General features: G+C 41.8%; 1 protein-coding gene, 1 non-coding gene and 1 pseudogene across 2 annotated transcripts; 1 reads left to right on the top strand and 2 right to left on the bottom strand.

Moving 5' to 3' along the window:
* Positions 1 to 31,082: 31,082 nt before the first annotated feature.
* On the bottom strand, positions 31,083 to 141,411 carry arhgef2a (Rho guanine nucleotide exchange factor (GEF) 2a). The gene is made up of 23 exons (XM_070985295.1): positions 141,146 to 141,411; positions 106,094 to 106,256; positions 103,616 to 103,683; positions 101,270 to 101,333; positions 100,961 to 101,093; positions 99,674 to 99,783; positions 98,575 to 98,718; positions 97,288 to 97,538; positions 96,664 to 96,789; positions 94,884 to 95,001; positions 94,204 to 94,280; positions 79,179 to 79,350; positions 65,454 to 65,530; positions 65,127 to 65,299; positions 59,926 to 59,993; positions 59,139 to 59,327; positions 58,459 to 58,551; positions 57,867 to 57,916; positions 54,687 to 54,722; positions 54,545 to 54,595; positions 48,189 to 48,515; positions 47,426 to 47,573; positions 31,083 to 33,355 (listed from the first exon to the last, which is right to left on the bottom strand). The coding sequence occupies exons 1-23, from the start codon at positions 141,206 to 141,208 to the stop codon at positions 33,327 to 33,329; spliced, it is 2,730 nt and encodes a 909-aa protein (XP_070841396.1). The 5' UTR covers positions 141,209 to 141,411; the 3' UTR covers positions 31,083 to 33,326.
* LOC139346053 (uncharacterized) lies at positions 44,329 to 45,842 on the top strand (annotated as a pseudogene).
* LOC139346439 (U1 spliceosomal RNA) lies at positions 104,730 to 104,893 on the bottom strand. Its single transcript, XR_011603265.1, has one exon. It is a non-coding gene; the product is annotated as a U1 spliceosomal RNA (small nuclear RNA).
* Positions 141,412 to 144,179: the final 2,768 nt, after the last annotated feature.

Genomic DNA, 144,179 nt, shown 5'->3' with positions numbered 1-144,179 from the left:
AGATTTTGGTGTTGTGATTATAATGTTGTTGTTTTTTTCTGTGTTCCAGAGGAGGCAATTGATGAAGAGAGCTTTGGCTACCTTGATCTTCCAAACATCAGCACCTTGATTCCCAGAATAGGCGACAGGCTCAAGTTCATTAAGAAACATAATGAATTTGTAAGTTCGGCAGTTGCATGCAAAGTCACCACATCCTAAATTATAATCAGGACAAAGCAATCAACATACAACTTTACTCTTTTGACTGCTTGTCTTTTTAGTTTAGAGTATATACAAGTCATGGGATATGTTTGCTTTAGATGTAAAGCTCGAATTCCTGGGGATGTGAAAAGTCTTTTTATTCATTTGCGTGCAGTACATCATGTTAATCATGCGGCAAACTACTTTCAGTGTTGTGAACTTGGCTGTGGTAGAACTTTTAGCTACATACGATCATTTAGAAGACACTTACAGCAGCATGAAAATGTTGAGGAGGTGCTTCCTGTACTTGCTCAAGATCCAGTCCAGCCAGAATTCATTAATGCTGAAGACCAGCCGGCAGAGGAAGTTGAGGAGTGGGATGAGATTGAGCCAGAGGGTATTACAGATCGAGTAGCTACGTTCCTGGCTCATTTGAGGTCTGTTTCTTCACAAACCTGGTCTGGCATTCATTTCTTTGTTGAACAGACCTCTAGTTTAGTTTCTGACATTGTGGGTGGACTACAATCAAAGACTATGGCAATTTTCAGTCGTTTAGGACATGATCAAAGGCCAGAGGTACAACAACTCATGGTGGAGTTCCAAGACTGTGCTGAGCCCTTCCGAGATCTGGAAACTGAATATAAACAAATGCAATATTTTGTGAAATCTGGAGGGTTCATTGAACCTGTCGAGGAAACTTTTCCTGGGGATTCTTACATCCAGAAAAGGGACTCTGCTACTGGCACTGTCAAACAAGTCGCGGTTTTTGACTCTTTTCAATGTATTCCTCTTAAACTTCTTTTGGAAAAGGTCCTTGAAATGCCTGGCGTCTTACAAAAAATCCTTGATTGGCAGCAAAGAAAAGATGGTGGAGTTCTTAAGGATGTCTTTGATGGGGAGTACTGCAAAACGCATCCACTCTTCCTGAAAGAGACTTCTATCCCACTTCTTCTTTACAATGATGAATGTGAAACAGTCAACCCCCTTGGATATTTACTTTCAAATCAGGAGCCTACCACCAGATCTGCTCTCCAGTTTAAGGTCACACTTCCTGCTTGCAGTATACAAGTCAGATGATGCCAAAACATATGGCCTTGATGTTGTTCTGTGCCCCATTGTTGAAGAGCTGCAGTTGCTAGAGAAAGAAGGCCTCCCTCTTCAGACCCCTACATTTCAAGGTGTTGTGAAGTTCTCTGTTCTGCAAGTAGTCGGGGACAATTTGGGCTTAAATGCCATCCTTGGTTACTCTGAAAGTTTCGCAGCTAACCATATGTGCCGGTGGTGCAAAGTGCATAAACGAGTCTCGGCGCAGCAGACATTGGAAGATCCAGCACAACTGCGTAATGTTCACACCCATCAGGCAGATCTGCAACTTATATTTAACTCTGGGCCAGCCTCCAGGGCAGACTTCTATTGACGCCCTGCAGGACCACACCTTTTGCTTATTACTGCAGAATCCTTTTACTAGATTTGATCAGGAATGTGGAAGGCTGCATAGAAGCTGAAGTGTTAAAGCTTCAACTCATAAACTCATCTTAAAGCTACGAAGAATTGCCCTGCACAGGTTGGGCAAATGGTGTGCACACAAGCCACACCCTCAGGACCCCAATTGCCAGCTTCATCAAATGACCTCCAAGAAATGACTGCACCTGCACCCACAGAGATGACTGCAACTGCAACCCCTGAGATGACTGCACCTCCAAGCACAATCATGCTGCAGACAGTTCCTGCACTTGTAAGTAATCTCTAAATAAATGACCTTTGTGTTGGTGTCCTCTCTTGCACTGAAGCTGGACAATAGCAGTGCATGTAGTTTATTTGCCTTTTTTGGCCGTATTCTTTCAGGATATCTGCACTGTCCTTTCCGGCGTTCTTGAGGGCAGGGCCATTGTTCAGAGCCTGGACACGGACCAGTTGATAACAGAGGCGTGCCATGGTCAGAATTTTGGTGTCCCACCTGATTGAAAAGTACGGTGAAACGTGAATAAAATCTAATGAAGGTTGTGTTTTTTAAGTTTCTGTCCTGACCTTGAGATGTCATGTGTTTGATTCCTGACCAAATAATACCATAGACTTTTAAAAAGGGCACCTGATATGTCCCTGCTCTGGTTCAGAATAAATAGCAGGATTTTTAGATTAAGTCCAACTTTCAACTTGTTCTCCAAGCTGTCTGACGCAACATACAAAGGAAAGAGTGTGAGGGAGAGAATCTGTGAATGCAATGCTTTAGGTATAGTTTCAGAAATGGTAAACCCTATACCAATGAAATATTCTTTTTCAGAAAGTTGATTACAAAAAAGCTCAATATAATAGACCATTAACCATTTTAAATAATGCTACTTGTCTAACATCACTGTTAATGGAATTTCACTACATGTATAAGTGACAAATAAAGCAAATCATTCATTTAGTTAGTTTTTCACAGTGTGACAACTAATGATATTATTTGTATGTTTTTGCCATTTTCAGACCATCAGCTGTGACAAAAACTGCCATGGCTTCAGCTTTAATAAATTCTTTCCCCTGCTTAAAAGATGCAAGTGCCAGTGGTTTTGTGAGTATTTTGTGTGGCGTTAAGATTTTTGTAATTTAAATGAAATGTTCAGGGTCAAGTAGACGTTTAGGCTCATGGACTTAAATGGGTATTTTTTTATCTTGTAAGGATACGTGGTACACCCAGGGGCGCTCTAAGTACCCAGCCACTGGGTTTCTGGAGGAGAGGCTCAGGAACATAAGAAAGCGACTGCGGAGCTCGGACCGGCCCAGGCCACAGATGTCTCCATCTCCCTCTGTGCCAAGGACAGTAGTAATACCAGGTAATACAATGTCCGTGCCTGATTTTCATGTGAGATGTTTGTCGAAGCATGAAGGTATTCTCTGTGGCATCACATTGATTATGCGGCCTGTAATCCTGCATCATCCTGTCTGTGCAGTATTCAGCTAATGCTTTAGAGATAATACTCTATTAGTTGTGTTTTCCTGTGAAACCATCTTATTGGACAGTTTTTAATCTTCTTGGGCAGACCACCCAAGTAAAGTCTATTTAGGGGAAACACATAACATCACTGGGGACACATTGTATAATGTAATATAAATGTTAACAACAGTGTGGCCGTTTCTCAATATGCGTTCTTCTCTGTACTTGTGTTCTTGTGTACTTGAGAAACGTCATCACTCTGAGTCCAAGTACTGTTCCAATTCAAAAGTCAGCATCTCGACAAGTACACTCAAATACCCGGATGTGTTCTTGCCCCTCCCACTTTATCGAGGATGCATCAGATGGTGACTTGTGTGGACTTGGGGCAGCCACGTATCCCAGAATGCATTTCGTAGCAACGATGGCGGAGGAGAGGACTCACAACTATAAGTTACAAGTTTCGAAATACTACTGTTTTAGTAGTACGGAATGTGGTTTTAAGATTATTTTATGTGAGAAAGTCAATGTTAAACCTTAAAATCTGTGGTCGATTCATCACGATAGCGCGTAGTTTAAAATTTGCTCTAAAGTGTCGTCCTGCTAACGTCATCAAGTGCGTACTTGATGACGTTAGCATGTCTCAATTGTAGAATGATGGTCCTGTGTCCTCCCGTCCTGGAGAGACTGTACTCCCAAGTTGAACTTGCTAAGTCCGAACTGCCAAGTTCATAAGTCCGAACTTGGCGTACTTGGTCTTTATGCAGACAAGATAATAAGTCTGGCCAAATGCGAAGGGAAACTCACCGATGCGGATGAACAGAGAGCTCGGGGTAATTTTATATGTTGTGCAAATATCTGATTTTATACCATGATTTTCTTGTAACCTAATGACACTTAAAAGAAGAGAAACAATCTCAGCACACCTCGTGTCACGGGTGCGTTGGAGTGAGGTGCCACCCAGACTGAATCAAAATTAGAAAAAGGCTCCCGCACACTGTTAACTGCACAGCTTTTATTTTCAATGTTTCGCTCGTTAACCTTCATCAGGATAGTTTAAGAAAAGTGTCTACAGAGGTGAAATGCCGACCATTCAAGCTGGTTAGAGAACTCTCATCCATTGTTATTGTGGCTGCCTACATCCCACCGCGGGCTAATGCTAAGCTAGCATTAGAGGAGCTGTACTGTCTAATCAGCGGGCAGATGAATGACAACCTGACAACGCTGTGATTGTGGCGGGACGTTAGCATCTTTAATCATGTTGAACTGAAGGCGGTGTTTCCCAAATTCCATAAGTACATAGACTTTCCTACCAGAGACAATAACATTTTGGATCAGGTCTACTGTAACATCCCTGCTGCTTACAAGGCTGCAGCAGCTTCACACCTGGGCATGTCAGACCACATTTCAGTGGATCTGATTCCTCCACCCTGCCTGACACCTTAAACAGCTTCTTTGCCCGCTTTGACACGTCAGGCAGCAGAGAAGCTACACATCCACCCCGGCTGGAGGAGCAGCACCAGCCCCTCATCCTGCAGCAGCACCAGGTGACATCCACCCTGAGGAGGATCAACACCCGCAAAGCTACAGGACCGGATAAGGTGTCAGGCGCTGACCAGCATGTGCTGACCAGCTAGCAGGAGTGTTCCTGGACATTTTCAATCTGTCCCTGCAGCTGTCAGTGGTTCCTGAGTGCCTCAAGTCCTCCACCATCATACCGGTGCCTAAGAAGACGTCTGCCACCTGCCTGAATGATTACCGGCCTGTTGCACTAACCCTGGTAATCATGAAGTGCTTTGAGCGGATTCTTCTCAGGTACATCAGAGACTTCATCCCCTCGGACCTAGACAGCCTTCAGTTTGCCTACAGAGGCAATCGGTCTATAGAGGATGCTGTCTCCATCACCCTGCACACAGCCCTGACCCATCTGCAGCAGCCTAACACCTATGTCAGGATGCTATTTGTTCAGCTCAGCTTTTAACACCGTTATCCCAGACAAGCTGGCGCTGAAGCTACACGCGGTGGGTCTGCCTGCGTCACTGTGCCACTGGATTAGAGACTTTCTCACCAACAGGCCTCAGGTGGTGAGAATAGGGAACACAACATCATCCCCTCTGGTCCTCAGCACGGGCATGCCACAGGGCTGTGTGTTCAGTCCAGCTCTCTTCACCCTGTTCACACATGACTGTGCTGCCATCCACCCCACGAACACAGTCGTGAAGTTCGTGGATGACACTAGAGTAGTGGGTCTCATCTCAGACAACAACGAGACCCACTACAGAGAGGAGATTTACCAGCTCACCCAGTGGTGTTCAGCCAACAACCTGGTTCTGAACACAGGGAAGACCAAGGAGGTCATTGTGGGCTTTAGGAGGTCCAGGAAGACGGATCACGCCCCCCTCCTCATGGACGGAGAAGTGGTGGAGCGTGTGGACAACATCAAGTTCCTGGGCCTCCACATCACATCTGACCTCTCCTGGTCCATGAACACCTCCCGCCTGGTTAAGAAGGCACAACAAAGGCTTCTCTTCCTCAGGAAACTGAAACGGGCTGGACTTTTCCTCTCGGCTGCTCATGAACTTTTACAGGGCCATGATCAAGAGTATCCTCTGCCTCAGTGTGACAGTATGGTATGGCAGCTGCACGGCACAGAGAGGAAACAACTGGCACGGGAGGTAAAAACTGCACAAGGCATCGCGGGCTTCCCCCTTCCTGACCTGGACTCTATATATACAGGCCGGGTCGAGAAGAGAGCAAGATCCATCGCCACGGACCCCAGCCACCCGGGCCACAGACAGTTTGTACCGCTTCCATCAGGAAAGCGGTACAGGAACATCCGAACAACCACTAACAGACTGAGGGACAGCTTCTTCCCCAGAGCTGTCAGAGCCATTGCACCCTGACACAGTCACTCCCACGTATTGGAGGGAGAGACTGTGAGGACACTTCTTTTGCACACTGCACTTTGACCACCTTCACCTGCACCTTCTGTGTACTTAACATTTAAGTACACACACTGTACTTACTTTATCGCCGCTTCATTTCAGTCTATTTCACTGCATTTTATGTAGATTTTTATTACATTTTTGGTATATTTTCATTGCATTTTATGTATATTGTATGTACGTTTTGAATGCTGACTTTTTATGCTTGTGAGTTTACTTTATCTTACTGTGAGTTTACTTTATCTTATTTTATTATCTTTCTTCTACACGGGGGTTGCAATGCTAATTTCGTTGACATGTCCACGCTCAATGACAATAAAAGCAATCTTGAATCTTGAAATAGGGGGATGCTCAAAGAGGATTGTTACATGCAAGTTAGCTTGATGGGATTTGGTTTTAATTATAGATGGATTTGGACGGCAATTGCTGCCGATTTGGAAGGCAATTTGACTTTTTTTTATTGTATTACAGCTATTCAAGTCTATATTGACACCCATAATTGTTCTCCTACAGATGCCAAGGGGGAAGTAGCCCTGGCGCTGCTGCCAACCATGCTCCCTCCACCAGTGTATAAAAAAGGCAGACGGCTGGTCCGGGCCAGCATTGATGAATCAAGAAGAGCATTCATGGATGTGCAACCTGTAAGTAATTCACCTTTGAGCATGAATCAAAACATAAATTCATTTAGAAACAACCTCAGTTGTTGTTTTAAAAAGTTGGAAGGAAACATTCATCTTTATATAACAAAGGGCATGGTGAAAACGTTATATCCTTGGAATGAATGACAGTGCGACGTTAGATAATGTTACTAATTTCACAAAGCACAATTCTTAAAAGTTATAACTCTCATAGGAAGACTGCACATGCCGCATGATTTCACTGTCAAAGGCACTACGACAAACATTTTTTTTGCTTATTAAATAAGTCTTATGTGGACGAATCTTAAAGTGTGAATAACACTTTAATAAGTGTTATTCACACTTATTAAAGTGTTATTCACACTTATGCGCCCCTTGTCACGTTGCAACCACAAACTTAAATATTTTTTATTGGGGTTTTCAGTGATCGACAAACACAAGGTAACACATTTGAGAAGTGAAACAAAAATGATATGATATTCAGTCCTCTGATACAGAGGGGTCTAAATACTTTGTTGAATCACCTTTCACTGCAGTTACAGCTAAAAGTATTCTGGGGTGTGTCTCTACCAGCTTTGCACATATACACACTGCGTTTTTTGTCCATTCCTCTTTGCAAAACAAAACATCTGTGAACAGCAGATGCTGCCACCACCATGTTTCACACTGTGGATGGTGTGTCCAGGTTCATGGTGGTGGCAGCATCGTGTTGTGGGGGGCTTTTCTTCAGCAGGGACAGGGAAGCTGCTCAGAGTTGATGTGAGGCTGGATGGAGCTAAATATGAATCCTGAATCCTACTGAGGATCTTTGGCAAGATTTGAAAATTGCTGTTCACAGATGCTCTCCAATCTGACCTAACTGGAGCTGTTTTGCAAAGAAGAAAGCACAAAAAATGCAGTGTGTAGATGTGCAAAGGTGGAGACACCCCAGAAGACTTTAGATGTAACTGCAGTGGAAGGGGGTTCAACAAAGTTGGGGTAGGAAGGGGTTGAAAGAGCTTGAGTTGTGAGCTAATGATACTTGCTTTGGCCTGGTAGAGATACTTACCTTATTTCTTTTATTTCTCATCATAGGTTGGGACCAACATGGTGGAATATCTTGACCAGGCAAAAAAGTTGAGATCCTGCCCCTATGTCCTCGTGCTGGAGAACGGGACACAGTATTCTCAGGGGAGCACGATTGAGGCCGAAACAGCACTTGCTGCGGTGGATACCTGTTTCAAAAGTTTTTATGTGTTCGACTTGCACTACCCGAGAGAGTGCATGCCAACATGGCAATTCCTCCAAAGCGTTGTTTTTGAAATTGAGGGAATCGTTTCGTCAGCAGTTGGCTTTCTCAGGAGCCAGCTCCAGGCCCCCGGTTAGGCCAGGACACCCAGTTTCTTCTGTAAATATAGTTCGTGCAATTGTTTTCAGATATTGTTTTTAGATAGTTTTAATGTTTTTTGTTCTGAAAAGATTGTCACTTTTTTTATACAATTGCAGACAGTTTGTAAATGAAAATATTTTTGTATTCTGTAAATTTTAAACGTTGATAATTATTCTTAAAAAAATGTTGCAAAACAGTTTTGAAAGTTTGTTAGTTAAAATATTTTGTATTCAATGAATTTTGAATTTTAATAAATATTTTTTTCTTAATTTTGTGTGTCAGAATATATTTAATCAATAAATAATGACCATAACAATATTATATAATTAGAATAAAATATTAATAATTAGAAATTAGCAACCCAACTGATTGAGTAGAAAGAACCCAGCAGTATAGTCAAATTGAGCCTATGGTTGGGTTATATGAACAACCCAACTGGGTTGTATAAACAACCCAACTGTTAGTTTAAGGAAACCAACCCAACTTGTTGGGTCAAAATAACCCAGCATGTGTTCTGTCCAATATTTAACCAGTGTTGGGTTAAAAAATAACCCATATTGGGTTGTTTTTAACCCAACATTTTTAAGAGTGTAGTGGTGAGCAACCAAGTGCATACGAGGAGGAGGGACTTCACTGGGCGCACACGGAAACAAAGGGGCGAGAGGGGAGCAGGTGGAGCGGGGGGGTGTGTGGGAGTTTGGAGTTGGAGAACGATCACGAGAGTTGGATGAGCGGAAGCAGGAAGTGTGGAGAGCAGCAGTCGGAGGAGATGGCGGCAGCACCAGCCGGGCATGGACGGGGTAAAAATAATCAGCAGAGTGTGGGAATCCCCAGTCGAGATGAAAATAATTCCCTGGCGGTTGAGCACAACTGTTCCGTGAATGGATCAGAAGTAGGCAGTTGGGCAGATATGGATGAGGAGGAAGGGGGAGATTGGGATTTTGAAACGGGAACGAGTGGATGGAGTAATGGGAGGAATAAAAGGAAGAAGAATGGCAATGATGACAGTTATAGCAGTGAGGGGGAAGGAGCTGAGCATATTGAGAAGGAGAAACCTGAGAATTGTTTTGTCATCATACGATTCAATGAAAAGACACAAGAAAACATGAAGAAGCTTAACCCCCTTGTGCTAACAACAATTCTAGCAAATAAAATAGGAGACATACAGTTTGCAAAGGTCCTGAGTGATTGCAATTTATTGGTGAAATGTGCTAATAAAGAGCAAGTTGAGAAGGCACTCAAACTGAAAGAGTTGGGGAAAAACAAGGTGGCAAGCACAGGGAGGGTGGAGCACGAAATGGTGGTGGATGCAAAGGAGTGATTACAGGGGTGTCACTGAGTGTGACTTTGGAGGAACTTAAGAGAAATATCAAAGGAAAAATAATGAATGTGCAAAGAATAAAGACAACAAAAGAAGGAGTGAAAAAGGATAGTAAAACTGTATTGATTGAGTTTGAGGGAGAGTGTGTGCCTAAGAAAGTTTTCCTGGGTTTTATGAGCTACCCAGTGAGAGTTTATGTTCCAAAACCATTAAGGTGCTTTAACTGTCAAAGGTTTGGACACATAGCCAAGAACTGCAAGGAGAAGAGGAGATGTGCTAGGTGTGGGGGAGACCATGAGTATGGAGGGTGTGGAACAGGGGTGCAACCAAAATGTTGTAACTGTGGAGGAGCCCATAACGCAGCATATGGAGGATGTGAGGTTATGAAAAGGGAGAACAATATCCAAAAAGTAAGAGTGGAAAGAAAGAGATCATATGCTGAAGCTGTAAGAGTGTCAAGGGGGCAGAATAATCAAACTATTGGTCAAGGAGTAATGGGAAGTCGAGAGGGGCAACAAAGAACATATGACAGGATGTATGTGGATAAAAAGGATTTGGTAACATTCATTGCAGGGGTGGTCAACAGCACGGCTGAGGTGAAATCAAAAAGTGAAAAAATCCAGCTGATTGTTAAAGCAGCAGTTCATCATTTGGGATTAGGAGAACTGACATGGGAAGAAGTGAGGTACAACCTCACTAATCAGTCAAGTCATCAAACACCATGGGTTGGTTAATACTAATTATGGTAATAATCCTACAGTGGAATGCCAGGAGCTTACTGGCTAATGGCCAGGAATTCAAGCATTTCATTAAAGAGATGGGTGAAAAACCAGATGTAATGTGTGTGCAGGAAACGTGGTTAAAACCAAATCTAGACTTTGTGATACATGGGTATACAGTGATAAGGAAAGACAGAAACCAAGGGGGAGGAGGAGGTTGCGCTACATTTATCAAACACGATATTCCATATAGGATACTGGAAAAGGGAGTGGACCAGGAATATGTCGTGGTGGAAGTATGGGAAAGAGGGGAGAAAGTGGTTATAATTAACTACTATAATCCATGTAAGAGGTTGATTTTGGATAGCCTATTAAGGATAAAAGGACTAGACAGAAATAAGGTCATTTGGTGTGCAGATTTCAATGCTCACAACACAATGTTGGGGAGGGTTACAGACAGATACGAATGGACACGTCATTGAAGATTTGATCGATGAAAGGGATTTGGTGTGTGTGAACGATGGCAGAGGAACAAGGGTAAACGTAACAGCGGGTACTGAATCAGCACTGGATATTATTTTACTGTCTAACACATTGGCTGGAATCAGTAACTGGGAAGTTTGGACAACATCAACAATAGGAAGTGATCATTACCCAGTCTTATGCATGGTGGGGGAGAGAAGTGAGAAAAAGTGGGGGAATCGGAAAATGGGTGTTTCAAAAAGCAGAGTGGGATGAGTTTCAGAGATTGAATGAGGAATCAATGAAGAGGATAGAAATGCTTGGAGACATTGATGAGATAAATAAACAGGTTACCTCAGCAATTATAAGGGCAGCAGATGGCGCTATACCCAAGAGTAAAGGCAAGAGGAACAGGAAGATGGTACCATATGGTGGACAGAAGAATGTCATCAGGCAATAAGAAATAGGAACAGAGCGTTCAGACAAGTTAAAAGTACCCATAACATGCAGAATTTGATTCAGTACAAAAAGGCACAGGCAGTGGTAAGAAGAACAATATGTCAAGCCAAGAGGGCAAGATGGAGGGATTTCTGTGATGAAATAGGAATAACTACACCAGTGGGAGAAGTATGGGGAATGATAAAGAAGATGGGAGGGGACAGAAGGGAATGGGACTATCCGGTCATAACATCTGAGGAGGAGACAGCACACAGTAAAAAATGGGGTGTCAATAATTCAGAGTCAACCTATTTTAACCTAGATAGAGTATTTACAGCTATATGGAGAGTAAACCCACTCTCGGAGTGGAGTTAAAAGCGAGTGTAAAAGTCAACAGACATACACTGAAGATTTAACTCTACATGATTGCGCGCCAGTCATCACGTCTTGAAGCTTCAGGGGGAGGTTAGTCTTGAGTGGCACCACGGTAAGTAACGTTAACATTCCTACATCGTTTAATTGCTTTCCAACTAAACACGGTTTTATAAGACATCATGGATGTCGATTGAGGACATGTTGCCTTTCCTCTTTTGAATGACATGTCCCGTAGCTAACGTTACATGTCACGTGCAACTACGTTAGCTTGCTAACAGTAAAGAAGTTCGACATTCTGATTGAGTTTGAGCTTCTACATGCCTACAGTGCAGTCTGGAACATGTTAACTACATGTTTTTTCTGAACGCTGGTTACGCACAGATGCATGCTGTCTTGTGGTAAAGTCGCGTTATGTTACGGTTTATTAGTATGCTAATCGTTTGTAAAGCTAACCGTTAATTAGTTTGAAACTGTGAAGTATACGACAGGTTGCCGTTGTTGCCCCCGTGTGACTTCAACTGACGATTCAATCGGTCAGTTCACCATTTTATGAAGTGGCAAACACGCAAACAGCGGCGACTTGCGCCGCGCACACCAGTTAGCAATTGCTGTGACTGAGGAATTACGTTAAGTGGTGCTCGTCGGAGTCGCGGTTCCATTCATCTTATCAGAGTTTATTTTCCCACAACGACCGGTTCACTCTACATTGCCCCTTTTATTACACGGATGACGCGTTAAACAACTTGTTTGAAACAATGCTGATAAAAGAAGACTTTTATCGATTTATAAATTGCGCCATTTAGCATATTAATCTGTCAATCGTGTAAGTCCAGTCACTTTCTTTCTGTTTTGCTAACCCTCCTCCCGACCGTGAACATAACGAAGCCGTCGAGAAATCAATCCGTGGAGCAATGGATTACCATACACACATTATGATATGTGTATTGTGTAGTTTTATCTGTCATAAACAAGAGATTATGGGTTTATGTCGTGATCAGAGGGCGCCCACAACGGTCTGTTATACAGAAATAGATGACATGATGCAGCGATTGACCAATCAGACTTCAACATTCTATAGAGCTCTGTAATAAATATTTTCGATTTGTTTATCATATGTTAACTATGTAAACTTTGCCTTGTTGTTCACAGTAATCAAGTAGTTAAAATTGAGCGCAAAAGTATATTCAGGTTATAGAACAATGTAAGCATGTTTGTTTTTTCTTGGTTGACATTTTTTAACCCTTGTTTATTTTGATAGAATATGCTGCTGTATGTTGGCGGGGAGTAGAAGTATGTTAGGCTGTCTGACCTAACATTGGATGCATTCATGAAAGAAGGTTAGTGAGTACATCAGGATGAAACAATATCACAACTTTTTACTTGGTTTACACCTAATTGATCATAAACTCAAGAGCATTTTGTGAAGACATTCTACTTAGTAATGGTTTTCATTCTCGTCAGAAGGAAATGGTCTTAAAAGTTTTGTTACAATTTCTGTATCATCCTTTTCCTTTCTTTACTTCAGTGTGTCTAAAATTCAACATACCAGAAGGTAGGCAGCCAGATATGAAGGTATTTGACCAAACTGACACAGAAGTTGACGCAGAGGTCTTTGAAGAAAGGGATGCACATTTTTATTTTTTTTTTATGACCGTTAACCGACGCCCTTTAACGATTAACTGATAAGATTTAAATGTCCTTACATGCTGCCATTCCGACATACTGCCATTCCGACATACCACCATCCCAAAATACCGCTATTCCAACACACAAACGTCCCACCATTCCGACACCATTCCATGTAAGGAAAGGTTGGAATCAGAGAGTCACTGACTCAGCGCTGTCCGGTGCTGAACTGCAGATTTACAATGACGGCAAATAGTTAGATTACTCATCCATCCATCCATTATCTATACCGCCTATCCCTTTCGGGGTTGCGGGGGGCTGGAGCCTATCCCAGCTACAATGGGCGAGAGGCGGGGTACACCCTGAACTGGTCGCCAGCTGATTGCAGGGCCACATGCAAACAAACATTCATGCTCACACTCACACCTACGGACAATTTTAGAGTCATCAATTAACCTAATGAGCATGTTTTTGGTCTGTGGGAGGAAGCCGGAGTACCCGGAGAGAACCCACGCATGCACGGGAAGAACATACAAACTTCACACAGAAAGGCCCCGCCTGACCCGGGGATCGAACCGGCAACCTTCTTGCTGTGAGGCACGCGCACTACCTGCTGCACCACCGTGCAGCCCTAGATTACTCATCTAAAATGTAAAAAAAAGCTACAAGATTTAGATAATTAACAGTACTGTAGGCTTCAATCGTCTCCTATTGCTTGGGAGAGTTGGCTGCCACGATGTTGCGCGCGTTGTCGTGGACGCATGCGGACACTTTCCCACCAAGTCCCCACGTCTCCACTGCATCAACCAGTTTAGCTGTGAGTTATCAGCTGTGTGTCTACCTGGCATGCTCTGCGTTAACAGGACGGCTCTCTGTTGTGAGCGCGATCCAGCAGTCCGTTGTAATAGCCACGAACTTATGAACTCGACACGCCCCCATGAGTTGATTGACTTACGTAGCTAAAAAACAAAATTGACCGTTAGTATTAATCGGTTAATGTTCCTGTTATCGGTTAACGGTTAAACAGTTAACCATGTGCATCCCTAGAAGAAATAGTGAAGGAGTCACCTGGAACCTTCCGAGTCACTTTGAGCAATGAAGAACTTGGTAATCACTGACCATTCACAAATGTGATCATATTAAACTCAAAGGTTGGGATGGGAGTAATATAATATATAATATGATATAATCAAATAACAGTTCCATTTAATATGCTTCTGTTTTGTCCATATTTCTTAATGCACAGATGCTTCTCTGTCATCATCATCATGCTCAGGAACATCTGAGGATACTATCAACCTAAAAGTCAACCTAAAAGGCCATGCCACAGAAACTATGAGGCAAAAGAGGTGGGTAGTGGACATTGTTGTTAAGTTTAATCTCAATTTCATTCTCTTTGATGGGGAGTGTTTTTCTGTTATCATTTTCCCATCGTACATATGGTTGAAACATTTCTCACTGTATGTTTTGCTTCCATTTAAGTTGATTGAAAAAATCCTCACAACAAAACCTGGCAGTGATCAAATCATGCAAGAGTATGCAAAAACTGAATCTCTGAAAGATGCCACCAGAAGACAGATGATAAACATACTTGCTGCTGAGTTGACACAAACATATGGGTAAGAATCATACATGTAGGCCAGGGGTGGGCAAATTCATTCCACAAAGGGCTGTGTGGCTGCAGGTTTTTTTTTCCAACCAAGCAGCAGCACACCAGACTTGACTCATTTAATCAACTGATCTCAGTCTTCAGACAGCTCATTGGTCAAAATGTGTGCTCTTGGTTGGTTGGAACAAAAACCTGCAGCCACAGTGGCCCTTTGTGAAATGATTTGCTCATCACTAATATAGGCTTCAAATAAATATTGTTAGATTGGTTTTAATTGTGTCCAATTGAGTAATTGTTATCATTGAATTCATGCATTAGGACATCCCCCCCAAAAGTGTCAGGGTGCTGTACGCACAGGGGATAGTTGCTCTGTTTCCATATCTGGAACACCCATATTCAGAACATTATGTAACATTATGTTTTATGTAAGTAAAATGGTCCTCACAAAAAGCATAATTGCCCTTAGAAATGTTGATAGCTCAGCCAGTCTTCATATTATTTATTACACAGGAACATTACTACGATCCAGTGAGCGGTTCTGGATACCTTGCATGGCGGTTGAAGACCGCCATTGCTGTTTTGAAACACTCTGCTGATAAAGACACTATCTGTGAGAAGATGAAAGCTACCTTCAAGTATCGTCAGTCAATGGTTAATGATGAAAAGAATGCAGCGTCTTCTCATTCTTCCTGCGCTTTCTTGACACACCAGGACTGGTAAGACATCTTCATTAGTTCACTGAAATATCCCATACAGCATGTGTTATGAGTACCAGTTGCAGATTCCTATTAACAGTTGTATCTCTGCCTGTGAACTGAGAAAATGTCTCACCATTGGCAGGACAAGGCTACCTCAGTCAAGTTCTCACTCATATTTTATTATCTGTGCCATGGCGCAACATAAAACAGAGTCATAGGGTTAGGGTTAGGGTTAGCCACCACCAAAATCATAATATTGCTAAATGTAACGAAATGTGTTGCCACTATCACATTTTACATAACAGCATCACATCTATTTACTAGTGGCATATGCACAGATTTAGGAAGAGGTTTGAGACCAGACTGACCAGAGAAAATTGGAAAGAAATCACTGTTTCAGTCAAGTTTTCACACATATGAAATTCTACGCAGAAGCGCCTGAAAATCTCCGCCTCTGGGGCAATTCCTGGCCTACTACCGCCCTCTGTTGTTCAAAATGGGGAAGCCTGAATAACTGTTCTCACAAAAACAGGTAATTAAGTCCACAAATGCGGGGACACATCAGTGGGCACCATACATGCAGCGTCTCTCATCACTCCTGTCTGAACTTTGTTTTTGCATTACAGATAGAGCAAGATTTGAGAATGCTGTTTGGTGAGCTCACAGCAAACAAATTTTTGGAAAGGTGGCCGACCATTTTCAAAGCTAAAGTTAGCACAGAAAGCCGTGGATTGGTACCGACCACGGAGGTCCTAGATTTGATGAGGAATGCTGAATCAGCTGCTGTGGATGAAAATGGTATGACTGGGACTGTTTTGTTTTAATTGTGTCTGTTTAATGTACATGTAGCAGTAGTATTTTAGATTTTATCCATCTTAAAATTTATATTTTAAAGTGCCTTTTTATTTTATTATTTCTGGAAACAGGCACAATAACACATTTCACTGCGCATTGTAATATTAGTAATTGTGGATGTGACAAATATATTTAATCTTGTCTTAATGCTAACTTGATGTTTTTGTTGGTCTGCAGGCTGGGATAGTGACATGTCCACCATCTTGTTACTCCTCCATCTCCTGCCACCATCTGCACAGGGAAGGAGGAGGCCTGGGAAGATGTCGGCATGTCAGGCTGTGGAACGCCTCATCAAATTCATAAAAGTATGCTGAACAGTTTAAAATATGCTTTTCATCACTTCAGTTTCATGTATAGTGATCTATTGTCAGAGGTTGGTCACTAAATATTGCTGTTGAATGTTTGGTTATAGGTTGGAACCAGTGTACAGCAGCATCTCAATAACATCAGCCAAAGCACCCAGCCTTATCTCCTCGCTCAGGGGCTTGCAAGAAGCAACATCCACACCTTCTACATAGTCATCAACAAGTATGCACTACCATGTAAGGCAACAGGTTCAGTGGGAGCCCTTGACGAACTGTTTAAGGCCCATTATGTTTTTGATACTTCATACAGTTCTTCCCCGGCCAACTTTTTCACTTTTCTGCAAACAACTGTTTACAACATTGACGTTGGGGAAACAAAGGAAACTCCCAGAGTTACAGAATTGCGAGCAAGAATGTTTCGTTCGTGTCAAATAAGATCAAACCATTAAGTGTTTTCTCTGCCAAGGTGACCAAGGGAAACCAAGCAGTCTGATAAAGCACCTTAAGGTTATTCATGGTCTCTGTACTGGCCGGACTCTTCATCTTAAATGTGGCCAAGTGGGATGCTCACGTTCTTTTGGTAGCTTTTCTGGCTTAAGAAAGCACCTTAACAAGTGCCATGTAAGCAGTTCATCTGATTCTGTAGGAGAAGGTGATTTTTCACCTCACCAAAGTGTTCTTGATGCAAATAATGCCACTGATGTCGACGTGTCATCTGACCATGTAGAGGCAGAGTCTACATTATCATCAGCAGACCTCGTAAATAGCTGTGCAGCTGTAATTTCTGATTTAAAGACAGCAGATGTTGGCCAAAGTGTAGTGAATTCTGTTGTGATTTCCATGGAAGAGATTGTTCAAGATATCCAGCAGCATGCTAAAGAAACTCTCATTAAGCATGTATTTAGTGATCAAAGAGAAACTGAAACGTGTAAGAAAGTTGAAGCATGTTTTGATGAGTTGGAGAATCCTTTTACTATTCTTAATTCAGAATACAAGCGATCAAAATTTTTATCAGGCAAGTGGGAAACTGTAGAACCAGTTGAATGTGTAATTGGCTCAAGATTTGACACAAGGAGAAATAAAAAGACTGGAACATATGATCAGATAGTTGTTCAAGATAAATTCATGTATGTTCCAATTTTATCTACATTGGAGACAATATATAGAAGTAAGTATATTGCAGAAATGTTGGGAAGTTCAGACACTGATGACTCGAGACTTAGCGATATTTGTGATGGATCTTTATTTAAGAGTCACCCTCTGTTTTCAACTGAAAAGCATACAGTGCAGACACAAATGTTCTATGATGACTTTGAAGTTGCAAATCCTCTCGGTTCCAAGCGAGGTATTCATAAATTGGGGGCAATATATTTTACCCTAAGAAACTTTTCTCCAAAATGGAATTCATGTTTGGTCAACATACACCTGTGTGCCTTATTCCATGCACAAGATCTTAAATGGTACGGTTTTAATGAAGTTCTTGCTCCTGTTGTTCGAGACATTTAAGTTTTAGAGGAAGATGGTATTGAGATTCCACTGTTTGGTGGTCGTGTTCGTGGCAGTGTGATACAGGTTACTGGTGATAATTTAGGCTTACATAGCTTCTTTGGTCTGGTGGAGTCGCTCAGTGCAAGGTACTGTTGCAGATTTTGTTTAGCTGAAAAAGATGACTTTCAACCAGAATTCTCTGAGGATTCTTCCAAAATAGTGTTACGCACAATAGACACCCACACTGCTCACTGTCAAGAAATGGCTCATAATCCATCTCTTCTTTATGTTTTTGGAGTGAAGAATTCAAGCTTATTGAATTCATTGACATATTTTCACACAACTGAAAACTTCTCAGTTGATGTGATGCACGACATTTTGGAAGGGGTGGGCCAGTACGAATTGAAGCTGTTGTTTTTGTATTTTAAAGAACAACATGTTACACTGGAGGAGCTGAATTCAAGAATACAAAGTTTTGATTATGGATTCATGGAGAGAAACAACAGACCAGTGACTGTGAATTTAGGTGGAGACTCTAATGATCTGGGACTGAATGCAGCTCAGTCGTGGTGCTTATTGAGGAATGCTCCTCTCCTCTTTGGAGATTTGGTAACTCCTACTGACCAACAATGGAGCCTACTTCTTTTATTACTACAAATAATTAACATTGTGTTTTCTTCCATGTTATCTCAAGGTCTCCGTGTGTATTTAAAACATTTGATTGTGGAACACCACAAACTGTTCAAAATGTTGTATCCTCAGAAAAAACTTTTACCAAAGCACCATTTTTTCATCCATTATCCCCGCTGCATCCAAAAAATAGGACCTGTACTTCATAGTTGGTGCATGCGCTATGAAGGTAAACACAATTTTTTCAAGAAACAGCTCAAGTCATTTAAAAATATCACAAAAACACTTGCCAAAAGACATCAGCATCATATGGCATACATTTGGCGATCTTCAACAACTTTTAGTCGCTTAGACATAGGTCCTGGGAAAATGGTATCTTTAGAAATGTTAAAAGGAGGTTCTGAAATTATGAAGGTAATGCAAGTGCCCTCAAGTGTTCAGGTAATGAAAGTAAATTGGGCAAAACACAATGGTTTTATTTACCGCCCACATTTGTGGTACTGTTGAATGTGAAATGCCTCTCTTTTACCAGATTGAGACAGTTGTGATAATACATGAAAAAGTGTTGCCGCTCACTTTGCCTTTATGTACAGTAACTTTTCAAGAACATTTCCATGCATTTCAAGTAACAAAGCAAAAGCAAGGTTTTGTTGTCTTTCATGTTGACAGCCTTCATTATCCCAGACCTTTTGACATACAGATGTCATATGGAGCGAATGAGACCGCTCTCTTTGTTGTTCCCTATTGCTTCATCTGGTGAGCATTAAAGCATCTTGTTACTGTAAACTTATTTATGTTATATTTCCATTTCATAGGTTTGATCACAGCATTTCAGCAATATAGCACTGTAACACCTAAAAACAACACTGTAGGGAAATATAAATTAAATATTATTACACATTACAGTGTCATTTTAAAAACTAAACTTGGAGTAAAATTAACTCTATAAAGTGTAATAATATTACTCTGAACAGTGTGAACAAACATCAGTGTTAAATATTTTTACACATTTCATTGTTAATTTTGACACTGAAATGAGTAGAATTAACTCTAAAAAATTGACCATAGAGTAGATGGAGTAGCCATAGAGTAAATTTTACTCTAATTTTGAGTGGGACCAAATGTTATCTGAAACGGAGTTAAATTAAACTCTCTAAGACTTAAATTGACACTCGGTTTTTTACTGTGCAGTTTCCAACAGGGAAAAGGCAGAGATCATGGTTAAGGCTTTTGTAAAGGTGCATAGCTCAGAAAACTTGTCAGAGGAAGGAAAACAGAGTGGAAAAAGAACGATGACTCAGTATCCAGGGGTCTTAAACAGGAGGGAAAATACAGCTGGCATGACCGATGAGCCATTTACCTTGGCAGAGATGATGAGGGCTATAAAGAGATCACGACCCACTTCTCCAGGGAAAGATCAGGTGTGCTACAGCATGTTAAAGTATTTGGGGAAAGGAGCATTAGTGAAGTTGCTGCAGCTTTATAACAGAGTGTGGGAGGAGGGAAGGTTACCAGGAGCCTGGAAAGAAGCAGTCATGATTCCAATAAGAAAACCTGGCAAGGATCCATCCAACCCCAGTAGTTACAGGCCAATAGCACTGACTTCAAACATGTGTAAGGTAATGGAAAGGATGATAACAGAAAGGTTGTCTTATGAACTTGAAAAGAGGGGACTTTTGGCAGGCTATCAGAGTGGTTTCAGGAAAGGCAGGAATACCATGGATTCAGTAGTAAGGTTAGAGTCTGAAGGGAATGTGGTGCAAGCTGTTCAGCATTGAAGAGGCTATATGTAGCACTGATAAGGTCTGTGATTGATTATGGCAGTGTGGCTTATGGGTCAGCAGCTAAGTCTCTCTTTGGATGTGATTCAAGCACAGGCTCTGAGAGTGTGTAGTGGGGCAATAAAGACTTCACCAGTTCCTGCCCTACAGGTAGATCTGGGTGAAATGCCTCTAGAAATCAGAAGAAGGCAATTGATGACAAACTACTGGGCTAATTTGAAGGGGCATAATGATTCTCATCCCACGAAGGGAGTCTTGAAGGAGTGCTGGGAGGATGGGAGGAGCCAGAGACAAAACTTTGCTAGAGAAGCAAATAATATCGCAAAAGAATTTGGAGTATTCAATCTTCCTTTTAGTTTGTTAGAAGCTAAAAGGAAGGAAAAGGGTACGGGTGATTTGGTGAGTGCGTTTAGATGTCATGTAATGACAGAGTATAGTGATTTTACACATATATACACAGATGGTGCTAAACAACCTGAGACAGGAGTGACAGGATTTGGGGTGGCAGTGCCAGCAAAAGGAATTGGGATTAATAGAAGAACATCTAATAAATTAGGAGTGTACACAGTGGAAATGGTAGCAGTGCTGGTTGCGCTACGGTGGGTGGAGAAAGCTGGTCTGGATAAGGCATTGATATGTTCAGATTCATCTTCAGTGCTAGCAAGCTTAAGGTCATTCCATTCAAACAGCCGTCAAGACATACTGTATTCAGTCCCTCAGTCAGTTACAAGAATAGTTCATCAGGGAGGTCAGGTAAAGTTCCTGTGGGTTCCAGCGCATGTACAGGAATACAGGAATTCACATTGAAAGGATTGCTAAGTATGGGAGAGAGGGCACAGATTAGGGTGCTGTTAGAATTCTTAAGGGGGACTGGGGTTTATGATAGAATTTGATGGATAAGCAGGGATGAAAGAATAAGGGTTGTAGATGGCATGGGTATGGAGGGTTTAAAGTATTATGTGTATAATATGGCTTTTGATTTAGTTCGGTAAAGGAATAAGACTGTAAATCTACTGTTTGGTCCACACTCTGGAACAGAAGGTGGCGGTAATGCACCAATAAGCTGGATGCCAACCGCCGTTAAACCAGAAGAAGAAGAAGAAGAAGCAGCAGCAGCAGAAGAAGAAGAAGAAGAAGAAGAGGAGGAGGAGGAGGAGGAGGAGGAGGAGGAGGAGGAGGCCAGCAGAGATGGTGGCAATAGCCGAGCCGAAGGAGTCTGGACTGTTACTACGCGACCTTACGGCAGCATCAGAGTGAGGAGCTCTGCCTAGCCGCGTAAGTAGCCTTTGGGACTTAGTTTTCTGTGTTGTCCTACAGGAATTTCGCCAGCTAGCAATAGATGGAGGGTGTGACCCGCGTCAGCTGACCCTACTATCGAAACTCAGAGAGTGGGAGCGATTGCTCTGTGACAATAACAATAACAGCCTGCTAACAGCCTGGATCCCAATGTGAGCCAGAAATAACAACAGAAATCAAAAGAGTGGCAAGCGTTTCTGGGAATGTTTTAAAGTATTTGGATGGATAGCCATCAAGCCCTGGAGATTTGCCACCCTATGTACTCCTAATTGCCTCAGTGATGTTTTTAGTGGAGATATCCTCCTCTAACTCAGCAGCCAGCTCTAGATCGATTTCCCAACAACATTTTAAAAAAAAAAATTTAAAAAGCAGATTCATCTTTTGGTGGCTCTGAAGTATAATGGCAGGAATATTTGCAATGAAAACAGGAATTTATTTATAAATGGTCAGTGTGCTTTAGTCCCTGTTTATCACTAAGTTCAGGTATGTACTGAATGGTGGTCTTCTGACATATTTGCTGCGATGTTATAGGAGCCGTACCTATGCTTTAAGATGTAATTTTCTGCTTGGTACGTTGAAAGGAGGTCAATTTCCATTTTAAGTGCCAGACCTTGTTTAAATATGTCATCTGAGGGTGAGTGGCTTTACATTTATTCTGACTTCAAAATAACATCTATAAGGTGTACATTGTTGGCTTTCTTTTGCATCACACAATATGAGATGACCTGGCCCCTCAGGGCTCTCAGACTGTCGAGGATGATATTTGGGAATCTGATTATGGGGAAAAAAACAATTTCAGATTTAGTAAAATTTACACAAGATTCTTCTCAAAGAAGTAAAGCATTAAGTCTCCATGGTTGATAACTACGGTCTGCAATGGGAACGCAGATACTCATTGTCAAGGGTCACACCATATGACCAAAGGAAAAGATGGATTTATTGTGACAAGTTTGATTTGGAAGTTGTGTCAGAGGAGCTATGGTCTAAATTTAGTACACAGTTTGTGTCCCCACCTAGAATGAGATGGTGTGTATCCATGCCAGGAAGATGGGAAAAAGATGTAAAAAAAAAAATGTATTATCATCCCAGTTTGGGGCATAAATGTTAACTAGAATAACTGGGAATCCATACAACCAACCAATTGCAATAACATAACATCACATGTGGTCAGATTCTGTGGTAGGCATCACAAATGGTACATTCTTGCTGATTAGGACTGAATTGGTCAGCAGTACGGAGATGTCTCCTTGAGATAAGATGTACATTTCCATGATGATTCAAAGACTAGATGTTCCAACTTACAAAGTTAACCAGGCAAGCTGTAGTCTTCCCTAAGTTATTAAGAAAAAGAATAAGAATAATCAAGGCCTGGAGGGAGCAAATGTCTTGTAGGCCTAGATTCCTGGCATCATTTAATGCAGCTCAGGCTCTGGCAATGTGCAATGTTCACAGTGAAATCTGTAAAAATGGCTATTGGCTCTCCCTCATACCAGAGGTACGCTGCTGGAGACGGCCACTGCTAGTCTAGCGAAACCGAAGAAGACCCGAGGGAGTAAACAACTGGTCCGGTGAATAGGTTTTGCAGCGGTATTCGCTTGTGCACGTTGTATTCTTGCAAGATGACTGATGAGGTGAAGTGAGCAATGAACATCCTCTGTGTCATCCAACTCAGCACACACACCTCTCACAAGTTATAGCCGCTAGTTAACCACATACAGTGTGCTGTGGGGGACAGTATGTCAGGCTTTTTTGTTTGTTTGTTTGTGTCTGTATGTTTCTCTTGTCATGGGCAAATGCATTAGAGAGATATGTGTTATTTTACTGTCAAACTGTTTTTTCCTATGTTTCTGGAGGCAATGAGGCATAGACTGTTATTTTAATAAAACTATGCAATATGCAAATTCACATAATTTTGGACTATTACAACATAAATACAACAATAATAGAAGAATTTGAATTTTGATTTTCTCAGCCTCTCATTTAAACATATCAGTACTTGTTTGTTTATAACATTTACACACAAATTAAATATAATATGCATACAAATTATATAACTTTTAGAACCTTGCTGTCAAATTCAATAGTCAAACTGAATAAAAGCACAAAAATATTTAAATACATGATTTCTATATCATTTAATTATTTTTTACTTTATTAATTTAGCACTAGGAATAATAAAGGGCAGATTATGAATGGATTAAATTCGTGGCTATACAGTACAATTTTTGAAAAGGTATGAAATGTCATATCAGCAGTAGCAGCCTCCTCACCAACCCCCTCAACAGAAGCTGTTCAATGTACCCCATCAGGTAAAACAGAGATAGGGCTGGGCGATATGGCTGAAAACTCTATTGCGATATAAGTGTTTTATATTGGTCGATATCGATAATTATTGATATTTTTTATGACCTATATAAAATAAGGATCAGGAGAAAAATACATTCAATTTAAACATTTTTATTTTAAATTTAACCTTCCTCTGATTATAATCCCTCAGCTATCAAGGCAGAAAGGAAATGTCAACACAACCATGGAAAACACTCAAATAATAAATGTAAAAAAAGTGTAAAAATGTAAACAGAGAGAAACCTGAGAACTTTTTTCTGCAGGTTTAGTGCAGAAAGTTCACAAGCTGATTCACCCTCTGGTGAATAAAATGTTTTCAAATATGTGCAGTATTTTAGAAACATAGCAGAAACTGAGGTAGACTGGACATCTGTAACATACAAACAAACAAACATGATATACAGTACAGCCTTTTAGATGATTTGTCATCAGGCACAGAAGCAGAGCAACTCTGCATGGTGGTCAGCTGCTTGTGCGGTGGTGCTGTGGTCCGAGTGAGCACGGCTAAGGTGGTTAAACAAGTTTGTGGTATTACTGTTCTTGGTGGGGACGAAAGTCTTGCATAAATTACAGACCACATTGGTCTGACTACAGTCCGACTCATAAAATCCCAAATACTGGCGAGCTGACTTTCCCTGTTCTATCGACGATTTCTTCGCTCGCTGCAGGACTCACTTTCTATTTCTCATCTCACTCCTCGCGGAGCAGCAAACACGTGACAACGACACGGCGCAACCGAACTTGATAATGTTACATGATTGGCGTGTTAGCCTGTCTCTCTCACTGATCAGCGATTACTCCCTATGTTGCTCAGTTACCTGAGAGCGAGTGCCTTTGTTCATGCAACCAACCTCGCTTTGCAACTTCAGGTTTCTTCCGACGAAGAAAAAAAAATTATCGAATGCTTTATCGAACGCATTTTATATTGATATTGATGGCGTGTCTATTGCGAGACATATCGCTATCGTTCTATTGGCCCAGCCCTAACCAGAGACTAATTTTGCTTTGCACTGGCCTCTAACAAATATATGAGGTGTGGACAATGATATGGTATGTTGTGATTCCATGTCACATTCTTTATGAATATGGGTTGCTACCATTCAACCAACCGGTTGATTGCAAGGTACATATTACAAGGTATGTTTCTGTATGGTGTTTCAAATTCGTGCTCCATGTGCCCCCTTTTAACTTTGAGCACCTGCCCCTCCAAAGGTCTCTGCACAGCCCTGAAGTGGAGCTCTAGCCGGGTCCCTGTGCAACAACCATGATGCAAAAATTGCATTTCTGCATCCTTTCTTCCATGTCCTCAGTCTTCTCCTTAAACTAGCCACCTCTGTTTTCAGTTCAGCAACTGTCACCTGTAGCACAGTGACCTCATCTGACCCGGTTGACAGACTTTCTTTCATGTTGCTGATCATAGCTTTCATGCTATCCATTTACTATACTATAGCAGCAGAGATGTTGTGTCAAAACTCCAAGGACTATCATGGCTACTGAGTCTTGATAGAGACCTGACATCTCTCCTCCTACCTTGTGTTGGGTCACATACATTTAGAACCCATTGGCATAATATTTTCATTTTCATAATGTAATTTTCCTTCTCCCATTATATATATCTGCTAATCTAACATGAGAGGGCTGGGGCAAATCTCAATTCACACTTAAGAAGAGGCAGGGTACATCTGGAGAGGTCACTAGTCAGTAATAAGGCTAACACATACAGACACCAGGCTCAGACCCCGACCCCCCTGACCTGTGCTCTGTCAGGAAATCCATGCAGAAATGGGGAAACAACCCACAACCCTGTTGTAAAGCAATAGTGCTAACTACTGCACTGCATTACTGCGGTTATTACAATTTTACCATACTGATTTGAATGAATAATACTATGATTCTACTGTTGTTAATTCTGTATTACAGGATTACTGCCCCAACTATTAAGACAAAGTCATTGTGAGGTGTAATAGCAGGGAATATCTACAGTATATGGGTCATTTCTAATTGAATTAACATACTAACTATATCACTGTTATTGTCATCAGTCTTTCATTTGTCTCACCAACCAGGTCTTAATAAGTTCTGTGAATTTTTACTTCAACACAATACAACAGACAATACATTTCATATTACATTTTTTTATTTTCTGTATGTAGTAATGCAGTTCATATGAATGATAAAACGGTATGGAAAAGTACAGTTTGAGTTTAGGTTAGGCCTTTAAAATACACTATCACTGACAAATGAAGTATCTATTGAGTATGATACCTTATACTACTTACAGTATCTTATACATCAAAATTTTATGTCATTATTATGACTTCTCATGATACACTGAGCTCCTATCTCCGCCTCTTCTCCATCTCTACGCATTCATGTCCCATTAATGTATGTTACAAACCTGACTCCTTCCCAGGAGTTCTTTTTTTTCTGGTAGGTTCCTATGACTCCTGACTGCCCATGGATTGAGGATCATGGTTGTGCCTACTGCCATGGCTCTGTTTGATAAGTCAGTCATATTTCTATTATTATATACATATTATTGTTATCATATACATATAAGATCATATATTAATATATACATAATGTATACTATCATACACATACAATACACTTGTACTATCACACTATTTTGTTATTTGTCATTCTATTATTTTAGCTATTATTAATATTGTCATTGGTCTCTCTCTGTCTCTCTGTCAACCCAACCAGTCAAGGCAGATTGCCGCCCACCCAGAACTCAAGGTTTCTACCGGATAAAAGAAAGCTTTCCCTCACTGCCACTGTCAAGTGCGTGTCCACTGGGGAATTGTTGGGTTTGTATACATTAAAGAGTTGTCATGAGACAACTTTTATTGTGATTTGAAAATTTCATCATATTGAAATGAATTTGCATCAACAATTGTACTAAACATGTTTTTTTTTTTAGCCAACAAAAGTTATCAGATATCAGAGAGATGTCACTGAGATTGGATCCTAAATACACTCCATCCAGAGAAGCAGAAGTATTTGAATAACTGGAATATTCACAATCATTTTGCAGCCACAGAAACATTTGCATGACTCAAAAGGGTGATCAAACCACTTTTCAACATGTTTATATTTAAAATTCACTCAAGCTATATCCTGAGAATGCAATTGCCTTGATTTGGCATAATCTAAATTTGCGATCACCTTCTTGGTAACTGGAAATTAGTATTACAGAATGGGCTGTATTTACGTTCCCGCCACTGGTGGGGCGCAGGGTGCGCACCGTAGTGGTATTTCGTGTAGCGCAGGCAGGCGTGCAGCGCATTTGGTATTTTGGTAAACCGAGGCGCACAGAGGTGTGCCAGGATGGGCGTTGCAGCGCAGTAAGGGGAGGGGTCGTCATAATCAGCCAGCAGATTTGTATTTTCGGTCCATTTCAGTCCACACCGGTGCGCTGCCACCCCAGACCTGGTCAACTCTGTGTGCCAGTGGGGCACTGCTGGGCAAGTGCATTTTCATAAACCGGCGAGTCGTGCGCAACAGCCACGATTCAATGCAACTATTTGAGTCAGCACATACTGTCAGACCGAAATTTAGATATTTTGATCAGTATCTCATCTGACTACATGGCAAGCGCGTTTGGCATGCATAATGGTCACTCACTTAGGCATCGGACACTTTCCTGGGAGGGGCTCAGTCATCCTCGAAAGTTGCCATGCGCCTCGCCAGCGGCGTTTTTTAAAGTGAGGCGAGGAGCTGGTGTGATTGGTGAAGATCGGCTGTGTCAAACCCACTCCACGCCTTCTCCCCTCCCTCCTTCTGAGCTGCGCCGCTGGGTGGGACTGAGATGAGAAGGGGGAGTAGATGCGCAGGCAACGCAGTGCACGAAAATATCAAAGTCTGCGCCGCCATGTCAGGGAAAATATGACAATCTTGTCTTTCAGCAAAAAACACATTTCATTGTCAGTCACATAGAACATTTCAAATCACTTTTTGATCAAAACTATGAATAATTTTATTTTCATTTATGCCATCAAGGTTTGCAAATTATTTCTATTAATTTTTTTTATCCAGATTACCAAATAATGCACTTACAAGTGAAAAGTCAATTGCAAAAGGACAGGACATCAAATTAATCTGTGCAAATTCACACTGCAAGGCAACAACAGGAAAGCTGAAAACAGATGAGCCACCTGTGTGGAAGCTGACATTGCTTTGATGATGCCTGAGAGGAATAGGTGGTTCTTTTCACTAATTCCAAGTTTCCTTGATTCCTCTTTGTATACATCTTTTAAGTTGATTGATGAAGTTGTTAGTTTACACATCCAACAGTTACAGTTAAATACATTATCATTCATTTGGACAGGTGTTTATGTCCATCTGATGAATGTAAGTTCAGTTTTTCTGGAATGCAAAATAGCTCACTAACTGCCTTGTTTTCTTTTGCCAGTCAAATGACCACCAGGCATTTATAAATGCCTTTCCAATAACCACCATTTGTTTGTTAAGCGCCACTATTTGTTTAAATGTATATACGTATATATATGAGAAGTAGAGTAAAATTATATCAGCCAAAAGGTAAATGCTTTCATTTATACTCGACATTCCTTAGGATTCCAGCAGAGGAGCATTTATAAACGAATAATTGCCATGTTAAAAAAAAACAAAAAACTATGGCCAATTAGAGCCTGAGATTAAAAGACACATTTTGTTGTAAGGAAGCCATTCTAGCTTGAGTATAAATGTGTAGTGATAGGATTTGTAGAGTCTTACTGATATTGTAACAGTAACTGTCAGTTACAGATCAGATGTCATTTTTTTATATTTCACTTGCAAGTTTATTTAGATTATATGTCACATGATTACAGTTGTAAAGTAAAATGTTACATTTTTCAAGCCAACATAGATAGTAACCTACACCTGAGGATTATCATACTGTGGTGGGAGCAATTTGTGCCATCTTGCTGAACTGACTGTGTGTATTACATCGCAGAACAAAAGACTTGAATGCACCTTGGCTCCTGTGCCATGCGAGTCAGTAACCAGAACAGGGGACGGAATGGTCACATTACTGGTTAGACAATGTCATACAAGTAATAAGCATGCTGGTATTATGGTGGTGACTTTATGTCACTTCCTGACATGATAAAAGAGACAGCCAGTGAGACAAAGATATATAGACAGATTGTTATTTCAGACTAATGGCTGTGTTGTGTTATCCTTCCTATTAACATATTTTTATTTAGTTTTAAGTTCAATAGATTTTATTTTGTTATCTATCAAATAATGGATATCTGATATTATCCCACTAGCATCTCTTTATTTTATTATCAGTATATTAACACTTGCATTGTTTTTGTCTTGCATTGTTAAATCTCTCTCACACAAAAACAAACAAACACAAATGCACATATATTGTATTTAGTTATCTATTTTATTCTATTACTCAATATTGTTGTTCACATTATTTTCATTTATGTCATTCCTTAATGTTGTCTTTCATAACTATAAAACCTTGTTGGGCTGTTATGGCATTGGAGAGTAATTGATCGTAGTCGATTTACTCATTTGGGAAGTCTCCTTCTGTGTTCCATTCTTGTCAGACAGTGATTTGTCTCAATTAGAATGTATTATCTGTTTCAGTTGTCAATCTGCCATTGAAGTAATAATGAAAATCATGGAAGCTAGACTCTTCTGTTTTTAGTGGGGAGTTCAGGAGTTCAATTTAATGAAGTTTCTGTTTAATTATCTGCATAGCTGTGTTGGGACAGCAATGACGGCATAATATAAAGAGACACTAAAACAGGCATTCACTTATGCACATACCACATAGTCTACAAGGTAAATAAAGAGATTACTATTATTATTAGAGGGATTACAATCATATTGCTTGCCACTCTGCTGTTAATTATGATGTTGGCTTGAAACACTTAACACTGCAGTCTTTATATCATGACTCTATAATGATATAACCTTAATAAAATAATCTTACAAATGAAATTAATTAAAATAAAATTTAAAAAAATGTTGTACTATCAACAATATTAATGGCATTCTCTAACATCTATATCTGGACAGTTATACCAAAACTACAATGGATTCCTTACAATAAAAAGATGTGACATTTGATCTCATGCTCTAAATGGCCAAGATTTGTGTTGTCTGTCTGTCTGTCTGTCTGTCTGTCTGTCTGTCTGTCTGTCTGTCTGTCTGTCTGTCTGTCTGTCTGTTTGTTTGTTTTGTTCTTGGGCCCATTGCACAAAAGTAGGTTTAAGACATCCAGGATAAGTGACTGAGCTGAGTTCAACCAATCCAAAACATGAGCGTCCAGCCATTCTTCAAGCCAGGTGAAACATATCCTGGATAAGTATGTGCATGCGGCTTCCTCAAATAGACCCCGCAATTGATCACAGATTCACTGATTCACTATGGCACTGATTCACTTTTCCCTGTCGGAGGCAGAAATCCTCATGGAGGCTTACGAGGAGGTGAGGGACCAAATTAAAAAGAAGGGCAACACCGCCACAGTTATAAAACAATGAGAGAAAGCATGGCAAAGTATTGCAGACCACCTGAATGTGCAAGTAGCACACAAATACACACTCAGTGCTCTGCTGAAACCATAACAATTACAATCCAAATAAGTTAACATCTCTGAAAACGTAGTTGTACTCTGATTACGAATCAGTTGAAATTGCAATTGAAATTGTGTAAATGTAACTCCATCAGACTGTATAACTCCTTGATAATTTCCCTTTGGGATAAATAAAGTTGATCTTATCTCATGTATATTGTTTTATTAGCATATGTGTGTGTGTGTGTGTGTGTGTGTGTGTGTATAGAGAGAGAGTGCCATCACACATGGACTGGCACAATCCTGCCATCTTTCCTGATGACGACAGTGGTCGGCTGGTCAGGGACCAATATGTGTTAAATTATTTTTGTTAACATGCATGCTTTAAATTTCAGTTAAATATGTCCTGCATTGGCAGAGACACATGCTGTGAATTTCAGTTAAATATATCCTGCATTGGCAGAGACGCATGCTGTGAATTTCAGTTAAATATGGCCTGCATTAGCAGAGGAATTTGTGGGGTTTTTTTTTGTTTTTTGTTTTTTTCAATTTAGATTGATTTGGCCTCTTATGTTTGTGCTGTGTACTGTGTGTATACAAGCTTGCAGGGAGGCTACTGCATCCATTCATTTGTCTGTTCATTTGTTGTGTACGGATTTGTCCTGCATTTATTTCAGTGTGCGGACATGTGGGGTGTATTATATACAGACCTTTGAATGTGTATTTATTCTTGTGTTGTATAATATGCTTTGATTCTGTGCTTTCTATCTTTTAGAGTCACTGTGTGACTTCAGTTTTGAAAGGAACTGATGCTTTGATTTATCCTTATTCAATAAAGGAACATCATGTGACTCTTTGATGTGTGTATATGTATAAAATACACATTTATTGGATGTGTATTTTATATATCATCTATGGAAAACTGTCTATCTAATGATTGCAACATCATCTAAAATCATCATTTATCTACAATAATTGAGATTAATGAAATTAATTAAAATTGAAATTAATGATTCTTATGTTTTGTATTAATGTTTAAATAATGACAGTGGATCTAGTTGAATGTGATAACAATGTGTAGTGGGCAGTGGAATAACTATTGGTTTCCGTTTGTGATGACTGCCGACTGAGATAAGGGATGAGATTAAGTAGATCCTGGAATTTAGCCTGGTCTGGAGCAGGCTAGCTCCACAGAATAAATCTCCATGGTAATTTATCCCATAACATAACCCACTCTCCACTATCCTGCTTTTGTGGAATTGGATCACAGATAAATTGAGTCAGGATAACCAACATATCCCGGCTTAATCCCTTATCCTAGTTTTGTGCAACAGGTCCCTGTTCTGTTCTATTTAGTTTTGTTTTTTCTTCAAGAAATAATTCATTCATAAATAATGCTCTGCTGCCACCCTCAGGGATGTTACAGTAACAGCAGACAAGATGGCTTATCCCAGGCAAAAAAGCACCAATAAACCCACCTTTGTCTATTAAATGGCTACACTGTCCTTCTCATATTTAAAAAAAAGCCTGGTGGCATTTCAACAAAACTATTCACATTATTTTAGCTCCATTTTGGGCTCCACCAGCTGAGGGAACTATATAAAGACAAGCCATATAGCTTGTCTATGTTTGTACACTAGCCGCTGAATAATGTGTTGTTAGTGCTTTTGTTTCTGAAGAGCTGCCAGCTACTGCCAAAAATGACACTATGACAGCAGTTTATTACTTTGTGTGCATCTGTGACAAATCCATAACATCAACCGAGTGGAAAGGTTGAGTAAGTACTTGCCAATGTTTCATTCACATAATTTAGCCTATTTCATAGTTTGCTACCAAAAAAAGATCAGCATGTCTGTAACACAATCTCAACAAACCCTGAATATGATAGACATTGTTACTGGATTTACTGCAGGGAAGTTGTATTGGATTGCTCTACATTGTCCTCATTATCTGTTTTTCTGGTATTATCTGGTAATTAATGAGTGAAAACCGTTTTCCCTGATGTGGGTTGTTTCTAAGGAATGTAATTTTTGGTTGAACTTTCTGAAAGAGCAGTGCAGTTTAACCAATCTCACCAGCAAGACACCATCCCACACTGTTTATAGTGAGAGACTAGAGAAACCTGGTCAAAAGACATCAGTAGACCACAAATGTACAAATAGTGTGCGCAAAATCTTTCACCCATCTTTTTGTATTGTTATTGTTGTTTTTCAATATATAATCTAAACATTGATGTATAATCTCCCACAGGGGGTTGAGCCCTTCTTGTTTTACATGACTGGGATTGCATCTATTTCTGCACTAATAAACAACTGAATTACATGCTTAAACTGAAAAGCGTTACTGCCTTATTCTTAAGTCCTAATCACAATTTTGTCTGATTTTGACATTTAATATAGTTAAATATTACATCAGATTACATTAGATTTAACTTTATTGTCATCATCAGAGTGCAACACAGAGAGATCGAAATGCAGTTTAGCGTCTAACTAGAAGTGCAAATAGTCAAAATATCCAATACTAGTAATATTTTTGAGTTTTCCCCACCCCTTTAGTCAAGAGATGCAATTAAATCATAGAAACCCAATCCAACAATCCAAAGCATAACTGAAGAATAAAACAACTCACTGTCACAAGCCATCTACTAAAAAAGCAAAGCAGATAAATAAACATTAAGACTTGCTGAAAAGACGACATGTACATTGTTGTGCTCTGTGGCATATATGCTAGAATCATCATCATAATCACTTACAGCTTTCAACTCATAACCACAATGAAACATGCCAAAGATCAGATCTCCTCTGGAATATCTTGAAGATCTGAAAAAGAGAAAAGAGACCCAAATTCAGTTCACTGCTCCCCTAATACTACAAGAAAGTAGCATTTCAATGATATCTTGATTCTATCATCTGACATATTTCAAATTAAAACCCAATATTCTGCTATGGCATGTGGGGAGGGACTACTGAAAAGTATTCAAAGTTCACACAGTGTAGCTTCGCTTTTGAAATTGTTATACATTTTCTGGCATTAATGATTGAATATGTGTATAAGTAAACAAGTATTTGTGGCTCAAGAGGCAGAGTGGTCATCTGCCAATCAGAGGGTCGGTGGTTCGGTCCCTGGACTCGGCAGTCCACATGCCGAAGTATCCTTGGGCAAGATACTGAACCTGGAAACTGCCGATGCTGTGCCATTGATGTGTGAATTCATATGTATGCGGCTTTAGATAAAAGCATCTGCCAAAATGACTAATTGTAAATAATAGCCAGGCATTTCATTTAGGTTGACTGCAGAGTCACCCAGGCCGTACTGGTAATAATTAGAGAAGCATATATTTTACAAGAAAGCCTCTCTTTTTCCAGATCTGTTCCTGGTTGCTAAAGAACCAAATGAGCTGGGTGACAATAAACAGGATTATTTTACGATGATAACACCATGTAAACCTGGTCATTTTTGAAGAACAAGGCCCAGCACAGCAAGTAATTGGAATTAAATTGTCTCTAATTGTGTTTGTACACTAGCTGTTGAACCATGTATTTTTAGTGCTTTTGTTTCTGAAAAACTGCAAGCTACTGTCAAAATTGACAATATGAGAGCAGTTAGAGTGAACCAAAACAGTAAAGTTGTGAAGTGGATAATAGTATAAAACAGTATTTGAATTGATCAAATAATCTGAAAATCGCAGTGGTGGTAAATCAGGAATCAGGAATCAGTACTCATTTTGGCACTGATGAAAAATGCACACAATCATGAGACAAACCAGGGAGATTAATTTACATTGTGAGCTGCCAGACTTAGTTAATTCCACTGCCATACAGTGTTTTACCAATCTTTAAGTTTAATCATCCTGGACACTGTTGATATGTGGCTTTCACTTTGCATGGTGGAGTCTTAACTTGTGTTTGTAGATAATTAATCCTTCATTATTTCCACAGCGGGGAAGTTTGTAGTGTTAGAGCAGCATAGTATAGTAAGGAGCAGCAGTAAAAAAAAAAAAAAAAAAAACTATGATGACAGTGATAGAACTGTGTCGACTACGGTTTTTTGAAGTGTTCCTGAACCCATGTAGTAATATCCTTTACACAGTCATGTTGGTTTTTAGTTGGTTTGCAGTGCCACCTGAGAGATCGACAGTCATGGGCATCCAATGTTGCTTTTCAGTCTTGCCCCTTACATGCAGGGATTACGCCAAATTCTCGAAATGTTTTGACAATATCATGGATTGTAGATGGTGAAATCCGTAATCCCTTCCTTGCAATCGTATGTTGAGAAACATCCAAACATTTGGACAATTTGTCCAAGCAGTTTTTCCACAAATTGTTGAACCCTGCCCCATCTTTGTGTGTGAACGAATGGCCCTCTTGGGTTTGCCCCTTTCATATCCGATGTCATGCGTCCTCATTGGCTAATGAGTTTTTGAGTGACAGTTCAGTGCCAAGGATGTTGTTCAGTGCAGCAAGTTTTGGCAGTCACGGACACATTAAAGTTTACCCAATTAATTACAATTACCCTAAAATGTGACTGTATTTTAGATATGTTGTCTGTGCTGTACAAGACACTTTGTTGTGTTAAGTAAAGTTGAGATTTACCATGTAAATAAGCTTTTATCTAACTAAATTTTCATCCATAATGATTGTTGGCAATGTAGCCACACTATGTATGTGTGTGTGTGTGTGTGTGTGTGTGTGTGTGTGTGTGTGTGTGTGTGTGAGAGAGAGAGAGAGAGAGAGAGAGAGAGAGAGAGAGAGTGAATGCGTACACACAGACGATTGTGTGTGCCTTACCATCCACCTTGCCTGTTTTCATCTCAGGTTAACATTTCCTATGCTAGGGTGCTCAATTGTCTGTCCCCAGTGTTTTCCTTTTCCCTTCATGTAATGTGTCTGTTCCCCTGCGTGTCTGAGGCTGGGTGTGGCCACACTCACTCCCTGCTGGAGTTACCTGCGCACATGAGACTCATCAAGACCAGCAGTATTTAAGGGTGGTTCTGCTATGCTGGTTGCCAGTTCATCCTGATCTGCCCAGTGTCTTTTTGTCTGTGCCTTGTGTGAGTATTGTACTTGGTAACCGAAATTACCAAGACATCCTGTCATTGTCTTACTGGAGCCTTGTTATTTGGATTCCCTTTGTTGCCTGGTTTATGGACTGCCACTTATGTTTGTGTCTTGTTTTTTTTTTTTTTTCAGTGCCTTCCAGCCACATTCAGTGTCACGCTGTGCCTCCAACCTGCAGTTTGTTTATTTAATTGGATCTGATCTGATTTAATTAGAGTGCATTTTCTGTTTTTAAGAAATCATCTTGCTATTTCATTCCATCTACCAGTCTGCATCACTGAGCCCAGTTTACAATTATTTGGCTTTGTCATAACAACCTAGATCGCTAAATGCATGCAACAATAGCCTTTGTTAAAAATCATGCTAATTTGCCAAGGGAATCAGTGGAGGCTGAGTGCTAGCCTTACCCAATGAACCTTTGCCACTGCCATGTTAACTGTCATCATTTCTCTCTGTAGAATTATGTCTCATTGTGGGAAGTAAGCAGGACTGAAACAAATTCACGATGGTACGAGGTGTGCCAGTATATGGTCTACTATTGCAGATTATGATCCAGTTAATACAAACACAATGTCACTAACACCAAATTGCCATCTATGATCTGAGTTACAAACTGAACAAAAGACACTTACCTCTAGACTTGTCTCACCAATATCATCTGGTGTTCAGTGGGAATACATCATACTTCGACTAATAACATTCACTCTCTGTGCACAAGGAGTGGGAATTCTCATCGCTCACATGCTCTGCACTCCACATAATGACTTCACAGTATAACATTGTATTATTGTAATAGTTTTCTAAAAAAAATGGAGGATACTGCACAAAAGAACTCTTTCCATGCCTGAAAACATAACTCATTTAGAGGTGATCTATCTTTCATTTGTTGACATAACGTACAAAAAGAAATAACTTTTTCACTTTTGCTTTTGCTTCCATTTTTCATGAGCTGAACTCAAAGATCTAAAACATTTTCTACACACACACACACACACACACACACACACACACACACACACACACACAAATAAAACATTTCTCTCAAATATAGTTCACAAATATGTCTAAATCTGTGTTAGTGACAACTTCTGCTTTGCCAAGATAATCCATCCCACCTCACAGGTGTGGCATATCAAGATGCTGATTAAACAGCATGAATATTGCACAGTATCCTTAGGCTGGCCACAATACAAGGGCACTCTGAAATGTGCAGTTTTGCTTTATTTAGGGGATCTGGGGGGGTCAGAAAGCCGACAGTATCTGGTGTGACCACCATTTGCCTCACGCAGTGCAATACATCTCCTTCGCATAGAGTTGATCAGGTTGTTGATTGTGGCCTGTGAAATGTTGGTCCACTCCTCTTCAATGGCTGTGCGAAGTTGCTAGATATTAGCAGGAACTGGAACACGCTGTTGTATACGCTGATCCAGAGCATCCCAAACATGCTCAATGGGTGACATGTCTGGTGAGTATGCTGGCCATGCAAGAGCTGGGATGTTTTCAGCTTCCAGGAATTGTGTACAGATCCTTGCAACATGGGGGCTTGCATTATCATGCTGCAACATGAGGTGATGGCCCATACCACAACCCCACTGCCAACATGGGCCACTCGATCCACAACGTTGACATCAGCAAACCGCACACCCACACGACACCACACATGCTGTCTGCGATCTGCTCTGAACAGTGAAAACCAGGATTCATGCGTGAAGAGAACACCTCTCCAATGTGCCAGACACCATTGAATGTGAGCATTTGCCCATTTGAGCATTTGGTTACGATGATGAACTGCAGTCAGGTCGAGACCCCAGTTTGGAAGAGGAGCATGCAGATAAGCTTCCCTGAGACAGTTTCTGACAGTTTGTGCAGAAATTATTTTGTTATGCCAACCAATTGTTGCAGCAGCTGTCAGGGTATGGTGTAAGATCGCTGTCAAAAAGACATGTCCATAATTTAAGTTTCGTATTTGTAAAGTTAACAATTTGTGTCATAAAAGTTGTTTTACACAAAATTCCACTGTCATATACGTGAGTCTCTGAAATTGGGTTCGAGTTACAAGTGTTTTTATATGAGTATGAGTGCAAAGTCTTGAGAATACGACTAATTTTTCTATGACTACAAAGTCTTCACTGTGGATACGAATTCAAGTTTACGGGTACGACTTGAAAAGTGCTGAAATGACGTCACAGTCAAGTCGCAGGGGAACGTAATTGATCGGCGATTCCTCCAACTGCGCATGCGCATGCAGGGCAACGCCACCATCCCCGAAGAGACTTCACAGGTAATGTCAATAATAACGTGCATAGCTATTATTGATTTCATAAAATCGAACCATTTTATACAATATACATTTCTTGGACTCACATATTTATTGCTTTATCTTGCAAGCTAAAGATATTTACATGCCGATGAAGCTAGCTTAGTGCTATCGTTACTGGGTGCTATCATTCATAATTTTCGACCAGAGCATTAACCCTGTGCAGTAACTTTGTGTAAAGTTAACACGGAAAGAGGGAGAAGGTTGATATGGAGAAATAAACCCGGACATGATGAATCATCCTGCTTATTGCACGGTTTACAAGTGAAATTATACATTTGAGACAATAAGTTACTGGTTCATGTTAACTCATCCCAAATCTGGCTCGATTGTTAATGCTCTGGTCGAAAATTATGAGGACAGTGCATTTTTTGAGGGGTAATGTTATATGTTTCATAGCTGTTTAGTGCTAACTAATTAGCACTGGCCCACTTCTAATCCCAGTAACGATAGCACTAAACTAGCTTCATCGGCATGTAAATATCTTTATCTTACAAGCTAAAGCAATAAGTATGTGAGTTCAAGAAATGTATATAATATAAAATGGTTCGATTTTATGAAATAAATAATGGCTATGCACGTTATTATTGATGTTACCTGTGCAGGGCTCTCAAGTTTTGAACTGAGTTCAGAGTGAGATTTGGCAGCGGCAGTGAGGGTTGGGGTGGGGACGGGGGTCTGATCTGATAAATGACACATAAATTGGTACAAATAAAAATATTTATTCAATTCAGCATTTCTTAGTGCAAGTGTGTGTGTAACCCCCACCCTTCCCCATCCTGCTCAGGGCATAAAAAACACACAAAGTGGCTCCCGCTCCAACTCCCAGGCAGGAGACTGCTCTGAACGTTCACTTCAAAGAGTAGCTCTACGAGCTGTTTCATCCGCAACCGACACATCACCACTTCTTCTACCTGTTCCACTGTTTTATATGTGTGAGAAATACAAGATATGGCGTGTGAGCATGTGAATGGGTTGAAGTGCGTGTGTCTCACGCCCAATGGGTGAGACTTTAGAGCTTTGCCAGTGAAGTCTCTCTGGGGCTGGCGGCGTTGCCCTCTATGTTTGTGTCTGGGGCATGCGCAGTTGGAGGAATCGTCGATCGATTACTTTCCCCTGCAACTTGACTGTGACCTCAGTGACATCATTTCAGCACTTTTTGAGTCATACCCATAAACTTGAACTCGTATCCACAGTGAAGACTTCGTAGTCATAGAAAAATGAGTTGTATTCTCAAGACTTTGCACTCACAGCTTTTAGACTCATACTCAAATAAAAACAATCGTAACCCGAACCCAATTTCACAGACTCACGTATATGACAGCGGAATATTGTGTAAAACAACTTTTATGACACACAAATTGTTAACTTTACAAATACGAAACTTAAATTATGGACACGTCTTTTTGACAGCGATCTTACACCATATCCAGGTGGCTGGTCTCAGACGATCTTGGAGATGAACATGCTGGATGTGGAAGTCCTGGGCTGGTGTGGTTACATGTGGTCTGTGGTTGTGAGGTCGGTTGAATGTACTGCCAAATTGTCTGAAACGCGTCAGGAGACGGCTTATGGTTGAGAAATGAACATTCAGTTCACAGGCAACGACTCTAGTGGATATTCCTGCAGTCAGCACGCCAATTGCACATTCCCTCAAAACTTGTGACATCTGTGGCATTGTGCGGTGTGATAAAACTGAACATCTTAGAGTGGCCTTTCATTGAGGCCAGCCTAAGGCACCCCTGTGCAATAATAATGTTGTCTAATCAGCATCTTGATATGCCACACCTGTGAGGTGGGATGGATTATCTCAGCAAAGGAGAAGTGCTCACTAACACAGATTTACACAGAAGACAACAGAGTGAAAGCGCTGCTGGGTCTTCTTGTTGATTGCAACACAGGTGCTCTTTGGATACTTCAGGTACTTTGCACTTACTTCTCAGGTGAAGGGCTTGTTGCATAGGTCTAAATGTCTCAGTAAAAAATCAAAAAATAACAAGCCTCCTTCAAAAACACCAAGGCACACTGTAGAGCTTGTGTGAAGTTAAAATGCCTTTATTTTACATGGCAAAACTGGTCCAAAAGAGTTAAAAAAAAAAGACCAGCGCGTATTGACCAACATAGGTCTTCATCAGGGTCAGACTGGGGATTTACACAGATTTGTGAACAATATTTGAGAGAAATATTTTTTTTGTGTATATAGAAAATGTTTTAGATCTTTGAGTTCAGCTCATGAAAAATGGAAGCAAAACGTGTTGCGTTTATAGGGCAGCACGGTGGCACAGCAGGTAGTGTGTGTGCCTCACAGTAAGAAGGTTGCCGGTTCAATCCTCGGGTGTTCCAGGCACGTCCAGCTGGGAGGAGACCACAGGGAAGACCCATGAGTAGGTGGAGAGATTATATCTCCACACTGGCCTGGGAACGCCTCGGGATTCCCAGTCAGAGTTGGTTAATGTGGCCCGGGAAAGGGAAGTTTGGGGTCCCCTACTGGAGCTGTTGCCCCCGCGACCTGACTCTGGATATGCGGTGGATGTGGATGATGAGAATGAGGATGAGGATGAGGGCATTTCAACGTGATGGAGCTCAGTATTTAATTTTTATGTTAATTCTTCAAGGTTGAAGAAATTAACATGAATTGAAATTAACTTATCATCTTGCGCAGAGCATATTCTCTTGCCAAACATTTCCTGAACATGTCATTCACTCCTGACGGAGCATCAAGCCTTTCTCGTCTACGACTCTCAGAGAATTCCGTGATCAGGTAGTGCTGCTGGTCCTAACCTTACATGTTACAGTACAATCTGGCTAGTCATTATCCCAGCATGCTCCACCTTCCTCAGATCTGCTTCAAAAGGATTGAGGATGTCCTTCAGGGACACAAGGCCATTATGGCATCCACAGCAGCTGCAGCCTCCCTTGAGAAGTGGATAGTGGCGCTAGCCACACAGATCCAGCAGATGGCCGGTGGTCATGCCCAGCCAGAGTTTCTGGGTTCACCTCCTATCCATCCGTCACCCTTCATTCCACCTCCTCCTGTCAGCGAACTGCAAGTGGTCACCCCTGAATGCTATGCTGGAGATCTGGAGACCTGCAATACCTTTCTGACCAACTGCTCCATACTCTTCACTCTGCAACCACACACATTCGAATTCGAGCAAGCCAAGGTAGCCTTCGCCATTGATCACCTGATGGGAAGGGCTCATCTGTGGAGTGATCATACTGGCCAAAAAGGTAGATATTTGTATCCAGACTCACCAGTGGGAGAAGCATCGGGGAATGCCAGCTAACCAGCCTTCGACTCACCCTCAGGAAACACTGGTAGCTGCCGCCTGCTCCAACCTCACCGCGCCCCAGCAGGAGGGTCCTGAACATACACATCTCGGCCGCACCAGGTTGTCCAAGAGAAAGAGAAGCTATTGTGGCCAGGCTGGCCATTTTGTCTCACGCTGCCCAGCAAAAGGCAGGGCTCATCAGTAGATGGGGAGGTACTGATGAGCCACACCTCCGCTCTGCACTCATCCTCGTACCAGCAGCCGCTGTTCCAGTCCAAGCTCCTCCTCCCAGAAGGCTTGATGGATGGGGAGCTTGCCCACGAGCTGGGAATCGAACTGGTTCCTCTTTCCAGACACATCTCCACCTGCACACTTGGTGGCTATCTTCTGGGAACTGTAACCTACCAGACCACCCCTGCCCATGTCCTGCTGTCCGAAAACCATCATGACACCGTCCAGTTCCACATCCTGAGGTCTCCACGCATTCCCCTCATCATCATCTTCATCGACTGGACAACAGGGGCCATCCTGGGATGGAGTACTTTGTGCCACCTCGTGCTCCCAATCCCATGCTCCACTCCCAACCCATCGACCTGAATTCCACAACTACTGGGAGGTTTTCAGCGAGGCCAAAGCCACCTCTTTGCCTCCCCACTGTCCGTATGACTCTATCCAAGGAGCGCCCGTACTCCTTCTCCTTCTCCTACTGTCTGCTCCTGAGAGAGAGGTGATAGAAAACCTCATTAATGACTCTCTGGCGGCAGGCATCATCTGTCACCAGTAGGGGCAGGGTTCTTCTTTGTGGGAGGGTTAGAAAGATGGGCCGTGTATCAACAACAGGGGTCAGAACTACTGCTCCAAGGGGCCACGATCTTCACGAAATTAGATCTCTGTAATGCCTACCACCTGGTTCGCATTCGGGAGGGAGATGAATGGAAGCCTGGACAGCCTTCAACACACCCACAGGCCACTGTTTCTTGCTTTGCCAATTTACAGGGGCTTCATTCAGGCATAGCATAGAACACAGTTCTGATGAGGATGCACTCACTATCAGACTGCCTTCTTGGTATCGACCCAGTCTGCCTCTCACCTTGTCTGCTCTCCCGAACCCTAGTAATTACCTTAGCCTAAATATCATTTATTTAACCAGGTAAAAAAAAAAAAAAACCTCATTGAGATTAAAATCTCTTTTTCAAGAGTGACCTGGCCAAGAAGGCAGCCCAACAACATTATCCCAAAAACCAAATACAACAGTATGACCAAACATAAAACAACTGTTAAACACAAGGGTACAGGTCAATAACGATAATCAAATAAGCAGCAATGAGAGGGGGTAAATAAAAATAGACACAGAAGAGTTCAAAAACAGTTGCATTGATCACGGGAGTTTACCTCTCGATCCTTCATTATGGCCTTGAATTCCCTCAGAGAGATCAGCTCTGATAATTTTAGATCAGTCTGTATTTTATTCCAAGAGGAGGGAGCAGCATATTTAAAAGCTTTTTTTTTCCAAGTTCTTGTTCTGGGAACCACCCTCTGTAGAATGGACTGGGATCGAAGGCCATATTGATTTTGATTTCTGGGAACTGACTAAGTTTGTTGCTTTGCCCTTCCTGGATCTGTTACTGAGTGGAACAGCTCAGGTAGTGCTGCTATTGGGTCCTAACCTGACCTGTGCGGTCTCAACAAACAAAGATGTTGCATGTTTGTTGAGACTATTTAAATGAAGAATATACAGTATATTACTGACAGTCCTTGGAGTTTGGGAGGGGGCTGTAAGTATGCTAAAGAAAAGTATTTGCATCCCTTCACTTTCCCTACATTTTGTTATGTTAAAGCCTTTTTCCAAAATGGATTAAATTCATTTTTTGTGTCATCAATCTACACACAATAGCCGATAATGACTAAGTGAAAAAGGGGTTTTAGAAATTTTTGCAAGTTTATGAAAAACAAAAAACTGACATATTGCATGCACACAAGTATTCACACCCTTTGCTATGACATTCAAAATTGAGGTCAGGTATATCCTGTTTCCACTGATCATCCTTGAGATGTTTCTACAACTTGATTGGAGTCCACCTGTAGTAAATTAAATTGATTGGATGAGATTTGGACACACGATTTCATGTCCTACCACAGCGTGTTAATAACTTAGCTTCCTACCCGGAATCTCTGTGCATTGTCGTCTCGCAGGTTCCCATGGATAGTGGCTGAATCTGGATTGTGGATTACAGCTACGTCTCCTGCCATGGCCCTGCCTGACATCAACTGCAACTGCTACTACTATTATTACATCCACTGTCACTGTTACTGTGATTGCATTTCTGTCTGTCTCGTTCTCTCTCTGATTGTATTTCTGTCTGTCTGTCTGTCTCTCTCTCTCTCTCTCTCTCTCTCTCTCTCTCTCTCACCCAACCGGTCGAGGCAGATGGCAGCCCACCCAGAGCCTGGTTCTGCCTGAGGTTTCAGCCTGTTAAAAAGAAGTTTTTCCTCGCCACTGTCGCCAAGTACTTGCTCATGGGGGAAGTGTTGGGTCTCTGTAGCTAAAAGAGCTTGGACTGTTCCAGCTCTATTTCCTCCTGACTACCAGTAGTTCAAATTTGTCCTCTGTGGAGGACATTTGTAAACCAGAATATATCCCACCCACTGCATACTACTCCATTAACTCATTTTACAATCTACAAAGAACATTTAGGGCTTTTCAATGATACCAAACATGAATGGGTGGGGCTTTGGTACCTTTCTCTTTCTCATTAAGGAAAATGGCATCCATCAGTGCAAGTGCATTTTATGAGAGAAGGAAAAGTAAGTGCATAATACTTTTCATTGAGCAAATTTTGGCTTGAAATATTGTTGACATATTTTGGATAAGTCTCTTAACAATACATTAAAACATTGTCTGAATTATTTTAGAATACTATGTAAGTGTTTAAAAAGTGTCCTAAAAAACACAAACAGCAAAGATTGGGGAATTAAAACAAAATGTGATTGGACAATTTTTTTTCTTGGTAGTCAGGAGGATATGGGAAGTGTCCTGAGACAACTTCTGTTGTGATTTGGTGCTATACAAATAAAATTAAATTGAGCTGAATTGAAATTTGGAAAGGCACACGCCTGTCTATATAAGGTCCCACTGTTTACAGTAAATGTCAAAGCAGAAACCAAGCCACAAAGTGAAATTGTCTTTAGACCTCCGAGACGGGATTGTATTGGGACACAGATCTGGGGAAGGTTACAAAAACATTTCTGCAGTATTGAAGGTCCCAAGGAGCCCAGTGGTCTCCATCATTCATAATTGGAAGAAGTTTGAAACCACCAGGGCTCTTCCGAGAGCTGGTCGCACGGGCAACCTTAGAAATCAGGGGAGAAGGGCCTTGGTTAGGAAGGTGACCAAGAACCCGATGGTCACTCTGACAGAGCTCCAGCGTCCCTCTGTGGAGATGGAGGAACCTACCAGAAGAACAACACATCTCTGCAGCACCAATCAGGCCTTTATGGTAGAGTGGCCAGACGGAAGCCTCTACTCAGTAAAAGGCACATGACAGCCCACCTGGAGTTTGCCAAAAAGCATGTAAAGGACTCTCAGACCATGAGAAACAAGATTCTCTGGTCTGTTGAAACCACGATTGAACTCTTTGGCCTGAATGCCAAGCGTCACGTCAGGAGGAAACCAGGCACCTCTCATCACCTGGCTAGTACCACGCATAAGGTGAAGCATGGTGGTGGCAGCATCATGCTGTGGGGATGTTTTTCAGCGGCAGGAACTGGGAGACTGTGAGGAAGCCTCACCTCCCTCACTATTTATTAAACCCTTGTTTTTCAAGTAAGGTGAATAGCCACTCTCACACAATTGCTTTGTTTTCTTTATTAAATTTTAGTTCAATAAATTAACTGAGAAATACCAATCTCGTATAATTGTACTCAGCATTAGAAGCACATTTTTTTAAGAATCTAATAAACTCAGGGGGTGATCAAGGTTTTAACCTGTCGGAGGGTGAGTCCTGGTGGAGGCCATCTCATGCTGGTGTTCAAAGAGGGAGCACGCCTGAACAATAGCCCTTTTATGTGCTGTAGGAGTGGGTGGATTCTTAGATTTGATTGGTCAAAAGGATGAGAGATGAAATGACGGGTGACAAATACTGTGCGATATTTAAATGATTTGCTTATTTTGAATGTATGATATTTGTGATAACACCCTGAAGAATGAAATGAGGCTTTGTTGTGTGAGCAAACTAAGAAGGACATTATGTGTTTGTTGTTAACCTTGTCAACCCTCTTTCCTGCAGTGCTGACCTGATAGGTCAGTTTGAACTGGCAAGGCGGGCTCCTATACTATATATGTGAGAGCACTGGGAGAGAGACTGGACTGGTTTAGGAAGAGCAGCACCAGATTCTGTTCTAAGCTGAGTAATGGGAGCTAAAGGGTATTGTTAAGGTTTTTTTTTTTTTTTTTTGTGTTAGAGAATAAAAGTCTGCCTAAATTTGTTCAGCATCACTCACTGCCTGCATGATGTTTTTTTGTCCTCACCTCACTTTGCAACAGAGACTAGTCAGGATCATGAGAAAGATGAATGGCGCAAAGTACAGAGAGATCCTTGATGAAAACCTGCTGCAGAGTGCTCAGGACATCAGACTGGGGCGAAGGTTTACCTTCCAATAGGACAATGACCCTAAGCACACAGGCAAGATAACAAAAGCGTGGCTTCAAGGCAAGTCTGCGAGTGGCCCAGCCAGAGCCCAGACTTAAACCTGATTGAACATCTCTGGAAAGACCTGACAATAGCTGTGCAACGACACTCCCCATCTAACCTGACAGAGCATTCTATTACAGAGAATGTTTGGATTCTACTGTAACTTGTGGTGTGATGTACCAAAAGCTACAGTAGTAGCTAGCTAATCTTTGACGGCTGAACTGGTAGTCTCGAAGCAAGCGGTTAGCCTTATATCGTTCTCAATGGCAAAACACACGCTATGACACACAAGAGTTCACGCTAATCTACAAAAGAAACACACAGCTAATTATTTGTATACTTACATATCCCTTATCTGCAGGTATTCCATGCAAAATTGGAAGTGACCCCTCTTTTAGAAAAAGTTGCCTTGCTAATCCTGCCTCGGACTGATCGAGGTTGGAGAAACAGTCAGTCTCAAAGTGCTTAAGTTTTTTGCCAACTGTAGCTGGGACGTTGCATTCCAAACTGAATTTAGTTGACACCGCTCTTCTGTCCTCTGTGACTGGCTCCCGATGGAGTGATTTGTGCTTGTTTTTATAGCCAACAACAGAACACCTCGTGTGGTGCCTCGACATCATGATTCCTAAACTGATTCTTGCAATAACATAATGCCGGAAAGGGATTGCTGTATCAGGTGGGTGGAGAGACACTGTACGTATGCTCTGAGGGGAGGAGAGATTGGGAGGGGGGTGGTGGCTGGTGGTTGGGAAAATTCAAATGTCAGACATATTTTGATTTCAGTAGGAAAAAAACAGCAACTGTCCCATTAATTAATCATTAGAATGGAAATTAAATCAATTAGGAAGAGAGCTACATTCTGATACTAACTACCAGTACTGTATGTGGCAATAGAACAATAAAGACAACATTAGCCCTAGCTCCACACTGCATGTCAAATAAAGCCTGTAAAATGAAATTTTTTGCAGTTGTGGGGCTTTCAAAGACATGCTACTTATTTGAATTTGTGAAGTTTGTGGCTGGATCAGCAATAATAAATCATATACTGGCCTATTTGGCACTTTTGTTCCGGTCCTGCTTACTTATCACAATGTTACATTATTCTACAGAGAGAAATGATGACAGTTAACATGGCAGAGGCTAGAAGATCCATTGGGTAAGGCTAATGCTACACTCAGCCACCACTGATTCCCCTAGCAAATTAGTGTGATTTTTAACAAAGGCTATTGTTACATGCACTTAGCACTACATATACATAACATAGGTAATGTTAACCTGAGATGAAAACAGTCAGGCACACACAAACATGTGCATGCATGCACCCCTGCTTACTCCCACTTTAACTGAATCATGACACGTCAGCACTGTCACAATTACTTAGAGCAAAATTTTAAATTGTGCCATAGGATAGTGATCAAAGAATGCCTGTTTGCCAAACTGATTGTAGCCTCCAGTGTAGTTATTGCATGGGACTCATTGCCTAAAAAACACAAAATTCCAAAATGATGCATATAGCCTTTACAATCATTTTGTGCTATGTCTGTAATCTGACCTTTGGAACTTTCAGATGCTGTCCCATCATCGTCATCTGATATCATGTCTATCTCCAGATCACTGCTGTCCTGGATGCCATGTGACTGGTGGGCAGGCTCCTGACTATCCCCAGTGGCATCAGCTGCAGCTGAGACCTCTCTTTCTGGCTGCAGAGATACAGGTTAAAACAGCAAGAGGAAAGAGACAGTAGAATCAAGTTGAACATAATGTACTGTTAATTATTCTAAAATGTTTATTTAAAGGAGCACCCCATTTTTCACATCAATATCAATATATTTATCATGGTTGTATCAGTTCTTGTGGGATTCTGGCAAGTAGATCTAACTAGCTACAGGACTCACCTAGTTCATGATACACCCTTGACATTTTACAGTTTGGTTTAGGCACTTAAACTACTTAATTAGGATTGGAACAGATTTGAGGGAGTGTAGCATGTAGTGAAGTAGATGTGTCATGTTGGAAAGGGAATGTGTCTTGCAGTCACCACTGCAGATAGACCCTTCTAGATTTTAGAGAAGTTTGTCTGACAGAATAAAAACCCGGATTACATCACTGTGACATCATCTGGCTTCCCCAAATTTCTGCATATAAGATTGGGGTGTGGACTTTCAAAGATGTGGGTGTTTTCTAGGTAGGATGTGTCTAATATAAATATGCTCCTGACCTGCATTTTGGGAACTACAGGTTTCAGTTTTTTTAAGTGTCTTTATTTATTTATTTATTTTTTATTTAATGCCGCTTGTGAGTTTGCATGTCCTTACTTGAAAAGGCCGCTCCCCCAGTTGCTGGGAAGCAGGTGCAAGCCCGCTGCAGACCTTCATGTGTCGGACCTGCCGCTCCAGCTTGATTCGAGCCTTCTCACTGTCCTTGAACCGACTCTCTGCATCCCTCAGCCTCAGCAGCTCCTCCTGCAAAAGGCTGTGTTGTCTCTGCAAAAGAGCCAGCTCCCCAATGGTTGACCTAGCACTGGCCTCCAGATTTCCACTATCTCGGCAGATAGGGCGCCATACTCCTCCTACAGTTGGCTTCGCAGTGTCCTGTGCCTGCAGCAGCAGCTCCAAGATGGAGTCTTGTTTGATTACAGCACCCTGCATGATATGATAGAGAATCCAGCTTTTTTTTTTTACAGGCTGATGATTCACAAAAATTACAATAAAATTTTATGGTTCAGACATGTGATTAAAAAAAAAATGTTCTTATGAAACTGTCCAACGCCAAGAAGAGCATTCACCAAAGAATATAGGCTCAGCATGGAAATACTGTCTGGGGAAACATAAGGAGATAATTTTGGAAGACATCCACTAGATTTGTTTAACTGAAACTGCTGAACCTCTTCAACACATAGAACAAGTACTGCGGACTTAATGGCATGTATGAACATGAGGAATGATGACAACAAGTATAGAAGGTTCAAATGTGTCAACAGAAAAATACTTGTGTGCACCTTGTGAAGTCAGGTTTGCTTCTTTTATCGAATAAAGACTTGCTTGATCAGTTAACTAATGCATCCATCCATCCATTGTCTATACCTGACTATCCCTTTTCGGGGTTGCGGGGGGGCTGGAGCCTATCCCAGCTGTCAACGGGCGAGAAACGGTCGCCAGCCGATCGCAGGGCAACATATACGGACATACAACTATTCACGCTCACACTCACACCTAAGGACAATTTTAGAGTCACCAATTAACCTAATGAGCATGTTTTCACTGCATGAAAAGTACCATTTCCGTCAATCATCATCACTGTATATTGCCGTGGATGTTCTCTCTCAGCCCCTGTGACTGTGAGGTGTTAGAATGCAAATGTAAATGCTGCAAGCTATACAAATGCGAATTGGGATTTTGTGTGTGTGTGTGTGTGTGTGTGTGTGTGTGTGTGTGTGTGTGTGTGTGTGTGTGTGTGTGTGTGTGTGTGTTCTGTGCCTACAGAATACAGAAGATTTTTTTTTTTTTCATGAGGATTTAGAAGTGTGTTTAAATAATTTTATAGGTTACATACAGGGTAAGTGTCCTGACTCTCAAAAGCCTTTCATTTTCCACTTAAATTGCTAAATCAAATGTGAAAATTAAAGCATCAACAGTTCTTGGACATGTCACAATTTGCTGCTGATTCTTTAAGTAGGAATAAAAAGGGAACACACCAAAGTAACTTTTCATTTTTTAATTTTCGATGATGTCAAACAGTTTAAAGAAGTTTACATGTTTTATAAAATATGCAGGGGCTGCACGGTGGCGCAGCAGGTAGTGCGGGTGCCTCACAGCAAGAAGGTTGCCGGTTCGATCCCCGGGTCAGGCCTGGCCTTTCTGTGTGAAGTTTGCATGTTCTTCCCGTGCATGTGTGGGTTCTCTCCGGGTACTCCGGCTTCCTCCCACAGACCAAAAACATGCTCGTTAGGTTGATTGATGACTCTAAATTGTCCGTAGGTATGAGTGTGAGTGTGAATGTTTGTCTGTCTTTGCATGTGGCCCTGCAATCGGCTGGCGACCGGTTCAGGGTGTACCCCGCCTCTCGCCCATTGTAGCTGGGATAGGCTCCAGCCCCCCGCAACCCCGAAAGGGATAGGCGGTATAGATAATGGATGGATGGATAAAATATGCAGGTACAAAAATAGAAAATCAAAATACCTAGCAAAATCACAGCATGTTTTTCGAGAGAGAAATTCCGAGAGCACGACCTCGCATATGACTGGACGCCTCCTCTGATGCAATGACGTCGGCAGAAAACGACCTTGGCACGTCTGTGAACATTGTGACCAGGAACTCTCTAAGACGCATTATTATGAGCATAGAAAACGCTATTTTATCAGTGGAGTTCGGATCAGAAAAGTTAGGTTAGGGTCCTGCTAAACTTTAACTCTGTTCATACAATGGCCGGATGTTGTCTTCAGTTCACCCCAGAAGGCACTCCTCTGCAATGAATGGACAGCCTGGCTGAGGAGCGACCATATCCAGAAAGTCCAAACAATTTAGAGAATAAACTGCTGAGCACCTTCAGTGGATTGTCTCGGAGGGTAACGCAGCTGATAATGCAACTGGCGAGGAGAAATGGCCGAGATAAAAGCCAGACTGCTCGCTCTGGAGGAGCAGCCCCGACCGAACTGCAGCTGTAGAGACGACCAGAAGAGGAAGAGATGGGTGCATAAGTTGCAGTAAGTAACGTTAGCATTTAATACTACATTGTGCAGTTATTAGGCAGCCAAACCTTTATTATTCTTATTGCACTATGTTCTGAACGTCTGGTAACCGTTCATGTAAACGTAAAGTAAATGTAAACGTTGCATGACCTGTTTGTACTTTTTGTGTTTTACAGACTGAACTCATCCCACAACGAAGCGGTGACATCACATTTGGTGGCCACTTTAACTGGGAGTCCAGACATGGATGGTCCTTTTATGTAAGTTTTTTTATGTAACCCTTTTCTGTTGTTTCTTGTTGTTGTTGTTGTTGTTGTTGTTGTTGTTTTTACTTTCCTGAAGCCTGTCTTAATTATTTCAAATGAATATATATTTTCCTCCAGCGGCCTGTAACGAGAAGGTGCGAAGGAGCTTCAGGTATGCCCAGCCAGCTCTTTCAGTTCAGACAGCAGCTATGAAGATTTCAGCTTGCAGCAGACAGAGAAGAAAGCGGGTAAGAGTTACATGAATGCTTAGCAGTACTAATATTATATTAATACATTAATTTACAGCTGCTGGAAGCAAGAAGGAGTGTCCGAGCCACCCAGCACGAAATTGATTTTTAGCAGGGGGTCCCTGCTGACATGATGTCCGATGAGGAGGATGACATCGTGGAAGGGGAAGCTGGTTGGATAGTAAAGCCTCCATGTTTCCACAGTCAGACGCTCTCCCAACTCTGTCAGACACTTCAAGAGAGGCTAGAGAGCGACCCAAAGTATGTGGCGACACACCGCAAGAGGCTGCACATCGAGTTCCCTTCAAAGCGACAGGCGCCAACTCAGTATGACCCAGAGGCAGCAAAGAAACATTTCCAGAGGCCTTAGACTCTTTTTTTCGTGCACCATGGACCAGCGGCATGGCCCAACCCAGAGACTCTTATCAAGGAACCCCTCTGCACATTTCCTTTCTTTTTCCAGGCACCAGCTGTGTGGCCCAGCTGTATCCAATCACATGAGGGTTTCCTTTTAAAATGCCTGTGGAATCATCCAATGGTTGTTTGTAAAGCCAGCAGGCCAGCCTGAGTAGATCAAAGTCGGTAGTATTTATGTGCTAATTAGAGCTATAACCACACCCCCCACCGACAGATGGTCCGTTCCCGATGATATTCGGAGCGGGCGAACTTCCCTCTAAATGGCCGATAATCAATGCATGTTGCAGGGGTTTACTGGTCGTAAATGTGGTTTTTCATACAGTGTTTGGTCTGTGGGAGGAAGCCAGAGAGAACCCACGCATGCATGGGAAGAACACGCAAACTTCACACAGAAAGGCACTGCCTGGGGATCGAACGGCAACCTTCTTGTTGTGAGGCACACGCACTACCTGCTGCACCACCATGCTGCCCCAGTTAACTAATCATAAAACAAAATTAATTCAAACTCAACAGAAACAAAACTCACCAAAACCACCTATCCAGCCGGGTGTGTACTGTACTGTACTGCCGCCCTCACTCTACCCATTCTTTGGGTCAGTGATGTACTTTTCCCAGTGTTTCTTCCCTTCCTTTTTCCCTAGTGTTATTTGTCTGTTGGTCTGTCTCCCCTGTCTGTCTGAGAATGGAAGGTCCTTTCCACATGCACCGTGACTACCTAATTACCTGCACACTTGAGGCGTGTTGGAGCTGATTGCTGGCGGCATTTAGGGGAGGCTCTCTGATCCTGTGGTTACCAGTTCGTTCTGATCTCAACTGTGTGTACGTCTCAGTGTGAGTAACTCCCAAGAAAAGCCCTTGTCAGTTCTGCCCTGGAACTTATCCAGTGGATTTTTGTGTTGTCCTTCTTTGGATTTATGCTCTTGTTCTGTTCTTTCTTTCAGTGTGCTCAGTCCCCCTATATCTCCACTCAGTTTGAGAGCACCTTTTGTTCCTGCCTTAGTCTCCAGCGTGGTGTTTTTTGTTATCTCCACTCAGTTTGAGTGCGCCTTTTGTTCCTCCTTTTGTAAATAAATTTAGTTTGTGTTTTGTGACACTGTCTCTGTTTTTGCTCTGCATTTTGAGTCCTGAAATATGACTTATCGAGGAAAATACTCACAATTTGCTTTCCATCAAGAGGCGTTCTAGTTGTGTGAGGAGGAATGTCAGGAAGCTTGCTGTTAATGTGGTTAACATTATTGTTCGTCAGGTCAGTTGTGTTGACTATCACAGAGGTCAAATCAAACTCTTGTTTATGTATGTAACTGTACATAATAGCCAAGTTACCTAGCCCAGATCAATTGACGCAGTTCTGTGAAAGTAACAGAGCAAAAGCCATTCAAAACTAATAAATAATGAATGCAAGACAACACTCATTTAAAACTACAGAGTATCACAGCTAAAAATCTGGTCCAGAGCAGTTTGAAATGTGAAAATATGAGCAGATCATGATCTTAAAAAGTTATTGGCCATGGCTTACTTTCATCCTGAGCATTTTTCTTTCACTGATGGATGGATTGTCACATATATGAATATTTTAAACAGATATTTTTCCCTTTCATTTCAAAAAAAATTCTGTGCACAAAACATTCATTTTATAAAACATCTCCATACATACAGGAACACAAAAATTATTACAAACACTGAAACAAGCATGCTGGACCAGTCGGTAACAAGTCTCTATCAACAGTACATGCCAGAGAAGAACATTCTGAACATGGGTAGTGAACTCATTTTCTTTTAGTGGTCACAACTGAAAAACACAAACAACAGATGCCATTTATGTATTTATTTGTAGTTATTTAACACCTTTCTGGCGCAAAGTCTAGCAGCGCTAACCAAACATAAACCAAGTCCACCATCCTTGTTGTTTCAGACACATGCTCATTACACAAAGCAACACTGAGCATGCAAGAAGTTGATGACATAATAATTTACTAATTTTAACATGTGCTGTACAGAGAAGCAGGAGTTTTGAGAAAAAAAAGCTGCTCTTTAGAAGGTGTTTTTAAAAATCTACATGTGGACGACATGTTTCTTCATTATTATCAACACAAACTAGTTTTTGACTAGGTTTTGACTCAATCTCACATACACTGTCCCACTGCCAAACTACTCATTAGTACACCTTAAAATGAATGAATCCACCGCTGCAAGTAGACCCCAATCACAGCATTATTTCCACACATTTGAGTAATATTTGTTAAAATTAACAGTGAGCAACTGCTTTAGGGACTGAACCTTTTTTAAAGGTGAATCTTTTGCGAGTCCTTTTTAAAGATTTATTTCTTCAGTAGGAACCAATCATCTTGGAGCCATAGCCATTGTTGGCTTCAGGCTTTTTGTGGTATTTTTAGATTATCCGAAAACTACAGAATGATTCCACAATAATACTTTATCCATGGTGGAGTAGATATACATGATAGCTCTTTGATTAAGTGAAAAGAACACTGTTCCAGCCTGTGTTTCTGACTCACGTGTGACAAGACAGATTATGAGAATTTCTTATCTATATAAACATCCTCTGTGATCAACTGGCGACTGGTCCAGGGTGTACCCCGTCTCTCGCCTGTTGACAGCTGGGATAGGCTCCAGCCCCCCCGCAACCCCGAAAGGGATAGGCAGTATAGAAAATGGATGGATGGATATAAGCATCTTTCTGGGTTTTGCTCAGTGCTGATACACACCGATCAATACACAAAATAGATCTTTTCAAAGAAATATTGAAATCTGGCACATCTCATGCACAAGACAAGAGGAAATTATGGGGGCTTAATAAATTAATAATAACCTCATTGTAGGGAGAAAATTTGCTGACCACCCCAAAACATCTGCAGTACATTGCTTTTCAACAGACTCAATATCACTGGCTTACTCCTTTACAGCTGAAATTCTGCACTTATCCCCCACATATTTTTTACATCAATCCAAACAACATAAACAATCCAATAGACTGCACTATATGTAGCATAACATGGTGTGCTATATGCTATTGCACATTACTCAAGTGTGTGAAAGATGTACAGAAACCTACTCACCTGAAGTGCATGGAGATAAATGCTGAGATTCATCAACCTCTGATAGATTTCCTGTCAGACACAGGCAGCATACTTATTACTGATGTCTATCTACCACAGACACACATACAGAATTAAAGAAACCTTTACCCCCCCGACTTACTGTGGGTGGTGGAGTGTCTTGACCCCTCATGCAATCCTTTAGAAAGTAAATACACCACAGAGAGGAGTTTCATGATGATAATGCATTTGAACAGAATAAAATGATTTATATTAATACTACAATAGTACATAAGTTCACATTTACAGTCCTGACAAATTTACACATACACTGAACAAAAATATAAACGCAACACGCCAACACGGGGGGGTGGGGAGGCATGCCAATCCAAAGCATCCCAAACATGCTCAATGGGTGACATGTCCGTGGTGGGTATGGGTGAGTATGGGTGAGTATGATGTCAGTATGCTGGCTGTATGCTGGGCGTGCAAGAACTGGGACTTTCGCAGCTTCCAGGAATTGTGTACAGATCCTTGCAACATGGGGCTGTGCATTATCATGCTGCAACATGAGGTGGTGGTCATGGATGAATGGCACAACAATCGGCCTGCAGTCAGCATGCCAATTGCACGCTCCCTAAAATTTTGCGACATCTGTGGCATTGTGCTGTGTGATAAAACTGAACATTAGAGTGCCCTTTTATTGTGGTAAGCCTAAGGCACACCTGTGCAATAATCATGCTGTCTAATCAGCATCTTGATAATCTTGATTATCTCAGCAAAGGAGAAGTGCTCAGTAACACAGATTTACAGAGATTTATGAACAATATTTGAGAGAAATGGATCTTTTGTGTATATAGTAAATGTTTTAGATCTTTGAGTTCAGCTCATGAAAAATGGGAGCAAAAACAAAAGTGTTGAGTTTATATTTTTGTTCAGTGTCTGATAGTGAAAACCAGTATATTATGGTTTGGTGCGTTAGGTGTGGCAGGTAATATTTTGTCCCCTTTAAAAGCAGCATCATGATGCACTGAACATTTAGTCATGAAGTGACAATTTGGAACCACATTTTACCAAAAACAAACAAATAAATAAATAAAATAACTGAGAATTTAGATCCCAGTGATTTGGGGAATTCTCTGGAAAATGGGCTGTCATTTTCCAGGAAAAATATTTGAAGGAGCCTGGAATTTTGGCATGTGTTGTGCTGTGGTTTTTTTGCACTCATTGTATGGACTGGAAAAATATATATAAATAAATAAAATAACAACTGTTTTATGTGACCACACATCTGTTGTAACAAAATCCAATCTTGTCCACCAGGAGATATCATCATTACAGTAATATATCATAAATCAAATTTCACCTACAGCTGTTTCTTCTGCCTCTTTTATGTTTTCTGATGAAATAGAAGCACACCATCCTGTACTAGCTGTGTGTGGTTGCATTACTATGTTAGGGTACCTCAGGGCAAAAAAATTTTGTTCAGCCCTCTACTGATACCAACCCCCATTTTCTGCTAACTGCTTTGTGTACTGGTAATTTAATGAGTCTCAGTCTCACTTAAACCTAGTCAGTGGTAATTTACCTTAATAACTTTCTCTGGAATATCTACCATGTAAACAAAATATGAACAAGAATAATTAAGTATTGGAACTGGATTTTTACACAGGGCCCCTCCACAACTTAAACCAATTAGTTAGTGTTAAAATCAATAGACATGAAGTGAACCTACAGCTTAAGTAATTCTGCCTTCCAACTGTATATCAATGAACAACTCAGAACATGAATTTGTGTTGGGCTTTCGACTGGTTTTTGTATTGTGTGCAATAGGAGTGCAGTTGGATCCTGAGCACAGCCATGGCCATCCTGGTTAAATAGAGGTCAGCTGATAACGCTCTGTAACACCATAGTGTTACCAGAGAGAGCCCGATGTTTCCCACGAGTTGAGGAGGAAGAGATAGGGAAACCGTAGCTGTGCATCACACTAGGAGATGTTACAAATCAGTCATTCTCTTGGTCTTCATGGGGAATGTGTGATCTCTCCCAATTATGATGGAACAGCTGGCAGTGCTCACTCAGAACCAGAGGGAATCCCGGCAGTGTGGTTTAATGCTGTTTATGGAGACATGGCTAACTGTGCTAAATCGAGACATGAATGCTTCATTGAATGGTTTGTGGTTGATGTGGGTGGATAGGACAAAGGAGAAAGGTAAGAGCAAGGTAGAATTGTCCTTCTATTTACTGAGGAAATTATCTCATGTTATCTAGGTACTTAAACTTTGTGGAGTCATCATCAATGTCACTGAAAGCTCTTGGATTTTATAACAGCAGTTGTTAGAGTTGTTGGAGTTCCTTCAGGTGTGAAGCATTAACTCAATTTATGCTATTTTGCCCATCCATTCTCATAATCACCTTGTCCTACCTATCTTCTCACTTGCCAGTAGCCTCTCTCAAAAATCACAACTCAAACAAATTGTTTAAGTAATGTGTATATAACCTTCAAGTATGACATGAATAGACAAATGCTGAATATATATGCCCTTATGTGTTTTCATATATATAATGCAGGGATGACAGCATTTCACTTTCAACCAGGTATCTAATTTTGACCACCTAATTATAGTAACTTACTAAATTTAGAAACTAGGTAACCCAATCATTATAACTTTGATATTTTAAATCAAGTGGTGACTTTAGGCTTCACTGTCTGCACCATTCTCTAAATGTAAGGGGTATATGGACAGTGGTGGGTCTACCCACCAGTTAGAACTGAAGTCATAACTAGAGAGACACAATTCCAGTAGCTGGGCCTGATCACCAGGTTTCAGCCAGGTCTTAGTTGGAAGCAAGAAGTCCAACTGGACAACAGAGATAAAATCATTTAAAATAAATGTCAAACTAAATGTCTTATTTCAGAGTGTTCTCATTCAGTAGGGCAAACTTAACAAGGACATCTGGTAGAAAAACTCTCTCAACCTTTTTGTGACAGGGATTGGACTGGTGTAATTAAGAGATGAAAAAAGACAGACAAGACAGAAAGGCAAACCAGTCCATTCAAGGGATGAGGCACCAGACAGGTGATGCGGGGAATTAGTGCAGTTTCCTGGTAACCAGAGGTGCCAACATTTGGCTTGGGCACGAGGATGTTGGTGGCCAGGGTATGTTGTGAATGTGCGTGATTTAAATTGCATGTGCCTAGAATGCCAGGGTCAATGCTGTTATTCCTATAAAAGGAAGGAGGATTCCAAATAATGACAAAGCATTCAAACCCCTACCAGAGAGAGTCACAAGTCCCAAAAACATTCCCACTTATTACACTTCCATCTTGGCCCCAGCTCACCTTTGCTGCAAAGAAATCGTGGCCTCCATTGACCAACAGATCCTGATCACCTGAGCAGAAACAGACACAGCAGTCACTGAGTACTAGTCCTAGAAAACAAAACATTTATTGGAATTAATATCTGCCTAATTTATTACAGCAAACAGTGAGGGGCAAGGGAGTTGTGGGTTTGTCCACATTAAACATGAAGATGAACTTGATGCTTAATAAATAAGAAATCACATAAGGCTACACTCATTGGGTCATTGAATTACAGTGTGCATTTAATTGGACAATATTCTAGTAAGACTGCAATTGTATCAGTATGATCTTTGCTTCTACCTGCTCTTGCTGTCACTTTGGAGCAAATAATTCACATCTTTTAGCTGTCCATGTGGATTTTATGTGTTAAGGTGTCATTTTGATGATCAAAATTTGATGAAAGCGTTCTGAAAGTGTTGTATGTATGAGTCACAGGATTTGTCTGTTCTATATATCTCGTATGTTCCTCTAAATATTCTTTTATTTTTCTATGTTTGTGTTGCTGGACAGCAATGATGAGCCAGTAAAAGCTTATCTTATGTTGAACAGAATGCAGTCTTAAATGACTCACTGGTTTCTACCACCTCCATGTGGTTGTGATGGCACGGAAGAGCCATCCATCCATCCATGCTGGAGCCCAGAAGGAGCTCACTCAACCTGTCAACTATGGAAACACACAAACATGTTCTACCATGAAACCATTGTCCCTGAGTGCTCCATCACAACTGCTTTCTGTATGAAGTTTGAAGAGCTATGTATGTAAGCTACCCCAGATGATTACTGGTACGTGTGAATGTGGACTGTGAGTATGTCTACAGTTGCTTCATGAAAATCAAACTTGTGGTCTTTCTCTAGTCCTGCTGACAAACAGACAAACAAACAAACAATTAGAAACAAAAAGCATCCTTGTTACATCCTTGGCAAATGTAACAATAGTGCTTGTATATACAGTACATCATACACAAATACCTAGTCCACACATACATACAAAAAAAGAATGCGCTTATCTAGAATATTTTCACTGATATTTGAACCTGCATTTTTGAAGTGTATTACATTAATGGAGAAAATTTTGGCACCAGTCTAATTCTAGTGTCTAGAGTTGACCCAGTCACAGCACCATATCAACAGTTACCAAAGTCAACCTGTTATATCAAGGCACTGACAAACTAACAAATAGAGTATGATGCCTTTGTCCTGTCAAATTGGGGTTGGATGTGGATGTGACTGACATGAAAATTGATGTGTTACCCTCAGCTGTGGCATCCAGTAGTAGTTTCTCTGCACGTGGAGCTTGTGGTGTGTCTGCTCTGAACAAGTAACGAGTGATGGGAGGCTGTAGGCCCTCCTGGCCACTTGTCAACTCTGCCAGCTCACAGAATAGAGTCACCCTCTCCTGCAGGAGCTCCAGCATTTCCCGGTCCTTCTGCTGGAGGTCAGCTATTGGGTGTTGGGTGAGGATTAATTAATCATGCATCTAAATCAAGTCACCTAGCACACACATAGGCAAAATGTGCTGCAAGGCACCAAGACACGAAAAAAGTGGTCCATTGTTTTTACAAAGACACCATGGAGTGCATTATTACACTAACACCATAAGTGTCATAACTTACCTACCTGGCATCATTCTCTGAAAAGTAAAATTTTTTGCTCCGCTTATTTGTGGCACTAAAGGTTTAATACTGTATACATTGAGCATTTCAACACCTGCTAGACAGTCAGAAATTAGTACTCTTCATGGCCATGATATAAACAGCATCAAAACACAAAAATGAAAAAGGAAAAACTACTCTTTAGCATTTAATTGTAGACATGTGGCAATAAGTATATATTCCATTTGTTTTACATTTAAGTCTCATCAACTTCAAAAAAAGAGTATGAATATTCTTTTAAGCCGGAACAGGAATTCATAGTAACAAAAAGAATTAATCATGATTACTCAGAAATATGGAAACAGGTTAAAAGGAGTGGAACTGTATAGCAGAGGTGCCACATGAAAATGTTTCTTTCACTGTGTCATTAATGTTTGTCTTCTCACCTTTGAGTCTCCTCAGATGGGCCTTGTGTTCAGTCTCTATGAGGGGGAACTCCTCTCTTGATGGACACCTGAGCACAAAAAAGTCCAGACCACACAAATCCTTTTCTCAGAGATGGATGTTTTTTTTTTTCATTTGTTTTTTGTTGTACTTCTAAAGTTCTTTTACTTATATTATTAGACTTGTAAAGATTTACTGAGACATATTAGACACCGATACTAGATGCAGAGATACAGTAACAATGATGCATAACCACGTATCATGTCATGCTAAAGAGTTAAAGGAAAACTGCTGTTCATTAGGACTTATGTATTTCTCGTCATTTATCGACAATGAAAGTAGGGTTTTGGGTAAATTATGAGGATACAGTGGTGCATGCGTTGCAACAATTGTGTCGGGGTTGCAGGGACTATGGGTTATGTCTACAAATTGTAGGGTGTGGGTGTGTAAATGTTTAAATGTGTGTGTGCGCCTGTGCAATATGTACCTATATAGAAGGGAACCCAGGAGAAAAGGAAGAACTGAACAATTAGTCACCATATAGTGGAAGTGGGGCTTCTTGGGCTGGATTTGGGAGAGGTAGACACCAGGTCCCCAGTCCAGCCCAAGCTGCAACTACCACACTTGAACACAGTGTTGAAGTTCCTTAAAGGACAGTGCCACTGAGGATTTCTAGATGCTGCTGACATTTTTCAAATAGTCATTATGACCTGTGATTGATAGTTTGCATGCGAGTGCACACATCTCATCTCTCATCATCTCATCTTCAATGTCATGTGTCTGGGCATCATTCCATCATTACTGACAGCATTGTTTGGACACACCAGTGAGTTCAGTCTTGTGCTCTTTCTGAATTTATGCACGATTGTCAGATACAACTATGTACAACTATGTAAAGGCATGGGGCCATTCCAGTGATCATCATGGGGAACATGAGCTCTTAAATACCTTATAAGATAAGGTAAATAAGATGGACGAGCTTGTCGCACTGGTCAGGACTCAGTGGGAATACTGACAGTGCAGCCTACTGGCCTTTATCGAGTCCTGGCGTCACTCAGACTCAGAGCGTGAAGGTACCCACCTTCAGCTGTGTGAGGGCAGACAGAGATGTGGCTCAGTGTGGTAAGAAGAAGGGAAGAGGGACTGCACTGTTTGTGAATGAGAAGTAGTGTTGTAACAATTTGGTCCTTTAAAGTGATCTCATGTGTGCTCATCCCATGATCTTTATTGCACTTGTATGTTCTGGAACAAATGTCCTTCATAGCCTGTCTGTTAGTGATGTGTGTTGCATCAGTTCCACACCTCAAGACAACACACACACATACAGGTTGTTTATCACATGTCTAGGACAAAGATATGGTATGTCTTGGGGAAAAGCCAATTACATTCTTTAATGTATGTCTGTTTATTGTACGGGGCTCAGTCAAACCCAAGAAGATAAATGTGAAGGATTAGACTGTCGGGGGACCTCCAAAGATACACCGAGCTCCTCTGTCCTTCTGTCCCCCTCCATCTGCACGCTTTCATGTCCTACCACGGCGTGTTGCTAACTTAGCTCCTTCCCTGGAGTCTCTGTGCTTGGTCGCCTTGCAGGTTACACAGTGGCTGAATCTGGATTGTGGATTGCAGCTGCGTCTCCTGCCTTGGCCCTGCCTGACATCCACTGCAACTGCTACTACTCTTATTACATCCACTGTCACTGTTATTGTGACTGCATGTCTGTCTCTCTGTCTCTCTCTCTCTGTGTCTCTCTGTCTCTCCCTCTCTCACACAACCGGTCGAGGCAGATGGCTGCCCACCCAGAGTCTGGTTCTGCCTGAGGTTTCTGCCTGTTAAAAGGAAGTTTTTCCTCGCCACTGTCGCCAAGTGCTTGCTCATGGGGGAATTGTTGGTTCTCTGTAGATAAAAGAGCTTGGTCTGTACCAGCTCTATATGGAAAGTGTCTGTTGTGATTTGGTGCTATACGAATTGAATTGAATTGAATTGAATTGAATTGAATTGAATTGAATTGAATTGAATTGAATTGAATTGAATTGAATTGAATTGAATTGAATTGAATTGAATTGAATTGAATTGAATTGAATTGAATTGAATTGAATTGAATTGAATTGAATTGAATTGAATTGAACTGAACTGAACTTTCGCCTGAAATCTTTGCTCATTCTGGTGGAGATCCTGCCGGAACTCTGTCAGTCTGAGACCAGCGCTGCATTGCTTTATATGTGACCTCAATGAATACTTTGACTGTGAACTAAAGATTGCTCCGGACCATTCTTGGGCTTCCAACAAAGAATCGGCTCTTACAGTGTAATCCTGGACATGTTACTGTTAAGAAATGTTTCTGTAGCTCAGATACTGAACTGATAGCTGTGGGGATGTGGCCTTTTTATTTGCCTCGGGAGTTCACATCGGCCATTGTGATCATTGTTTACATCCCTCAGAAGGCTGACGGGGAAGTTGCGTGTCGTGTACGTGTTGTGTGAACCACATGGGGGGGACATCAACGACCTGACAGAGTGTATCACAGAGTACATATATATATATATATATACACATATATATATATATTCCACACTGCTGCAGGAAGAGACAAGCTGCACTGGCAAGATAACCAATCTCTCTGTCTCTCAATACAATGAGATGCTTGATGATTTAGCTATAGTTTTAGAGTTATATGTTCTAATTGTTTCAACTAATTGATTGATTTATTTAATATATAAATTGCAAATAAATAATCAAAGTAGAAATTATTGGACAATCCTTTATTTACTTTACTCTTTATTTTTTTTTAGTTCTCTGATGGCAGAAAAATGTTGTGACTAATATCTTAAAAGGTTCTTAAAGATTACTGTAGCCAAAAGAAATTAACAAACCCTTGGGCCTTATCCTTTGCCACTTAATTTCATTCTAACACCATACCAAGAGCTGCCATTAGTGGACGTGACTGATATCTTGTTCCTGACTCAAGGTCTACTCAGTCAGGTGCAGTATCAGAGGATGCAGGGTAGGCAACTGGGTGTAGGTAGTTAGAAGCTAGGTGTGACTCCACACCAGCAGTTTAAATAAGTTCTCACTTATAGCCTATTAGGGTAAAACTCTGTAGGACTGAGAATTGGATCCTTTAGAGAGAGCTGGTCCAGTACTTCCTGTACAGGGTTGACTCAGGATCATCTGAAAGCCCATTCAATCATTTCATTCAGCCTGAATGAAATGACTGGATAGTCAAACTGCCTGTCTATCTACATTCCTTCCTACCTGCGCACACTCTGCCCTCATGACCAGATTCTCCACAAGACTAGACTGATATAGTGCTTAAAGGATTGAACCACTCACCTTCTGATAAGTGAACTCTACCTCCTGAGCTACACACTGTCATACATTTAATCTGTCATACATTTATTTTTCACACTGTCATATAACTTATTTTTGTAAATACATGTAAATCTCTCTATCTTTTCTATTCTTTTAAGGAGCACCTGTAACAGAAAGAATTTCCCTTCAGGGATCAATAAAGTATTTCTGATTCTGATTCTGATACTTGGTATTCTGAAATCAACTGTGTCCCAACTGGGTTAATTTTTTCTCCAAGTTTGCAGGGATAACTAAAGCAGAGCCAAATAATCTAACAAATACACACACACACACACACACACACACACACACACACACACAGGAAAAAAATGGAAAAAAAAAATGAAAAAATATAATGACCATATTTTTTGTGATTTTTTATCTGTAATGGCACGGGGAACCAGTGGTAACACTGTTGCCTCACAGCTAGAAGGACCCGGGTTTGATTCCCACCTGGGGCATTGTGGGCGCTGCTCAAGGAAAGGGGCCTTTCTGTGTGGAGTTTGCATGTTCTCCCCATGTTCACCTGGGGTATCCTCCATAAAAAAAACACTAAAAACATGCAACAAGATCACCACCTGACCAATGGTGACAGGAAGGAAACTGGGTCCCTGGGCACCACTGTCGACTGGCAGCCCACCGCTCCTGGTCTGCCGCGGAGGAAGGACTACCAGAATGGGTCAAATGCAGAGGAATTCATTTCACATAAGCATGGCATGTGCATGCAGGTGGTTGTGTGGAGCGATTAATAAAGTACGTCTCTTCTCTTTTTTGAAGGCTTCATTGCCTCATTAGAGAGTCAATCGCCACATATAATGCAGAGCGAGCTTGGTGCGTGGGAATCACCTGTCGCGATAAATCCATATTCTAAGTAGGACTCCTGGTACTGTCTGTTAAATGCAGCTTTCTTTCTCTTTGAAGTCGTAGGCTCATCCTCTGCCTCCTCACTGGGCCTTTTTCCCTTCACAAAGAAACTTTTTAACGATGTCTGTTTTTTGCTCATTTTGCTAGCTTGACTGTAAAATTTCAACGGCAACGTGTCACATGACCGAGATGTACTGGAGTGAAACCTAATTTTTCGAAATAAGGCATCGTTCAGACTCAGATAACAAATAAAACGGAAATAATGTAAGTTATTTATTCTTTCTGTGCGGCCCGGTACCGAATGACCCACGGACCGGTACCAGTCCACGGCCCGGGGGTTGGGGATCACTGCTCTAAATGACAAAAGTTGTAATAAAATGTTGAACCCAAGGAACTTAATCACTAGCATCAAGGTTGAACAAAACCCAAGAAATAGCCCAAAAAGAAATAAATCTAAATCATATGCATTTTGTAGGGGACACTACAACCGAGCATGTAACAATGGAAAAGACTGAAATTATAACTATGGCTGACACATTTTTCGGGGAGCTAATGGGGCTGTAGCCAGGTATCCTCTCCAAATACCCAAGTAACATAAAGATTATCCTTAACTCTGGGTCTTTTGACACACACGTTGTTTGTTTATTTGTCACATTTTGACCTGGCCCACTCTGATACAACACAGTTGGAACTGTTAAACACTGGTTAATCTACTGGTCAGACTTTTTCATCGAACCAGAAAGTTTTTCTGAACTTCTCTGCAGGCCTGTGTGGGATGCAGACGGGAAGCTAGCCGGAGCACTCACTGCAGTAGTTTCTCATATGATGTTTATTGGTCTGATGCACTGTGGTTTGGCCACAAGCACATAACTTGAAGTCTGGCAAAACAGAATCTTGGATTGCGTAATAACGTATGGTGAGTGTACCAAACCTTTAAAATTACAGAAAGAAAAATTGTATGTTTGTATGTATGGGTGCATTTGCCCACTTGCTGACAGTACGCTGGATGTGGCGTATCCAGACATTCTTATCCTCCTTGGAGGCAGCATGGAACTCATACATCTCAGGAGGGGAGGAATCACTGATGAGGAACATGCCTCGCTCCTGATTGGCTATATCCCTCACTATCAGGTTCTGAAGGGACAGCACTGGAGGTTTGTCCTGGATCACACAGCAAATAATTGTTTGGAGAAATTAATACAGAGAAAGAGGAAAAGGGGGGGGACAAAATGTTGTCTTTTTCATCTGCACATCAAATGACACATCAGTAAATTTAATTTTAATGTGGTTTGTATGTGTGAGTACATTTTCTTACCAGACATGGAAAGATGTACCTCTGGTCTTTCTCCTGCAGAAACACCAGGATGTCTGTCATAAGTAAGACCTGTGTATCTAGGGACACACACACACACACACACACACACACACACACACACACACACACACACACACACACACACACACACAGTATAAAGTTACACACAGAAACAGTCAAAAACAAGTTGTTTTTTTTTCCATCAAGCACAAACTGTATGTCAACACATACAAACATAAAGCCATATGTCGTACTACATAGTCTGTAAAAGCTCCTGCTGTCACTTCTACTTGTAACTGTACTGTCCCAATGCATAGCTCAGAGGTTTCTGCTTGCTCGCTGTCAAGAAGGAATTAAATTTCGAACAAGTGTAAATTGCCTCGTGACTGTCAGGACCACAGAAAGCCAGCAGACAGAGTAATCTGTCAATCAGTCATGATATACAGTGTCACATAATGTTAGAAAATGGCAGGCTTGAAAATCAGCAGTCTACGAGAATCTTTCCATGGTGCCAAAACTGACTGGTTCCAAGACAAGAATGTCAGTACATGACAGAAATGGATGATGGAATGGTTATTGCCAAAGCTGTTATACATTTGAAAGCTTTGACAATGCTATGTATTCCATGCCTGAGGAGATGTCTCTTTGAACTTTAAGCAACAAATCTCAAGATTTTTTTTCAAATATTTTATTATTTAAACTCAGGTTTTGATACTTAGAATTTTCTATTGATATTTATTCATCAACAGGTATTCAATGAATTTATATTTTGGTATCCTGGCCGTCCTTCCTCCGCGGCAGACCAGGAGCGGTGGGCTGCCATCTGACTGGCGCCCGGGGACCCAGTTTCCTTTGTCACCATTGGTCAGGTGGTGATCTTGTTGCATGTTTTTAGTGGGTTTTTTTAAAGGAGAATACCCCGGGTGAACACGGGGAGAACATGCAAACTCCCACTTTTCCTCGAGCAGCAGGTGCCAAAGGCATGGTGGAGGACACGCCCCCAGCACCCACAGCAGGAATCGAACCCTTTACCTTCTAGCTGTAAGGCGACAGTCGTTCCACCGTGCCACCATAGTGAAGCACACACCAAACAATCACAGGCAAAAATAGATCCAGGAAGTGCAGGGCAAGACTTGTGGTCGGAGATAAATGGCTCAGATATCTACCAGGGAACAGGAGAACAGAACTGGTCAAAGGCAGGCAGGTCTGCTAACCAGAGATCACAGGTGTGTGATCAGGTGAGTGGGCAGGTGGCACTCCCTGGCAGGGGAGTGAGAGAGTGGAAAAGTACTGACTGAGCATGTGACAAACCCATCTTTTGCTACCACTGTGTTGATGCTGTCTTTCTCAATTCTACATCATAAACTCACTTTTGTTTTGCACTGCTGTTATTAATGCTAATATAAGCTCACATTTATCCATTTCACCTGGTGCAGTTGTATATTTCTCTCAACTGTGCAATAACACTATTTATTATCCATATTGCAACTGTATTTGTATAAACTGTATACATAAACAAATACATAAACCTAGCATTTCTCAATTTCTCAAGTGAAATAGTATTTTGTCAGGTGCAATAGTATTTCTCAAGTGCAATACAATACACAGTATGTCAGTGGTTAATTTTCTCATAAGACTACGAGCAACAGTACTTTTTTTTATGGCAGTAGGATTCTTTGGCATTCAAAATTTTTATAATCTGTACAAATGTACATATACCAAGTTGTTTTTCTATTCTGTACCTTGTAGACTTTTATATTTTTATTTTGATCTCTTTATGCTGCAATGATTTGGTCTTTTCAAGTGATTTTACGTGTTCTCATCCTTTGATCTTTCATTGTATTTGTGTAACCCAAGAATGTCCTTGTACCATCCAGAGGTGTAAGATAACATGACTGGTGGGAGCCTGTTTTGATAACAGGGGCCAAATGACACTTTTCTCTTCTCTTCTCTGTTAGTGACGTCTGTTGCATTTAGATACACACCTAAACAACACAAACACAGATTGTTTATTACATTTCAAGGATAAGGCACAAACAAAGCATGGTGCGTCCACTTCTTGGAAACTGGCCAATTACATTCTGTAACGTATGTCTGTTTATTGTACAGGGTTTGGTCAAACCCAACAAGATAAATGAACTTCCGTCTGAAATCTGTGCTCATTTTGGCTGAGATCCTGCAGGAACTCTGTCACTCTTTTTGAACTTTTTGCAAGAGTCAGTCTCACTGAGCTAAAGGTTGCACACCTGAAAGTGTTTTATGAAGTGTTCCTGAGCCATGCAGTAATATCCTGTATGCCAGGGGTTCTCAAACTTGTCACACATCTGATTTTTACTCAAGTTTAGAGGTCCAGAACGATTGGCAATGACAAAATATTATTTAATCAATTGGGCCAGCATGAAACTGAGGCAGACAAGGCTCAGACAGTTAGTTCATATTCATTTCTGACAAAACATAATCTTATAATTACATTTATTTTTATACATTTATACATTTATGCGTCCGTCATCATGGAGAATGTAAGATCTCTCCCCAATAAGATGGATGAGCTGACGGCGTGGACCCGACATGAGCAGGATTACCGGTGGTGCAGTTTGCTACTGTTCACAGAGACTTGGCTGGGAATGCAGCACACAGACGCGACTGTAGCGCTGGATAGATTTTCACTCGTACGGGTGGACTGGACAGAGAGAAGCGGTAAGAGGAGTTCTCACAAGCCATAGTGGTGGCTGTGTATATTCCTCCCTCTGCTAACGCCGATGCAGCCTGTGACGTCATCAACACCATGATCAGCAGGCTGCAGACTCAGAAACCACAGGCCCTCTTACTGATCTCTGGGGATTTTAATCATGCCTCTCTGTCCTCCACTCTGCCAAAATTCATCCAGTATGTCACATGTGCCACCAGAGACAATAAAACACTGGACTTATTCTATGCCAACACCAAGGAGGCATACAAATCATCACCCCTCCCTCCTCTGGGAAGAGCTGATCACAACCTGGTTCATCTCCTGCCTGTCTACAAGCCCCTTGTTAACAGGCAACCAGCTGTGTCCCACAGAGTGAAGAGGTGGTCTGACAAGGCTGAAGAGGCTCTGAAGGACTGCTTCGAGACAACCGTGTTGGATATATTCAGTGACTCTCATGAGGAGGACATCGACAGCTTGACAGACACCATCACGGACAACATAAACTTCTGTGTGGAGAACACTGTACCCACCAGGACTGTACTGTGTCACTCTAACAACAAACCCTGGATTAATCCTGACATTGAGGCTCTTTTAAAGGAGAAGAAGAGGGCCTTCAAGTCAGGAAACAAAGAGGAGCTGAAAACTGTTCAGAGGGAGCTCAGAAGGAAAATCAGGGAGGGGAAGGACAGATACAGGAGGAGAATGGAGGAACAGCTGCAGGAGAACAACACCAGGGGAGTCTGGAGGGGCCTGAAAACCATTTCAGGCCACCAGAAGACAAACTCTCAGGCAGCTGGGGATTCAAAGTGGGCAGAGGAGCCGAACACCTACTTCTGCAGCTTTGAAGATGCATCTGCCCCTCCCCCAGCGACATCAACCCTACAGCAGCCCTCCTTTGATCTGCCAGCAATCTAGCCAAGTACCCCACTGACCACCCCACCATAGTATTCAGCTCACCACCACCAACGCCACCCCCCAGTGTTCCTCCCAGCCCCCCATCCACTTCACAAGACACTCAGTCCCCATGCTCCAACTTGTCTCTCACACCTCTCCAGGTGAGAAATCAGCTCGGGAGTTTAAAGACCAGGAAGGCTGCAGGACCAGACGGCCTCAGTCCCAGACTCGCTATTTTTTGCTTGTAAATACTGTCAATATATTTAATATATTATTCTAATATTACAGAATATGTATTATACATTACAATACATATTATATATGATATATTTAGTTTTTCTTATATTTTTATCTTTATTCCTGCTTGCATTTTTTATCATTTATTGCTTGTTACTTTTTTCTAAATATTGTGTATACATTCTGTTTGCCTGTATTTTAATGCTACTGCAACAAAATAATTTCCCAAATTGGGATCAATAAAGAAGCAGTCTAAGGATGTATTCACACCTGCCTTGTTTGGTTTGAAACAAACCAAAAACATCGCTGGTGTGGACATTTTGGGCTGGTGTGAATACAAACCATCGAACTCTGGTGCAGACCAAACAACCGGACCAAGACCAAGCCGGAGAGGTGGTCTTGGTTTGCTTCCAAACGAACCCTGGTGCGGTTCGCTTGAAATGTGGAAGCGACCGCGCTGGGTCTGACCCAGTTCTCAAAATTATATGCCTTTTTGGACGCTACAGGCTCCCATTGCGGCGGGCACCGGTTGGACAGGTGGTGGGCTACGGCAGTGTCAAGTCTGCGTCCCACATGAATGGTGCCATTGTCATCTTCCTAGATGACACCGCAAAAGTTAGTGAAGGGGCTCAGGCTGGTGAAGGTTGAAGATCACTTCTCAGGCCTAAAAGCTTTTATTGAGTTAGCCAGACCCCTGACAAAAAGATCAGGAAACATTGGAGAGGACAGTCTGACAGAGCAGGAGATCTATCGCCTGAAGAGACTGATTCTGAAAGTTAAAACACAAACAGCTGCTGATGATGAAAATGATGTCCGAAAGACATCGCATTGTTCTGTGTCTCTGTAATCTTCTATCTCTCCATGTGTGAGTTAAAATTAGGCACTCTTAACATAAATGGAGGCAGAGGCAATGTTAAAAGAGCTGATGGAGCTGAAGAAGTTGGACGTGATGTTAGCTCAAGAAACACACAGTGACACATGAGACTGAGTGGAGGAGGGGGTGTGACGGACAGGTGTTTCTGAGCCATAAGTCCAGCTGTAGTGGAGGAGTGGGCATCGTTTTCTCCAGAAATTTCCTGCCTTCCTCCTGTGAAGTAGAGGAAATCATTCAAGGCTATTTATTGAAGGTCAAAGCACACTTTCAAAATGTTGTTGTGGTTTTTCTGAACGTTTATGCACCAACCAACAGGCTGGACAGACTTACTTTCCTGTACGTCTTACGTCACACCATTAGAACCTGCAGCAATGAGGAGTATTTGTTTTTTAGGAGGCGATTTTAACTGTACTGAGTATCCAGAGCTGGAAACTACCAGGAGCCCAATCCTGCTTCATCACACAGGTTCCGGCAGGTGACTACAGCTCATGAGCTGTCAGACGTGTGGAGGGTTTTCCATGACAACCACAGACAGTACACCTGGAGTCACTGTAAAGACGGTGTTTTATCTCTGGCCAGGTTGGACCACCTGTACTCTTTTAAACACCATGTCAACATTTATAAAAGTTGTCACATTGACCCTGTAGGCTTCTCAGATCATGTGCTCGTTTCGTGATCTGTTTTTATAAAAAACATTATAAATACTGGCATTTTAACACCGCCCTGCTTCATGACAAGGATTTCAGATCAGCTTTTGAGTGGTTCTGGTTCACCCACAGATCCTGTATATCTGACGTTGCCTGGCTCCAGCAGTGGTGGGATTTCAGCAAAGTACAGATTAAGCAGCTGTGCCAGCAGCAGAGTTTAGCTGATTCTACAGGAGATCAAGGGCTTTTAGATTCCCTCAAATCTAAAAAGTCGGCCCTAGCCAACCTGTTGGGCGTTGCTGCACAGGGGGCTCTGGTCAGGTGGCGGTTTCTTAACATCTCGCAGATGGATGGGATGGTTTGGACGTCTCTGGATCATTGGCTGCACACACTGGTCTAATTTCAATAGACCAGGAAAAAGCTTTTGATGGGGTTGAGCACCAGTATATCTAGTAAACTCTGGCTGCTTTTGGGTTCAGCCCAGGTTTCATAGCTAAGATCCAGGTTCTGTAAAGTGACATTGTGAGTGTTCTGAAAATTAATGGAGGTCTGAGTGCCCCTTTTAGCGTTTAAAGGGGGGTCAGACAGGGCTGTTCTTTGTTTGGCATGCTCTACTCGTTAGCCATCAAGCCTCTGCTTCAGAAGCTGAGACATGATCTGAGTGGTTTACATTTAAGAGTAGGCTTAAAACTTTCCGTTTTGACAAAGCTTATAGTTAGGGCTGGCTCAGGCTTGTCCTGGACCAGCCCCTAGTTATGCTGCTATAGGATTAGACTGTCGGGGGACCTCCAAAGATACACCGAGCTCCTCTGTCCTTCTGTCCCTCTCCATCTGCACACTTTCATGTCCTACCACGGCGTGTTACTAACTTAGCTCTTTCCCTGGAGTCTCTGTGCTTGGTTGTCTTGCTGGTTTCACAGTGGCTGAATCTGGATTGTGGATTTCAGCTGCGTCTCCTGCCTTGGCCCTGCCTGACATCCACTGCAACTGCTACTACTGTTATTACATCCACTGTCACTGTTACTGTGACTGCATGTCTGTCTCTCTGTCTCTCTCTCTCTCTCTGACTGCATTTCTGTCTGTCTCTCTCTGTCTGTCTGTCTGTCTGTCTGTGTCTGTCTCACTCTCCCTCTCTTGCTCTCCTTCTCTCACCCAACTGGTCGAGGCAGATGGCCGCCCACCTAGAGCCTGGTCTGCCCGAGGTTTCTGCCTGTTAAAAGGAAGTTCGGCTCAGTCTTCCTGGAGGATTAGTCATTAGTCTGTAAGAAGAGGGGGCTAAAATACTTTGGAGTCTTTCTGGGCAACAACATGCTTTTACAGAAAAATTCTGATGGTGTTTTAGAAAAGGTCAAAGGTAGGCTCATGAAATGGAAGTGGATTTTAACCTAAATGTCTTACAGACGCTGTATTCTGGTAATTAATAATCTGGTTTCTTCTGCTCTGTGGCATCGGTTGGCCTGTCTTAATCGCCAGCTTCTCTTCTATCACAAATTCAGAGAATTTTTGTGGATTTCTTTTGGGACAGGTTGCACTTGGTCCCTCAGAGTGTCCCCTTCCTTCCTATGTAGAAGGGTGGACAGGGTCTAGTCCATCTGGCCAGCAGTGGAGCTGCTTTCCGAATCCATTTCATCCAGAGATTGCTCACTGGGCCTACGGACCTGGTGTGGAAAGCAGCATCCTGCTGCATCCTGAAGTAGTGTGGTGGTCTGGAGGTGGGCCTGCCTCTGTTTCTGATGGACTCCAGCAAGCTGAACACCTCGTCTCTGCCAGCCTTCTACATGAGTGTTTTTTTCAGTGTAGTCTTTATTGAGGAAGCAGAGGCAGGAGCAGGCACGACTCTGTGCTGGCTCCTGCAAGAACCTGTGCTGCATGGAGGACGTTTTGATGGTCTCAGCTGGAGTGGATCGACTCTCCACAGAATGCTTCACACTGCATGAGTTTCCACTCTGGGCCAGGTGGTGAAGGTGACCGGACCTGGGTTGGATGACCTTGCTGCACTGGCTGCTAGGCTGGGAGTGAGATGAACTCGAGTTATAAACCAACTGCTGACACACCGGAAACGTCAGCTGACAGGACACAAATCTAGTCTTTTAACTGACTTTTGTAACGGTACACTGCTGCCAAACTGGGCCGACCATGTCCCGATCACGTTTTTTTTGCCCCTGAGTCCGAGTCGGAGTCATTTGATTTTGAGTATCTGCCGATACCGAGTCCTGATCCGATACTTCTATAAAACATTATGAAACGAACTAAGAGCAAAGAATAAGATCCAGGATGTCCCTTATTTTTATTCATTTTTTTTTACCAATGGCTATTATATTAACATGTAACACTTATGCACAATTCTGCATGCATGCAGTGCAGTGTATTGTAAACTTCTATGAGGTAGCTTGAATAAAATTTTCTTCATATTAGGTGCAACATTAAAGACTCAATAGTATTAAAACAAATAGCAGCTTAACTTAAAATAGGCATCAAAATATCAAATGCAAACAAATGAGCAAATAAAAGTGACTGTTATCAAGTAGCCTAAGGCCAGTATTGTGCTTTTTGGAACTGCACTCCTTACTCATATTGTCAATGCAGTGTATTGTAAACTGGAGTGCAGTGTATTGAGGGGTCATATCAAGTTTGTGGTGTTAAAAGCAGCTTTGTCCTTCCCACCTCTTGAGATCCCGATTTTGCATATCTTACAGTTTGCAACTGCATTGTTCTCGTCGTTCACTTTGAAATATTTCCACACAGCCGACATAGTAGCAGCATATCATGCGCCTCAGCTTCAAAACAAACTGCTGCATACTGCCGTGTTCCACGCATGCGCTGTTCAGTGGCGTCGAATATGTACTGGAGTTTAAAACCTGTCTTTAAACCTGCATGGAGGTCTTTATACAAGCCCCCTTTTAAACGGAAACACGCAGAGGATCCTCCATAGCATCTTGAGCATATTGTGATGATCCGCTAGATCTGTCTGCTCCTAGTGCTCTCTGCTTCCCTTTTGCCTCTCCGGCAGAGCACCTGGAGCACATGAGCCTGACTGGGGCTAAGATACTTAAGGAAGTGGCTGAGGTAGACTGGTCACCGGATTATCCTGATCTCTTCCATGAGTTATGCAGAACTGAGCCCAGTGAGTACTTCCAGTCTTTGCCTAGTTGCGATCTCTGTTTTTGCTGATGGGTTTTTCCCTTGCCTCACCTGTGCTTTGTCTGTTTGCAGTGCCTGCCAGCCACGGTCAACTTTTGCGCAGCCTCAGGCTTCCATGTGTGGGAAAATGTTTGTTCCATGTGTGAAGCCTGTTGCAGTTGCTCCTGTTTGTTTTCTTAGTTTTCGAAACTTTTTTGCTCTGTTCTTTACTATTAACGCTTGTATTTTATGACTGACATCTTGAAGCCGTATCCTTTCCAAACATGTTGGAAAGGATACGTTCGAAGGAAGCATAGTCCCAAGCTGAAGCCCACGGGTCACCACCAACCGCTTCATGTTTCCAACAGGTTCTCCCCACTCGGCGACACACCCGCTGAGAAACCAACTCTGATTATTGGCAGCTCCATTTTGAGAAATGTGAAGTTAGCGACACCAGCGACCATAGTCAAATGCCTGCCGGGGGCCAGAGCGGGCGACGTCGAATCAAATTTGAAACTGCTGGCTAAGGATAAGCGTAAATACCGTAAGATTGTTATTCACGTCGGCGGTAATGACACCCGGTTACGCCAATCGGAGGTCACTAAAATTAATGTGGAATCGGTGTGTACATATGCTAAAACGATGTCGGACTCCGTAGTTTTCTCTGGACCCCTGCCAAATCTGACCAAATCTGACCAGTGATGATATGTTTAGCCGCATGTCATTGTTCAATCGCTGGCTGTCGAGGTGGTGTCCAGCAAACGGTGTGGGCTGCGTTGATAATTGGCAGACTTTCTGGGGAAGACCTGGTCTGATTAGGAGAGACGGCATCCATCCCACTTTGGAGGGAGCAGCTCTCATCTCTAGAAATCTGACCGATTTTATTTATGAACCTAACCCCTGACAACTCAGAGTTGAGACCAGGAGGCAGAGCTGCAGTCCTACACGCTTCTCTGCGCCTCCATTAGAGCAGTTACCCACCCAACACTCCATAGAGACTGTGTCTGCCCCCCGACCACGTAAACTAAGTAAACCAAAAGTACAGAGAAGAGGAGTTAAACATAAGAATCTAATTAAAATTAGAACAACCTCTGCAATAGTACAACAAGATAGGAGAATTAAATGTGGACTCCTTAACATCAGATCTCTGTCCTCTAAAGCTGTTCTAGTAAATGAGTTAATATCAGACCATAATGTTGATTTATTTTGTCTGACTGAAACCTGGCTGTGTCCTGAAGAGTATGTGAGCCTAAATGAAGCTACTCCTCCGAGCCATATTAATACCCACATTCCTCGAGGCAGCGGCAGAGGAGGTGGAGTTGCAGCCATTTTTGACTCAAGCCTTTTGATCAACCCTAAACCTAAACTCGACTATAACTCATTTGAAAGCCTTGTTCTCACTCTTTCTCATGAGAAATGGAAAACAGTGCAGCCACTTTTATTTGTTGTAGTATACCGCTCTCCTGGTCCTTACTCCGAATTTATAGCTGAGTTCTCGGAGTTTCTATCAAGTTTAGTTCTTGAAGCAGATAAAGTAATTATTGTAGGTGACTTTCATGTACATGTCGACGTTGATAATGACAGCCTTAGCACTGCGTTTATCTCAGTATTAGACTCAGTTGGCTTCCGCCAGAATGTACATGAACCGACTCACTGTTTTAACCACATCCTCGACCTTGTTCTGACATATGGCATTGAAATCGAAGACTTAATAGTCTCCTCACAGAATCCTCTTTTATCAGACCATCATTTAATAACTTTCGAATTCATATTACCAGACTACCAGCCAGTAGGCAAAAATTCTTATACCAGACTCCTGTCTGATAGTGCTGTAGCTAAATTTAAGGATATGATCCCATCAGTATTTAATTCAATGCCATGTCTCAATACAACAGAGGAGTCTTATGCTAACGTTAGTCCCTCCCAGATTGACTTCCTGGTTGATAGTGCTACAGGATCGTTGAGTATGACACTTGACTCTGTTGCTCCCCTAAAAAAGAAGAAAATTAAACAGAGGAGGTTAGCTCCATGGTATACTCCTCAAACCCGCAAATTAAAGCAAACTTCACGGAAAATAGAAAGGAAATGGCGTTCTACAAATTTGGAAGAATTTCGGTCCGCCTGGCAAGACAGTCTTAAAATATACAGGAAAGCCCTCCGCAGTGCCAGGGCAGCCTATTACTCTGCACTAATAGAGGAAAATAAGAACAATCCCAGGTTTCTCTTCAGCGCTGTAGCCAGGCTGACAGAGAGCCATAATTCTGTTGAACCATGTATTCCTTTAGCTCTGAACAGTAATGACTTCATGAGCTTCTTTAATGATAAAATTCTAACTATTAGAGACAGAATTCATCGACTCCTGCCGTTAACAGGTACTGTTTTGTCTTCAAACGCAGAAATCGTAGAAACTGTTACTCAGTCTGTTGCAGTTTTAGACTGTTTTACTCCTGTTGACCTTCACCAACTAATTTCAATAATTTCATCATCAAAATCATCTACCTGTATTTTAGATCCTATCCCGACTAAGCTGTTTAAAGAAGTATTACCTCTAATTGACTCTTCAGTTTTAGACATGATCAATCTCTCTTTATCAACAGGCTATGTACCACAGTCCTTTAAAGTAGCTGTGATAAAACCGCTACTGAAAAAGCCTACTCTTGATCCGGGGGTTTTAGCCAACTATAGACCGATATCCAACCTTCCCTTTCTCTCAAAAACTCTTGAGAAAGCAGTTGCCAATCAGCTGTGCGACTTTCTAAACAATAATAGTTTATTCGAGGATTTCCAGTCAGGATTTAGAGTGCATCATAGCACAGAGACAGCACTGGTTAAAGTTACAAATGACCTTCTAATTGCATCTGATAAAGGATTTGTCTCTGTACTAGTCTTACTGGATCTTAGTGCTGGTAGACACCATTGACCATGGCATCCTATTGCAGACACTGGAACATTTCATTGGCATTAAGGGAACTGCGCTAAGCTGGTTTAAATCCTACTTGTCAGATCGCTCTCAGTTTGTATGCGTTAATGACGACTCCTCTGTGCTCACTAAAGTCAGCTATGGAGTTCCGCAGGGTTCTGAGCTTGGACCAATTCTATTCACCTTATATATGCTTCCTTTAGGTAAGATTATCAGGAAGCACTCAATAAATTTTCATTGCTATGCAGATGATACCCAGCTATATTTATCAATGAAACCGGAAGAAACCAGTCAGTTAACTAGACTACAAGCATGTCTTCATGACATAAAGACCTGGATGACCTGCAATTTTCTGATGCTAAACTCGGACAAAACTGAAATTATAGTAGTAGACCCTAAACATCTTAGAAAGTCACTTTCTGATGACATAGCAGTTATGGATGGCATTGCGCTGGCCTCCAGCACCACTGTAAAGAATCTGGGAGTTATCTTTGACCAAGACATGTCCTTTCACTCCCATGTAAAACAAATTTCAAGGACTGCCTTTTTTCACCTACGTAATATCGCAAAAATCAGGCATATTTTGTCTCAAGATGATGCAGAAAAACTAGTCCATGCATTTGTAACTTCCAGGCTGGATTATTGCAATTCTTTACTATCAGGCTGCCCAAATTCGTTGCTGAATATTCTCCAGTTGCTCCAGAACACTGCAGCATGTGTTCTGACAAAAACCAGGAAGCGAGATCGTATTTCTCCAATACTCGCCACTTTGCACTGGCTCCCTGTAAAGTTTAGAATAGAGTTTAAAATTCTCCTCCTTACTTACAAAGCCATAAATGGCCAGGCACCTTCTTATCTTAAAGAGCTCATAGTACCTTATTGCCCTACTCGAACACTGCGTTCCCAGAATGCAGGTCTACTTATGGTTCCTAAAGTCTCAAAAAGCAGAACAGGAGTCAGAGCATTTAGCTATCAAGCTCCTCTCCTGTGGAACCATCTTCCAGTCTTTGTCCGGGAGGCAGACACTGTCTCTACATTTAAGAGTAGGCTTAAAACTTTCCTTTTTGATAAAGCTTATAGTTAGGGCTGGCTCAGGCTTGTCCTGGACCAGCCCCTAGTTATGCTGCTATAGGATTAGACTGTCGGGGGACATCCAAAGATACACCGAGCTCCTCTGTCCTTCTGTCCCTCTGCATCTGCACGCTTTCATGTCCTACCACGGCGTGTTACTAACTTACCTCCTTCCCCGGAGTCTCTGTGCTTTGTCGTCTTGCAGGTTCCCATGGACAGTGGCTGAATCTGGATTGTGGATTTCAGCTGCGTCTCCTGCCTTGGCCCTGCCTGACATCCACTGCAACTGCTACTGCTGTTATTACATCCACTGTCACTGTTACTGCATGTCTGTCTCTCTGTCTCTCTCTCTCTCTCTCTCTCTCTCTGACTGCTTGTCTGTCTGTCTGTCTGTCTGTCTGTCTGTCTGTCTGTCTGTCTGTCTGTCTCACTCTCCCTCTCTTGCTCTTCCTCTCTCACCCAACCGGTCGAGGCAGATGGCCGCCCACCCAGAGTCTGGTTCTGCTCGAGGTTTCTGCCTGTTAAAAGGAAGTTTTTCCTCGCCACTGTCGCCAAGTGCTTGCTCATGGGGGAATTGTTGGTTTCTTTGTAGATAAAAGAGCTTGGTCTGTACCAGCTCTATATGGAAAGTGTCCTGAGACAACTTCTGTTGTGATTTGGCGCTATACAAATAAAATTGAATTGAATTGAATTGAAAACCAGAAGGAAAGTGAATGCAGATTATATGGTAAATCAAATCCAAACCCTCCTTCTCCAGATTTCATATTTTTAAGAAATGTTTAGCACCTCACACGTGAGAAAAAATGCATTGAAACAATTTATTGAGCGATATATTTCTGAAAGTTTTTTGATTGAGAAGAATCTGGGCTCCGCCCCTGATGGTTAGCAGTCCAGCTTTCTTCTTCTTCTTCTTCTTCTTCTTCTTCTTCTTCTTCTAGTTTTATTGGTGGGTGAATGACTTCTCACCACTAGATGTTACAGCTAATTAGCTAAGGCTCTACATACTGCCACCTACGATACCAGAGTGGAATGTAGCAAACATGGCGCACAATCTGACATCCCCATGTTGGCAGGGATGGGGATATCAGATCAACCTCAAATAGGTAGATATGCCCTCTGTCAACTTTTTTTTTTTTTTTTTCAAAAGCTTAGAAATACAGGAAATACCTAAATAGGATGACAGTAAGAGAGAACAGTAGCATACCAGAGAATCCCGGGGAAAACGGGAGGGTTGACAGGTGTGCCTAAGTTTGTTAAGAAACAGGTGGCTTACCTTTGAGTCGGGTTCCTGGGGTTTTCCATAACAGGGTCCCTTCATGGACGAGTCTCCGGCGGAGCAACTCTCCAGGCTTGAATAGTCCCCCATCCCTTACTCTTGTTTCAGCCCGCAGGTCCAGCTTGGCATGGATCTCTTGCAGCCGCTGTGTTTTCTCCAAGTCCTCCATCTACCAACCAGCGTAAAAGTCATCTTCCATTTCAAGTCCAAAAGACAGCATTAATGAGCATGAATGAACCTCACAAAGTTGATTCAGTTTAAATGGATTATAGTAGGACAATTCTATTTAGATTATATTTAGACTTATTTGTCCTTCTGCAAGGAAAATTGTTTCCATCTTCTATACAACCTCAGAGTACACAAATACATTAAACTGGACAGAATACATCAAATTTGACAAATACATGAATCGCACACCATACATCCACTACCAGCCCAATCTCAAACTTTACATACAGAAGCACACAAACTCAGGCACAATTGCATTACGGTCTGGGTGTTCTGTTCAGCTCTGTTATGGCAGAGGGGACAAAATTCCTGCTGAACTTCACTCTCTTCCATGCCAGTGAATTGTAAGGGCAACCAGATGACCAGATAAAATTGAAATTGAAATTGAAACTGCCACCTCTAATCTAGTAAAATATTGTTTCTTTTTTTTCTTTTTTTTTCTTTTTTTTTTTTTTAAGATATTCTGAGGAGATGAGATGCAATGAGCAGCACTGTTTTACCTGGCTCTCCCGGTAGGTGAGAATCTTTCAGGCCGGATTTCTCACTCAAACTAGTTTGAGGAGTGCCTACATTCAAATCTTCTTCAAATATTTTCAGATTTCTATGTGTTAGACATTGTTGGAAAGCTTAGAAACTACACTTTCAAAATCTGTAAATAACTCAAAATGCCCCCTGGGAGACTTGTTGCTGGTTTTCTCGTGGCTGGTCACATATATGTGATTGACCACAGTGAGAAGCAGATGAGTCCCTTGTAAGAATCATTAGTTGATTCTCGCTCCATAAGTTGAGATCACATGGCTCCCCTGAAAGCCATCCCACATGCGCAACAGTCTATTGGTGATTAGACATGCCCTGGAGCAATATACCGTCTGCAGCGTGCAGTGGATGGTCATTCTAGTCTAGTTTCCTTTTAGTCTTCGTTCAGATCTGTTTTTGCGTTCGTTTCATCTTCTCTTTTGTCTTTAGTCTTGTTCACTTGTTTTTTTTGTTCCATCGTTTTCTCAGTCTTTTGTTGCTGCTCATAGTCATGCCGGGTAGCTTGATTTCATTCTTCAGAAAATGAACTTTTCTAGTTTTTTTGGTAGTAGTTAATTTTTCCTCGCCACGTGAAGCTGCATGACATGTTTTTTATTAGTAAAATTCTAGTCACGTAATAAGAATTTTGGAGACACTTTTTGACCAGCCATCGAAGAGACTCGAATTCATATTGTTATTAATCCAAGGTCTTGCCATACGGTCGCTAACTCAACTGAAACAGCTGCTGACCTGCTGGTTAGACAACCATCAGAAGCCGTTCCTCGCCTGTAACTGACACCGTAGATCTTCAGCTCCTGAAACATCCCTGTCCAACATCGGCTCTCAAACGTGACTTGCCTGATTCGTCCGGCAGATCGGAGCCACGGACGGCAGCTTAAAGCCTCTTCGTGTCAGTTCAGAGCAGACCTCGACCGGAGCGTCTCTGGCAAAGTAGGCATGCTCAAGCGGGTTTGAGTAAGAGTTGGTCCGTGTAGTTATGATACTGTCAGTTTGCCTAAATTCTCTCGATTCATTCAAGAAATTAACTTTACATTTGCATCCCCATTTTTTTTAACTACTTCTCACTATCACCAGACTCATTCTGCCATTGTTTTGCCATAAGTTTCTCTCTGCAATTGTTTGTGTTACTTCATATGGGTAGCATTGGGTAGCACGGTGGCTCAGTTGGTAACACTGTCGCCTCACAGCTAGAAGGTCCCCGGTTCGAATCCCGCTGTGGCGCTGGTGGCGTGTCCACCATGCCTCTGGTACTGCTGCTCGAGGAAAAAAGGGGGCCTTTCTGTGTGGAGTTTGCATGTTCTCCCCATGTTCACCCGGGGTTTCCTCCGTAATAACCCCCACTAAAAACATGCAAGAAGATCACCACCTGACCATCGGCATCGGCTGGCAGCTGGCAGCCCACCGCTCCTGGTCTGCCGCGGAGGATCGACAGTCCAAGGATGGGTCAAATGCGGAAATATAATTTCACGAGAAGCATGGCGTGTAGTGTGCAACTAACTCACTGTGTGATGTGATCAATAAAGTACGTTTCTTCTTCTTCTTCATATCACCCATTAATCATTAGTCCCCATTGTGTTTAATAAATAAGATTTTACATTCAAGTTGTGGTAAGACGGTGTCCTTTTGAGCTGGATATAAACGATCCCTGTATGAAGAGTTTACGCTTCAGATTATCAGACTGATCTACTGTTGGTTCATTCGTTAGCATTATATCAGCATTACAAAATTTAATCAACAAAATCCTTCTAAGCTGAGGAAGGTTGGTGCCCTTGGTATTTCATTAACAAATGTAACATTAAATTAAGCTGATTCCCCTACATATTCTGGTGCCCCATGTGACGCTGATTTAAATTGTTTTATTCAGTAATTAAGGCTTCATCGTATCGTATCTGTGCTGAACCTCAACTGAGAATCTTATGTGCGCTGCTTTGGTGTAGTTGTGGCTTGTGTGCTGCTTTGGTGAACTGTGACTTTGTGTGAGAGCATTTCAACCTGTGTACAAGCAATATATGTGTTTTTATCTTTAAGTGTGAGTTAACCACATCCTGATGATATTTTGAGCTCTGAATGAAAGGCCTATTGGCACATTATAACTGCTGTCATGCTCCAGGGTTATAGATGTGTCCTATCTTAGTTCGGCTTGGCTGTGAGATTCCAGCAAGTTTGGATTATTACAGAACCTCCGTGTCTTTGTATCAGATTAGCTCCCTGATACGGGATGGCTGCTGACCGCAGTGAGGGTGTAGACTCTTTCAAAAGAAACGACTGCTAGTTTGGTGAATGCGATTAACTGCCGATACAAGAGTGAACTCTCATTGATTGATTGTAATAGCGATCTGATTACAGTCCAGTGAATCTGGCTGAGCCGAAGTGCTGATTTGAGTGTCCGAACGGACCTGTGTTGAAAAGAGAATTAAAGAAAAGCCACCGTGCTTATTTTATCTTGTTGAATCTTAACTTGTTACAGCGCCTGTTGAGCAGCCATAGATCCATTATCCAGACATTACTCGTTAACCCGTTGCTAAGAAGCTAAAGTTAACTTGAGAGTGTGTGGAAATTGGAGAATAGACAGCTGAATCAAACGTGGTTAACATTCTCTCTAAGGTTTCTGATAGTAAGAGTTGACTGTGTGTTGGAAACTGCTGTTGCTTGTTTGTATCTGCCAATGTAAAGTTTGTGAGTGCTGGAACCCTACTGACATCAGTTAGCCAGAACAGCTAACCCCTAAACATGCATGCACTTGTCTTTTACCACTCTATCCACTTTATTGGTGCTGCTGTGAAACTGGAATTTCCCCTTGTGGGACGAATAAAGGAATATTGCATTGAATTGAATTGAAATGCGCCCACCTCCTTTGTTTGCCGCTTGTTCAGAGCATTGACCCCCTTGTAACTCTCCAGCGCCACCCTTAGCAATTTCAGTGTATTGAACCCTTGTCTTCTTCTACTGTGTGTAAAGATAACCACAGTGTGAGGTTAACTATTTAAGAAAGACAGAAACATAATACCTCCCTCTTGTGGATGCTCTTATTCAATTTTTGTATGCAATTAATGATATTGTGAGCTGTATTAACTTAACTGTATCACATTTTTCTTATTTAATATCTTTTAAATTCAAATTACTCATTTCATCATTTCCTTTCTTAGTCAGGTTAACTGGCACTTACAATTTGATCATTGTATTCAATTCAAAATTTGGGATCATCAGTCATCAAGTCTATGCTTGCTGACCCTAACCAAATTTGCGACCAAAAGACATGCCACAATCTGCCACACAATATCTATGTCTGCAGCGATGTACTGGTTGGACTGGACACTCCAGTGGATACAGTCCACAACGTCCTTTGGTCACTGACAGGGGTTGAGGAAGAACTCCCCCTGACCCTGATAACTTTAAACCGGACCTTTTTCCCCACCCTCCCGACCCAATGTCTGCATTGTCACTCCGCCTCAACCGATGGTCTCTGCTACTGTTGCAGGACCAAGCCCCATTGCTTCTGCCACATCTGCTTTCACCAACGACCTCTTGCCCATCCAAGCGCAGTATCCTGCAATTCATAACCTTGTCTTCTTTCTTTCTGAGCATGTGGTTCCTCTCCTCTTCGCCATGGCTCTTGAACACACTCCAAGTGTCACACATCTTTCTCATGCCCATCTATCCTTTGTCGTCCTGGGCTTTCTTGTTCATTCTCTGATGCACTCTGAAGCCTATTATGACCAAAAAGAGTCACATGGAGAGCTCCAAGTGAGGGACAAAGTGTGGTACTACCTCTTTGTCCTAGACATTGGGTGTGGCTGTTAACTATTTCTGACGAGAGGCTATTCAGTTAGGTGAAGTATACGAGGACACAGGGTGGGCACCGAGACATAGGCAGTTGGAAGCTACATGTGTCCCCTCGTCACCAGCTTAAACAGTCCTCAGTTGTACCCTATTAGGATAATAGACGTCAGATGTGTACGTCTGAGGATCAGACCCTTTAAACGATTCAGTACTTCCTGTACATGTGAGGATCTGCTACGTCTGTCTGCTCCCAGTGTTCTCTGTTTCCCTTTTCCCTAGTGTTATGTGTTTGTCTTTCTGTTCCTCTGTCTGTCTCAACTGGGTGCTTCCCTGCACTCAGCTGGCCCCACATCTCCGGCAGCGCACCTGGAGTGCATGAGCCTGATTGGAGCTCAGGTATTTAAGGAAGACACTGAGCTAAAGTGGTTGCTGGATTATCCTGATCTCTCCCATGAGTTTTCCAGAACCGTGCCCAGGGAGTACTTCCAGTCATTGCCTAGTTGCGATCTCAGTATTTTGTCAGTGGCATTTTTCTTTTGCCTCACCTGTGCTCTGTCTGTTCACAGTGCCTACCAGCCACATTCAGCCTTTGCCCAGCCTCAGCCTCCCACGTGGAGAATTGTTCGTTCCACTCGCAAAGTGTGCCTTTTGTTTCTCTGTCCACTCATTGAGTGCATTTTTGGTTATCGTTCCCACTCCTTCAAAATGCGCTTTGTGTTTCTTGTTTCCATTCCTTATTAGTGCGCTTTTTGGGTAACACTTTACTTGACGGTACCGTCATAAGAGTGACATGACATTGTCATAAGAGTGACATGACACAGTCATAAACATGTCATAAACATTATGTCAATGTCATTAAACGTTTATGACTGTTGTCATTAAGTGTCATTCGATTTGGTAATGACAAATTGACATTATTTTGGTTGTCTTCATTATGACAACTTGACATTAATCAAGGTGACATAACCAGAATTTGTCTTTGTCATGACAACTTGACATTAAATTTGTTTGCGATGTCCTTATTATGACAACGTGACATTATTCAAAGTGACATTACTAGAAAATGTCTTTGTCATGACAACTTGACATTAAATTTGTTTGAGATGTCCTTTGTAGCAGAACTAGCCACCAACTGACCCCTTCTTTCCCTCCTTTTTGGCAATACTCAAGAGAAATGGAGGTGTAAACCCGCCAACTGATTGAATTATAGACCATCTGGTTTACCTATAATGCAATCTGATTTCGAAGAGAGACAGGATGTCTGGCTCAGTAAACTACTCTTCTCGCACGTTGAAGGAAGAGAGCCAAAAGGTCAACGCCTATCTCCTACCCAGGATGTCCCACTCAATGCTAATTACTCCCCCAATAGCCCAAGGACTCAATACAATAAAGCCGGCTGGGAAGAACAAAGGCCAGGTTTCAACTGAATCCACAAACCGAGTCTGCTGATGGGTTGCAAATTAGCCAACCTTGAAATGAACTTTTTGTAAGTCGGAGGACTTTGTTTCTTGGTATACCCGGACAATTGCATCTCTGTCTGACTCAACGCTGGATATATTCACATGACTAAACCCATGATCTGCATAATGCCCATGTTCTCTCATGTCCTTAGGTTTGTAAATGACAAAGCTGTGAATCTAACCTTATTTTAAGATTTGCCTGAGGCTCTGCCATGGAGCCTTCCTACCATCTAACGGTTCGTAGGGTTTGAAGTTGATTGTGCTTTATGAGACTTTTATTAAGGAATAATCATAAGGATGATAATCATTTCGGGCAAATGTAGTCCACCTCACTATAATTTTATTGATATAATATGATAATTGTCCCTTGAACAATCATATATATATGTATGCCAATGAATATTTGAAATTGTCGTCTTACCATGGTTAAATGTTGTCATATTATAATGAGCGTTAGGAACTGTTGTCTTGATTATTGTTGAAGAATTTTCATCCACCCATAAGAGTGGCCTAATGTGTATTATGAACAATGTTGAAATGTCATTGAAAATTTGTCACTGAAATTATATGTGATTGACCATAGTGAGAAGCAGATGAGCCCTCATGTAACTCATTAGTTACTCCTCGCCTCGTAAAAAATGAAATTGCGCGTCAACGAAGCATCCCTCGCGAAGGACGGTCTAATGATTAAGCCCGCCCCGGAGCGAGATTTAAACAGCTGCGGATGCAGCGAAAATTCAGTGCGTGTTACTCAGTCTTGTCTTAAGTTATGTTACATTATGTCTTAGTTCTGTTTTTATTTTTCTTCTTTCTACGTCTAGTTACTCTCAGCTGAATTCTTTTTCCTTTCTTCTTTGTCTTAAGTTTTGCACAGTCATTTTGCTCTTTAAGTTTTTCGTCTTCGAGCGACTCAAAGCCATCCTGAGTAGCGTAAGTTATCTTCAGGTGACGTATTCTTATGATTTGCCGTAAGCTTTCAAGTTAACCTTTTTTTAGCCAAACGTTTTGTTTTAACATCAGTAAATTTAGGCAATTAATGCTAATTTTGTAGCCTTCTTCGACCGGCCATCGAAGAGACTCTTAATTTGTACTATCAGTCTAAAATAATCCGTCACGGACGCAACCGAACCAAACCCTGCGGCCAGCTGTTGATCCTTGGTCCGGCTAACAACCATCTGGAGCCGTCCCTCATCTGTAACCGACACCATAGAACCAGTTCCAGAGACGTCACCATTCAGCATCAGCTCTTCACCTTGGTGTGCCTGGGCCTTCCACCGGACCACCAAACAGACCGAGCCACAGACGAACATCTGGAACGTCTTCGAGTTAGTTCGGAGCAGAACTCACGGGACACCAGCAATCAAGTACCACGCTGAGCAGGTTTGAATAAGAGTTGGTCCGTGAGGTTAAGAGACGGTCAGTTCGTCCAAATTCTCTCCATTAATCGTTTAATCCATTAACTCTACGTTCACGTCCCCATTATTCCCTTTCAACTACTTCTCACTATCGCCAACTTATTTACCATTGTGTTGCCATAAGTTTCTTGTGTGTTCTGTCATATCACCTCATATCTTCTGTCGTATTATTCATGATATATCACTCATTATCCATAATTCTGCTTAATAAATGATATTTTGATTTAAATCCTGGTTAGACGGTGTCCTTTTGAACTGAATATCTACGATCCCTGTATCCAGAATTTACACTTCAGGTTATCAGACTGGTTTACTGTTAGTTATAGCAGTTAATTTCTGCAATCCTTCTTAGCTGAGGAAGGTGGTGCCCCATCATTTTATCAACGAATGCAACATCATATTAAGGTAGTTCCCCTACACCTTATTATGACAACGTGACATTATTCAAAGTGACATTACTAGAAAATAGAAAAATGCTGTGCAAGGTTAAAGACCAATTCTAGCACTTGGTCATTGATGTTTGACAGAATACCAAAAACTGACTGTCATGACATCATTATCACAATGTAATGACAAAATTCTTTGACCTCAAGTAAAGTGGTAGCATTTTGATCTGTCATTAACATATCATGAAGGATAAACTGACTGTCATGACATCATTATGACAATGTAATGAAGAAATTCTTTGACCTAAAGTAAAGTGGTAGCATTTTGATCTGTCATTAACATATCATGAAGGATAAACTGACTGTTATGACATCATTATAACAATGTTTTTATTATAATATCATTGACAATTTTATTTTCTCATGAACATATGAACTGGCTGTCATCATCATTATCACGACACAAGGTCACAACATTATACTATACACGTTACAATGTGCTTAGAAACCTCTTCTGCTCAACACTCATGTCATAATTACTGACCATTAACATGTTGCATGTATTTCCCTTACCATTTTTACTCGAACTAATGGGTAAAAGCTGCTTTTGTTCACCCTTACAGAATGCTTTGCTGCTCCTGACCAGTATCTATCAACAATATCAAAATTAACTCAAAATCTAGAGGTCTAATGACTCAAATCAAACTTAACCAGCTATTGCTGGCATACATTGTGACTTCTGGGCCTGCAATAACTGCAACATTGCTACAAAACAAGCAAACACAAATACTGGAAAAAAGTTTCTTAACAAGACATGAACAACAATAAAAACTATAGACTAATTGTCTAATGACTAGGTCATTTTGTAAGTGATCGGCAGTAGTTCACCTGCATTTTTTTGTGCGTCAGCGTGCTCGCCATTTCTGCTGTTATGGCTTCCCTACACCTCTCTGTGAAGGTGGAGATTTTGTCATGGCTATCTTTACTCAAACCCTTAAATATGTCTGTTAATGACAGATCAAAATGCTACCACTTTACTTTAGGTCAAAGAATTTCTTCATTACATTGTCATAATGATGTCATGACAGTCAGTTTATCCATCATGCTATGATAATGACAGATCACAAAATGCTACCACTTTAATTGAGGTCAAAGAATTTCTTCATTAGCCTACATTGTCATAATGATGTCATGACAGTCAGTTTATCCTTCATGATATGTTAATGACAGATCAAAATGCTACCACTTTACTTTAGGTCAAAGAATTTCTTCATTACATTGTCATAATGATGTCATGACAGTCAGTTTATCCTTCATGATATTTCGTTAATGTCAGGTTGTCGTGACAGAGACATTTTCTAGTAATGTCACTTTGAATAATGTCACGTTGTCATAATAAGGACATCTCAAACAAATTTAATGTCAAGTTGTCATGACAAAGACATTTTCTAGTAATGTCACTTTGAATAATGTCACGTTGTCATAATAATGACATCACAAAGAAATTTAATGTCAAGTTGTCATGACAAAGACAAATTCTGGTTATGTCACCTTGATTAATGTCAAGTTGTCATAATGAAGACAACCAAAATAATGTCAACTTGTCATTACCAAATCGAATGACACTTAATGACAACAGTCATAAACGTTTAATGACATTGACATAATGTTTATGACATGTTTATGACTGTGTCATGTCACTCTTATGACAATATCATGTCACTCTTATGACGGTACCTTCAAGTAAAGTGTTACCGCTTTTTGTTATTATTGTAAATAAATTTGGGTTATTTTTCTGATACTCCTGTCTCCTGATCTGTACATTGAGTCCAGTAGCTTATAAATTGGAGCCAAGCCTAACAGTACAGGGGTGACTCCGGACCTTAACAACAGTAATTTTAGTAGTAACATTTTATTTTGGAATATAAAACAGCAAGCTCTTTGTATAAACCTTGCATTTAGAATACAGCTGAGATGTATTGAGGAAAATGAGAGCGTATCTGTTGTGTGAGACATACAAGTAGGAAAAACACATCTGATGAGCAAGCTAACATTGCCATAGAGACCAGGTGATGCTGAGGCAATCGTAGCTAGTGTAATTGTTACATACCATAATAAAACCGTAATATATAATGATGGTCATATTTCTGCAATTATTTTGGTTAAAGTAATACAAAAGTAGCGCATACTGCAAAGTATGCAAAGTAATTTAAATCCTGGTTAGACGGTGTCCTTTTGAACTGAATATATACGATCCCTGTATCCAGAGTTTACACTTCAGATTTTCAGAGTGTTTTTTGTTAGTTCATTCGTTAGTATTTTATCAGCGTTATAGTAGTTAATTTCTGCAGTCCTTCTTAGCTGAGGAAGGTGGTGCCCCGTCATTTTATCAACGAATGCAACATCAAATTAAGGTAGTTCCCCTACAGCATCAAAATATCAAATGCAAACAAATGAGCAAATAAAAGTGACTGTTATCAAGGCCAGTTTGGAACTTTTTGTAACTGCACTCCTAACTCGTATTCTCAGTGCAGCGTATTGTAAACTGGAGTGCAGTGTATTGAGGGGTCGTATCAAGTGTGTGGTGTTAAAAGCAGCTTTGTCCTTCCCACCTCTCAAGATCCCGATTTTGCATATCTCACAGTTTGCAATTGCATTGTTCTCGTCGTTAACTTTGAAATATTTCCACACAGCCGACATAGTAGCAGCATATCACACGCCTCAGCTTCAAAACAATCTGCTACGTGCTACCGTGTTCCGCGCAAGCACTGTTCAGTGGCATCTGTCACAGACACAGACTCGATACCCGATATTTATCCGATACCTGATCGGGACATAACGTCCAAGTTCCAATCGAGTCTGCAGTCACGTGATAGACCCCGATTTCCGATCAGGTGATCGGATCGGGACAACCCTATAACATACCCAATACTGTTGGTGTGGACCCAGCCCGTGATCAACTAGTGACTCGCAGGTCACGCATTCCTGCCGCATTCCCCTCCAGTTTTGAGTCTAACAAATTCGCTTGAGTTCATTTTCATTGGCCAACTGTGTATTGGGTCCCAGATGAGGAGTTTTTAGTAGAGAAAAGGGGCTCTATTTTCGACTCCGCCGGCGGCGGCCTGCAGCGCAGGCAGGCACACAGCTCACTTGGTATTTTGGTAAACCGAGGCGCACAGAGGTATGCCAGGATGGGCGTTGCAGTGCAGTAGGGGGAGGTGTCGGCATAATCAGCCAACAGTCATGCGCCCACGTCACCAATACCTCACAGACAGTTTTCCACAGTGTCTGGCATTTCACTGCGATCAATAATTAGCAACAACCACGATTCAATGCAACTATCTGAGTCAGCACATACAGTCAGACCTAAATTTATATATTTTGATCAGTATCTTATCTGACCACATCGCAAGTGTGTTTGGCACGCATAATGGTCACTCAATCTGACCGAATGTACACAGGTGAAACAGGGATGTCTGGTGATCTGTGACTCAAATTGCCTGGTGACAAACGTGTAAGCCAATTTCCCCGGGTCAACATATGACTCGTTCATCCAGGCGAATTCTAGGAGAGAGGATGAACTGCATGTTCTGTGTCAACTGGGAGAGCAGCAGAGCGTACGGGAGAGGAGGGAGCGCTTCGCTGCCCAGCTTTGCCATTAAGTGAGTATTTGCAGTTACATCAGTTCAAAAAACATCTGATGATCAGTAACTTTCCACACTCCTTGCCTTCTCCCCTCCCTGCGCTGCCACGCCCCATCGGCAAAGCGGACCTGAATGTGCGCCGTGCCTGTGCCGTGCCAGCGGCAGAATCGGAAATAGAGCCCAAGGACTCATTCATAGTTGATCTGTGGGTTATGTATTGAGCACTGACTGCCTCCTTGGCAGAGGTTTGTTCACACTGATATAGACTCTTACAAATAACTTTACTTTTGTAAGAAGGTTAAATTATTAAATAATAATAGGCTAATCTGCCTTCTTTTTCTTTATTCTTTCTTTTTTTTGGTAAGAGTCCTGCCCCCACAGAAAAATTTTGGCCCTTGAACAAATGCAGTTGAGGACTAACCCTGCCCTACCTTGTGCTATGACTAGGCTACAATACATTATGAATTGTAACATTTTCTGTGTGTAACAGTGTCATTAACAGCAATCCTATGTGATTTTAATGTGGCTTTTTCCCCTGTCACTGACATTGTGCTTATGGTGACATTAATTGCTGGAGAGCGTGTTCTGTCTGAGCATTGTCTGCGCCTGTTTCATGCTGGCCCAATCAAAAGAGATGTGACAATAATTAATTGATGAAATATTATTTTTTAATAAAAATAATGTAATAAAAATCATGTCCTTTAAGTGGACCTTAGTAAAATATTTGAGATCCTCTGAGCGGTACTTTCCAGTCAGTGTGCACAAACACACATACACACACACACACTGGCCAACATCAAATCAATACAGTATTGAACAACTAACATTATCTTGTTCTTTGACTAAACTTTTGTTAATTGTCTAGTGTACAACTGCTGTCAGATAAAAACAGGGACTTTTCCTCATCTGCGGTTTTGTGCTTCATCGAAACGTGGACCTGTGGATTAATTCCAGACTCTGCCCTACAGCTGGCTGGCTTCCAACTCTTCCGCGCGGTCAGAGACACAGAACTTTCCGGCAAAACTAAAGGTGGAGGAATCTGTTTCTACATCAATAGTGGTTGGTGCAACGACGTGACAGTGATCCAGCAGCACTGTTCTCCTGACCTGGAATCTTTCTTCATATTCATATTCACATTCTGTAAGCCTTTTTATTCACCCCGTGAGTTTGCTTCATTCATTCTGGTTGCTGTTTACATCCCACTGCAGGCTAACGTGCAGGACGCACAGCGCACGCTCGCCGACCAGATACTGTGTGTGGAGCAGACAAACCCGGATTCTTTAGTTATTGTCCTTGGCGACTTTAACAAGGTAACCTCACTCACAAACTCCCCAAATACAGACAGTTTATTAAATGCAGAGAGGAGAATATTCTGGATCACTGTCCGGGATGCTTATCACGCCCTCACCCACGCCGCATTCGGCCACTCAGTGGTGTGTTTCGACTCTACTGACTGGGATGTGTTCAGGACTGCTACCAACAGTCTGGATGAGTACACGGAGGCTGTGATGTCCTACATCAGCATCTGTGAGAACTGCTGTGTTCCATCATGCACCAGGGTGAGTTACAGCAATGACAAACCCTGGTTCACAGCCAAACTCGGACAGCTAAGGTTGGCAAAGGAAGAGGCCTTCAGGAGGGGGGACAAGGACAGATTCAAAGAGGTGAAGTACAAGTTTAGTAAGGCAGTGAAAGAGGCTAAACGACTGTACTCTGAGAAGCCCCAACACCACTTCTCAGCTAACGACTCTGCGTCTGTCTGGAAAGGGCTAAGGCAAATTACCAACTACAAGCCTAAAGCCCCCCACTCCATCAATGATCGACGCCTAGCCAACGACCTGATGCCAGTTCTACTGCCACTTTGAAAGACTAAGGGACAGTCCAGCAACCATCCCCCACGACACATCCCAACAGCTCCAGCTCCAGTCGCCTCCACCAATTCCCACCTTAAAGGACCCGCCGTCACCCTCCCCACCCACCTCAGTGACAACTCTTTCCATTCATGAGAGGGACGTCAACAAACTCTTCAGGAGACAGAACCCCCAGAAAGCAGCTGGATTCTGTCTCCCCATCCGCCTTGAAGCACTGCGCTTATCAGCTGTCTCCAGTGTTCACAGACATTTTTAACACCTCACTGGAGACATGTTATGTGCCGGCCTGCTTCAAGTCTTCAACCATCATCGCAGTTCCCAAGAAGCCAAGCACCGCAGGACTTAATGACTTCAGACCTGTCGTCCTGACCTCTGTGGTCATGAAGTCCTTTGAGCGCCTTGTGCTCTCACACCTCAAAGACATCACCAACCCTCTCCTGGACCCCCTGCATTTTCCCTACAGAGCCAACAGATCTGTAGACGACGCAGTCAACCTGGCCCTCCACCTCTTCCTCCGCAGAATCCTATGCTAGTATCCTGTTTGTGGATTTCAGTTCTGCCTTTAACACCATCATCCCAACCCTGCTTCAGGAGAAGCTCTCCCAGCTGAGCGTGCCTGACTCCACCTGCAGGTGGATTACAGACTTCCTGTCTGACAGGAAACAGTGCGTGAAGCTGCGGAAACACATCTCCGACGCTAAGACCATCAGCACCGGATCCCCTCAGGGCTGCGTTCTTTCTCCTCTGCTCTTATCCCTGTACACAAACAGCTACACCTCCAGTCACCAGTCTGTCAAGCTCCTGAAGTTTGCGGACGACACCACCCTCAGTGGAGTTTCTGTTTCCTGGGAATTATCATCTCCCAGGACCTCAAGTGGGAACCGAACATCAGCTCCCTCATCAAGAAAGCACAGCAGAGGATGTACTTCCTATGACAGCTGAGGAAATTCAGTCTGCCAAAGACAATGATGGTGCACTCCTACACAGCCATTATTGAGTCCATCCTGAGCTCCTCCATCACCATCTGGTACACTGCTGCCACTGCTAAGGACAAGGGCAGCATGTCATTCGGTCTGCAGAGAAGGTGATCGGCTGCAATCTTCTGTCTCTTCAGGACCTGTACACCTCCAGGACCCTGAGGCGTGCAAGAAAGATTGTGGCTGATCCCCCCCACCCCGTACATAAACTCTTTGAGACACTCCTTATTAACAAGGCCCGGAACCCCCCCGACACTCTTCACACTCTACCTCTGACTCTGCTTGTCATTGACATTGCCATAACCATATGCGTTACATTAACGCTCTTATTGTTAAATTTTTTACTTACTGTTACAGTTTCTACTATTGTTATATCTTTGACTTATTTTTATATTATTTTCTTACTGTTATATTTTTTACTTTTCTAATAGCTTCTTTTTAATAGATGTGTCATGCACCAACCTCACCAAAGCAAATTCCTCGTATGTGTAAAATCGTACTTGGCAATAAAGCTTTTCTGATTCTGATTCTGATTCTGATTCGGTTTTCATTGTGTTGTCATGTTACTTTTCTGTATTTTGTCTCGCAATTAAGGAAAGATTAAATACAATGTATTACCGATGTAACAGAATGTCATAAGGATCTCAAAAAGAAAAGAAAGGTGCTAATAGCCACAACTATTTTATGTTATGGTAAATATGATACTCCCTCAGTACTTTGGTACCTGTTGGTCTATTGAACTTAGAAGTTCTCTTATCATCAAGAGAGCCTGGGCCAGAGAAGAAGCTTCCTCTTCATCATCTGTTAGAGAAACAAACAAATAAGAAAATTCTGGAATTACAAGAACATAAGGCAAAAGACACAATGTAGAAACCAGTCAGTCATTAATCTGTTTATAGACAGACCAAAACATCTCTCCTGTGAATCCACTATTAACTTTTGGAGACATTTTGAATTGTGGGAGTTGATCATATATAAAATTGTCACAAAACTAAACTCTAACTTCTGTTAGAAGTCTAACTGTCTGTCTAACTATTTTAAGTGCAGCAGTACGATGTGTACACGCGTTGTGATTGATCATGATCATTTTGGCCAAAACAGGATAAAGGTTCTGAGACATTACAACATCATACCTTTTTTAAAACAGTGGGTGACAGTTATAGTGTAGCAGGAGGAAAATGGCTGACTCAATGGCTTATCCATGCTGGAAAACAGATATCTGAAAAATCTGAATATTCCACAAATTTGTTGCTAAAAGCTGTCAAATGCAAGGCTGTGGATATGCTTAGTGTCTTTTTTGTCATCTTTTCTGTACACAATCCTCTTGCTTCCTGGTTTTACTTTGTTGTATGTAAACATGTACAGTAAGTATTATCTGGATGTTCCATGACTTGGGAGATTCACCGGTGGTGTTGTCCAGAATTCGCTGGATAAGGACAGGATACTTGGATATCCGCTGAGTCACCAATAAGATGCATTCCTGAACACCGTGGCAACGTAGCAAGGGTCCTCGAGTCACCCGCTGGCCACAGACAGACACACATACAGACAAATTTATTGCAGCTGTAAGTTCGTCACTTTTTTTCATTTTTTATTTATTTATTTTTTTGTATTTGAGGATACAAACAACCATTGTTAGTAACAGAAAGATAACACAAATCAACTTGAAAAATAAGAAGAAAAGTAACAATATCGAGATGTTAAAATCTTTTAGATTTGCCTATTGTACTTCAATAAAAACAAAGATTTAAAATGTACTTCTTCTCTTGTTAGTTTTTCCTGTGATCCCAGAGCCTGCTGTTCTCTTCCTACCCTCCAGCATCCCCCTGTGTTTCCTTCAGCTTTGACATGACTCCCACACCCACCCCTCAGCAACAAGCTTCCTGCCACACATACCTGTCTGCAACACTGAGTATTTAGAGTACCATCTGTTAGGTATGAAATCACCTGATTCTGATTCTACCCACAAGACCATCCACCGGCAAGCAGTTCTCGTCCATTACCGGTGGCCTTCTACAGATCTTGGAATTTATCCATTCGGAAGTCCATCTGCTTGCTGCCCAGGTGCAGCCCCTGGCAAACTGGCTCTGCCAAGCCACCCCCTTTAAGCACTCACCACTCTGCCGTCTGAACACTGTTTTGGAGACTCAGGTTTGTGCTGATCTGTCCTTTACCTGCCATCTACAGAAGCTCTGTGATGACTCTGCAGTTGTTGGATGCATCAAGGGGGAGGATGTGATGGAGTATCAAATGGTGGTCAACAGTTTTGTGGACTTTGTGAGCTGCACTACCTACAGCTCAACATCAACAAAACAAAGGAGCTGGAGGTGGATATCAGGAGATCCAGGACTCCCACTACTCCAATTTCCATTAGCAGCAAAATGGTGGAGATTGTACAAGAGTACAAATACCTGGCTGCCCACAGCAAACTGGACTGGACCAGGAACTCTACAGCTCTCTACAAAAAGGGTCAGAGTAGGCTCTTTTTTACTGCAGAGGCTCCTGGTAATGCAGTCATTCTCACCAATTCACCTCCAAAAATTCAATTTGTCTTCTGGCTTCAACCTCGATCCAACAGCCAGACAAGGGTGATATGGCATATCACTTCCACAGTGAGGCTTCCTGGAGCAAATAACTCCTTTGGAGAGTAATTTCCAGTTATTGTATGACAGAAGCAGAGGTGGTTTGGACCTTTGTAAAGAAAACTTGAGAAAGATCTGAGCATTTAAAAACAATGCTTGAACATCACTACGCCGATATGAGGCAAAGGCTAAGTTGTACCTCTGTCAAAACAGTGACAAGGTCCAGTAAAACAGAGCAGATAGAGGATAGAAGCAGAAGAGAAACAATAACATATTTATTCCAAATGTGGCTGACATTTTTTTCTTTTTTTCTTTTTATTTTTTTTTTCAGAGACACTGCTGGAGACAGCTGGACTTAATTATTTATTGGTGGGGCTGTGGAATTTATAGTTAACAAATGAATAAAGATAAGGAATAATTTACAAATGTATTTACAAATTTACAATATAACATAAAACAATACATATATTATAATATTTATATAAGTATATGTGATATCATTTATAATATATAATTATAAACATTATATATAATATTTTCAATTTCTGATGCACCGCATGCTGTGTATTTTAATATGTTCTACATTTTTTGTTTGGTCTTACCCGTATGAAGCACTGGAACCGCTTGTCTCTGGCCAGCAGTTCCTTGTACAATTTTACAGCCTTCAAGTGGCGACTACAGAATTCAGCATAAGTCTTCTGCATGTCGTCTGCACACTGGCCTGAGAACTGGCAGAAAAACAGACACATAAGCTGTTTTGAGTGGCAGTGTTTCAGACCTGTAATATCACATTCTACAACTACTATGCCAAAGTGAACTAAGTTTTCCTTTAACAAACTCAGAATTACTACTTATTGACAGTAACAAACCCTAATCCAGTACCCCCCAAAATGATGGATTACTAAGTTCTATATAGTGACTAATACAGATAAAATATGCTCCTAATATGCATGCTAGTGAGCAACTAGTTAATATGTGTACCTTCATTTTAAGTCTTACCATGGTTTCTGAGCATGCCTTCATTTTGGACTGATGTTCTGAATATTCATGACACTGTCACAGGTTATCCTCTGGTTGTTACTGATAAAACACTAGTTTTTCTGTATAGTTGTAGACTACTTCTAAACCATAGAATGACACAAAATTACAATGGTTCCAGTTCTGTGCCAATGCTGTGTCTGAATGGGACATTTCTTGGTGTGAAAATGAGAATGCATTGCAGTCACCTGCTCTAGCAGTATGTCTCCCAGCTGGTGAATGGTGAAGTTGCAGCTGGATCCAGACTGCAGGCTGCTGTTGCGCCGCAGGAGAAGTTGTGCCAGGAAATGGGAATGTATCCTGGTCAGTTGGTCCAAGCAGGGAAAGATGGCATGCACACTGCTGGGGTCCAGCTGAAGCTCCTCCAGCATGCCCTGTCGGAACACCCTTTCCATAATATGCAGCGTTCGCATGTGGTGCAACTCTGTCTGAATGAGCTCTAAGAAGGATGTATACCAACATTGAAAACACACACACACACACACACACACACACACACACACACACACACACACACACACACACACACACACACACACACACACACATTAGGTTTGCATCACTTTTAGGGACATTACATAGACTTAAATTAATTTCCTAGAGACACACCCCAACCATAAATACCACTTGCCTAACCCCAATTACCCTAACCCTCGATCTTATTAAAATATGATTTTACTCTCCAAAATTTTGGATTTTATTATTATTTTCTGCACTTATTTATTCCATTATTTAATTATTTTACTATTAACCTAATTGTTTTTTTTTTGTTTTTTTTCATTTATTGCCCTCACTAACCCCTTTTAACCTTTCACAACCCCAGAAGGTACTGCAGAGACCCTGAAGAGATGGGGGGCTTTGATAAATATACAAAGTTCCCACTGCCAACCTGCACCATTGTATAAATCCACCTTTCATCTTTAAACATAGTTTTAACCAGATTTTTTTTTTTAAATTTTTTAAAGGATTCTTATTAAGAAGGATCTCTTGATTTTGATTTTAAACGAAAGGGTTTTAATATCTATTCAATCCAAGATCCAAGAGTGCTGTGCTTTTACCTAAACCTAACTTTAAACCAAATCTTCACCCTAAAATTTTATGATTTACATCATGGGGACTTGCATTTTGTCCCCACACATATGGCGAGTTCCCATTGTGTAAACAGATTTATGTGAGTAATACATGGGTAACACACACACACACACACACACACACACACACACACACACACACACACACACACACACACACACACACACACACATAAAAATCACACAGCAGACTGTAGAAGTCATACAGTACATGCAATGAGAAGAAATGCTTATGGTATTCTTTTAAATAAAATGTGCATCAAAGCTAGCAGTACAGTAATTAGTATCATGTGAGATTTTAATGAGAACAAATTGAATGTCTGCTCCATGGGAGAGAAAATAAAAGGACGATAAAGTATTGCTAAAAATGGATGATGTTCTTACCATAGATGACATCCTGCCTCTTGATGACATTTTTGCGGTGTGTCTGCAAGTAACTGCTGTCCACCGCCATGCTCCATGAGTCAGCCTTAAAGTCCTGGCCCTCGAACTCCATCTCCTCCAACACTGAGTTATAGAAGATATCTCCTAAACAAGAAAATTCCATCAGCATAAAAAAATCACAGACTGACATTTTTTTTTTTTATTGCTCTTTACTTACATACTAAGGAGACAACTTGATCTTTGTCTTGTGCCTTTATTACAGTATAAAGAAGCTGGTTGTAAAAATAACTGGTCAGTATGTCAAGCTTTAAGTCAAGCTGAAACACAATTAATCATCCTTGCTTGCAGTGAAAAAAAATATTTTATTTTGTTGAAAGAAGAAAAATGTGTTTGGTGATACATCAAAAATGCTCTTTCATTCTCCAGCGCTATGAGCTGGATTGGCCCGTGAACATGTTTGATTAACAGCTGAGTTGGCAGGGCTACAGGCACCAGTGGTGGAATGTAATATCTACTGAAGTACTGTACTTAAGTACAGGTTATTGTTCTTGAGTATTTTCATTTTATACTACGTATTTTAGGGAAATATTGTACTTTTACCTTAACTATATTTCTTTGACACTTTGACACCGCCATCTCACCTAACTTTCTATTACTTGTTTGTCCCCTTGCGGTACAAATAAAGGAATATTGAATTGAATTGAATTACAAGTACAGCTGCCTGTTCAAGGTAAAACAATGTTTTGCACCTTACAGTGGATACATTTACTCTTTCAGGGAAAGTCATCCACAGTGTTCAGTCCTCCTGTTGATCTCCCCATGAGCTCTCAGTCATTCTGCTTTGTTTTCCGCTCCGTGTCTGTGCATGCATGTCACAATGATGTTGCTATACCTCAAAATAAACACTTTATTAAAATCACCTATTTGTTACTTTTGAAAGGATGATCAAGTTAGTTTGTGTAATCCACTGTCCTTTAAAGCAAACAGCTTATGGTGTAATAACTATATTTGTGACACTGGGATAGAGTAAATCCAAAGATTGTTTACAAACTAACATCACATTATTTTACTACAATGTATAGCCTGAATATTCTGATACCATCATCAGTGAGAGACTCCACTGACATAGCTCTGGTCCTGAAGCTGAGGGAGTCTGTGGACTGGGACAGGATCCTACGCAGCCCCAGGGGAGTGTCATCATTCAGGGGCCTACAACACAAACAGATGCATGAATGCACGCACACGCACACACATTAGTTTTAATGTGTTCTAACTATTGGTCTTATAGTAATAAAACAAACTGTAACGCTCTGGGATCTGGTGTAGCAGCCCCAAACAGAGATGATGCAGGCAGTGATTAGCGACCCAGCTGAGCCTCCTGTTTGTAACCCTGCTCCACCTCAGCACATGTAGCATGAATATACAAGGTGGAATGACTCCTCAGCATTTCATGTATTTTGGCATTGCATATTTGATTTTTTGACCATCTTGAGGGAGAAGAAAAAAATAGGTACAGACCTAAATAAAATAATAATAAAATGAAAATGAAAAACAAAAAAACAAACAAACAAACAAAAAACATTATTATCAAAGCTTAAGTAAGCATCAGCAATGTTTTCAGTCATGTATGTACTTTGCATGATGTTCACTGGTTTTAAAAATACTGGTCTAAATGAAATTTAGTGGAAGGTTAGCATGTGAACCATGGAGCAAGTGATTCATTTTTGATGTGCATCATGGACAATCATGTTACCCACTGTTCATGAGCCATTTATACAGGGATATGAGTATCCAGCTTAGTAATTTCATTCAAACATTATAACATAATATGATCCAAATGAGGATAAGACTAATAACCAGGATACTGTGCATGTATGTTCAGAGGTGCGTCTTCAATATAGTAGTCAGTCAGTTAAACGAGATATAATGGTAAAGAGAATCTGCCTGTAAATAGTGCAAGTGGCATGAGGTATAAACAGTTGAGGTACGTGCAGGTAATGTGAGTAATTTCTATGAAACCATAAAATCATGTGCAACACGGTAACAGGTGACGTGCAACAGGCAGTAAGTGGCAGTGCAGTAAAAGTAAAAAGTAAAAGTAAAAAGTATGTGAAGGTGAACCACTCCTCTAAAGTACTTTATGCATACACTGTAACTTGCATTGTGAAAATGTGGTTAAAATCAAAACTACAGTATGTGACCAATGAAAACAGGCGTGCTGGGATACACAATTATTGCCCTTGTTTAATAGACAGAATACAGAATGGCTAGGTTAGACCATATCTAGCCCCTGGGTAGGGCTTCTAAGAGACATGTGCCTTAGTTATGGTTAACAACTGTGCCTTACATTTTGTTATAACTGCTGATCAGTGACAATGAGGCTCACCCTGCAATGTTGTTGGTGGAGACACTCTTGGACAGGGATAGGCTGGATCGACCACGACGGGATCCTAGCAGGGACTGTCGGAAGCTGTCAGAGGGGTAGATGGCTGAACTTGGACGCTCACGCATTCCTGGAGCTATGGAATAAAAAAATGTAGCAGAGGAGGAGGAAGAGTAGAATAATAGAAAAACATTTTGAGAAAGAGGTGAATAACCAGCAAAGAAGGAAGAAGAACTGAAAATATATGATTGACAAAAGAAGAGCTAGGAGAATATATTAAAAAAACTGCATGTGTGTCACAAAAATTCTCACTTTTTGTGCGCAGCGTGACATTCTGCAAGGCTGAGTTATTCCGCATTAGGGTCATCTTCTGCTGCTGTGTTAAAAAAGGACACAAATTAGCTTGTAGCATGTGCAATAGGATTGTACTTTTTAAAAATACTTAAAGATCACTTTTTTAAAAATTAAATAATTTAAAATATTTAAATTATTTACAACTTTCAGAATATGTTAACACAAATACACAAATAAGAAACACAGCAACACAGAAGCCTCCACCTTGATACAACACATTGTCCTTAACATTCTGGCCTGTATCTTCTCAGATGTATTATGGGGATTTTCATGTAACAGTGTAAAGATTTGCCCTTGTTCACCTGTTAGCTCTCTGGGAAATTTAGGGAGGGAGGGAAGACTGGTCATCTAAGATTGTCAGTATCACAGCATCAGCGTATAGGGCAACAAAGGGCTGAGAGAGGCAACGACCCTGCCTAGTCCTAGGATTTCTCATATAGGAAGATATAGGACATGCATAAAGCATTTTGAGCAGGGCTATGAACATTTTACCTAAGCCAAAGCATTCAAGAATGGCAAACATATGTAGTATTTGCCCTTGATGTAGACTTATGCTTGCTGTTTACCAAGAAAGATGACAGCAGAATTTGGTACATTTATCTTCCTGTCATTTTCAATAGGAGTCAGTTATGTGTTGTGTCAGATTGGTTCGGGAAAAAGTCCATTGTTAATTGACAAATTAAGAATTAAAAGCATTAGCTGTGTTATTATTTCTAAATGAGCTTTGACTGACAGACAGCATATCTCCTGTATCAATAAGGTAAATAATGTCTAAAGATTTAGGTTTAGATTTTAGGTTTTGAGGTTTACGAGTGATTAGAAATTTAAAATTTATTTTAAAATTTAAAGAAATTTTATGAATAGCCCCATTGGCTTGTGTAATAGTCACACCAAAAATCTATCAACTCTATCTCCTATTTTATGAATAACATTTCCAATCTGTTCATTGAGAATATGGTTTTACTCATACTTCAGCTTCAAAATAGAGTTGAGAACATCCAGAGATCCAGACTCCTTCCTGTAAGCTGGGAACTATTCTCATGCACTCAGACACATGTTTCAGAATGGCCTTTGAATCAGTCTCATTGCATCAATTCTCAAAATGTAATATTGTCTAGTATGAAGAATATCTGCCACATTGCCTGATATGTCAGACTTTCTTAAATTCTATATGTATGAAAACATTTGGCTGAGAGCAATGGGGGGTTACATTTCCAGCAATAATGGTGGTGAAGAAGAGGGAAGTCTGTTACCAGTTCTAATATTTTGAATAAAGCACACTGGACACAAGTTTAGAGTCTGCCAAAAAATCAATTCTGGTGTAACTATCATGAACAGATTAGGAAATAAAGAATATTCCCCATATGACAGATGGTGTTCATTGGCCAGATTTAAAAAAAAAAAAAAAAAAACTTCATTAAGTTGTTCAGTGTGGAGACATTTCAAGGTTAAACAAACATTTGTGTGAAATCTGTCCAATAAGGGACCCAAACAGCAATGAAATCACCACCAATAAATATACTGAAGTCTAAATGGTTGGAAATTATGTAATTGCCACAGAAATTGGAGCTGTCAAATTGAAGTTCCTCAAGAGTCATTAAGTACTTCTCATAAAGTACTTCAGATGTACAGGTGGGATCAAGTTAAAACTGCCACCCATCAATTGATATCTTTGACCATGGGCAAATTCAAATCAGATGGATTTTACAGCTACATCGCTAGTTTTAGCAGAAAAGATAAACTGATGGACTTATGACACCAGAGTTGCTCCCAAATGCCTCTGCACAGTGGGACAATGTTCCATCTTTAAGACTTCTGTGTTTTATATATATATTCATGACATTTTTGATGCTCTTATTTTTTGAAAATGCAATCCCACAATAATCTTTTTTGTTTTTCCACCACAATTTTGGTTTGTGTGTGCATGGCTATTTATTTGAAAATTGCACATCCAATATGGTGTGCCAGCTATTGTGTTTTGCTAAATTTTATTTCATTACCACCATTTGTGATTGAGGATCATGATATTCAATCTTTGTTTCAGTCAGCCCAAAACTGAACAGTGTGGAAAAAAAAAAGGGAAAAAAAAAAGAGTTGACTGTTGAATACTGTCAGTACCTTATAGTTCCTCATTACATTGAAGTGTTACTTTAATTCACTGTTTAGATTGTTTTGAAACAACATTCTCTCTAAATGTGTGTGGAAATAATACTTATCATAAATAATGATAGAGAAAAAAAGCCTACATATATTAATAACATCTTTCAATAATTGCAATGATTTGTGGTGTAGCCTGTTTCTTACCCTCTGTTTCATTTTGGCACAGTTTGGCAAAGTGTCTCGACAGCGGTTGTGGATCGTGACATTGCATGCTGGAAAAAATAAAGACATAAAACATAAAATCAAATGTGTGTGTGTGTGTGTGGTTTGTAAGTATGTATATGTTTGTGTACGTGTGTGTAATGGCTTTGATTTGTCTGAGAAAGTAGTTTTTTCAGCAGAGAGCTTCATACTTCATACTGAAGACATGACCGAACTTTTACTACTACTTGAGTACTCTTTGTTTTTCTTTTTTGCAACTCTACTCATCTGCCACTGTATATGAAAACTGTAGAGCCATCACATAAGCTAAAAAATCTTCATCTAAAGGAGAAAATCTTGGCGGAGTTGAGGGAGAAAATAAGTTTTGTCTATACAGATCGTGTATTCTCACTCCTGTGAACAGCATCTTTGGGACTGGGCAGCTGTCTTTCAGAAGCTACAGGCAGCCAACCTCAGCCTCAACAAGAAAAAGTCTCACTTCTCTAAGCAGGAGTTTCTTTGCCACATAGTGGTATTGAGGTTGAAGATTAGAAGAAGAATCGGAGGGACAATCCCCTTTATTTGTCACAATGTTACATGCACATAAACACACACGCCATGCAATTGGTGAAACTTGTCCTCCACATTTATCTCATCCTGGTCGTCCTTCCTCCACGGCAGACAAGGCTGCCATCCGTCTGGCACCCAGGGACCCAGTTCCTGTTTGTCACCATTGGTCAGGTGGTGATCCTCTTGCATGTTTTTAGTGGGAGACTGCACACACGCCATGCTTTGTGCAGTTATTTTCTCTGCATTTCACCCATCCTGGTAAGTCTTCCGGCAGCCCAGGAATGGTGGGCTGCCAGCCGATGGCGATGTCCTCTTTGTCACCATTGGTCAGGTGGTGATCTTCTTGCATGTTTTTAGTGGGGGTATTTTTAAGGAGGATACCCCAGGTGAGCATGGGGAGAACATGCAAACTCCACACAGAAAGGCCCTTTTCCTCAAGCAGCAGGCACTGAAGGCATGGTGGAGGACACACCACAGCGCCCACAGTGGGATTCGAACCAGACTTTCTAGCTGTGAGGTAACAGTGTTACCACTTGTTCCACTGTGCCAGGGGAGAGCACGTACACAGTTCCCCACTACCAAAAATTATGTAGTTGAGATTCCCGCATGTGGGGAATTCGCACAGGTCAGCATATCCCTTAGTGCAATAGATGTGCCTCGCCATAGGTGAACCACCTTGTTGATCATGGTATCCCCATGCCAGGTAAGTATTGGAGAATCCACAAGTTCTGACTGATCCAGACTCTGATTTGCCCAACCACTTTGGCAGAAATAGCCCATGTATGAGAAGAACCACAAGGATTTTAACCTCAGGCAGAGTAGTTTGCAGTCCCTGGCTCCCCACAACCTCATTGGCCTTGACATCCACCAAGGGGTGTTGTACTGAAGAGTCCCCTTTTGGAGACCAAAGGAATGAGTGAGGGTTGTTCTTAATCTTAGTGTCTTTTTCCTGAGATGCATCCATACTTTTATGAAAGTCCCTTGGGGGATCATCTTGGGGCAGCTGTGGTTCAGGAGGTAAAGCAGTGATCCACTTACCAGAAAGTCGTCCCCTTATCAGAGGGCCGGTGGCCACAGCAGTCTACATGCCGAAGTATCCTTAGGGAGGATACTGAACCCCAAATTGCCCCCAATGCTGTGCCATCAGGGTCTGGGAGTGTGCAAATGTTTAAAAGCTTGTAATCAGCAGGTGGCCTAGCCATCATAGGAATGTGTGTCAAAGGGTGATTGTAGACTTGTGTTATAAAAGTGCTTTGAGTTGTTGTCAAACTAGAAAAGTACATATAATAAATAAATAATAAAATATATACATACTATTTACCATCTTGGCCAGATGAAGACTCTGCTGCACATTATGGAAGTTACCTGGTGGCCTAATGTCTGCAACATGTGTGGGAGCACACCAAGTCCTGTGCAACTTCAGTAGTACAAGGCAGACAACACCAAGCCATCAGGGCTACTGCAGAGCACAAAAGTCATGTCACCAAGGGAGATGCTGGGAATTGACCTTGAAGGCCATTTTCCCAGAAGCAAAAAGGCCAATTCTTACCTCCTTGTGGTGGTTGACTACTAGTCCAAGTGGGTAAAAATAGTTGGTTTCCTCAATGTCCTCAGAGAGCAAATTCCACTACTTGCTGGGGTGTATCGTAGTACTTAATTTCTAACAGGAGTGCAGTTTATCATTTCCCTCCTGACCAACCTGTGCAAGACCTGGGGGGTAGTACTATTGTTTATCGTTTAAAAGGATCCCCATTAGCTGTCACCAAGGTGGGACTAGCTAGTCTTCCTGGGGTCCACACAGAAAGACAAACACAAAACAAAACAATACACAAGATACGAATCATAATGTACTAAACAATGATAATAAGTGATTGTTTCAAGATGCAGAATGGCAGTAAATGTTTTACTTACTAGGGCAACTGAGTGCCTCTTTGGCAGTAATACTCTTGCTGCATGCTGAACAGAGTGTGGTTCCTGACACTGTCAATGAGGTGAAGAGGTGACCGTTGCTGTATCGTGCCTCCCTCTCCCTTGCCGCCTTTTCACGCTCCCTCATGCGCTCTCGCTCTTTATTCTGCAAAAGAAACAGAGAAATGTTCGCATCAGATGGTGTTGCAGTCTGAAAGGGGAAAGCTGAATTTGAGCATGGCACCTGCACACTGACGTTTGACCTTTGAATAACCTGCCCAATGATTCACTTTCAATTCTTCTCTGGACTAACACCCCACAAATCATGCTGCTCCTCAATTACCTACTTCTCTGGTTAGCAGTTAAGGGTTAGGCAGTTAGGCTACAATTTCTGAGGTTATGTTAATTTTGGACCAAAAAACCGAACTCGGACAAGAGACTTGCAAAAGTTTAAATGTTGTTTATTAAGAAGTTGGTGAGATGGGGTTTAGAGACCTACGCCAGAGTTTAAGGTGGTGCAGGTAGAGAGTGCTGAGCTGTGCCTAAGGCTCAGGCAAATACTGTAATAATCAGGGTCCAGGTAAACACAAGAAAAATACTGAATAGAGCTTAGGTCTTACCGTAGTGTCAGTGTTAAATGAATGTTAACATTGTTACCTAAATGATACAGAAAGACTGCAGAGTGTGTAGAACAGGTAGATCGGCAGCAGAAGGAAAACAGAGTGCCATGCGCAGAGAGAGAACAAACATGACCATCAAGAAATAAGAGGGGGTAAACAGTACAAACACTAGGGGCTCTATTTTTGTCCCCACCGCTGACGGGGCGCACGGTGGGCACCCCGCACAGTGGTATTTTCATGCAGCGCAGGCGGGTGCGCAGCGCACTTGGTATTTTGGTAAACCAAGGCACACAGAAGTACACCAGGATGGGCGTTGCGGCACAGTAGGGGGAGGTGTCAATTCAATTCAATATTCAATTCAATTCAATATTCCTTTATTCGTCCCGTGAGGGGAAATTCCAATTTCACAGCAGCACCAATAAAGTGGATGCAACAAGTGCATGCAAGTTAAACACAACAAGTATATACAAATGGCTGGGATAGAAAGAAAAACATCATCCTAAAAAAATTGTAAATAGTATTTACAGGCTGTTATGTACCGGTAGTATTGCACAAATTATTGTACCGATTACTTGGAGCAGTTTCTGTTATACAGTCTGACAGCTGCAGGAGGGAATTAACTGCGATACCACTCCTTCACACACTTTGGATGTAGCATCCTGTCACTGATGGAGCTCCTCAGTGCAGTGAGTGTGTGTTGGAGGGGGTGGGAGTCATTGTCTGTCATGGAGGACAGCTTGGCTGTCATCCTCCTCTTCCCCACCTCCTCCACCTGTTCCAGAGGGCATCCCAAGACAGAGCTGGCCTTCCTGATGAGTTTGTCCAGCCTCTTCCTGCCAGCTGTTGTGATGCTGCTCCCCCAGCAGACTACACCATAGAACAAGGCAGAGGCCACAACAGAGTCATAGAAGGTCTTCAGGAGTGCCCATGCACCCCAAAAGACCTCAGCCTCCTGAGCAGATAGAGTCTGCTCTGTCCGTTTTTGTAAAGTGCAGTGGTGTTATGAGTCCAGTCCATTTTGTTGTTCAGATGAACACCCAGGTACTTATAAGATGTCACCATCTCAATGTCCCTTCCCTGGATGTTCACTGGTGATGGGGAAGAGTGCGGGCGCCGACAGAAGTCCACAACCAGCTCCTTGGTTTTATCCGCATTAATCAGAAGGTGGTTCTGCTGACACCAGTCCACAAAATCCTGAATGAGTCCTCTGTATGACCTGTCATCCCCATCTGTAATGAGGCTGACAATGGCAGAGTCACCAGAGAACTTCTGCAGGTGGCAGGTGGGTGCTCAATGACATGAAATGGCCTCTTATATACCCTGGGTATACAATAAAGCTTAAGCATGTCAAATAGGACACATTAGTATCTAGACAGACAGATAGATATGAAATAAAATAAATAAAATGAAATAAAATACCTAGAATTGATTAATTAAAATTTAGTGAAAAGCCAGACTAAAAGGTGGGTCTTAAATTTGCTTTTAAAAGTATCAATATTATATGTTGCCCTCAGATTTTCAGGCAGGCTATTACATAAATGGGGGAGGGGGGTCACAGAGACAGCACTGGTTAAAGTTACAAATGACCTTCTGATTGCATCTGATAAAGGATTTGTCTCTGTACTAGTCTTATTGGATCTTAGTGCTGCATTTGACACCAATGACCATGGCATCCTATTGCAGACACTGGAACATTTCATTGGCATTAAGGGAACTGCTAAGCTAGTTTAAATCCTACTTGTCAGATCGCTTGTACGCGTTAATGACGACTCCTCTGTGCTCACTATGGTCAAGTCAGCTACGGAGTTCCGCAGGGTTCTGTGCTTGGACCAATTCTATTCACCTTATATATGCTTCCTTTAGGTAAGATTATCAGGAAGCACTCAATAAATTTTCATTGCTATGCAGATGATACCCAGCTATATTTATCAATGAAACCGGAAGAAACCAGTCAGTTAACTAGACTACAAGCATGTCTTCATGACATAAAGACCTGGATGACCTGCAATTTTCTGATGCTAAATTCAGACAAAACTGAAGTTATAGTAGTAGGCCCTAAACATCTTAGAAAGTCACTTTCTGGTGACATAGCAGTTATGGATGGCATTGCGCTGGCCTCCAGCACCACTGTAAAGTATCTGGGAGTCATCTTTGACCAGGACATGTCCTTTCACTCCCATGTAAAACAAATTTCAAGGACTGCCTTTTTTCACCTGTGTAATATTGTAAAAATCAGGCATATTTTGTCTCAAAATGATGCAGAAAAACTAGTCCATGCATTCGTAACTTCCAGGCTGGATTATTGCAATTCCTTACTATCAGGCTGCCCAAATTCGTTGCTGAATATTCTCCAGTTGCTCCAGAAGGCTGCAGCACGTGTTCTGACAAAAACCAGGAAGAGAGATCATATTTCTCCAATACTAGCCACTCTGCACTGGCTCCCTGTAAAGTTTAGAATAGAGAACTGCGTTCCCAGAATGCAGGTCTACTTACGGTTCCTAAAGTCTCAAAAAGCAGAACAGGAGTCAGAGCATTTAGCTATCAAGCTCCTCTCCTGTGGAACCATCTTCCAGTCTTTGTCCGGGAGGCAGACACTGTCTCTACATTTAAGAGTAGGCTTAAAACTTGTCTTTTTGATAAAGCTTATAGTTAGGGCTGGCTCAGGCTTGTCCTGGACCAGCCCCTAGTAATGTTGCTATAGGATTAGACTGTCGGGGGACCTCCAAAGATACACCTAGCTCCTCTGTCCTTCTGTCCCTCTCCATCTGCACGCTTTCATGTCCTACCACAGCGTGTTACTAACTTAGCTCCTTCCCCGGAGTCTTTGTGCTTGGTCGTCTTGCAGGTTACACAGTGGCTGAATCTGGATTGTGGATTGCAGCTGCGTCTCCTGCCTTGGCCCTGCCTGACATCCACTGCAACTGCTACTGCTATTATTACATCCACTGTCACTGTTACTGTGATTGCATGTCTGTCTCTCTGTCTCTCTCTCTCTCTCTCTCTTACTGCATTTCTGTCTGTCTGTCTGTCTGTCTGTCTGTCTGTCTGTCTGTCTGTCTGTCTCACTCTCCCTCTCTTGCTCTCCCTCTCTCACCCAACCGGTCGAGGCAGATGGCCGCCCACCCAGAGTCTGGTTCTGCCCGAGGTTTCTGCCTGTAAAAGGAAGTTTTTCCTCGCCACTGTCGCCAAGTGCTTGCTCATGGGGGAATTGTTGGTTCTCTGTAGATAAAAGAGCTAGGTCTGTACCAGCTCTATATGGAAAGTGTCCTGAGACAACTTCTGTTGTGATTTGGCGCTATACAAATAAAATTGAATTGAATTGAATTGAATTGTAATAAAAAGATGCCTCACCACATGTTTTGACTCTAACTTTGGATACTGGTAAAAGGCCACTTTCAGAAGACCTGAGGTCTCTGCTGGGCTCATATGATAAAAGCAAGTTAGATAAAGAAGAAGGAGCAAGACCATTCAGAGCTTTATAAACCAATAAAAGAATTTTAAAATCAATTCTAAAACGCACAGTTAGCCAATGCAGAGACTTTAAAATTGGTGTGATTTGAGCTCTTTCTGGTCTTTGTCTGCATTCGAGCGGCTGAGTTTTGAAGTAATTGTATTTGAAAAAGATTCTTTTTAGGGAGACCAGAGAGAAGAGCATTGCAGTAATCAATCCTGCAGGTAATAAAAGCATGAATAAGTGTCTCTGCATTGGCTTGAGAGAGAAACTGGTGTACTTTGGCAGTGTTTTTTAAATGATAAAATGTCTTTCTTGTGACATCCTTTATATAAGCTCAAAAATGCCTAAATTGCTGGAGAAAAGACTCTCAGACCATGAGAAACAAGATTCTCTGGTCTGATGAAACCAAGATTGAACTCTTGCCTGAATACCAGGCATCACATCTGGAGGATATCAGGCACCTCTCATCACCTAGCTAATACCATCCCTACAGTGAAGCATGGTGGTGGCAGCAGCATCATGCTGTGGGGATGTTTTTCAGATCAGATTATAATATTTATTTTTTTCATTGTAACCTTGCTGTGTCATGAAGAACATGTAACAATAGGCTAATTTAAAACACATACACACATATATATATATATATTTTCATGTGCGTTGAGGAACGTGATATATATATATCACGTTCCCCAACGCACATGTTCACCTGTGTGTCTGATAAGTCTCATTCCCTGTCTATTAAAGTCAGTCTGTTTCCCTTTGTCTTTGTGGCATCATCCCTTATAGCTTTCCTTGTTCCTTGTGATTCTAGTAAGTAATTTTTAAGTAGTTTTAGTTTAGTTTCGTAAGCAGTTTTTATTATAGTTGGATTTTGTTTGCCTTTATTTCTGTTAAATAAATCATTTGGACTGTTTCCTCTCAGCCTTTTTGTAAAGTCCACATCATTGGGTTCACCCCTTGCTTTTTGCTTGGCCACAAACTGTAACAGAATTGGCTGATATTTATCAGGTTTAGTCCTTCAAACAGGAAAAAAAAAAAACAACAGTTTATCTGATTTTTCAATTTGATTGGCTTTTCTTTTTACTTCAACTAAGTGACTGCTTGAACCACAAAATTGTCTTATCTGACCAACTGATTGACTTTTGAACTCCTGTTACTGGTCAATATGCAATAAAGCAAAAATTCCTACACTTCGTCTCCCTGATAGTTCTTTAGCTAAATTTAACTGATTCCATTTGCATCTAATTCAATGCCATGTCTCAATAGAACAGAGGACTTCTATGCTAACTTTAAACTCTCGCATATTGATCATCTTGTTGATAGTGCTGCTGCCAGACTTGCAGAGAATTATAACTCAACTGAGCCGTGTATTCCTATAGCACGTTTCTTCTTCTGGCTCTCAATGAAGGTGGACGCTTTTTCTCTTGCTCCCTCCCTGCCCTTATCTGGCCTGCTGCTTCACTTTGTCTTGTGCTGTCTCTGTCTGATCTATTGGAGCCTCTCTCTGCATTCTCTCCAAATCCTAAAATCATGGATTTGATCAGCTGGTTTCTCAACGCAATCGACCAAATTTTCTCGACAAAGAGACTGGGTCAAGGTGAGCCCTCCTGCCCTGACAGAACGTTTGCAGCCGGATACACGATGGACTCCTGGGAGCAGTGGAGGATCGTGTGCCTGTCGATCCTTTCCGTTGAGGATGTTGAAGATATCTACATATTTGGATTCTTTCTGCTGTTTGGAGTTAGCAGCTTCCTGATTTATCGCAAAGTTCGGATGATGATGGCAGCACTTCTGGCTATCGAGAGGCTGGCCATCATTGTGGAGGGAATGTGCAGGGCTGTCAACACTCAGACTCAAGCGACATGTGAGCTCGGTCGCAAACTGGATGTGATTCTTGATCAAAATCGCAGGCTGGATGCGATTTCTGAACTCCTTCGCAGGGTGGATGCCAACTTGGAGAAGTTGTCAGCTCGGCTCGGATCAAATTGGCCACCGAATTTGGAAATATTTGAATTACAGCTACCAGGAGACTCAGAGAGACTCAAGGCAGACGAAAATTGCAGTGTTGGCCAAACCCAAACAATTGTTATCTTCATTGGCTCCCTGAGATAACCAGTCTTCCCAAGGTCGGTCTCCACTCTCCTGGAAGTTATGCAGATAAGACGCTCTGGCCCTATCTCCTCGCCCAAACACCCTCTACTCCTGTGAACTTTGTTTCTGGATCAGAACTCTCCGAGGTCGTCTCCATGGCTACGGCTGTGTCTTTGTCAGACGGAAGAGACAATGGGTTGGGACTGAGTGGAGATGAAGTACACATACAGTCTGTGGGAGGAAGCCAGAGTGCCTGGAGAGAATCCACGCATGCACGGGAAAAACATGCAAAATTCACACAGAAAGGCCCCACCCGACCCGGGGATCGAACCGGCGACCTTCTTGCTGTGAGGCATGCACACTACCTGCTGCTCCACCATGCCACACTTTCCAGGCTTCTTCAATGACAAAATTTACATTCTCACTTAAAGAAGTTTTTCACTTAATTGTCTTTTTTTTTTTACTAGATTCCACGTTGCACATGTAAATGATGATTCCTCTATGCATGCTGAAGTTAGTCACAGAGCTCCACATGATTCATTGCTCAGATCAATGCTGTTCATCTTATGCTCCCTTTTGGCAAAATTTTCAGGAAATGCATTTTCATTGCTATGCAGATAATACCCAGTTATATGTTTCCAATTAAGCCAGAGGTAACTTGTCAGTTAACTAGGCTACAAACAAGTCTTAAGCACATAACAACCTGGATGACCTACATTTTCTACTACTAAACTTGGTAAAAACTGAAGTTATAGTATTAGGCCCTAAATACCTTAGAAACTCACTTAAATTCTGAATATATAGATATGCATGATGACATTGCCTTGGCCTTCAGCAACACCATAAGGTATCTGTTATCTTTTAGTTAGTTATCTTTGATCAGGATTGTCCATTTCCTGCCCACCCTGACTTATGTGCCAGCTGCTTCCACTTTGGGGTCCCCTGAGTCTCTGTACAAAAGTGTCTCATCTGTGATACTTTAACTCTTTCAGACCATTGTAAGAAAGATGCAAGATGTTACTGTTGTCACATTGTGCTTTACTGCTTAGGCTCCAGTGAAGATCAAGCTTTCTCCGGAGGTAGCTACTGATCTTCCTCTCCACTGCCTTGACAGTTAACATAGGGACCTCATATTCCAGCAGAGGCAACAGGATGGCATGTTGGTAGACCTAGGACTTGAATCTTCCTAGTAGTCCTGATTTGTCCACCTTCATGAGCCAGCCTTTGAGGTTGTTGATGATCTTTTGATGGAAGCGGTGTCAAAGATTTTCCCCAGACCTTTCACTGGTTGCTCTGTAATGGAATGATCACACACGCTATAGCAAAGCAAAGCAGATGTAAAATTACATCAGACAAAGGACTTGTGTCTGGACTAGTCTTATTAGATCTTAGTGCTGCATTCAACAGCATTCACCATGGTATTCTATTGCAGAGACTGGAAGACTTCATTGGCATTAATACGCAGCTATATTTAAACCAGAAACCAGAAGAAGCCAATCAGTTAACTAGACTACAAGCGTGTTTTCAGGACATAAAGAGCTGAATGGCTTCCAATTTTCTGTTGCTAAACTCGAACAAAGCTGAAGTTATAGTACTAACTGAAATAAAGCAAAATTCAAGACTACCAGCAAACATGAACACAGCAACAATTTCCCTCCTCCTCGAACTTAACATAGACCCAACTTTAACCATCATAGTCACCTTAGATACAGAACAAGCCTTTGACGGAGTAAATTGGTCATTCCTCATAAGCACATTGCAAAGATTTAGCTTTGGGGAATCATTTATTAACTGGTTCAAGATTAAAATAAAGGATCTATTCACAGTGATTACAACCTAACAGCACATCTAGTTCAAATCTCTAGATTCAATTGTCTCTAAATTTTACTGGAAAAACAATGCATCAATCATTGTGTTGCTGGCCTGGGCATCTGGTTGGCTAAGGCTGACATCACTAGTGCCAACATCTCTACTACCCTCTGACCCTCTGATGTACCAAGTGCCAGCTTCTTTCCCTGCCGGCACATCTCAATTTCATCATTTGCATCATTCCTCAAGGTTAATCTTCATCTACTACTTACTGTCCCTGTCTGTCATTGTACATTCCCTTCATGATTACATTGTCTTGGATGATGCCTGTGAAATGGAGTTGAGACTGTGATATAACTTTCATATTGAAATGGCATTTCCTTTTTTTATGACTACCACAGAACTCATCCCAAAGACATCCAGCTTTACACTGATGCAGTACCCTCTATAAGATTTGAAGACTACAACAGTAGTAAGTGTAAACTGTACCCTATAGTCAATGCCACCCGTCTTTGGGGGCATGAGTGGTCCGAAACAGTTATCCTTGTTCACTGAGACAACAGATGTATCATAAATAAAGGTTGTTCGCAAACACCATACATCATGGAGCTCATCCACGGACTGACCTCAATCCCAGCTCAACACATCTCTGTCAGCAGATCTCCTCATCCTTTGTTTCCATACCCTCTATACACAATTCTTATCCACTTCCATTAATTCAATCCTGGAATCTGTTCTATTCCTGCTAGCATTCTGGGGTGGCTGAGGCTTAGCAGGTAGAGCAGTCGATCAATAATCTAAAAATCAGTGGTTTGATCTCTGGCCTCATCAGTCAAAATGTCCAAGTATCCTTGGGTAAGGTACTGAACCCCAAAGTGCTTGTAATTAGCGGGTGGCCTAGCCAACATTGTGTGAATGGGTGAATGCAGTCTTGTGTTGTGAAAGTGCTTGGAGTGGTCGTCATACTAGAAATGTTACGAGGTGTAATCAAGGCCAGAACCAAAATTGCAGAGTCTCAAACCTGGACTTTATTAGAAAACAAAGTACAACTAAAAAGCACCACGAGGGGAAAAAACTCAAAGTCAACAAACAAACAGAGAAACTCCAAAAGGGAGAGACAAGACTTATAGATGCTTGTAACAGAAAACACGCCCAAAACAAAACTGCCGGAGGAATAACTTCTATGGAAAATCCAAAGTAATCAAACAAACAGAAAAATTCCAAAAAGGGAGAGACAAGACTTACGAACTCTTGAAACAGAAATCACGCCCTGAACAAAACTGGCGGATAGCACAAAATCTTCCAATACACACTTAACAAGGCTATGGACTAGAGAAAGGCTCGAGGACGAGAGACACGGGTGAACACGGCTGGACTGAGGAATAGTCTGGCACAGGGATGAGTGTGAACGGAGCATAAGAAGCCGGCTAAATGCCGATGAGCAGCAGGTGCGTCTCGTGTGCCTCGCCCCCGAGCCGAACGGCCCCGCCTCTCCGCACCGAGCCAGCTGAAGCAAAGGGAAAAAAGGGTCAATATAAATACAAAATGGCTGAACAAAACCCCAGACCATGACAAGAAAATTGCAATATAAATACAGTCCATTTTCTATTTACCATTTACAGTTCATTCTTTAATTTCTTTTGATGACTTAAGACTTTAGACTGCTTCTTTATTGATCCCAATTTGGGAGATTATTTTGTTGCAGTAGCAATTAAATATACAGACAAACACAGAATGTATACAGCAATTGTTTAAAAAGTAACAAAAAACAAACAAAAAAAGATGCTTAGAACTCACTGCTACCTCATCCAACTGTTAGTCATCACAGCAACACATTTCCATCCACTCCCCAGACACCCTCCGATTTTAACCTTATACAAAGCAATAGTAACCAACTCAGCCTCTCTCACCCCATTTTCCTCCTCCAAAGTCATGTCTGAGCCCTTTTGAAAACAATCAATACATATAAACCAGAGATCAGCCCTGCTTGTTACTCCACAAGACCCACTCTACACCATCAAATCATGCTTCCAGTTCCACCACCATCACCACCAACTTCTCTGAAAAGTCAACAAAAGAATGGAAAAGTTGTGAAATGTGCAAAAAGTAAGGATGGGGTGAGGTTCAGCACTTTGTGAAACACACAATTCTGTTTTTATTTTCATTTCACATGGTGTCCAAACCTTTTTGAAGTTGGGGTTGTACATTCTGGTCAACCCTTCCGCAAAAGAGCCACTTCCACCCCTTCTACCACTTCAAGGAATCCCAGACCATACCATCAAAGTTGAAACAAAACAATATAAAAGCAGCATACAGCTATTATAGAAAAAACACACCACACATCATACATGATACACCAGACTGACAAAGGATTAGGCCATCTGCAAACACCTCACAAACGCATGGGAATTTTTCATCATTTGGGCTGATTTTCCACTCTGAGATGCTTCATAAAAACACACCCTAGTTCTGTCCACAATCCACTCAACCTTATAGTGATTAAAACTTGGCTTTTGCTCAGACATTCTTGAGAACTCATACAGTATACTATACAGTATCTCCCCTTTCTGTCAACAATACTATAATGTCTTCTCAAATGAATTTGAATGTCTTCAATGTGGATTTCTCAACACACATAACATACAGAATCACTAGTACAAAATAGACAGCTTCTTTGTGTCCCCTTTACCTAAAATTGGCAACCTCAGAGTAGTCTTTAAGATAAATGTTTTATTTAAATATGATGAACACTAAATAAAGGTGCAGAAAAGTGTGTGTATTTCACAGAGGATTAGTTCAAAGTCCTCCTCGTGGCATATGAATGTCTCCATAACCTGGGCCTCTCTGACCTCCCTACCTGACCCTTTTCATTGGCATAGTCCCTTTTGCTACCTTTGTTCTGCCACCACCCTCCAGAACCAGAGCTGGGTGTGCAGGGCTCTCTCCATTTCTGCAATCTCCTTGTGGAATTCTCTCCCAAGACACTTTCTATATACAGTATATAGAAAGTCACCTTATTGAAAGTGCATATATATAATTTTTTATATCCACTTCCTCACTATGATTGTAACATGCAACATTCTGTGTGTCTGCATAATAATTTCTAATAAAATGTATTGCTTTTTTCACATGTGTACTATATGTGTGCATTTGCCATGTGTGTTAGGTGTTCCACTTTGAAGACAGCTTAAAGTGGCTATGAGGACAAAAATGGTCCAGTAACCCAGATTCCTAATGGGCAGTAGAGCACCCTGGGTAGTTTAAAATGGTAAATGGTCTGTGTTTTATATAGCGCTTCCCTAGCCTGACAACCACTCAAAGCGCTTTTGCAACAACATAGTCTGCATTCGCCCATTGACACATACATTCAGTGGTTGAGCCACCGGCTCATTATGTGCATTATCCATTCACATACTCTCACACACTAGTGGCACAGCATTGGGAGCAATTTGGGTTTCAGTATCTTACCCAAGGATACTTCAACACATAGACTGCCGTGGCCAGCATCGAACCACCAGCCTTCTGATGAGTGGAGGACTGCTCAACCTCCTGAGCCACAGCCATTTAGCCATCCTGACTGACATCATACTAACAATGTGGCACATGCTGTACTAACACAAACAAAAGATGAAAAACCAGGAAAAAATGCAAACACATGCAGGATGTCGGAAATTAGAGAAATATGACAAATAGGCTATATCCCTGGTTTTATTTTTAGATAATTTTATATAAATTTGGTGGAAATTTCAGTATTCATTTTGATTTGATACACCACAGCTACACTCTCAGACCAGATAAACTGAATTTACTTAAAATTTTGGGGAAACTGGTTGCCTTAAAAAATGTAAGTAATGAGAGATGAACACTTGAGTTCATTTAACTTAAATGCTTGAAGGGGGTTGAATTACTATTTTAAATACAACTCACAAAATGGCAGGTTTATTTAGCTCAAAATAATTTATGATATCAATTGTTTTGCATAATAATTAGTGATTCAGTGCGAAGCACTGAACACTATTGTTCTTCTGTGCGCTTCTTCTTCTTCTTCTTCTTCTTCTTCTTCTTCTTCCGTACAAATTTCGATTCGCTACTAGTCCTACAGTTTTGAGAGCACCCAGGCGAATTATATATCAAAACGTGCGGCTCGATCGGACTCGGTGTGCTATTATTTTTCTCTACAGAATACGCATGAAAAAATCCCATAAGAAATGAATGGGATGAGCCGAAAAATGCGACAAAATCTCCCCCTTTTTCAAAGGACTACTGCTTCGGCATACTTTGACCTAGAGATGCCGTTCCAACTTTAAAACGTAGACACAAGTCTCGTGTATTGGTGTATTAAGTCTCGTTTTGATAGGTCGTATAGTTTTTGAGCAGTCGCCGTTCAATGACCGCGAGCGTTTTGGGAGAAATTGTGAGTTTATAATGGGTGTGTATTGCACAGAATGTTCGCGCTAGAGTGGAGGGGATTAACTGCCAGAGTGGAGAGAAGCTCTGAAAATTGCCTGAAACTTTCATATTTCCACGCTCCTCCAAAGCACAAATTTCGCTCTACACGCGTGAAAATTTCCAGAGTTGTAGTGCCGCTTGCACTGATTCTCCCGATGTGCCTGGCTAAGCGATAGGACTCACGGTTTTTGAGTTCTCAGCCTCTGAGCGAGGAGAGCGCCTCTGACCTCGCCCATAAGGTCCAATACAAATCAAAAACAGGAGAGACAGAAACCAGCCAATTTTTAACTCGCTCTAAAATCAGCATTTTTGAGCCCAGCGGTAAAAGAAAGTGATCAGCTTGTAAAGCAAAGCCTTGTGGCTCTCACGGTGAAGAAATTTCGGCAATAGGACTTTCGGTGTCGGCGTGAGAAGCGTTTGTTCGGAGGGTGCGCAGAGGCCAAATTCAGACGTTTCTCAGACCCTCACAGAGCCAAAAGGGCCCATCACCGCGGCGACCGCTGGCCACCTCAAGTTGCTGTGGCAACCTCTGAGCCTTAGTACTTCTGGATTGCAGCAATGTGAGGCACTTAACCGCAAATAGGTGAATATATTGCAAAGCACAGAACACAGACAGAAAGCACTACACTTAGAATATTGACCTCAGTTGTTAAGGTCAGCGACCTTTTTTAGGTGTCTTAACTAGCAGCTAGGCAGCTAAGCACTGCATCCCTGATAACAAAAAAACACAGAATATGTATTCAGCTGTTGGTAGTTAAGTGTTCAGTGCTTCACCCTGCCAGTGTTCATTGCGAAGCACAGAACACAGACAAAATGCACAGAACACTACACACAGAATATTGATCTCAGTTGTTAAGGTCAGCGACCTGAGTAGTTAAGTGTTCAGTGCGAAGCAGAATACATATTCTGTGTTTTTTGTTGTTAGGGATGCAGTGCTGAGCTGCCAGTGTTCATTGCAAAGCACAGACCACAGACAGAAAGCACAGAACACTGACCTTAGAAGTTAAGGTAAGTGACCTAAGTAGTTAACTACCAATAGTGGAATACATAGTCTGAGTGTTTTTTTTTTTTTCAGGCACTCTCAGCAGGGCTTGTTTAAGATCAAGACAAAATCAGGAATCAGGAAAACTTTTTGTCATTGTAACAATGTTCCATTGTACATTGAAATAAGGCTCAGTTAAAGAATGATGACAAATATATAAAATATGTAAGAAAGATCTAGAATAAATAGTTACCTTAAAAAAGAAAGACGAAACAAAAACAATAAGACCAGAACTAATATAAACTACTCACAAAAATCACAGTCACTCAGTTATACTTTCAAAAATTCTTATTGCACATAATGGAGCACTGAATTGAAATAAGACAAGAGTATTGCACATATGTGTTGTTATTGCACAGGTTCCAGGTGAACATCACGTATCTCTGAGATTTTGGCCTGCCTCTGCTTGGGCTGTGGGGCTGCCATCACTGGCAACCTCTCAAGTGGCTATGGCAACCTCTGACCTCAGGTTACAGATACACAGCTGAGAGCAATTGATGGCTTAGGGAGTCTGATCTCTGATTTCTATGTGTTTTATCAACTATTTCAACGACAACAGTTTAAACACATTTCTGTAGTTTCTGTCCAGTTTTAATCACTGAATTCTTGACAGTTTCTTTGTGTAAATTACTTCACAGACTGAGAGAAAGAGTGGGAGAGAGAAATGCAACACAGACAGACAGACAGACAGACAGACAGTCAGTCAGTCAGACAGACAGACAGACAGACAGACAGACAAGGTGACAAACTACATTCTACTGTATATTTGTACATATATATATTTGTACAAAGTTATTTTTTATTTTGTCTTTATTGATACGAACGGGGAAGAATGAGAGGAAACGGGAGGTGCATAATTCCGGCGCTGCACGTTGACCCGTAATTACGGCGCAGCGTGTTGGCCACTTCTCCAAAGCAGAGCGCCGTAATTACGCGACTATCCGGACGCCCGTGAGAGTCTCTGTCGCCATGAGTGAGCGTGTGCGTGTCTTTGTGTGCGCGTTACAGTTTGTGTGTATGTGCGTTGCCTGTTGCGCCTGCACGCGTGTATGTCGGCTGTGTGTGTGTGTGTGTGTGTGTGTGTGTGTCTGTCTGTCTGTCTGTCTTTGTGCGCAGGTTAGAATTTGTGTGTGTGTGAGTGTGTGTGTGCGCGCGCGGGCATGCGCGTGTCTTTCTGTGGACCTTAGCAACAGTGTGTGTGCGCATGTGTACGCGCATCTGTTTACGTGATCATGTCGCCGGCGAATTATTTTTTGCCTGACAACAAGATATCAGTCATCTCGTTTGAAAATAAATATCGGCTGTCACGTGATCACGCAGCTCGCGAATTATTTTTGCCTGACAACAATGTCGTAAGGAAATGTCAGTCATCTGATTTGACAGTAAATCGAGGATACGGATCAGGAGGAATCTGATTGGACCCCTTTTTTTGGACTTGATATAAAACTACTTGTCTCTCGTCGACTCGCCCCCTTTGATCTCATCAGAGGTAAGAATACGTGTCGTTTGTCTCTTCAATTGTGGTAGCTAATAAGTGCTAGCATGCATCGTTAGCAAAAATGATATTATTGAAGCTAGAGTTATTACTGTTTTATGATTTTGGGTAAGAATAGGTTAAACTTTGACAGTCCGTTTTTGTACAAGAATATAAGCTGAGCTAAAAGCTAATGCCTTTAACTGTGCGTAATTCATACAGTCTGTTTGTTTTTATACTAGAATACCAAGTTGAGCTAAATGCTAATGCCTCTAACTGTGCCTTTTCAAACAAACACTTTAAGCCAAGCTAAAAGTTATTCATATATCTGTCTAACTACATAAAAATGGATTTAAACATTTACTGTCTGTTCGTTTTATACAAGAACATCAAGTTGAGCTAAAAGCTAATGCCTCTAACTGTGCCTTTCTCATACAAATACTTTAAGCTAAGTTAAAATCTATCTATCTATCTATCTATCTATCTATCTATCTATCTATCTATCTATCTATCTATCTATCTATCTATCTATCTATCCACATGTAAGTTAATAGCTTTATTTTTAATTGAGAGTATATGTTTATAGTGTTATAGGTATTCTCTGTCCTGGGGAAAAAAAATATTTTACTGATAAATGACAGCAGGCACTGCTCTGTGCTCTCATACACTAACACACACACCATGAAAAGTAATGTCTATTATGCTGTTAGCTTGTTGCTAACACTGACTGAAAGTCACTGAAGGAAATTTATCTTTTTATTGTAGTTTCTCTTTGATCGTGATCCAAGGTTTTCTGAGCGCTTGGCTTCATCGTCTTCAGGATTTCCGGAACAGCTTCATCACATCACACAACATTATCACACATTTCTTCCTCACTAAATCTGCTTCTCTCTTCTATCCTCAATCCTCTTGCACACTTTACATATATTAGAAAAGGATTTCTTAGATTAGATTACTTTAGATTAGATACTTAGATTACTTTAGATTAGATATTTTAGTTTAGATAAGGTAGGTTTAGGTTTAGGTTTAGATTTAGATTTAGATTTAGGTTAGGTTTAGGTTAGACTAGATCTGCATTACAAGAGATTACATTTTTTTTACTTTGAATTTATTAATTTTTGGAAAGTAGGTTTTTTTTTCTCTTCTTGTGTCCAAGTTTATTCCAGCAGGATGCCGAGGAAGGGAAGGCGTTCGACGGCGGCGAAGCTGCGATGGAGGAAGCTCAACCTGGAGGAGCTGAGTCCATCCAGTCCCCCCCCGGAGGTATTTACACAGTAGATAAGCTTCCCTGTTACAGTGACAACTGTTGGCATGAAAATAACTGTTGAACTGTTATCACTTTCTTCTTAACTGGTGAGTTAGTATTTAACTACAATGACTTAATTTTATTGGGTGTTTTATGTTTCATTAGCCTGTCCAGAGGGTGTCCCCCCCGGCCGGAGAGTCCAGAGAGCCCAACCCGCCAGGAAGAGGGTCCAGGACCAGGCAGACCCACCCCCCTTGCTCCCGAGCTCCAGTCAGCAACGTATGTTCCTACCACAACCCTCACACACATACACATGATTTCTATACTGAGACATTGTCTGAGGTTAAAAGTGTTTATTTTATCTGTCATCAGTTGGTTGGATCGTCACCCCCAACCAGACCGTTCTGGAGCCCGGATGATGTGCGTGCCGAGTTTCGTGCACGTGAGTATCCACCTTCTTTATCCTTAAATGATCGATAAATTAATTAATGATTAATTAATCTTATGTATTTATTTTTGGTATATTGAGAGTTTTTAAACTGGTTTTCTTACGTGTGCTTTTTTGAACTCATAGAAAAGAATGGCTGTTGTCAAGACATTTGTTGGTTGGATTGCCTGCATTATTTTTTACCTTTTATCTGTTTTGTCTTTTTCTAAACAGGCCGCGGTACTGGTTACCGCCACCGGGTGCAGAGATGGCCAATTTCCCCCTTCACCGGGCACAGCCACAAATTGGTCATCCCACCTGAGACTCCTGACAAGAAGGTATGATTATTGTCCAGTTTAGAAAGGAAGTAGTTAATTTTGAGAGGAATTAAAGATTTTCATGCTAAAGAAATGATCTTTGTTGTTGCAGTTTGTTCTGATTGTCGGAGACTCCCATCTACGAGCCATTGTAGATGGTTTGGTCGCGATGCCAGAGGGAAGCTTTTCCTTTGGTGTCATGTCGACCCCGGGGGCCTCTGCCTCTCAGCTGCGGACCGAGGTGCTACACGCTGTGGTTCCTCGGATCCCTGAGGCAGTTTGTGTGCTGGCTCCCAGCAACAACCTGACCGCCAGCAGGACCATCGACGAGGCAGCCGTCGATTACGCTAAGCTCCTCACTGCTGTGAGGAGCCGCTGGCCGAAGGTACGCTTCGTTTTATCTCTTGCTTGTTCTGGATTCTTATTGGTTTAAGTATAGTGACTACTGTAATTAGATTAAATATAGGAGATTTTTTAGGATAATGCGTATTTATTGTGACATGTGTATGATTTTGAATGAAAATGGTAACAATCGTGTTTTGTTTTCCACAGGTTTTCGTGGCTGACTTCCCTCCCCGCCTGACTGTCGAGGAGTCTTACCAGGACCTCCTTCGACAGGAATACCACCGGGTGGCAGCTCGTATGGGTATGTAAAAAAATATCATCTTTGGTGAGAAAAAAATAGTAGAAGAGGATAAAAATGAAAAGAAATGTAATTAAAATATATGTTAAGATATATTATGAATTAAAAGTCATAATACATATATGGACACTATAATGACTGTTATTTTTTAATTTTTTAAAATACTTTTAGGTGTGAGGTACTTCTCTGCTGTGGAGCACTTCCCCCGTACGCGCCTGGAGCTGTGGAGCAGAGATGGTGTAAGTAGAATATCTGTGTCTGAAATAAAAAATCTAATTTGCATGTCTTGTGTGTTGATATGAAATGCTCAGTGGAGCTACTTTATTTGAGTCAAAGTTTGTCTGCAAATGGACATGTAATGTCATTTTGCAGGTCCATCTGAGCGATCGTGAGGGGATGGGGATCCTCGTGCAGTTGCTGTGGTCCGCTACAAAGCAGCAACTGGAGACACCATCTCCAACGCCACGGGTCTCTCCCAGGCCTTCACAGCCACTTAGGAAAGTCTCTCCTAAGCTGGTAGTGAGGGGAGAGGTCCCTGCTCCACCGTCCCCTGACCCCTTTGAGTGGAGGCTTGCTGGTCAGGGCGGCAAGGTAATTAATACAGTGTAATGTGTTTGTACATTTTTTTGAAGCGATTCAGAAGTAATTTAAAAGCATCTATTTGTTTAATCCAATATGACTCTGCTTTTTTCATTCCAGACGAGCCAGCCTGGTGAACCCTCACAGTCCCAGGGTTCAGCCCAGACCAGGATGGCTCAGCAGCTGGTGTGTTATATTGCTATATGTTATTTTTTTTGACGTGTTTATTGGTTCCTATTTAAACTTTTAAACTTACTATTCAAATCTTCATTGTTCTTTGTGTTTTGTTTCACAGGAGAAGGGGTGCTTCCTTCCACTGAACCCAGTCTGGTTCAGTAGCACAGTCCTGTGTGCTATGGAGGAAGTCTCTCCTTCTGACCTGTCTTGCCTCACGGACTGCAAGCCTCCTCCAAAGTTCAAGAGGGTAAATTGTCTAATATCTATTCTAGGCTGTATTATTAAGTTTCACCTGATTTCTGAACAGTCAGTACTGCGTACATTTTTATAGTAATGATCACAATACCATTAAAATTAGTAATACGTTTTGAACAGATGTACGTAATTGTAACGTGATTTAAGTTTAATTGGTGTTGTGTTTTATTTGTTGGTGCAGGTGGCCTCCTCAGCAGCAGCCAGATGCCGTAGGACCATGGACCGACCCCCCCGCAGCCACCGGTCTCCAGTGAACGACGTATGCTACTATTTACCACAACTGACACACACTCTGAATTACAGATTACAGTGTCTTCACAGAGACATTACTAAACTGTCCGCTCTGTCTGAGATTTAATATATTTGTTCTCATGTGTCAACAGCTGGTTGGATCACCCCCATCCAGGTTGTCCTGGAGTTCGGAGGAGGAGGCCCCTGCTAGCCCAGCTGCTTTGGCTCAGACGGTATGTTTTGTGTTGTTTTTTTTTTTTCAATTAAGTTGTCTCCACAGCTCTTCTTCAGCACAAGAGGTTACTTGCATGTTTAAAATTGTAAACTGTTGATTTAGACTACTTCGAGACGTGCTTATGTTTTCCAAATGTAGCTGTAATAATACTACCACTAATATTTAACTTTTGAATTAAGTCATTTACTTGCCCAGTGAATATCTTGTGTAATTATATTGATGTTTAGTGTAAGTGATCTTATGTTTTAATTGGTGTGTCAGACGGCATCCCCCGTGGCAGTGAGACGGTCCAGGACCAAGGATGGACACCCCCCCCGCACCCAAACTTCAGTGAACAATATGTGTTACTCTCTGCTATAACAGACACAATCACACATAGCAGTGTGTTCACCGAGACATGTGAAGTTTAATATGTTTATTATCATGTGTCCACAGCTGGTTGGCTCACCCCCAGCCAGGTTGTCCTGGAGTTTGGGTGATGCAGCAACCCCCAGATGTTCACCAGCAGCAAAGGCAAATATTATTCCTCCTGAATAAAGTGTATAGTCTCATCAAAGTCTTCATTTTACTAAATGTTTTGCTCTGTGTTCTCAGATGGCCAGGATTAAGACGCCTTCACCAGCTGGACCATCCTGGACCATAACAGATGCAGCCTGCGACTCTCCCTCCCCAGCCAAGGTATTGTCTCACCTGTGTGTCGGCTGACACACACAGAATGTTTACAGTTCAATCAACTATATCTAAATAAAACTGGTTGATTTAAAATCTCTGATACCATCATGTTTCTCTGCATTTCACAAATGCCAGGGCATAACTTAAACAAGTTTGAGATACTTTTTGTGCATCAACTTGGTGCATTGTCTTGCCTCATGCCTAAATATTCATTTCTATTATGTCTAATTACAGACTGTGCGGACACCAACTCCCTCATCAACCAGTTGGCCCAGGATCCCGGCTGATGCACCCTCCACCTCTCGTTCCCCAGCTAAAGAGGTAAGGAAATTTACATTTGGGTATATCAGGGGCTTAATAAAAAGTGTCTTTGTAGGAGGGTGGTTCACTTAAATCATTTGCTCTATGTTCTTAGATGGCCAGGATTAAGACCCCTTCACCTGCTGGACCATCCAGGACCCTAGCAGATGCAGTCTGCGACTCTCCTTTCCCAGCTAAGGTATTGTCTCCACTCCACAACTGACACACACAGAATGCTTACAGTTCAATCAGCTATATCTAAATAAAACTGGTTCATTTAAAATCTCTGATACCATCATGTTTCTCTGCATTTCACAAATGCCAGGGAATAACTTAAACAAGTTTGACAAACTTTTCTTTTATTAAGTTGGTGCATTATCTTGCCCCATGTCTTAATAATCATTGGTATTATGTCTAATTACAGACTGTCAGGACACCAACTCCCTCATCAACCAGTTGGCCCTGGATCCCGGATGATGCACCCTCCACCTCTCGTTCCCCAGCTAAAGAGGTAAAGACATTTACTGTTTAATAAAGTGTCTTTGTGTGCGTGTGGTTCATTTATACTGAAATGCACAAATAGACATTAAGGACTGTAAGGACAGAATTAATTAAGAGATAGGTGAATACAGGTGAAATTCTTAACAAAACTCAACAAATGGTTTGATATAATTTTATCAACTTCTTAAAGATAAACACAAGTAAAGGAACAGAGGTTTTCTGAACATTATTATCTTGTTATTATAAGTGCAGTTAATATCCTCAAGTCAGTCTGGTGAAGGTCATAGCCTCCTTTAAAGATTTTTTTATAGCCTCCTTTGTTTGTTCAAGAGGACCATGTGTCAAAACATGTGAATTAATATCAATATGGATCAAATATGGATTAATGTACAAATAATATGTTCTAGTCAAGTATGTTTAACAATAATGTGGGTTTAAGATTGTGTCATCTCTTTTTACAAATTTTCAGTTGACATTGCAAACTTGTTGAAAATTATATTGAATAATTGTTATGTGTAATTTTTAATAATTTTTATTAGTGCTTATTACTACTAGTAATAATAATACTAATAATAATAATGTTAACAGTGATAACAATGATGCTTATAATAGGTAAAAACATGGTAATGATAATAATAATAAGTAATCCTTTAAAACCTAATTTCAGGTCAAGGTAAGTATGCGGCGTGTTGAAACTGTGAGGGCCAGTCATAGTCAGGGTGACAAGAGATACAGAGTTTTCTCTAGAAATCACCAGTGTTCTTGCATGTCCCTGACTTTTCTGGCTTATGAGAACGAGGGCTGTCAGTTCAACACAACTGCCCTCGACACGGTACTGGCACAGGGAGACTCACTGTACGTTGGAATCAAACAACAGTTAATACTGGAGAACAGATTCCAAGATAACCATCTGACAGTGGAAGAAATGCCAAAACAAGTCCTGACAGACAGAAATATGTACAACGTCCACATGTCCGATGTCAGATGTGGTCCCCTGAAAGCCCAAGCACTCAGCCCTGGAAGGCAGCAGTGGTATTTGCCCCTTGCCACACAATTGGAGTGTCTGTCAGGTGAAGTTAGCCACGCTTTGATCGTAATAACCCCAGAGGTCATCGCGGTATTCCGTGACCGATCAGGAAGGTACGGAGTCTTTGATTCCCACACCAGAGATGCAGCAGGCTTACCACACCACCGTGGCACTGCAATCATGAAGACCTTCTCTAAAATCAGTGACCTGGCTCACCACCTGCACAAACTGTTTGCAAATCGTGGACCCTCTGCTTCCTATGAGTTTGTGCCTGTTTCATTTGAAGCTGTCGGTTCTGGTGAACATTGGCAACAGTCATCAGAAGACAATATCTCCAGGACAGCTGTCGCACCAGCAGCAAAGAGTGTCTCTACTACAAATGCCGCGCAAGCAGTAGAGAATGTCTCTATGTCAGCTGTCCCACCGGCAGCAGATCGTCTCTCAAAGTTGAGTAAGGCCAGACGACAAAAAGCCAGACGGAGAGCAAGTCAGAGCAAAGAGCAGCGTGCAGCGTGCACCGTGTCATGCGCTTAATTGGAGAGCCCAATATGAAAAAAACAAGTATGTAAGCTGTCCAGAATTTAGAATGAAAAAAATTCAAGCACAGAAAATTAAATATGCTCAAGACACTTATTATCAGAAACAACGGTTATTGTCAGTCAAACGCTATTACGCAAATACCAACGTTCAAAGTAAAAAGAAGGAAAAAATCACCCAAAGATATAAGGCAGATCCTGCTTTTAGGAATAGGCAAAAAATATATTTTAAAGAGAAGTATCAGACAGATCCCGCTTTTAGGAGCAGAATGAAAAACAAATTTACAGAGAGGTACAAGGTAGATCCTGCGTTTAGGAGCAGAAAGAAAAACAAAGTTACAGAGAGGTATAAGGTAGATCCTGCTTTTAGGAGAAGAAAGAAAAACAAATTTACAGAGAGGTACAAGGTAGATCCTGCTTTTAGGAGCAGAAAGAAAAACAAATTTACAGAGAGGTACAAGGTAGATCCTGCTCATAGGAGCAGAAAGAAAAACAAATTTACAGAGAGGTACAAGGCAGATCCTGGTTTTAGGAGCAATAAGAAAAAATACATGTCTCAGAAGTATAATACAGATCCTGAGGCAAGAAGAAATAAGAAAATTTATGGTACAACCAGGTACGCAGTGAACCAGAGCTATAGGCAAAAGAAAAAGGCCAATTTTAATTATAGATACCACAATGATCCAGAATTTAGATTGTATTGTATACAGCGTGTTACTCAGCGTCGAATTACCAAATTGGCCACAAATGCTGCTTTTTGCATTCATTACAAAATGCAGAGAGCACTTAGAATTAAAAGAAAATATAGAGATATTGTAAACCCCAACTCCCACCATCCCCAGCCCCTTAGCAACCCTGTCATGGAAGCAGCCATAGCATCCTTCCGTGAATGCATTAGGCACGGCCCCACCTATGTTTGTACAGTGTGTAACAGGACATTGTTTCCAAATCAGGTCAAAGTATGCAAGAGAGGAAAATATTGTAAAAATAGCAAAGTGGCAGCAGCATGCTTGACAGGAAACTATGTTCATTTTTGTGACAGTGACTGCCCAACCCCTTGCCCTGTACCACGAGAGAGACTGCAGGAGTGGATCTGCCACACATGCGACAACCACCTTAGCAGGGGACGCATGCCACCCATTGCAGTAGCAAACCAATTGGAGTTAGCACCCATCCCCCCAGAATTGGCTATACTTAATGTGCTTGAAAGACAGCTTATAGCAAAAATTCTGCCATTTGCAAAAGTTGTTGCTTTGCCGAAAGGCCAACAAAGAGCTGTACACGGAGCCGTTGTGTGCGTTCCGTCCGAGGTCGAAGCAACCGTGAACAGTCTCCCAAGGCCCAGAGATGAAGCACAGCTGCTGCAAGTCAAATTAAAAAGACACATTAAATTCAAAGGCCACCAACATTTTTACACCGTCAACATGACGAATGTGCTCGCTTCCCTGGCTAAACTCAAACAGCTTCATCCAGAATACAAAGATGTGTCTGTCGACAAGAGTGCCACTTTTGAGAGTCCCCTTGATGATGAGTCAGTGGATCAAAAAGACTCACATCACAACGCTGCAGAAGCTGCGCAGCCAGAACAGCGCCAAATCCAAGATGAAGATGTGGAGACCGATGTAGATTTGGAAGAGGTGTTCAGCAGCCATAATGAGCCAGACCAGTCCATTGCAGTGGCACAGCAACACGAAGAAGTGGAGGAAGAAAAGGAGGAGCTTAGACCTGGTCTGGCTCTGGACACCTGCATGCAGCCACCAGACATTGCACAGGAAATCCTTTCGTTTGGCAACGGAATCTTCAGTGTTGCTCCTGCCCAAGGAAACAAACCTGTGAGTTTCTTCGCCATACCGAAACTGGAAGCCATGGCCTTTCCTGTGCAATTCCCAACTGGAGAAAACACACTGGATGAAGCCAGAGCCATCTCACTCTCTCCCAGCAAGTATTTCAACTCCAGGCTATTTGCTGCAGACATACGCTTCGCTAGTGACCAAAGTTACCTTTTCTTTGCGCAGTTTGTCACAGAGACACATTTGGCCACCAACAGCATGTCGATTCAAATGCGCAAAGGAAAGTCCAAAACCAGAGACGGTCGACGAATTAACAACCTCATGCTCCAAGACAGAGAGGAGGTAGAGGGACTTATTATGAATCAGGACGCGACTCGATTTATGCAACCCCTCAGAGGCACTCCAGCCTATTGGAACAAAGCACTGAAGGATGTCCACGCCATGGTGAGACAGATTGGCACACCAACATTTTTCCTCACGTTCTCCGCTGCAGAGATGAGATGGCCAGAAGTCATCGAGGTCATTAAGGCTCAGCAGGGCGAACTAGGGGACTTTTCAGAGCTGGATTGGATTTCGAAATGCGACATTTTGCATAGCAACCCCATCACAGTGATGCGTATGTTTGAGAAGAGAGTAGATGCTCTGATGACCGACCTCATCCTCTCACCAGCACAACCCATCGGTGAAGTAGAGGATTATTTTTATCGTGTGGAGTTTCAAGCCAGAGGAAGCCCACACATTCACATGTTAATTTGGATTAAAGATGCCCCTAAATTTGAAGATGTTCTCGACAGCACCGTCATCAAATTTATTGACAAATATATTACGTGCAAGATGCCTGATCCCAAAATTGACCCAGAGCTGCACAAAATTGTTTCAGAGGTTCAGGTGCACAGCAGGAAACATTCAAAGTCGTGCAAAAAAGGTAACGTTTCCTGCAGATTTGGCTTTCCTAAATTGCCCATGAACGGAACAATGATCACCAGGCCCCCCATTGTTCAAACAAATAAAAAAATCAGGTGATAAAATAGATCCAGCTGCAGAATTAAAGGAGGAGAAGCGGGCACGCTTGAGGATCCAGAGGGAAGCCAAGGAAAAACTGAAACCAGTTCGGGAAGCTCTCATGGATCCAGGTGCCACTTACAGCAGCTTGTCAGACCTGCTCCGCCAGTGCAACTTGATGGAGGGAGATTACCTGAAGTACGTCAGGGGTCTGTCAAGCAGCAATGTAGTGATGCTGAAGCGGGATCCAAATGACTGCTGGGTCAACGGTTACAATCCGGACCTAATTCGAGCCTGGAACGCCAACATGGACATCCAGTACGTTGTGGACGACTACAGCTGCATAATGTACATCATGTCCTATGTATCCAAACCAGAGCACGAGATGACGGAATTCCTCAACAACGTCATCAAAGATGTGAAGAAATCCAATGTGAATGAGCGCGAGGAAATGAAGCAAATCATGCAGGCCTACGCGAAACACCGAGAGGTCAGCGCTCAAGAAGCTGTGGCTCGTACCTGCAGCTTACGATTGAAGAAGTGCTCTCGTTCTGTGGTGTTCCTCCAGACCGATGAGGACGCTCTGAAAATGAGTCATCCCATCAGCAGACTGCAGCAAATGGCACCGGATTCAGAGGAGGTGTGGATGTCAGGACTCCCCGAAAAATATTTAAACAGACCTCTAGGGCGAGAGTTTGAGGGAATGTGTCTGGCCGAGTTTGCGTCGGAGTACAGAGTACTGTACGGCCAGCAAAGAGAAAGCAAAAGTGCCATTCCCCTCAGATACGACGCAGGATTTATTCAGAAGAGAACTGACAGCAAGCCAGCCATCATCAGATTTGCTCGCTTCTCGGAGAGGAAAACACCGGAGAAGTTTTACAGGAGACTGCTGAAACTTTATCTACCGCACAGATCTGATGATGACCTGACAGATGAAAAGTACCCCACCTATGAGCGGTTTTACAGGTGTGGCGAGAGGTGGGATACGTCCGTCCAACAAATCGTAGACAGCAACAAAAAACGATACGAAGGACGAGGCAAAAAGATTGATGAGGCGTTCGAACAGTATCGGCTGATCGGTCCACCTGTCAACGCTTGGAACACGTTTGCGCCCGAGGTGGAGGTGGACCGGTTGGAGTGTCTGGCCGAGCGCGAACCCATAGACATGGAGCATGAAGACGTCGATGACATCCCCGACTACCATGTCCAGAAAGACGTGGGGAGCTTCGTGCCGAGGATAGAGGCGCCACAGTTGAGTCCAGACTTTGTGCGAAAAATGTATCAAAGTCTGAACGAGACGCAAGCTTCCATCTTCTACAGTGTGCGTCAGTGGTGCTTCAAACGTGTCTGGGGCATCAATCCGGAGCCGTTTTATTACTTTCTGTCAGGAGGAGCTGGCTGCGGGAAGTCTCACGTCATCAAGTGCATTCATCAGGAGGCAACGAGGATTCTGCGTGAGCTCCCCAGATTCCGCGACCAGGCCGACATGTCCCAGCCTGCCGTGCTGCTGACGGCCTTCACCGGCACGGCGGCCTTCAACATCTCAGGCGGCACGTTGCACTCCATCCTCAAGCTCCCAAGGTCCTTGAAGCCACCGTATCAAGGTCTTGGAAATGCACTTGACGAAGTCAGAGCGGCACTGTCCAACGCTGAGATTCTCATCATCGACGAGATATCCATGGTTTCCAAAGAGCTGTTTGCCTACGTCCACTGGCGATTTCAGCAGATCAAAGGAAACCGGAGGCCATTTGGAGGGATGTCTGTCCTTGCTGTGGGCGACTTTTACCAACTGCCGCCCCTCGGAAGGGCCAAGCCACTGTGCGTGTATGAGGAGAATGAGTTTGATCTCTGGAGGGATGACTTCAAACTGGTCAACTTGACAGAGATCATGCGACAGAAAGACGATCGAGCTTTTGCTGAGCTCTTGAACCGCCTCAGAGTGAAGCGAAAGGAAGAACGTCTGAGTGAGGAAGACAGAGCGTTGCTCGTACAGACAGTGGCTAACATCCAGGATTGTCCAGCTGACAGTCTCCACATCTTTGCCACAAACAAAGAAGTGGACCGTCACAATGCGGATACTGTTGCCGCCCGGCACAAGGACGCCATTAACATTGCAGCTGAGGACTTCAGGAAAGACCCCACAAGCGGCTGCATGATGATCCTGGACGTCAACATCAAAGGCCAGAAAAGAGACTTGCCTGACAACGTAATGGCGGCTCAGGGAGTACGCGTTATGGTGATCAGGAATCTCGACGTGGAGGACGGGATCGTTAACGGCACCTTCGGAACGATTACAAACATTGTGATGACGGAATGTGGGGCAACGGCTGTGAAGCTGATTGGACTGCAGCTAGACAATCCTACGGCAGGACAGAAATTCCGCAAAAAGATCCTGGGTCCCTCAGATAACTCGGTCTACATCGAGAGATCTGAGGAGAACGTGATCAGCAAGAAAGGAGTTGTTCGACGTCAATTTCCCATCAAGTTGGCCTTTGCATGTACGGCCCACAAAGTGCAAGGCATGACCATGACGTCGGCGGTTGTGTGCCTCAAACGCGTGTTCGAACCAGGAATGGCGTATGTCGCTCTCAGCCGCACAACTTCGCTTCAGGGTCTCACCATCACGGACTTCGATGAGAAAAAGATTTATGCTGACCCCGCAATCAAAACAGCTCTGGAAAATATGAATGTGGCATCTTTCCAGAGTGCCAGGCCACTGCTGACTTTTTTTAAATCTATGGACCAAACTCCAAAGGCTCTGACAGTCATCCACCACAACACACAAGGACTTCCATTGCACATTGTGGACCTGAAAGCACATCATGAACTCCAACTGGCAGATGTGTTGTGCCTCACAGAGACACACCTTTCAGGGTCCTCCGTGTCCCCCATTTTCCACCTGGAGGGATACAACATGTTCGCACGCAGTCGACAAACATCTTACAACAGCTGCGCGGACATGGCAAGTAAAGATGGAGGTGGAGTTGCAGTGTACTGTAGATGCAATGTTCAGGCAGAGCCTCGCAGGTACATGCAAGACGTCACAGATTTGGAGTTTGTTGTCGTTAAAATCGAGGCTCCGGTCAAATTGCTATTAGCGACTGTTTACAAACCCCCGCATTTCCGATTACGAACATTTTTACAAAACATGAAAAACCTCTTGGATTCATTGGACCTATTAGATCACCATCCCGTTGTTGTTTGTGGGGACTTCAATGAGGATCTCCTGTCTTCAGGGAAGAAAAGTATAAAAGATTTGTTTCAGTCCAGAGGTTACACTCAGCTAATTACGGACTCCACAACTGAAAAGAACTCACTGATTGATCACATTTATATTTCACATCCTGATAAATGTCTACAGTCAGGTGTTCTCCAAACGTATTATAGTTACCACAGTCCAGTGTATTGTACTTTGACTGAGTAATAGCCTCTCCAGCCACCACATCCTGCTGACAGTTTCTTCATTTTGTCTAATCACGTGCATCTGAGTATGTCTGAGTGCTTTCTGTCTCTTCGCTTTCAGTATAATTGTTTGTATGTTGTGTATGTATATGTATATGTATATGTATATCTATGTATATTTATGTTTGTATTTCTCTTCCTTATAAATGTTTCTTCTCTACACACTAATCTTGATGTCACATGTGGCATGTGTGGGCTGGAAATGTTATATTTGTGTTCTGTATAATAGTTCTTTTTATGTATTTTTATTTATTCGTGGGGTCAGCAATATCTCAGACATGATGAGTTGATGAGAAGGACAGTGCCAATTTATTGAAATGTAAGACAGGGAGCTGAAGAAAAGATTTAGGTAGGGACAGCGATGCCAGGAAGGAAGCTGAAGATCCAGGAAACAGAAGATCCAGGTAAATGCAAATTCTAGGTTAAGTTTAAGTTTGAAATACTCTCAATTTCGGTTCTTTTTCTGATATCATGTTAAATCTGAATTTTATATTAACTTGTGGTCAAAAGCACAGAAGTGGAGGAGATCCAGGAAGAAGACCCCAGGAAGAGGACCTCCAGAGGACTGCAGCAGATCTCTCTCCACAGACGACAGCAACCATCACCAAAAAAAAAAAAGTGAAGACTTATTTCATTGACTTTTGTGATCAACTGTTTACAAGATGCTTTGAAACCTGTAATTTATTTTTGTCTTTTAAATCCTGCAACAATGCTAGAAGATCCAGGAAGAAGACCCCCAGGAAGAAGACGCCAGGAAGAGGACCTCCAGAGGACTGCAGCAGATCTCTCTCCACAGATGACAGCAACCCATCACAAAAAAAAGGGAAGCCTTATTTCATTGAATTTTGTGATTAATTGTTTACTAGATGCTTTGAAACCTGTAACTTATTTTTGTCTTTTAAATCCTGCAATAATGCTAAGAGATCCAGGAAGAAGACCCCCAGGAAGAAGACCCCAGGAAGAAGACGCCAGGAAGAGGACCTCCAGAGGACTGCAGCAGATCTCTCTCCACAGATGACAGCAACCCATCACAAAAAAAAAGGGAAGTCTTATTTCATTGAATTTTGTGATTAATTGTTTACAAGATGCTTTGAAACCTCTAACTTATTTTTGTCTTTTAAATCCTTTAATAATGCTAAGAGATCCAGGAAGAAGACCCCCAGGAAGAAGACCCCAGGAAGAAGACGCCAGGAAGAGGACCTCCAGAGGACTGCAGCAGATCTCTCTCCACAGATGACAGCAACCATCACAAAAAAAGTGAAGACTTATTTCATTGACTTTTGTGATCAACTTTTTACAAGATGCTTTGCAAACCTGTAACTTATTTTTGTCTTTTAAATCCTGCAACAATGGTAAGAGATCCAGGAAGAAGACCCCCAGGAAGAAGACGCCAGGAAGAGGACCTCCAGAGGACAGCAGCAGATCTCTCTCCACAGATGACAGCAACCCATCACAAAAAAAAGGGAAGTCTTATTTCATTGAATTTTGTGATTAACTGTTTACAAGATGCTTTGAAACCTGTAACTTATTTTTGTCTTTTAAATCCTGCAATAATACTAAGAGATCCAGGAAGAAGACCCCCAGGAAGAAGACGCCAGGAAGAGGACCTCCAGAGGACTGCAGCAGAACTCTCTACACAGATGACAGCAACCCATCACAAAAAAAAGGAAAGTCTTATTTCATTGAATTTTGTGATTAATTGTTTACAAGATGTTTTGAAACCTGTAACTTATTTTTGTCTTTTAAATCCTGCAATAATGCTAAGAGATCCAGGAAGAAGACCCCCAGAAAGAAGACCCCAGGAATAAGACGCCAGGAAGAGGACCTCCAGAGGACAGCAGCAGATCTCTCTCCACAGATGACAGCAACCCATCACAAAAAAAAGGGAAGTCTTATTTCATTGAATTTTGTGATTAACTGTTTACAAGATGCTTTGAAACCTGTAACTTATTTTTGTCTTTTAAATCCTGCAATAATGCTAAGAGATCCAGGAAGAAGACCCCCAGGAAGAAGACCCCAGGAAGAAGACGCCAGGAAGAGGAACTCCAGAGGACTGCAGCAGATCTCTCACAACATGGAAGATCACCACTGTGAAACATCCCTCTGACACAACTGTACACACAACATGAAATGGCTTGTTGATTGTTATGTAAATAAACACGCAAAAAAGTAGTTTGTTTGAGGAGTGCTTTCTCTTGTAAATATTTGAAATGTTTTAAGAAAGTCATCATAACGTCATTGATCAGAAACACGTAGCTGAGATGTGTGTATTTATGTGTGTGTTTTAACAATACTGCAGTGCCATAGAGGTCCGTGTTCTGTTGGTGCATACAGGTTTGACTTTTGATATCGGGTTGTTGTGCTAATATGCTAATGATTAGCATGCTAATGCTAACAGGCTACCCTACATTAAAATGATTCTTGAATGCATTCTAATGGTGTTTGATGTGTTATTTGACATGCTAATGTTAGCTTAGCATTAGCCAGTGTTAGCATTGTTGCTAATGCTTACATCAAGTCCTATGAACAGGTTTGACTTTGATATGACGTTGTTTTGCTAATATGCTAATGTTAGCATGCTGATGCTAACATGCTAACCTAGGCTAAAATGATTGTTAAAGGCATTCTAATGGTGTTTGAGATCTTTTCAATGTGTTATTTGACATGCTAATGTTAGCTTCGTGTTCTGCTTTTTGTACTGGACACTGACCTCTGTAGCGGTAGCCCGGCGTTTGCGCACTGTATCACTCTCCAAATTTCCCGCCGAGGGGAATTTGTCTAGTTACACTTAATATTTTATGTTAATTGCACTTAATTCCAAATCGATATGATTACAAATTATTTGTAACATTAATTTCTTTGTCCAGTTAGCCCAGTGAATATCTTCAAAATGTGTACAGGAAATGAAAATACCAAAACATTCTTTTTCTGTTTTATTTCACTTAAGAAGTTTTAGCTTTAAAATACAACATTTAAGTCAAGGTACATAATGCCTTGCCTTAAAACTTTCTTCAAGTTTTAATTTCTATTATTTAAACAGAGGTGTACAACCTTTCTCTTTGACAGCTACCACCTTTAGTGAATTAATGACCTACTTTAAAAAAATTACATTACAATTGGCAGCACCTGATTTACATGTTGGAGACCCATGTTTAAACATTTATTTTGAATAAAACATTAAAAGGTGTATGAACAACTGTTCTCAGCTGTTTTAACTTTGGGTGCTTAAACATTTGAACAGTAGAATCACAACAAATCACATCAAAAATATAGGATTGAATTCACTCTGGGTAGGGAAAAATGAACGTCAGTTCGTGAACTTACAGATTAATATATCACATCGTATCACAACTTTAAGACTGTAATGTCTGGGTTTTATTACCATGAATTTCTAATGTTCCCTGCAGATTAGTTAACATTAAGTAAATTTACGTCATGAAAGCCAATATGATGGAGTCACCTGACCAATGTTATTTGTCCCATGCATGTAATTAGCCAGTTCACCAAGTTCGCCATGGCAAGTTTCGAGGATGACTGAGCCCACGTAGGAAAGTGTCAGGCGCCCAAACTTCTCCCAGGAGGAGACTGACGTCACTCATGTCTAAATATGAGGTCCTTAGATGGTAACTCCTCGGCAGCCTCCTCCTCCTCCTCCTCCTCCTCCTCCTCCTCCTCAAAGCAATTATGTACTCCATCTTTGTAGATAATGTTAAGCATTACTATGATCACATTTGTATTTGGAATGAAATGACGTGGGTAATAGCAGACAACGATCGTCACTTACGTTTTTTCCATGTGTCTGTCTCTCGCTGTCTCTCGAGTAGACTGAGATGCAGTGCAGTGTATATGCTCTGTAGGATGCCACGGCTGTTTCTGGTTGGCACAGTGACGTTAATTGATTAGTTTGCATCCCTCTTTCACCTGTGTACATTCGGTCAGGGTGCGTGACCATTATGACTGCCGAACGCGCTTAGGATGTGATCAGATGAGATACTGATCAAAATATATAAATTTAGGTCTGACTGTATGTGCTGACTCAGATAGTTGCATTAAATTGTGGCTGTTGCTAATTATTGATCGCCATGTGCGTTCGATGACTGACTGAGCACTGCTGAAAACACCGTTAAAACCATGCTGCCGTCTTGTTGAAGGTGTGATATATGGCGTCATCAACCACGTTTTCAGTGGATAGCCATTATCACCTAGCAGCCACCCATCCAGAGGGGTGTCCCCCTGAAAGACTGTAGGGATGCTAGAATTTGCCAGGTTGAACGAGTCATGTGCCGACCCAGGGAAATTGGCATACACGTTTGTCACCAGGCAATTTGAGTCACAGATCACCAGACACCCCTGTTTCACCCGTGTACATTCGGTCAGGTTGTGACCATTACGCGTGCCGAACGTGCTTGTGTGGTCAGATGAGATACTGATCAAAATATAGAAATTTAGGTCTGACTGTATGTGGTGACTCAGATAGTTGCATTGAATCGTGGCTGTTACTAATTATTGATCGCACTGAAATGCCAGACACTGTGGAAACCTGCCTCTAGGTATTGGTGACGTGAGTGCACGGTTTACGAAAATCCACTTGCCCAGCGGTGCATCACTGGCGCACAGAGTTGACCAGGTCTGTGGTGGCGAGCTTTCAGCACTTTTACGCCGTCGGCTTTGACAAAATGGACCGAAAATCCAAATCCGTCAGCTGATTATGCGGACACCTCCCCCTACTGCGCCACAATGCCCATCCCGGCGCACCTCTGTGCACCTTGGTTTACCAAAATACCAAGTGCGCTGTCAAATCTTAGCACCTCAATCACACCAGCGGCGGAATCGAAAATAGAGCCAAGTGTCTTCAGATAGCCATTGAATTGTGGAACTTTTTTTGAGAAAACTTCACATTAGAGTGGTATCCAAAGGATATTTAATCCTCCCACTGGCTCCCACCACATAGAGGCTTGGGAGAGGTTGATCACGTCTTTAAGGAAGATGTAAATTGAGATAATTAATATATTAATTAATGTAATTATTGAATATGTTAATTTATAGTGATTTGTTGAAAGCCAGGTAATAATTTCTTTTGATATAAGCATGATATTAAAAAAGGCAACACTATGTAAGCTTTCAGTTGGGAGAGTCATGTATGTTACTGTCGCTTTAAGAGAAAGAGGCTCTTGTGCTCCTGGAGGTGAATGCATAAAAACAAGGTTTGTTTCTGTTGAGGTTCAAGTAACTTCTGACTTTAGTAAGCATGATGTGGGGACATGTATTGATCGAAATTTGACTTGCCAAATTTTCGTGGTGGCAAATTTGCTCATCATCTCAAGATGCCTTTGACCAGGCATCATTAAACTCACTGGAGACATCCTGCACTATGTCCTGAAGATACACACCCAGTTTCATTTAAATCTGATGAATGGAGACAAATGGGGGGCCTTTTGGTGTGTAATTACTGAAATGCTGCAGGCTTTGTGATAAAGAAAAAAGTGTGTCATTGATCTCACTCCCTGTTTAAACAGAATTAAATTAGCTGAAATGCATTTTACTCACCTTAGTGGAACCTAATAAGCACATTGATTTTTGCATATATGTACATATTCTGCATTTGATTCCAGCTACACCTTTCAAAACAGTTGGGACATGGGCAACATGTACAAAAAAATACCTGTTCAGAACATGAGTGATCCAAATGATGTTTGGACCACATGTCAATGTATCATTGGGCAAGGTACTGAACCTCAAATTGCTCCCTGAGTGTGTTTGAATATTGCTCCTGATGAGCAAGTGAGGTGGCACCTTGCATGTTAGTCTTGCATGACAAAGAGCTAGTGTGGACTAGAGACAGAGAAAACAACAGAGCTGTGTCAGGGTCACAAAAAACTCAACAGTGCAGCCCGTGGATAGTGTGTAGCTGATGGCTTACAAGAACAGCAAATTGTGTGACCTTAGTGAATCCAACAGATTTCATAATCAGTCGGTGTTAACATGTCTCTACCTACAATTTTGTGTGACCTTCTTGTATGTGCAAATCTAAAATAAAAATGTCTCACATCAATGACAATAAGACTGCTATAAGCCATACTGAATCTAGCCGTGAGTGTTTTTTTTATATACAGATTTAATTATACACATTTTTTAAGCCTACACCATTTTTAGAAAGCAATAATATCACACACACACACACACACACACACACACACACACACACACCCACTGCCATTTCTATGGCAACAGTTGCTATAGTTAAATATCCAGTGAGCAAGCACACTGTGTACAAGAAAACTACGTACACCACCACCTACATTCACAACACATGTATCTTACTTATCGGGTATATCTAGATTTAAAAAGATGCGCAACCAATGCAGCTATGTGAGGGCCCATGGCCTGAGAGGCCTGTGCTCCTGTAGTAAAGAGGAAATGTTTTATGGCTGACAGCGCAAAAACAGGGGGTGACTCAGTGATAATGAAAAAAGGGGGAAGTGGCAAAAACAGAAAAACAAAGAAAAAATAACAGCATGTCTTTGTAGTAATCTCTACTTTTCTGCAATAGTAATGAATTAGCCATTAGATTAACTCTGTCCTCTAATCAATTTTACACAATTTTACACAAAAATGGTGGCTGTTTTGCTTGTCAGAATTTGCAGTCAGTCAGATGCCATTGCCTGATATTATTGTCTTCAATGTTAATGTCAATCATGAACACAGTGCCAACTCACCCGCAAGTTGATTTCCCTCATCCTTTCTTGCCGCAGCTTCGACAGATTGGCAACTCTGGACATTATGACAGTTGTATTTTCTCACAATGGTGGATTGAAATGGCAGTCAGCAAGTCAGAAAATAAAATATCCAATTTTAATGCTTCTCTGTGAATCTCTCAGATCCCTACCGAAGAGAAAAAGCTAAAAATCTTTCCTCACTGGCCAACTGCATATGTGCTTCTGCTTCTAGTGAAGTGGCTGTTCCTGTGAGAAATCTGACTTCTGAATCATTACCGCCCCCTCACACACACAAACACACACATACGCACGCACACACGCACGCACGCAGCTTTCAGCTGTCTGTGAATGCTTGATATAGACTATTATTTGCTCTCTGCCAAATCCCTATATGAAACCATTTACAAAATACTAAAAATTTACGGTAGCTATTCACACAGAGACCATTTAGGAGAAAAAAAAAGTTAGTTGTTTTTCAGTTGTCTTTTCAGTTCATCAAAAGGTTCTTAACACACATATCACATTTATGTTTGAGAGCATGGTGTGTTTTATATACTGTAACTTTGACAGAAACTCAAATTGCAACATAAGCATCTGAATGTATTCAGTCCCTGTCTTCAATAGTTAACCTTTTTTAGTTTCCAATAAAATGTGGTCGTTGACAGGTGAGTAGATTTTATCTGTTTGGAATGAATGGAATGTTGACTGCCTTTTTTCACCTGCGTAATATCACAAAAATCAGGCATATTTTGTCTCAAAATATCCAAAGATACACCTAGCTCCTCTGTCCTTCTGTCCTTCTCCATCTGCACGCTTTCATGTCCTACCACGGCGTGTTACTAACTTACCTCCTTCCCCAGAGTCTTTGTGCTTGGTCGTCTTGCAGGTTACACAGTGGCTGAATCTGGATTGTGGATTGCAGCTGCGTCTCCTGCCTTGGCCCTGCCTGACATCCACTGCAACTGCTACTACTGTTATTACATCCATTGTCACTGTTATTGTGACTGCATGTCTGTCTCTCTGTCTCTCTCTCTCTCACACTGCATTTCTGTCTGTCTGTCTGTCTGTCTGTCTGTCTGTCTGTCTGTCTGTCTCACTCTCCCTCTCTTGCTCTCCCTCTCTCACCCAACCGGTCGAGGCAGATGGCCGCCCACCCAGAGCCTGGTTCTGCCCGAGGTTTCTGCCTGTTAAAAGGAAGTTTTTCCTCGCCACTGTCGCCAAGTGCTTGCTCATGGGGGAATTGTTGGTTCTCTGTAGATAAAAGAGCTTGGTCTGTACCAGCTCTATATGGAAAGTGTCCTGAGACAACTTCTGTTGTGATTTGGCGCTATATAAATAAAATTGAATTGAATTGAATTGAAAAAATAGTCATTAATATTATAGGTATTGATTAATATGATTAAATAATAAAGTTAGGATTATCTGTCTATTGGTACTGACATTTTCTCTCATACGACGTTCCAAATAATGTACTAATTACCACAAACCATAGTAAAAGAGTTGTCAAATTAAGCTAAGTCATGCATTAAATTAAAATGCTAAAAATGTGTATTACTGTATATATTTATATATGTTTATTTGTGTACAGGAACAGATGTGTTCAACTTGTTCTAATTTAAAATATATAGCCCAATTTATGCCTTCCATTGCAGTTACACAGAGCAAACATTTTCTTCTACCATGCAACCTCTAGATCTCATGTCATGTCTTCACCATGTGTCAGATGAGTATTAGTCTTTATGATGATTCTTCACTATGCACCAGAGGGACTTGCATTACCAGAAAGCTCATCCATTTAGCGATAGTTTGAACCTGTGTTGCCACTGGTTATTTACTAAGATTAGTGAGATTTGCTACCTTTGTGTATCTGTATCTGTGTGCCCATACTCTTCCCAATTGTGGGGACTTGCCATACTTGTGGGGACAAACTGCAGGTCCCCATAATGTAAATCATTAAATTTTAGTGTGAAGACTGGGGCTAAGTTGTGCATTGTTTACTCCAAAGATCAGCTGATCGTGCTGAGGCCGGCCCGCTTGTTGGCCAGAACACCAGAGATCCCCGCTGAAATCTGGAGGAAAACACACAGAGGAGGCAGGGGAGGACAGAGACAGCAGAGGAAAAGAGCTGGGTCAAGACAACGGAGGCTTATGCAGAAGAGGAGATATAAGCCGTGTCTCCCCTCTCTCATCATGGGCAACGTGAGATCGCTGGCAAATAAGGCGGATGAGCTAACAGCACTTGCCAGGTGTCGGAGGGAGTACCGGGAGTGCAGTCTGATGTGTTTTTCTGGGACTTGGTTGCATCAGGACATACCCGACGACAACGTCTCCATCAGTGGCTTTCACACTGTTCGGGCCGACCGGGATTGCACTGAGAGCAGTAAGCGTAAAGGAGGGGGGCTTGCCGTTCTAGTCAACAACCGATGGTTCAATCCTGGTCACATTACCATCAAGGAACGTATCTGTTGCCCGGACACTGAACTGTTGGCTGTTGGGCTCAGGCCATATTATTTGGCTGGGGAGTTTTCACATGCCATTATCGTAGCTGTTTACATCCCCCCCCTGCCAATCCGACATCGGCATGAGACATCATTCACTCCACCGTAGCCCGTCTGCAAACTCAACACCCGAGTGCATTCATCACTATCTCGGATGACTTCAACTATGTCACCATGGCAACAACATTGTCCAACTTCACTCAGTATGTGAGCTGTCCTACAAAAGAGGAGAGAACCCTGGACTTGCTGTATGGTAACGCCAAGGATGCATACAGCAGCTCCCCCGTCCCCCCTCTGGGTAGGTCAGACCACAACCTTGTGCACCTCACTCCTGTTATGTGCCTCTGGTGAAGAGTCAGCCTGCGACCACAAGGACAGTGAGGAGATGGTCAGTGGAGACATACGAGACACTGCAGGACTATTTTGAGGTGACAGACTGGCAGCACTCAGCCGCATGGGGAGGACATTGATGGGCTCACGGAGTGCATCACAGACTATATCATTTTCTGTGTGGACTCCACTGTCCCAGCTAGGAC

Source organism: Chaetodon trifascialis, chromosome 17 (assembly GCF_039877785.1).
Source record: "Chaetodon trifascialis isolate fChaTrf1 chromosome 17, fChaTrf1.hap1, whole genome shotgun sequence".
Lineage (NCBI taxonomy): Eukaryota > Metazoa > Chordata > Actinopteri > Chaetodontiformes > Chaetodontidae > Chaetodon > Chaetodon trifascialis.
This window is presented reverse-complemented; position numbering and strand designations above follow the sequence as displayed.

What these genes read in the sequence shown, in the direction of transcription:
- arhgef2a (XM_070985295.1), bottom strand. Translation starts at nt 141,208, where the DNA reads ATGTCCAGAGTTGCCAATCTGTCGAAGCTGCGGCAAGAAAGGATGAGG. An exon ending in GTGCCAAAATGAAACAGAGG is followed by an intron (nt 101,334 to 103,615) that starts GTAAGAAACAGG and finishes TTTTTAACACAG; the next exon opens with CAGCAGAAGATGACCCTAAT. An exon ending in CCATCTGAGGAGACTCAAAG is followed by an intron (nt 59,328 to 59,925) that starts GTGAGAAGACAA and finishes AACACCCAATAG; the next exon opens with CTGACCTCCAGCAGAAGGAC.